The sequence below is a fragment of the Microtus oregoni genome, unplaced genomic scaffold (assembly GCF_018167655.1).
Source record: "Microtus oregoni isolate MIOR12 unplaced genomic scaffold, Mior012 000035F_ref0000213, whole genome shotgun sequence".
Lineage (NCBI taxonomy): Eukaryota > Metazoa > Chordata > Mammalia > Rodentia > Cricetidae > Microtus > Microtus oregoni.
The window spans coordinates 22,642,378-22,764,273 of NW_024543094.1; the positions used below are offsets into that span (position 1 = coordinate 22,642,378).

Consider the following 121,896-nt stretch of genomic DNA (forward strand, 5'->3'; position numbering starts at 1 on the left):
GTTTTGATCCTACTTAATGTGCTGGCTTTGTGGAAGCCTAGCCAGTTTGGATGTTCACCTTCCTAGATATGGACGGAGGGGGGAGGACCTAGGACTTGCCACAGGGCAGGGAACCTGGACTGCTCGGTGGACTGGAGAGGGAGGGGGAGAGGAGTGGGGGGAGGGGTAGAAGGGTGGGAGGAGGGGGAGAAGGGTGGAAAAAAAATAAAAAAAAAAAAAAAAAAAAAACAAGGACTTCTTGAATTTTGCATACAAATGGATGGAAATAGAAAACACTATCCTGAGTGAGGTAAGCCAGACCCAAAAAGAGGAACATGGGATGTACTCACTCATATTTGGTTTCTAGCCATAAATAAAGGACATTGAGCCTATAATTCATGTTCCTAGAGAAGCTAAATAAGAAGGTGAATCCAAAGACAAACACATAGGCATCCTCAGGAATATTAACCTTCATCAGGCGATGAAAGGAGACAGAGACAGAGACCCACACGGGAGCATCGGACAGATATCTCAAGGTCCAAATCAGGAGCAGAAGGAGACGGAGCACGAGCAAGGAACTCAGGACCACGAGGGGTGCACCCACACACTAAGATAATGGGGATGTTCTATTGGGATCTCACCAAGGCCAGCTGGCCTAGGTCTGAAAAAGCATGGGATAAATCCGGACTAGCTGAACATAGCGGACAATGAGGAATACTGAGAATTCAAGAACAATTGCAGTGGGTTTTTGATCCTACTGCACGTACTGGCTTTGTGGGAGCCTAGGCAGTTTGAATGCTCACCTTACGAGACCTGGATAGAGGTGGGCAGTCCTTGGGCTTCCCACAGGTCAGGGAACCCTGATTGCTCTTCGAGAAGATGAGGGGGGGGGGGGACTTGATTGGGGGAGGGGGAGGGAAATGGGAAGCGGTTGTGGGGACGAGGCAGAAATCCTTAATAAATAAATAAATTAAAAAAAAAAGGAAATTTAGAGATAACTTTGCTCACTGGTTTTCCCCATGTGTGCTAACAAATGCCCTGGTCCCTGGAAAGACTCAGAGAAGGTTCCAGAACAAATAAACTTTGGAGCATCTCCAAGTCCCCGTTCCACAGAGCCTTAAAGGAAAGAACAGCTCATGCTCTGCCAGTCCCTGGCACCTTCCTTATTTTTCAGAAGTAACAGATAAGCACTGTATAAACTTCCTTTAAAGCCGCTTCAGGTCCCAAGTCTTGGGGAAAACAGCAACACAAATCTTCACTGCATAATGCGTTTTCGTGCTTGAAGTTAGTTACTTCATTCTATCATTGTTGTGGATTTCCAACGTTTTCTTCATCCTTTTCTCTGAAAGAAACTAGTGGTAAAGGCTAGTTAAAGAAAGAAAAAGTGGTATTGCATAAAAATCTCCAATACATCCAGACTTGGAAAGCAGACATTCTGGGAGACTGACTTAGAAGGGTTCTGAAGGGGTCAGCATCAGCACTTCCAACAACTACGGGACAGAGGGGAACCAGTCGTTCTGTCTCCTTGGTAGAAACATACAAAGAAAATAAAGTGATTTGTACATTATCATGAGACACTGATGTCCAAGACTGTTCTTAGAAGCCATAAATATGATTTAAAAAATAAACAAGATCCAAGTGTTTTTGTACATGCCTGTGATCTGGGCACTTATAAGACTGACAAAGGAGTATTGAGAGCTCGGGAACAGCCTGGTCTACATAGTGAATTCAGTCACCCTGAATTATATATCAAGACTCTGTCTCAATAAAGAAAGAAAGAGGGGGGAGTGAGGGCTAGAGTGAGTGAGTAGGGGAGATAAAGGGTTCAAGAACAAGAAAGAAGGTGGTAGAGAGAGAAGGAGAGAAAGGGAGAAAGAGAGAGAGAAGGGGAAAGGAAAATAAGAGAATTTTGGAAATAAGGGATCAGTAGTTAAGAGCACTTGTGGTTTTTCCAGAGGACCCAAATTTGTTCCTAGAGTCCATACTTGGTTGCTTACAATCACCTGTGTTCCAGCTCCAGGGGGATCCAACCTCTCTGTCCTCCATAAATATCTGCACTTCTGTGTTCATAACCACACACACACACAGAGAGAGAGAGAGAGAGAGAGAGAGAGAGAGAGAGAGAGAGATACACACACAGCCACACATACACACAGGCATACACAAACACTCATATTTAGTAATAAAGCAAAAAATTAATAAAGAGCAAGAAAATTTTACTCAAAACACACAAAAGGAATGATATGACCAACAAATATGCTGAGGATAGAAAATAGTCAAACATTACAAAATGTTAAATCTGCTTTCAGTGATAACAAACCCAAGTCTTCTGATAAGAGTGTTAAAAGAAAATTATTCAGTACGGAAATACAAACCAATAACTCACATAGCCAGTTCTATTTTTAGAAATGTAGGTGACTACAGGAAAATTGTCTTGACATCTTGCTTTGGCTTACTTTTAACTTACCAACATCTTAACCTTTTCTTGTATTTAGACAGTATTCAGCCAGTGGAAATTGATGCGAATCCAAGTCTATCTTTTACTACTGAAGTTCAAAATACAAAATACTTAACCTCATAGCCTCCCTTGCAGCTAGGAATTGGTCATATGCATCTGTGAGTACATACAATCTTGATTAGAATTGGAAGGAGCAACAATATCTAGCTTCCAGAAACAATATTGTATGAGTAGAACAACACATACAAAAATGCAAAAACAATGAATTCAGAACACACAGTTTTCCTTACTTTTCATGTGTAATTGTAGCAAATACCACATGAAGCCATAGGCATAGAACCTTAATGAACATCAGTAAGAAGATAAAACCAAGCATCCAAAGAGATGCTCAGCATTGAGGAGGAGAGTAATTTCTCTATGGAATAATGCATTGATAGATACTATCTAGCATGGATCCATAAACTAATTCTTCTCTTTTATTTATCCAGTTGCTGCTAAAATTCTTTCTGTGCTTAGAAGTACTGTCCATCTCTAGGTTTGGCAAGGATGTTTCCCACAGATAATCACAGCATTAGCTCTTGTTACCTTCTCCTTTCAAAGGCTCTGAGCAGCAAGAGAGAAGGAGAGGTGTTTTTCTGGGGCTTGAATGTGTTTATCTCTGAAACAGATGCTTATGGTCATAATCATGATATATATGATCATATATCATACCATGCCAGAATTGGTGCCAGAATCCAAATATCAAACATGTCCCAATGTATACGCATGTGGATCCCTCTAAAGAGCAGGACCCAGCACTCTGGCCTAGATATAGGGGCATCAAGGATAGAAAGGTAGCTTGTCCCAGAAGCAGTCATGTCAGTGATTTCTGCTCCAAACTTGTGCTGAGGTCCTGCCACTGTGTGGTCTTCCTTCTGTTTCCCTATCATCTTCTTTCTCCCATTCTTCCAAATAGACCAACCTACTTGACGTTTATTTATGTAAACTGATGCTTTGCTGCTTAGCTTCGACAAATTCCTTAGCCTTCCTTGCACAACACAGGTGCTACAGACATTGCTAATTTGCTAAATCGGAAGACTTAATGACAGACTTGTGTAGGCTAAAGCTTAAATCAGCTAGGAAGTTCCTTTCTTTCTCTTCTTGGTAAATAGCTTTGGATAAATAATTTTTTTGCCTGAGAAATTTCAATGTTTCTGTAAAAACCCTCCATTCCATGGCTGTTTCTGTCCCACTTTGCGGTCCATCAAAAGCTTATTTCTAGATGACACAATGAAAGAGCACCGTGCACTTCACATCCAAGAAGCAAAGATTTAGAAACTTGACAGCCTCTTCTCAAAGGCCATTGCTCCTCTGAATAAATATTCACTAGTTCAAAGTTCTGCTAAATGGCCTTGGTAATTTTTAACAATAAACTGTTGATCAGGGAGAAGACTCTTTTTATTACCATCCTTACTGATGAATATCTTTGTGTAATGCATCAGGTTTTTTCTCAGTTTTTGTGGTTTTCATGTGAAGTGCTCCTTACAGGCTCATGTGTTTGAACAACTGGCCCCTGGTGACAGGCTCATAAGTGGCACTGACTATCTTCACATGGTGGAAGGGACAAGCTAGCTTTCTGTAGCTTCTGTTACAAAAACCACTAAATCTTTTCAAGGGGTTCCTCGTGGCTTAACCACATCCCGTAGACACAAATATTCAAATCATAAAAATTCACAAATACCTTTGTGCGAGCTTGTGTGTCATGGGGGGAGTACAAATATCACAGAATAATTGTGAGTCCATGATTGTGCAAGAATACTTGAGTGTGGATTTTATTTTTTAATAAAAATAAATGGTTTTAAAGAACACAAACTTGAAGCGATGGGGGTTTTCATTTTGGCTTACTGGAACACTGAATGACACGTGGGTGTGCAGAGGATGGCAGAGTACTGGGTGTGCAGAGGATGGCAGGGTACTGGGTGTGCAGAGTACTGGGTGTGCAGAGGATGGCAGAGTACTGGGTGTGCAGAGTACTGGGTGTGCAGAGGATGGGCAGAGTACTGGGTGTGCAGGGTACTGGGTGTGCAGAGTACTGGGTGTGCAGAGGATGGCAGGGTACTGGGTGTGCAGAGTACTGGGTGTGCAGAGGATGGGCAGAGTACTGGGTGTGCAGAGGATGGCAGGGTACTGGGTGTGCAGAGTACTGGGTGTGCAGAGGATGGGCAGAGTACTGGGTGTGCAGAGGATGGCAGGGTACTGGGTGTGCAGAGTACTGGGTGTGCAGAGTACTGGGTGTGCAGGGTACTGGGTGTGCAGAGGACGGCAGGGTACAGTTGGGCGAATGAGCTCAAGAGCAGCACTGTTCAGCCAGTTATGAGAAATCTCCCACTGGGTCTGGACTGACGACTTAGCAGTTAAAATAGCAGTTAAGAGCACCGGCTGTTTTTCTGAAGGACCTGGTTAAATTCCCAGGAGCCCCAAGGTGGCTCACAACATCTGTAACTATAGTTGCAGGGGCTCTAACACCTGTGTGGTGCACAGACAAACATGTAGGTAAACCATCCATTTACATAAAATAATTTAAATTTTTTAAAATAAATCTTATATTAAGGGGGAGAGTATATAATAGGGATTTCCAAGATGGTTCATGAGACAAAGACCAAGATGACGGTGAAAAGCATGAAAGGCAGGAGGCAGTAAAGGTGAATTTAGTTCACAGAGACCTTTTGCCTGTGAACAGCCTAGCCAGGAAAGAAAAATTCCAATACTTATTATTTCTGTGAGCCATTAAATCCCTCACTTATTCATGGAGAGTTACATAAAATATTTCTTCCTCAAGTCCAATGTAAGTGGGCATAATTTCAAGGAATAAAATAGTGGAGATGTTGAAGAAAAGAGTCAGTGCCTATCACAGATGCTCCGTGACTCTCCAAATGTACGTGTGTGTGTGTGTGTGTGTGTGTGTGTGTGTGTGTGTGTGTTTCATGCTCATACATATGCAGGTGTGCACCTCCTTGCATGCCCATGTGGAAGTCAGAACAGGGATGCTCAGTATCATCCATTAATGTCTGATAAGGCATTCCCCCTCTGTATGCTGTGATTATCATTAATGAATTTTAAAAAACTGCTTTGGATCTATAGCAGGGCAGAACTTAGCTAGGCAGAGAAAACTAAGCTGAATGCTGAGAGGAAGAAGGGTGGAGTCAGAGAGAAGCCATGTCACCTGCTGGAGACAGACGCTGGAGACTTTACCTGGTAAGCCGCAGCCACATTGCGATACACAGATGAATGGAGAGGGTTTAAATTAATATGTAAGAGTTAGCTAATAAGAAGCTAGAGCTAATAGACCAAGCAATGATTTAATTAGTACAGTTTCCATGTGATTATAACCAACAAGCGGCCTGCCTATTACAAATGTCCGCATTTATGACCTTGAGGCAGGGTCTCTCTGTGGACCTCAAGCTTGCTATTTTGGTTGCTATTTTGGCTATGCTTCCAACCAGCTGCTGCAGATTGTCTCCATCTGTCCTCATGCTGGGGTGACAGGTACACATAGCCAGGCCCAATTTTTAAGTGGGTGCTTGGGTTCTCGAACTCAGGCCCTCATGTTGCAGAGAATACACTCTTATGTGCTATGCTATCTCCCCAGACCCCACATCAAACAGTATTGTTTCCCTTTTCACCAGAAAACAGATTCATTTTTCTGGTCTTTAAAACCATTGCTGGAAAGTGAACACTTTTAGATTCTCTGTCTGGAGTTTATTCTTTTAACGGGAGTTGAAGAGTTTTCCTCTGAGGAGCACCCTTAGCGGTCCCCACTGTGGAGCAATGATTTGCTCTGCTAAGTAAAGCTTCTATGAAGACTGACGGCATATGTACAAATACCACTGTCATTTTTAAATGCAGTGTGTTTCCGTGAACACACGACTTCTTTAACGCAAATCATGATGTATCTTTTTCGAGCAGACACGGAACAGCCTCCAGGGGTTCCAGGGGTTCACTGGATGCTAAGAACACTTCCAGTATCCCCTTTCTCTAGAACGGGAGCAGCAGCGGGTCCACTTGGGAGGGTAGAGCACGGTAATCTGGACAAAGACCCCTGTGACATTGCAGCGCGTACCTTTCTGACTGAGGGGACAATGGGTCCTGTTCTAACCAGATTTGTGTTTTGTCTTCCTTCTTCCCACCCACAGCCATGTTTTCTGCCCTAACACTCACATTCAATGAAATATCTTTACTAGGAGTTTCCACTACCTGTCAAAAGGTTCAGTCTGCCCATTACAGAATGCGCTAAAATATTTGCACCTCATCAAGTGTTAATTAACACGGCAGCCCTCAGCAACTTCTTCTTTTAATTCACTGAAGCTACTGGTGTTTGGCCTAAGGTTAAAAGCATAGGCTGACATAGCCGTCCTCCTTTACACTTACTCCATGTTCTCTGGATGCTGACAGAAATATTTTTTTTATGCTGAAAAGTCAGGCTGTCTTGTTATCAGAAAGAGGAAAGGAGGCAAGTAAAAGAGTCAGGGAAATGAACATTTCCAAGAGTCTACCCTTGCCAAAAGGAAGCAACAACCCTATTTCTGAGGTGTCTGGTGAAATCTTATTATTGTAAGATCTTGAAGTTGCCCCGGTGTTCAGAAAGTAGAAAGTAGGGTCTTTATTACTCTAACCAATGATGCGAGGGGAAGAAGCTTGTCCTTCCTAATAAGCCCCTGATTCGTCTCAACTGTTGTCTTTTCAACCAAAACCCTCTTTGTCTTTCTGTCTACCCCCCACTGTTGAGGAAGGCATCTTTCGATAAGTCTTTCTGAGGACCCTGAATCTGAACAAGAGTCAGTGTAGGTGTGACCCCTGAAACAGGCATGGACAATGAACAGACACCTAAGGTCATGCTGCAGCTCTACACAGGAGCCTGTGCTCAAGCAAGGCAAGAGACGTTTATCCATCCTGCTGGGCAGGTAGGAGACTGCGGTAGCCGTGAACACACAACTTCTTTAACGCAAATCACGATGTATCTTGTTGGAGTAGACACGGAACAGCTGCCAGCATGTCTACTCTGAAGCTCTGAGTCTAGAACACACAAGCGGAGAGTGAGAACGATGTGTCAAATTTAGCTGCAAAACCAGAGACATTGCTTTCAGACCCTGGATGTCAAAACCTTGCTCCCCTCAAATTAGTAAGGTGAATTACTTAACACTGTTGTCTTTCTTTACTCAGTTTGGAGAAGGAAAGACAAAGGCAGCATTCCCTTACTTCATCCTTTTATCTATTTCATCCCCATTTCACGCTCTGACAAAGTCACCAACCTTCTTATCATGAAATGTGATTGGCTCCAGCAGGTCTCCGGTACCCATGACTGATGTCAACACATTGGTAGAACTCAAATCCTGCAGATGGAGGATTTGATACCAACAGACTTCCTGCATTCCTCAGAAATAACAGAGGCACTAAAGGCCATGTGACAAAGTTATCTCAGCCTTAGTTTTCATGTGTATAGAAAATACTATTAGCTGGTGTGTGTGTGTGTGTGTGTGTGTGTGTGTGTGTGTGTGTACAATACAGGGCTAGAGGAGGGTGACCTGTGTCCTGTCCCATGACCCTCTTACTTGCTTCCTTGAGAAAGGATCTATCACTGAACCTGGAGCTAGGCTGGTGTGGCGTTTAGGGGTTGTTTTCTTTTTCTTTTTTCTTTTTTGTCAACTTGACACAAGATAGAGATAAGAAGGAAACTCAATTGAGAAAATGCCCAAATCAAATTGGCCAGTGGGGCATTGTATTGATAGATGATTAATGTAAAAGGGTCCATACATCTGTGGGTGGTGCCATCCCTAGGCAGGAGGTGTAGAAGAAAGTGAGCTGAATGAGCCAAGAGGAGCAAACCATTAAGCAGTGTTCTTTCTGTAGCCTCTGCTTCAGTTTCTGCTTCCAGATTCCTGCCTTGAATTCAGCCCCCGATTTCCCTTCAGTGATGGACTGCAGGCTATACGACAGAATAAACCCTTTCCTCCCCAAGCTGATTTCAGTCATGGTTTTTATTACAGCAATAGAAAACAGACTATGAAAGATAGCAATTAGCAAGTCCCTGTCCCCCTGTCTCTGTCCCCTGCACAGGGCTAAGCTTACAGATCATGTCTGGTGGTCACACCTGAGAATTTCAACAACTCAGGTCCTACGCTCGCAGGCCGGGTCAGTTACCCACCAGATTGTCTTCTTAGCCCCATTAACAGATTTTAAAAGGACATTAAATAAGGGGGAAGAGGGGGATAAGAACAGAGTAAGGCAGGTTGGGGACAATAAATTTGGCGGAAGCTTCATGTTTCAATTTAATACTGGGATTTGTAACCTATTTCCTGGGCATTTGATATATCATTCTGTCTCATTTCAGAAACAGGATTTCCAATATTCATACATGATTGAATGTTAAAGCATTTACTTATTTATTATATGTCTTATATTAAAAAACAGAATTTTATGAAAATTTTTAAACCATCCTCACATTAAATTACTATCTAAATATCACAATAGCAAAAAATGTTTAAAAAAATCTTAAGAAAAATAATTTTAAAATCTCCCAGTTTCTCCAGCACTCTGGTTACCCTGGCAGGCATCTAAGCTCATTCCTGCACACACGTCCTGATTATGAAGTGCCTCCTGGCTCCCCCTGCTTCTCCAAGGTCAAAACCTTTCCCTGAGACTCCTGGCTCTTTGAGCTAAAAGCCCTGTAGGGTTTGCTTGTTTCTCAGCAGCTGGTGATTTTTTTCTTTTTCAGCTCAGAGACGTCCTTTGCCCACTGACATGAGAAGAGGCCCAGACACTAGGGTTTTCTTTTGCCCTCTTCTTAAAATCATCTCCTGGCTCTGAAAGTGACCAAATCTGGAACAATCAAGGAAAGTATTAGCTTGCCTTCCCAACACCCTTGTTATCAAAGCCTCCAGATTTTTCTCTACACTAGTGGAGAGGAAGAAGAATCCTTGGGATTCTGAATGTCTTGGCCCCTTGACCTCGCACTTCTTAAATGTGAGTCAACCTCACTCACTGATGGATTCCCCCTCATCCTTTGCCTCCCTCCTTCCTCTACACATCTGCCACTCCACACACTGTGTTTCAGGAGCCTGGCCTCAATGTCTCCAGGTTAATTCAGCTCTTATCTTTTGTCTCGTCTTCCCTACCAGATATTCAACCGCTTGTCTAAACACTAACACATTTTTCCCGAACCCTCTGCTGTGCATTGGGCTGAGCACATTATTAGAGTTGCTGACTAGCTCTCGTGGTTTTAATTGTGGCTTCAGCAAATCCCAGATTTGAACCTCAATTTAATTACGAGATTTTAAGCAAAAAACTTTTCATGTCTCTGAGAAACTATAAAATACAGATTTTTTTTTTGATTTGACTCATACATTTATTTTGAAAATCTATGTGATTTGTCTGGAAAAAATATAATGTTGATGCAAGACCTAAGTAACCAAACATTAATCAATAATAAAATAAAAATCCAAACTAAAGCTATTAGATAAAGAAAAACTATATTCATCCTACTTTTGGCTTTCTCAATGAGTTACTTCTCTTTTGGTGAATGAAGTCCACGGTGATGATTTTTGTGCTTGATAAAGATGATTACAGCAAGATTTCTCCGGGATTCAAAACTTCTGTAGACATTTCTAGCATTTCATGTAGTCTCATTTATGACTTTTCACTAACCAATGTTTTATACTGCTGGTTATGTATAAAATGCAGATCTTAAAAGTATTTTATACTATACCTACAAAGGCTATGGCTATTAGAAGAGGGAGTGGCATACCATCAATAAATGATAATTATTTTTGTTACTATTATTGTCATAATGTAGATCCCACTGTCCTGAAACCATATTGGCTACCGTAGTACAGCAATGTTTAGGAGGAGAGGGGAAAATAAATTTAGCAGTCAGGTAGTGACCTGATAAAAATTGCATCATTCTTACAAACTCCAGAAATTTTTAGACAAAAAAATTAAATTCATTTAGTTAGCAAACATATTTATAAATAATGAGACACAATTTAAGATCACGATATTTAAAATACATATTTTGAAATTTTATGTGTGTAATGTTTGTCTTTGTGAATGTATGTACACCAGAAGCATGTATTGCCCTTGGAGACCAGAGAAGGGAGTCTAGAACCCTAGAACTTGAGTCCGAAGCTTTCTTGGGCATGCTGGGCACAGAACCCAGGTCTTCTACAAGAATGGCGCATGCTCAATGGCTGACCTATCTCTGCCAGTAGAGATAAGTTAGGGGAAGTGTTCTAATTCACTCGCTTACGGGTTATCTGCAAACAGCTGTTTGGGGTCTAGTATTTTTTGCTGAAACGAGACAGTATTTCACCACTATAACTTTTTGAAGTGCACGTTCAGTGGCAGTAACGGCATTTATGCTGTTGAGCAGCTATCAACCGTGCTATCTCTGGGTTTCTCATCATCCAAACTGAAACTCTATGCCCAAAGTATTTCTGCCTCTCTCATTCCTTTTATCCTATCACCTGGCAGCTACCATCTATGAGTTTAGCTATTCCAAGAAAATCATACATGTAATATCTGTCCTTGTGTGTCTAGCTTACTTCAGCTTGAACAATATTTTCATAGCTCAAGGTTTAATTTAAGTGTAAATAACATTCTACTGTTTGTACATAACAGTTAGCTATCCACTGTATAAAAATAATAATTTGTTACCCACTCTTTATACATAATAGTTAGCTACTCACTGTGTGCACACAGCAGTTAGCTACCCACTGTGTGTACATAGCAGTTAGCTATCCACTGTATGCACATATTAGTTAGCTATCCACTGTATGCACATAGCAGTTAGCTATCCACTGTGTGTACATAGCAGTTAACTATCCACTGTGTGCACATAGAAGTTTGCTATCCACTGTGTGTATATAGCAGTTAGCTATCCACTATGTGTATATAGCAGTTAGCTATCCCTTGTGTGTACATAGCAGTTAGCTATTCACTGTGTGCACATAACATTGGCTATCCACTGTGTGCACATAACATTAGCTATCCACTGTTTGCACACAGCAGTTAGCTGTCTACTGTGTGCACATAGCAGTTAGCTATTCACTGTGTGTACATAACAGCTATCCACTGTGTGCACATAACATTAGCTATCCACTGCGTTCACATAGTAGTTTTCTATCCACTGTGTATACATAACAGATATCCACTGTGTGTGCACAGCAGTTTGCTAGCCACTGTGTAACATAACAGTTTTCTATCTACAGTGTGTACATACATAACACTTTGTTATTCACTGTGTACATAGCAGTTTGCTGTTCACTGTGTGTACATAGCAGTTTGCTATCTACTGTGTGAACAGGCCCAGTCTCATCTGACCTCGGAAGCTAAACAAGGTCAGGCCTGGTTAGTACTTGGATGAGAGGCCTAAATATCTTTTAAGACAAACTGGTCACTGAACCCTAAGAAAGATTGTATAATTACCTGTATATTTTGCTCAGTAAAAGTTTCACACAACTGTAAGTTTATATGTTTTCAATTTAATTTTTAATAGTCAAGATAATTTTAATTTATTTTCATTACTATGATTATTATTATTTGAAGTGATGGTGATTGAACTCAGGGCCCTGCACACACAGCCTTACTTCATTATTAGAAAGGAAGATAAAATATGTTGAAACTCTGGGATTCATCCTCTAGATCATTTCTATAAACCACATGTGTGCATAATTAAAACAGCTAACTGGGACTGTGGAAAACCTGCACATTTTTTTTGCATTTTAACCCAAACAACAAGGGGCTATGAAGGTCTGGGTTTGATTTCATTCTCTCTCTGCCAATTTAGCATGTCTGAGTACAGGTAGAGTTGAAATTCAAAGACCCTGTGAGAACGAAAAGCAGACGCTGTGGAACTCAGAGTGTGTTTGAACTAAATCCTTAACTAGGAGGTTGATTTAGAAACTGGTTTCTTAATAACGTGATTTTCCAATTCAGCTTTTCATGATTGGCATTGTTACCCCAAGAGTCAAATATATCACCAGACTAAGTTTCCCCAGAAAGATTTAACAGTGAGGTGGAGCACAAGCCTGATGCTAGAGTAGTATTTCTGTCTGTTAAATATCACAACACCACCTTTTCAGTCATGCTTTTGTTTAGTTATATACAGAGCTAATAGATTCTGAGATCAGCAAGAAAGTTGTTTTTTGTTTTTTAATTTGAGATTTTAAAAAAAGATTTAGGGCATCTGCTGTGACATAGTGCCTTCTACACATGACAGGGAAGTTGTACCCACTAAATCTCAACAATATGGCTGCCTAAAACAAGATCCAAAACAGATACTACCAACTGACATGTCAAAGTAGATAGGGGAACTGTAAGCAGAGGCAGTTTTTCTTTTGTCCTGACCACTGGTCTCAAATAATCACACAAAAGCTTCTATTAGATGCAGAATGTTTGACATATAGCTCAGGCTTAGTATTAACTCGCTCTTCTAGCTTAAGTTAACCTATTTCTGTTCATCTTCATTTTGTCACATGACGTTGTGGCTTTACCTATTCTCTAGCGCATCTTGTTCCTCTAGCATCAGCCTTGAATCTTCTGACTCTGCCTTTCTCTTCTCTTTATTTTTAGTTTGGTTTTCATCAAAGGCACTGAGAAGTGAATCTTGGATAGACGAGGTGGGAGGGCTTCTGTCCCAGGATACCTCTTGTTAATGCTAGGCCTTTACAATGTTTGCTGCTGCCATTTTTCTCTGGTATCTGGCATGATGTGAATGGGCATGTGGAGATCCCCACTGCCTTTAATGTACTGTGATTATCTTGTGGAAGTATCCTGCTCCACTGAGCATTTTTACCTGTGGATTATTATGAAGATGATTTCCTCCTAAGTTATACTGTTTAAATGGTGCAATGATTTTCTGCAATAATAGTGTTCATTTAAATAGGATTTTGATGATTGAGGGTCTTTAATAAATATACTAAGGGATTATGATAGAGGTTAGTTTAGTGGAAAAAAATAATATAGGTAAAAGCGAGATATACTGTTGCCTCCACCCCTGATAAAGAAGGGGCTGCAGAAGACAGATAATAAGAACAAAGAAACGTCACACAGCTAGCTTCTCTTGAGGAGCTGATTAGACTGTGGCTTTGGTTAATGATTAAGAAAAAATAATTGTGTCCCAGAAGCTAAATTAGCTCACATTCATTTATTTAATTATTTATTTATTAGTTCTTCGAGACAGGGTTTCTTTGTGTTGCTTTGGAGGCTGTCCTGGAACTAGCTCTTGTAGGCCAGGTTAGCCTTGAACTCACAGAGATCCCCCTGCTTCTGCCTCCGAAGTGCTGGGATTAAAGGCATGTGCCACCACTACTCAGTGCTCAAGTTCTTTTAATCTTAATGTTGAAAGGTATGTTCACAGGATTCAGTGTGCACCGCAGCTAAAACAAAGCTTTAAATAATGACTTACGGTTTGGTTAAGATGCCTTTGTTAGTAACTGTTGTGTCTGAGTCCCGAGACCCCCAAGAAGACCACCACAGAGCCACACTTCCGAATGCAAAAGCAAGGTTTTGTTTATTAAGTTCAGGCTAGCATGGTCCTCTGCCTCACAGTCTGATACAGCAGATGGAGGGAGAAGGACCCCATCTACTTTTGTAAAGGTTTTATAAAGACAAAACCCACAAAGCAGTCACAAGGTTATAGTTTCAAAGTACAAAATTACTTATCCTTTATCATAATTGGCTAAAGGTTAGTAAAACTTAGCTGATGTTCTCTGATAGGCTGTTGTAGTTTAGGTGGGTTTCTTTGCCCCCAGCGACTGTCCCTGGTCATGTACTCAGGACGTCTGTTGACCCCTTGCAAACAGAGAGTCTGCCTGGAGACTTTTCTGATTGGTCCATAATTACTCAATCAGCAGGGAAAGTTAGATGGTCAACATTCTATGTATAACTATAGGTGGGGGAATGGGCTGTACTTTGTGTAACATAGGTTTTCCATTAGCGAATATTTCCCCTAAAGTGAGGGTTCTGTGGCCTTCAGCTTATCCTGGGGGCTAGGATGCAGTTTCAAAGATCCAAAAGGCTATTACAAACAATGCTGCTATGAACATAGTAGAGCATATACTTTTGTTGTATGATAAGGCCTCTCTTGGGTATATTCCCAAGAGTGGTATTGCTGGGTCCAGGGGTAGGTTGATCCCGAATTTCCTGAGAAACCGCCACACTGCTTTCCAAAGTGGTTGCACAAGTTTGAATTCCCACCAGCAATGGATGAATGTACCCCTTACTCCACAACCTCTCCAGCAAAGGCTATCATTGGTGTTTCTGATTTTAGCCATTCTGACAGGTGTAAGATGGTATCTTAAAGTTGTCTTGATTTGCATTTCCCTGATCACTAAGGAAGTTGAGCATGACCTTAAGTGTCTTTTGGCCATTTGAACTTCTTCTGTTGAGAATTCTCTGTTCAGCTCAGTGCCCCATTTTATAATTGGGTTGATTAGCATTTTACAGTCTAGTTTCTTGAGTTCTTTATATATTTTGGAGATCAGACCTTTGTCAGTTGCGGGGTTGGTGAAGATCTTCTCCCAGTCAGTGGGTTGCCTTTTTGGCTTAGTGACAGTGTCCTTTTCTTTACAGGAGCTTCTCAGTTTCAGGAGGTCCCATTTATTCAATGAGGTCCTTAATGTCTGTGCTGCTGGGGTTATACATAGGAAGTGGTTCCCTGTGCCCAAGTGTTGTAGAGTACTTCCCACTTTCTCTTCTATCAGGTTCAGTGTGTTCGGACTGGTATTGAGGTCTTTAATCCATTTGGACTTGAGTTTTGTGCATGGTGATAGATATGGATCTATTTCATTCTTTTACAGATAGACATCCAGTTTTGCCAGCACAATTTGTTGAAGATGCTCTCTTTTTCCCATTGTATACTTTTAGCTACTTTATCGAAAATCAGGTGTTCATAGGTTTGTGGGTTAAAGTCCGGGTCTTCTATGATCGACTTTTCCGTTTTTATGCCAATACCAAGCTGTTTTCAATACTGTAGCTCTGTAATAGATTTTGAAGTCAGGGATGGTAATGCCTCCAGATGATCCTTTATTGTATAAGATTGTTTTGGCTATCCTGGGTTTTGTAATAGCCAGAACCTGGAAACAACTAGATGCCCTTCAATGGAAGAATGGATGAAGAAAGTATGGAATATATACATATTAAAGTACTACTCAGCAGTAAAAAACAATGACTTCTTGAATTTTGCATACAAATGGATGGAAATAGAAAACACTATCCTGAGTGAGGTAAGCCAGACCCAAAAAGAGGAACATGGGATGTACTCACTCATAATTGGTTTCTAGCCATAAATAAAGCACATTGAGCCTATAATTCGTGATCCTAGAGAAGCTAAATAAGAAGGTGAACCCAAAGAAAAACATATAGGCACCCTCCTGAATATTAACCTTCATCAGGCGATGAAAGGAGACAGAGACAGAGACCCACATTGGAGCACTTGACTGAAATCTCAAGGTCCAAATCAGGAGCAGAAGGAGAGAGAACACGAGCAAGGAACTCAGGACCGCGAGGGGTGCCCCTACACACTGAAACAATGGGGATGTTCTATTGGGAACTCAACAAGGCCAGCTGGCCTGGGTCTGAAAAAGCATGGGATAAAACCGGACTAGCTGAACATAGCCGACAATGAGGACTACTGAGAACTCAAGAACAATGGCACTGGGTTTTGATCCTACTGCATGTACTGGCTTTGTGGGAGCCTAAGCAGTTTGGATGCTCACCTTACTAGACCTGGATGGAGGTGGGTGGTCCTATGACTTCCCACAGGGCAGGGAACCCTGATTTCTCTTCGGGCTGACGAGGGAGGGGGATTTGATTGGAGGAGGGGGAGGGAATGGGAGGTGGAGGTGGGGAGGAGGCAGAAATCTTTAATAAATAAATAAATTAATTTAAAAAAAAACAAAGATCCAAAAGGACTCAGCACAGACATGGAATCCTTTCCAACCTTTCTGGCCTTTCAGTAACTTTGAGGTAAAAAAAAAAAATCTTGGAAAACAATTTGAAGGCATGCTTTTAATAGCTGAGCAAGCACTTGTTGAGGTCAGGGAGCAGGAACCATGGTAGTCTGGCTATTACTGACAGGGGCCTCTTTCTTGTCAGTGGGTTGGTGATCAAGGGTGATGATTAATTACTTGAACCTATTTCTGCCCTAAGCTTCCTGATTTCAAAAAAAAAAAAACAAAAAAACAAACAAACAAAAAAAAAAAACCCTGTTTATGAGTGGGTATGTACCCCGAGGAATTTACATGGAGCTGACAATTTTTCATATATAAATTCTTTTATGATTTCTTATAAGATTACCTTTTGAGATAAATAATAAAATGATTGGTTCTTTCTTTGTAACCACAAATGCAGCTTGTCTGTAAAATAACTGGCTGAGTAAAACACCTTGCTTGCTTACACTTTGTTAATCTGTAAGAAGTTGCTTGGGTGTGAAAGCATGTGGGTTCTTGGAACAATTTGTTTTTCACCTGTAATATGTAAAATGTTTAATCATGTAAGGGATATGGAAAACAGGTTGATTTTTTTACTTGTATTAACTGTAATCATTCACTTAAAAAGTAGATTGTAACTACATTGTAACTTTTTTTGTTATTTTGTCTTTTGTTTTTCAAGACAGGGTTTCCCTGGAGCCTGTCCTGGCCCTCGCTCTGTAGATTAAGCTGGCTTCCAACTCACAGCGATACACCTGCCTCTGCCTCTCAAGTGCTAGGATTAAAGGTGTGTGCCACCATCACTCAGCCCTCACTGTAATTTTCATACTACTTGAAATATTTTATTCACTTATATAAGATGTAAGGGAAAAAAATAGAAAGAAACATCAAGAGAGACAAAAGGAAAACACCAGGTAGGAAAAACAAACAAACAAGGAACAGAGTAGAACAAGAAACAAATAAAATAATAGGCGCTAATCTGGGACTCTGAAGGTTTAGACCAGAGCCAGAGACCTTTGCAGGTCTCAGCCCAACCCAGGGACCTCTGTGGGAGTGGGCCCAGACCAGGGACAACTACAGAAACAGGTCTAAGCCAGCGACCTAGGCTGGAGCAGGCCAGAGACAAAGAACTCCACAGGAGCAGTACAAGGGAGCAACCACAGAGGGAGTAGGCAGGAACCAGAGAATTCTGAGGATCCAGGTGCAGAGGTTTTTTGGACCTCCCAAAGAGTAGGCCTGAGCCAGGACTCTGTGATCTGGGTGGGAGTCTGGGATCTTCAAGGGAGTAGACCAGAGACAGAGACCTTCACGGACTGGGCCCAAGCCAGGGACCTACACAGGAGTGGGCCCAGACCAGGGACATTTACAAAAACAGGTCTGAGCCAACAACCTAAGCTGAAGCAGGCCTGAGACAGCAAAACCTACAGGTACAAGGGAGCAACCACTGAGAGAGTAGGCCAGAACCATAAACCTCTGCAGGGCCAGGAACAAGTCTGGGACCTTTGAGAGAGTAGGTAGAAATCAGAGACCTCTGCTGGTCTGGCAGTGAATCTGTAACCTCCAAGGGAGTATATCTGAGCCAGGACCTCTACCAGAGCAGGCCTAAGGCAGCAACCTCAGTAGAAAGAATCTCAAACAGGCCATCTCCATAGGAGCAGGCCCAAATGATTCCTGATATTGCAGAGCAAATCCCAGGAGCACCAAGCAACCTCCAGGAACACAGAATGACCAACGGAATGACTGGAACTGTGGCCCTGACTACACCACGAGAAGAACCATCTGAGCCTTTGGATCCACTGGCACCTGGTAGATTGATCACCAGAGTCACAGGCAACCTCCAATTATACCAATCAGAGGAAAAGATAGGTAGACAAGTTAAGAACACATGCAACACCACAAAGAGCAACACAACACCAGTAAAAACTAGTGGCCCCACAACAAGGCTTGAACAACCAAATATAGGTCAAGAGAAGAAAATGACCTAAAAATAACTGTAGGAGAGTGTTTGAGGCCCTTAAAGAGGAAATGAAAACTTCCCTCAAAGAATTGGAGTAAAAGACAAAAAATTTGGAAGACAACAACAAATCCCTTAAAGAAAAATTTTAAAAAGCAATCAAATGTATGAAAGAAACTATTCAAGACTCGATAATTGAAATAGAGACAATAAAGAAGATACAAGTCAAGGGAATTATAGAAACAGAAATCATGAGAAAACAACCAAGAACCATATATACAAGCATAAACACCAAATACAAGAGATGGAAGAGAAAATCTCCAGTGCTGAAGATACAACAGAGGAAATAGACTTATCGGTCAAAGAAAACATCAAATCTAACAAAAGCTTAACACAAAATATCACCACGAAAAGACCATACCTAAGAATAATGTGTATAGAAGAAGGAGAAGTTCAACTCAAAAGCACAGAAAATATATTTAACAAAATCATAGAAGAAAACTTTGTCAACTAAAGAAAGATATGCCTATGAAGATACTAGAAGCTTATAGAACACCAAATAGACTGGATCAAAAAAAAAGTCCCCTCACCACATAATAATCAAAACAATAAACATACGGAATAAATAAAGAATATTAAGAGCTGCAAAGGAAAAAAGCCAAGTAACATATAAAGGCATACCTATCATAATTACACCTGACTTCTCAGTGGAGACAATGAAAGCCAAAAGATCCTGATCAAGAGTTATGCAGACATTAAGAGATCATGGATGCCAGCCCAGACTACTATACCCAACAAAATTTTCAATCATCATAGACAGACAGAACAAGATATTCCATGACAGAACCAGATTTAACCAATACCTAGCCACAAACCCAGCCCTACACAAAGTAATAGAAGGAAAACTCCAACCCAAGGAAGTTGGCGATATCCACAAAAACACAGACAATAGATGATCTCACAGCAGCAAATCCCAAAGAAGGGAAAAAACACACAAAATAACATACCAACAACAAAAACTAAGATAACAGGAGATAGCAATCACTGGTCATTAATATCCCTTACTATAAATGGACTCAACTCACCTATAAAGAGACACAGGCTAACAGATTGGATATTAAAACAGAATCCATCCTTCTTCTTTATACAAGAAACACACCTCAACCTCAAAGACAGACATCGTCTCAGAGTAAAGGGTTGGGAAAAAATTTTCTACACACCTCAACCTCAAAGACAAACATCGCCTCAGAGTAAAGGGTTGGGAAAAAATTTTCTAATCAAATGGACTTAAGAAACAAGCTGGTATAGCTATTCTAATATCTAACAAAATAGACTTCAAATTAAATTCAATCAAAAGAGGCAAAGAAGGACACATGTTAGTCACAGGAATAATCCATCATGAGTAAATCTCAATACTGAACATCTATGCCCCAAATACAAGGGCATCCTCGTATGTAAAAGAAACACTTCTGAAGTTTAAAGTACACATTAAACTGCACACACTAATAGTGGGAGACTTCAGCATTCCACTCCACCACTGGACAGGTCTGTCAGACAAAAATTAACAGTGAAGTAAGAGAACTAACAGATATTATGACCCAAATGGACTTAACAGACATCTATAGAAGATTCCATCCAAACATAAAAGAATATACCTTCTTCTCAGCACGTCATGGAACCTTCTCAAAAATTGACCACATACTAAGTAACAAAACAAACTTCAAAAGATACAAAAATTTAGGAATAATCACATGTATCTTATCAGAACACCATACCTTAAAAGTAAAATTCAACAAAACGCTAATTCCAACAATTAGCATTCAAACATAAATACATGAAAATTAAACAATGCTCACCTGAAACATCAATGGGTCAAGGTAGAAGTAAAGGAAAAAACTAAAGACTTTCTAAAATTCAGTGAAAATGACCACACAACATACCCAAATTTATGGGACACAATGAAAGCAGTGTTAAGAGGCAAGTCTGTAGCACTAAATGCCTACATAAAAAAGCTGAAAAAAATCCCACACTAGTGAATTAACCAAACATTTTAAAACTTTAGAACAAAAAGAAGCAAACTTACTCAGGAGAACTAGACAACAGGAAATAATCAAATTGAGAGCTAAAATCAGCAAAATAGAAACAAACAAAGAAATACAAAGAACCAATGAGACACAGAGTTGGTTCTTTGAGAAAAATCAACAAAATAAACAAGCCATTATCCAAACTAACCAAAAGCAGAGAGAGAGTATCCAAATTAACAAAATCAAAAATGAATAGGGGGACATAACAACAGACAAGGAGGAAATCCAGAGAATTATCAGGTCATATTTCAAAAACCTGTACTCCACAAAATTGAAAAACTTAAAGGAAATGGTAACTTTCTGAATAAATATCACTTACCAAAATTACATTAAGACCAGGTAAGCAAATTAAATAGACCTATAACTGTTAAAGAAATAGAAACAGTCATCAAAAGTCTCCCAACCAAAAAAAAAAAAAAAAAGTCCAGGACCAGATGATTTCAGCTCAGAATTCTACAAATTTTCAAAGAAGAACTAAGACCAATACTCCTCAAATTGTTCCACACAATAGAAACAGAAGGAACATTGCCAAACTCTTTTTATGAGACTACAATTTCCCTGATACCCAAACCACATAAAGACATTACTAAGAAAGAGAATTACAGATCAATCTCACTCATGAACATTGATGCAAAAATACTAAATAAAATACTGGCAAATCGAATACAAGAACACATAAGAAAAATCGTCCACCGTGATCAAGTCGACTTCATCCCAGAGATGTAGGGATGTCTCAACATATGAAAATTTGTCAGTGTAATCCATCATATAAACAAGCCAAAAAATAAAAACCACATGATTATCTCATTAGATGCTGAAAAAAAAACCTTTGACCAAAAAACCAACATCCCATTATGATAATGGTCTTGGAGAGAGCAGGAATACAAGGAACATACCTAAACATAATAAAGGAAATATGCAGCAAACCAACAGACAACATCAAACTAAGTGGAGAGAAACTCACAGCGATCCCACTGAAATCAGGAAAAAGACAAGGTTGTCCGTTTTCTCCTTATCTATTCAATACAGTTCTTAAGGTCCTAGCTAGAGCAATAAGGCAACAAAAGGAGATCAAGAGAATACAAATCAGAAAAGAGGAAGGTAATCTCTCATTATTTGCTGATGATATGATAGTTTACATAAGTGATTCCAAAAATTCTACCAAGCAACGTCTACAACTCATAAACGTTTTTAGTAATGTAACAGGATACAAGATTAGCTAAAAAAAAAAAAAACCAGTAGCCCTATTTACACAGATATTAAATGGATTGAGAAAAATTCAGAGAAACATCACCCTTCACAATAGCCACAAACAGCATAAAATATTTGATCAGAGTAACTCTAACCAAACAAGTGGAAGACCTGTATGACAAGAATTTTAAATCTTTGAAGAAAGAAAGTGAAGAGGACATCGGAAAATGGAAAGATTTCCCATGCTCTTGGGTAGGTAGAATTAACATAGTAAAAATGGCAATCTTACCAAAAGCAATCTACAGATTCAATGCAATGCCCAGCAAAATCCAAGCAAAATTCTTCACAGACCTCGAAAAAAACAATACTCAACTTAATATGGAAAAACAAAAAACCCAGATAGCCAAAACAATCCTATACAATAAAGGAACTTCTGGAGGCATCATAATTCCTGACTTCAAGCTCTACTACAAAGCTACAGTACTGAAAACAGCCTGGTATTGGCATAAAAACAGACAGGAGGACCAATGGAACTGTATGGAAGTCCCAGATATCAATCCACAAATCAAAAAAAACCTACTTTTTGACAAAATAGCAAAAAATATAAAATGGAAAAAAGAAAGCATATTCAACCAATGGTACTGGTACAACTTGATATCAACATGTAGAAGAATGAAAATAGATCTATCACCATGCACAAAATTCAAGTGCAAATGGACCAAAGACTTCAACATAAAGCCAGCCACACTGAATGTCATAGAAGAGAAAGTGGGAAGTACACTTGAACGCATTGGCACAGGAGAGCTCCTCCTAACTGTAACCCCTGTAGCACAGACACTGAGAGAAACAATTAATAAATGAGACTTCCTGAAACTGTAAAGCAAACGACACAGTCAACAAGACAAAGCGACAGGCTACAGAATGGGTAAAGATCTTCACTAACTCCACATCAGACAGAGGTCTAATCTCCAAAACATACAAAGAACTCAAGACATTGGTCATCAAAAGAACAAATAATCCAATAAAAAAAAAATGGAGTACAGACCTAAACAAAGAACTCTCAACAGAGGAATCTAAAATGGCTGAAAGATACTTAAGGAAATACTCAGCATTCTTAACTATCAGAGAAATGCAAATCAAAACACCCCTGAGATTCCATCTTACACCTGTAATAATGACCAAGATCAAAAACACGGATGACAACTTATGCTGGAGAGGTTGTGGGGAAAAGGGAACACTCCTGCATTGCTGGCGGGAGTGAAAACTGCTACAGCCCTATGGATGTCAGAAAACTGGTGAGTTTTCAGAAAATTAGGAAACAACCTTCCTCAAGACCCAGCAATACCACTTTTGTGTATATATCCAAAGGATGCTCAATCGTACCACAAGAACATGTGTGCAACTATGATCATAGCTGCTTTGTTTGTCATAACCGGAACTTGGAAACAAATGCCCTCGGCTATAGATAAGGAAAATGTGGTATATTTACACAATGGAGTACTACACAGCAGAAAAAAATAATGGCATTTTGAAATTTGCAGGCAAATGAATGGATCTAGAAAACTTCATATTGAGTGAGGTAACCCAGACTCAGAAAGACAAATATCATATGTACTCACTCATTAGTGGCTTTTAGACATAAATCAAAGAAAATTAGCCTGCAATTCAGAATCCCAGAGAAGTTAGACAACAATTAGGACCCTAAGAGAGACATACATGGATCTAATCAACATGGAAAATAGAAAAAGACAAGATCTCCTGAGCAAACTGCGGGCATGGAGGATATGGGAGAGGGTGAAAGGGGAGGGGAAAGGTAGGGAGGGGAGCAAAATGTAGCACTCAATAAAAATCAATAAAAAATAGAATAATAGAATGAAGAACTAAACTTTGGCCCTCAGAAAAGTCCTCCTGTGTCTGTTTGTCTGTCCAGTAGTTCACCTGCTCTGCATCTCTTCAGTTTCTCTGACCTGCGAAAGACTTTCCATTCCTCAGCACCCAAGGTGAGTTCCTGACATGTTGAAGGTGTGTGTGTGTGTGTGCGTGTGTGTGTGTGTGTTGTTTCCCCCCTTCTCACCAGCACCAGAGAATTAAGTTTAACTCCCTCAGATAGAAAAGTCAAACTCTATGGCTCTGCAACTTCTCCCTGAGCTGCTCGAGGCTACAGCAGCGATAGACACAGGAGAAGTTGTAGGGAAGGGCAAGAAGGGGGAAGTAATGCAAATACAATACTTACATATGAAATTGCAATAAATAAAAATCAGTATTTCATCACTTTTGGTTCCATGTGTATGTCCATGTATGGGTCTGTGGAAGTGAGTACAGGTGCTTGTGGAAGCCAGAGAAAGGTCTTGGATCCTCAGAAACTGCAGTTACATGGTGTTGTGAGTTGTCCAACATGGGTGTAAAACTGAACTGGGGTCCTCTGCAAGAACGATAGGTGAACCATCTCTGCAGCCCTTACTTTATGTATTTGTAAAATCTAATGGTATTTGTTATTTAGCTAGCATTAGTATACAAACCACTTCTAGTATACAGCAGGATAACAATACACATCTTGACACAAACATGCTAGGAGTGTGTCCCTATTGTCCTGGTTCACTTTGCTAGGGAAATGTTTTATAGTAAGTAAATATTTTATGTATTAACTGGAAATCTCTTTGTCGTTGTTTCCTTCAAAGATAAATAAAGTACATGGTCACTTTTCTTTAAAACTCTCTTTTTATGGAGGGAAAGGCACAGAAGTAGGAGTCTGCCTGTGAGCCCCAACATGAATACTGCTCTATGGTTTATGTGGGCAACGGAGAATTTAGTAACTTCCATAGAGAAAAAAAAAGGCCAGTTTTTAACATGAACTTGATGCATATTTTCATCTCTGGCAGCATGGACTGATAAAACACATAACATTAAAAAATAATGGGCTTTTAGGCCCATTTAACAACCATGGTCAGGTACGTATTTGGCTTCATAGTTATAGGGCAGGCAATGAAAGTGGCAGCCAGCATTGAAATCACTCCAGAAGGCTCCCTGGGTCCATCTCCTCATTCCAGCGGCTCAGTGTGAGCCCAGCTCATTCCAGCAATGGCCAGCCCTCCCAGTACTCACAGGAGGGCACCCTGCACTTCCTTACCTCCACATTTATTTTTGTTTTTCTTCTTTTGAGGCCCTATGGTTGTTTTTTTTTTCTCATCCCTCCTTCTAGAATTTCCCCAGCCACATTGTTCTCAATGTCTGTCCCTCACTATTCCTTCCTCAAGGGCTTCTCTTACTGTAACGCTGCTTTTAAACGTGAATGGGGACAGAATCAAAAGAGACTCTGTAACCTCTGTGCCTTCTGACTTGAGTAAGTTTATTTCCTGCCCTCCAATCAGGGGGTCCCTATGAAGAGGTGACACTGTGATTGATATCAGTTGATATCAACTAAACTAGATTTTACTCTTGGCCTTGAACTTGAAGACAGCAAGCTGGATAAAAAAAAAAAAAGATAAAAAAATAAAAAAAGAAAAAACAAAGAAAAACATAACAAAATCAGAGCTCTATGTTAAGCAGGGGATACAAAATGCAAAATGACACCAAATTGGAAATGCTCAGGCTCTCTTAAGTAGTTTTGGAGGACACAAAGATGAACTCAAGGAGTTCATCTTCCAGGCTGTTTTATGAAGAACTGAGACCTGGGAAAGTTCTGCTGCTTTCTCTCTCCCCCTTGGGTGGGTGGGTTCCTAGACCAGCCTTCCAGGCAGCTCCTTAGCTGTAAACCTGCCCTCCAGCCAGGGGAGCCCAACCTAGACCTAAATTCCTGCTTGGTAAAGCAGGAACCTAATGGGCGTGTTCTCAGGGCAGGCAAGCGCTCACTGGGCGTGGCTTTGGGAGGCAGTGGGGCGTGACTTAGGGTCAATGGGCGGGGAGAAGGCTAGCGGAAAAGGCGAAGCGGGAGGGAGGGGGACAATTAAGGGGGAGGGGAAAGCCGACCTAGCTCAAGTTCCCAGGGGAGCAGGCAACGCACGGCAGAAGAAAGGAAACTTCGGAGCTGGTGCAGGAGCTGTGGGCCGGGTAAAAAAGGTGGGGACAGAGGCCTGGAAGTCGGGACTCGCCTTGAAAGGAGGCACGTGGAGCCCCGGGCAGAAAAGCTACTCTGTGGCTCCGCCACTTTTCTCTGAAGGTCTCCTGAGAGGTTTCAAAGACTAGGGGGCCTGACTTCAGGTGCCCCGACCTTGGAGAGATGGCCTGGATTTAGAGGGCGCTGATCTCCCCAAGTTTCAAGTCTCCCAAAGTCTTATTTGAAAGCTCACGACCCTCGGCGGGTCCTGCTCTTTGCTTGCTCGGTTCGAGTTGACTGCTGTGCTCTAGGGACCTGCTGGGGCAGTTGTGCCGGAAAGGGAGGGGGAAATGGAAGCTGGAGGCCTCCGTTCCTTGCTCGGGTTTCTTTAACAAGCTTTGACATCAGAACCCTCAGCCTGGAGCCTTTACCTTCTTGTACATACATTCCAGCACTTAAGTGCGTCTCCTTAAATCTCTTAGCGAAGTTTATGCAGCCCTGCTATTGAGTGGTGGTTATAATGATGCCTTGGGCATAGTGATACCTGCCAGGGAGAACATCTTCAAATCTCTACCGACATAGAGGAAGTTGAGAAGCGCTTAATACCTGGCCTTAAGTTTCATTTATTCATTGCTACAGAAAAGGAACCTTTGTAAGAAAAGGTCCGGGACTAGACACTCATTTGGTTCATTCCTTTACAGTTTACATAGAGAAAAAGGATGTCCAGAAGTTATCTTTGAGGTGTGTTAACAGCTCCCTTCAAAGAAAAGAAAAAGAAACAAGGAAGAAAGAGAAATCAGGAAAGGAAGAAAACCACAGTACACATTGAAAAGAAATATTTCTTACAATTTCTGACTGTTAATGGGTCAGATAACGATTTTCAAAAAGATAATTTGAATTCCAGATTCACCAAGTGTGTCTTTATGAAATTATGTTTTCATTTGTGGAGGCTGGATGTTGCTTTAGAGTTATCAAAGTTACAAAAGCCTATATAGTATTGGAATAAAAGAGCAAATGGATTTTTTATTTCTATTCCAGGATTCTGAATCCTAGGGATGTTCAAGTGCTTGGTTTTTTGACATTTAGTGAAAGTTAGCTACTAGGGGTGGTACCTGAATTCTACACTCTGATCCATCACACAGCCTTGTCAGTTAGCTTCTTGAGTATGGATGAGCCGATTGAGCACAGAATGTTCGAGCCGTGCTGCTAGAAGGTGTTAGGAGGGGGTCTGTTTTTCTAAACCAAAGTATATGCTCTCCCTTAGACTGTTTCCACCTTATATATTATAGTCTTGTCCCACCTCCAACAGAGACTTAGGTCATTCATGATCTGGAAGACAGCATAAGAATCAATTCCGGTGGCCTGGTCTGGTGGTATACACCTGCACAAGCTACTCACGAGGCTAAGGTAGGAGGATTTCAAGTTTCAAGCCAGCTTGGGCTACAGAGTAAGGACCTGTGTTAAAATAGAAAAACTAAACAGGGACTGGGACTTAAGCTCAGTGACACAGTGCTTGCCTGGCATGCACAAGGCCTTTTGTCCAACCCTCAACAATAATAAGAAAAATAAATTCATTTCAAAGAGAGAGAAAGTAGCTGCGGGTTGGAAGAACTTGGGCCTAGAATGAGTCTGTCTCCAGCTCTCTAGTCCCAGAGCTTTGTAGAAGTTACTTAGGTTTCCTAGGGGCATCGAGGTCATTGATCTCTGAATCTTGACTCAACCTAACAATCCATGGATTTATGAAAATAAGACACTGCTTTTAGTTAATGATATTTTGGTCACATCTGGTGTTGAAATTACAAGGTGGTCAGGAAGGGTTACTTTATTCAATCAATAAATATGTACTCGGCGCTTGAGTACTCTCGGGAACTGTAATGAGAGCAGGACAAATAAAGACACCAGATTCTTAAGATTATGTTCTGTTTGGGAGTGAAGGAGCCAGCAAGCAAATTAATCTACAGATACAAATTATAAGTGGGGGAGGGGCTGGGATAGATACTGATGGAGAGGGTGCTGGCTGGATTTGGTGATGGAGATGGCTCACCAGTTTAAATCCTGATGTAGGAAGACAAGAAGGACCTAAAGATAAGTGTTTCACTGACACTTTGTAGGGCAGGGGAGACATGAAAGATGCGTTCTAGGGACTTCTGGAAGGTTTCAGTGTCCAGTTCAAGATGAAGTTGGAGATCTGGTTGGGAGAGGTTATGTTGGGATTTCTGCCATTTGGAAAGGACTGTTGCTTTCAGTACAGGAAACAAGATTGACACAAAGATGGGTGTGATGAAACCCAATCACAAGCTGAGAACAAGGCTGTGACATCAGTGGCAGTGGAGGCAGAGAAAGGAAGTCACATAATCAGCGCATCTTTCCGATGTGTACCATTTGACTTAGTATTCGTTGTATTCATACTCTCTTCCCCCCATTGCTAACTCCCAGACAGCACACTGTGTTTATAACTTTGTTATTTATTCCCTCTTATAAGAATGTCTTGTACTTGAGGACTGAAATGTGTCAGAGAGACAGGATCTCCGTATGTAGCCACTGATGGTTTGGTACTTTGCTATGTATCCCAAGCTAGCCTCAAGCTTGAGTCTCCTTCCTGTGTTCTATGAGCTGGAATTTCAGGTATGTGCCACCACAGGGAGCCAAGGTACTGGGTCTTATGCCTGTTGCCTCTGCCACTGTTTCCCCCAGGGCTGATGCTCTGCTGTATGTGAATTAGACTCTTCAGGATTTGCTGAAGGGCTGGGCTTTTTGAGTACCTCAGAGCTGGATTCCATTGACCTTGCTGTTGAATGTAGGTGTGACAGAAAAGGGGAGAATCAAAGGTGAGTCTCAGTTTGCGAGCTTGAAAACTGACAAGTCGGGCTAGGAATTGCTAAAAAAGCAGGAACAATTGGGGAAAAGATAGAAGAGAAGTTCTATGTGGTAATATGTGGGTTTCATCTTTTCTTGTTTGTCCAAATACCTGACAAGAAGCAATGTAAAGGAAGATGCTTTTTTGCGAGTGGGTGGGGGCTCACAGTTTGTGGGTTCAGTCCATCATGACAGCGAAGGCATGGCGGTAGGAGCATGAGGTAACTGGTTATGTTGTGGTCACTGTGAAGAAGTAGGAAGTTGAATGCTGGTGTCAGCTGGCTCTCCCCTTTCTTCCTTTTACCCACACAGTCCAGGATCATAGCCCATGAGATGCTGCTGCCCACACTTGAGGCAGGCTTTCCCATCAGTTATTCTCCTGTGGAGACACCATCCCAGAGCAAGATTAAGATGAAGGAGATTAATTAAGCTCCATTTTGCCTTCTGAGAAGGAGTTAATTTTACCGTTGCTGCAATAAGACACCGTGGCAATGATAGCTGGGGTTCTTTTGGCTCAGAGTTTAGGATAATTTTTTTTTTTGTATCCTGGTGAAGCAGTCATGGCAGCCGGAGCCTGAGGCAGCCGGTTACACCGCAACTACAGTCAGGAAGCAGACAATGATGTCGGTGCTCAACCGGCTTCCTTCTTATATAGCCAGCATCCCAGTCAAGGGAGTGGTAACACTTGTAAGGTGAGTCATCCCACGGCAGTTTACCTAATCCAAATAATTTTGTACAGGCATGGCAGACGACTAATTGGATCAAGATAATTCCTTGTAGGTGTTCCTGAAGCCTTACCTTCTAACCAAGTCTCCATTCTTGTCAAAATGACAATCACACAAACCGTTACATGGTGTGGACATATGAAGTGGTCTAGGAATACACTTTGGTTGCCTTTATTTCAGAGACCGGAGAATTTGTTGGCGCATCCTCACTTGGGCTGCCTTACAGACTCTAGGAGGTCTGAGTACCATGTGTCCAGGAATTTCTGCGTCCTATTCACCAGATAATCTGAGAGCCGCGTGGAAGGTGCTGTACAGGGCTTTTATAATTTTTTTAAGTAGTATCCATTTCGCTGTTGGGGGGATGTCAGGCACACTGTATCCCACAGTGCCCCAGTCAGCTTCACGGTTTTAAACAAAGATAAAAAGAATAGCAGATCGATGATTTTCAACCTGAGGGTCGCAACCCCTTTGGGTCACAGGGGTCATCTAAGACCATCAGAAAACACCGATATTTACATTACAATTCATAACAGTAACAAAATTACAGTTTTGAAGTAGCAGTGAAAGTAATTTTATAGTTGGGGTCACCACAACATGATAAACCCTGTTAAAGCATTATCACAGCATTAACAAGGTTGAGAACCACTGCTTCAGATGCTTAATTACAGTCTGCAAGCACAGCCAGGGGCAAATACATGCAGACTCAATACCCAGAAAGGGTGGCAATCAAGATTCCCATTTTTATTTGGATAAAAAGGGTATGTGCGTATGTGCGCACGTGCGTGTGTGTGCTTGTGTATTGTGTGCTGCCAACTTTTCCAATATGGAGAAATGATCATGGATGAGTTGTGAAAAGACATTCCTTCCCAAATGCAGTTATCAGTGAATGCATTTCCAGAATTGATTTGTCACCAAAGGACGTTTGAAATGAATCATGCCTATTTACCATTGACTAATATTTTTTTCATACGGCTTAAAGGGCATTTAAAATACAATTTCCTGACTATCTTACTTAGCTATCAGAGAATCAGATTTGGGCTTTGCTCACTGAATCCTGTAGGCATCGTGCTCTCTTTGATGGTGACTTAAACGGAAGGAAAGCAAGGAACATTTTGCTTTGGGCAGAACCAGGATACGTTCTGAGGGGTGCGCCAGCTATAAATCCAGCCTCCCTAGAGGTTAACAATCAACGGTCTCCCCTCCTTTTACTCAGACGAGTAATATGATGATGATAAATCGCTTGGGCATGACTGCCCCGAGCACTGGTGTGATGAATTATGTTGTTCAGGGCATGACCAAAGATTCTCGATTGTCAGTCTGTGATACTCAGTATTGACAATATTCATACATAGCCTTCTGCCAATTTTTATCTCTGCTTTGCATATTAAATTCTCTGTCGACAGGCCGTGACTCTTGGCTCTTAGGCAGCTCTGTTCTTTTGAGTTCATGTAGATAGTCAGCCTTTTGTTTTTTCTGCTCCCTCCTCATTAAGATGGTGTGAGGTGTGCTCAGTTATACACAGTAAACACTGTCTTACTTTTCAGTAACTGCTATAATAATTATTATTAGTCTTTTTCACTAAATCCACAGTAATAACAGCTTATCTTACAGTGGCTTAATTGAGTAATTATTTGGTGTTTGAAAAGCATTTTGAACACAATATTGGTAAATATTATTGTTAATTTAATGCTATTTTGTCTAATTAAAAGCCCATGCCTCCACAAAGTCTTCAGTATTATTGAAAAGGCTGCTATCCTGTTATTGTTTACTATTACACAAACTATACATGTATTGATCTTTAAAATATTCTAAATATTTTCATTAACTCTTAAATCTATCTCTTGTTTTCCCCGTCACACTGCTACATGTCCTCTCTGCTACATGGCTCCCATATCTGAAAAGTTAAAGGCTGTCAGTCTTGGTCTCTAAAATCCTACAAGTCCCCACCCCTATTCAGGGAAAGTTCACATACTGTTTCTGCATACACTGGGTGACATCTGTTTAATTTTTCAAGTAGCTCCCTGGTTTACTTGGTCTAAGGCTATGCCCTCAACTGTTACCTGATGTCATCAAAATCTGTCCCATTGTGTTCTGTTGAATTGCACATGCCTGGCCTGTCTTTCCTATAGCTATCATTCTATCTATAGAACCCTGAGACTAAGGGACATTTCTGGGGCTTAGTTTAGATGGCCTCTGTTATTGATTTGCATTTCTTTGTTTGGTCTACTGTAACAAAATACCACAAACTAGGTGACTTAAAAACCAGAAATGAATTCTCTCACGGCCAAGAGATTTAAAATTCAAGACGGAAGTGTCAGCTACCCAGGCTGTCTCTTCCTGAGGCTCCTCCCTTTGACTGGCAGCTGGCCATCTTCTTCCTATGTGGTCTTTTGTCCACCCTTTGTGTGTCCTTGCCCTAACCTCCTCTTCTTACAAAACTATCCAGTCCTGTGTGTTAGCGCTACCTTGGCAACCTCATTTTAACAAAGTTCCTCTGTAAGACCCTTTCAAGAAGCAGTTCTCTTCTGATGTGCTGTTAGGAATCTAAAAGCATAGGTAGTGGGGAGCAGATAATTCCAGTGTACTATGATAATGGTCTCTCAAAATTATCACTTTTCTAGTAATTTTCTTTATCAAATATGAGCTGCTAAGTCATGGATGCAAGTCCCCAGAGCCTGCTTTATTCAAGAATTTCTCTTGAATATTAAAGGAACTTTGTGCCTGTGACTTAACATTGAAATAATTAAATTAAAAATAAAGTGACATCATTCAGTGAATGAGGCAGGATTTATGAAACAACCAAAATATGCATAGTCAACTTTATACCTTACTATCCAAACTGCAACCATTCAAATATCCTAGTAATTTGCACCATTTTTATCCAAGAATAGTCTCTAAATCAAAAATATACTTTTGTCTGTATAGTAAATTCTAGACCAGGTTGGGCTGAAACTAAACAAATAAATAGAAAAGAAAAAGAGGTAAGAAGAAATGAATGATATATACAGCCTATAGTGATGCAACATTTGATGCTTAAGGGCCTGAAGGAGATGAAGTTTGCATGCACATGTTCAGTAATTTTTATATACGAAGAATTGTTTTAGTTGTATGATTGTCAGTTTTTGTTTTGAGCTTGATTGAATTTGGGGTCACCTAGTAGACTTGCATATAAGCTTTTCTCTGAGGGAATTTCCTAAAAAAGTTTAATGAGGAGGGCTCACCCTGGGGTCCTGAGCTGAATAAAAAGAGGAAAGGGAGTAAGTGAACTAAACGTCAGCATTCATCTCTCTCTGCTTCCTGATTGTGATGCCACGTGACCAGCCATGTCTCACTTCCCCTGGTATGCCGGCTCCACTGCCATGAACTGTACCCTCAAACCATGGCCCTGAACAGCTTCTTCCTCTTTTCTATTGTTTCTGGGCAGGCCTCAGCAATGAAGAATGTAACGAATACAAACTACTAGTTGATCTATTGCAAAAGTATTACTGAAACCCTTATGCAAGACTTCTATGGGAATGGCTTTCCTTGCTAAATGTGTTTGCTTATTTTCTGTCGTATGATACGTCTATTACTTCCACAACTCAGCGCTTTTCTACTAATTTTTTGGACTCTTGGGATATGGTTTCTTGAATTAAGCCTTTTATTTGGGAGCCTGTTAATTTACCAGTACACTAACCATTGAACGTCCTGCCCAATGCTGTGTCTAAAAAGTGTCCTCTGCTGTCGCAGGAGCAGTCTTAGAGATTGACATTAGGCAAGAACGTTGATTTTCTAAAGCCCAGTCTCCTTCTGCCCTTGGCAGTGCCTGTTCATTTCTCCCATGTGTAGGGCCGAAAACCCCACTGGTCTTCACTAGTCTCGGCAGCTCTTGGGTCCAGTGTAGGTTTCCATTGATTTCTATGCTGCCTTGAACTTGACTCAACAGCACTCAGCCAAGCGCATTTTTCAAGGGTGGTGCTCTTTCTCCTCTAATGAAATTATCAGTTCCTCAGTAGTACAGCATCTTCTACCTCAGTGACGTCACTGAGACTTTGCCTTGATATTGATGGTGGCCATGAGACACAAAGGGAAGGCTCTTATGTTCGGTGCAGCAATGGCCATCTTAGCCGCCCTTTATTTCTTCTCTGCAGGATCTTTCCACTTTTTGTTTATAAATGTTTTGGGGTAGACAGAGGGAAATGTTTCAAAGTTACAGTTCCAGGTATAGAACACGCTTCTTGAAGGGTCTATACAGTTCTGTTAGTTTATATTTTTCATTGTTAGATGTGTGCCAGATATACGAGCATCCTCAATTTTGTTGCAGTGCAGCTCTTTATGCGTCTATGCTCCCACTCATTCGCTCTGTAGTATGCTCAAAGAATCTATGGGATTTTGCAGTGTATTATTGAAAAATACAATACAGTGTAATGAATGGCATTGTAGGGTACATGTATGTGTATGTATAAGATTGTTTTCATTTTATTACATTTTTGTTTGTAACATCTAACCAAAAAGTTTATGTTATTTATTGTTTTTAATGAAATAGCTACACAGCAATTTTTTGTTTGATTTTTCTGTTTGATTTTTATTTATTTATTTTTTATTGAGAAAAAAAAATTCCTGCCTCTTCCCAGCCTCCCACTCCTCTCCCCCTCCCCCCACTCCTCTCCCCCTCCCCCACTCCTCTCCCCCTCCCCCCACTCCTCTCCCCCTCCCCCCACTCCTCTCCCCCTCCCCCCACTCCTCTCCCCCTCCCCCCACTCCTCTCCCCCTCCCCCCACTCCTCTTTCCCTCCCCCCACTCCTCTTTCCCTCCCCCCACTCCTCTCCCCCTCCCCCCACTCCTCTCCCCCTCCCCCCACTCCTCTCCCCCTCCCCCCACTCCTCTCCCTCTCCCTCTTCAGTCTGAAGAGCAGTCAGGGTTCCCTGCCCTGTGGAAAGTCCAAAGTCCTCCCCCGTCCATCCTGGTCTAGGAAGGAGAACATCCAAACTGGCTAGTCTCCCACAAAGCCAGAACATGAAGTAGGATCAAAACCCAGTGCCATTGTCCTTGGCTTCTCAGCAGCCCTCATTGTCTGCCATATTCAGAGAGTCCAGTTTTATCCCATGCTTTTTCAGTCCCAGTCCAGCTGGCCTTGGTGAGCTCCAATAGATCAGCCCCACTGTCTCCGTGGGTGGGTGCACCCCTTGTGGTCCTGACAAGTTCAGGACTACAGCTACCATTGTGCTAAACTCCCACCCTCGGACATTATGGGGAATTCTTAAATGTTGTTTCTATACAGAGAATAATGCATAAAACTTTGGAGTTTTAGCCTATAAACATTGCGAAGATCACAAAGTGACTTAGTGTGTCTGACTATAATGTCTGCATCCATATTCGTTAAACCATATATCATATCTGTGTCTTTAAACAAACATTGTTTAAAATAATGTCCACAATTATAGGATCAATAAACAGGTCTGAGAGTTGAAATTGGATAATAGCTTTCTCTGCCTAGCAAGAAGTCAAGATTATATTTCTGATGAATTAAGGGCAAGGCTAGTAGTTACTTCTCTAACAAGCTTGAAAATAAAGCCTATAAGATGTTGTAGACAGTTGACAATCCTTTCCATTCTCACAAACAATATAAGTTTTACCCATCCAAGTGAAACTCGGTTCACTGTCCCATCATCTCCAAGAGTATTTTCTATTCCTATATGCTGTTTTTCAGACAACCCACTATTTAACTTAAGCTTTACCTTACTATATATGAACTTGAAACACAATGGTCTTTATTATATTTTTCCTAGAACAGAGTAAAATAAGTACTTGATTAAAACATTGTAAAATGCCCATGTACCACCTAAGATTAATTTGAAAGAGCAATGAGAAATATGTCAACACTTTTAAAACCTTAACAAAACCAAGGTGGATTATTGGCTTTTTAAAACTGTACATCAGTGTCCACTAAATAGTCAAGTGTATATTGGTTGTTTGGTTGACACCAACTCTTCAGAATAGTTTCTGTGTTTCTACTATAGTGATTGGAAATTTCTGTTCATTTATGTGTATACACACATATCATGTATGTAGGCAGATCCTAGGTCACTCTCACAGTTACTTGACAAATGATAGTGTTGAGCTGCTTCAATGGAACATTTATTTGAAGGCTGTGGAAGCCATCATCTCTCCAGGGTTCAATGGCTGACCTGGAACTCTGTAAATCAGGCTGACCTTAAATTTGCAGAGATCTGTCTGCTTGTCTACCTCCTGAGTGCTAAGATTAAAGGTGTGGTTCACCACACCTGGTAATATTCCTATTCCAATTCTCGTAATGTGTAAATATTAAAGTTGCAGAAAAGCTATAGAAGGCACATACACAACTCCTCTTCAGATACCACCTTAGAACTTGAATATGGAAGATACAAGGGAATCACCTTGTTAAACTTTTTCGTTTTGTTAATGAGAAAACTGAGGTCCACAGACTGAGGTCCAAAGACAAGGACCTCATTTAGCATAGTAACTTTCTTTATAATATTTATGGAGTTGTTAAAGTTCCAGATTTTATTCTTCTTGGAAGAAATTATGATGTATTCAGAAGACCATCATTTTCCCAATCTGTGTCTGTTTTCTCATATTGATTGGTTGTGCTTGTTAGTTTTATGTCAGCTTGACACAAGTTAGTTACTGGAGAGAAGCCTCAATTGAGATATCTCCATAAGATTGGGCTGTAGGCAGGCCTATAGCGCATTCTCTGAGTTAGTGATTGATGTTGTACTGACCTGCCCATTGTGGGCGGTGCCACCCCGGGTGGTCCTGGTCTCTATAAGAAAGCAACCTGAGCAAGTCAGTAAGTAGCACCCCTCCATGACCTCTGCATCAGCTCCAGCCTTCAAGTTCCTGCCCTGTCTTGAGTTCCTGTCTTGACTTCCTTTGATGATAAACAAGCCAAATAAATTCTTTTCATCTGACTTTGATCAGGATGTTTCATCACAGGAATTGAAACCCTGACTAAGATATTAAGTATATTAAGTTGACAGTAGCTTTTGCTAACATTCAAGATATTTCATCACTATCATTTAATATATCTTATATACCATAACTTATTGAATTGGGAAATTAATCTAATAAATCAGGAATTATTTCCATTCTAAATGGCAAGATATATTATACATAATAAATGTGATTTCTGTTCTTCTATTGACTATTTATGGGTTTAAACATCCTAAATTATTGATTTAAGGAAATTGCATGTATTTATTTGTCATGTATGTATATTTGTGGGTATGAACATTGCATGGCATGCATGTGGATATCAGAGGATAGCTTCCCATGGTCAGTTCTTCCCCACTATGTGGATTCTAGGGGTCAGATTCAGGTCCTCAGGTTTGGGGGCAAGGACCTTTACTCATTTAGCCATCTCATGAGTCCCCCCAAATTACTGATTTTTTTAACTTGCTGTCATATCTAGTAATAGAGCAAATGCTAAAAATTGATAACCAAGAGTAATAAAAGTACATTTTTATACCAGTACATTATGAAAAATGCATGAGATGAATTTACTGGAAAGAATTAGCCAGGAAATGAGATTAAATTTCACAGGATGCCTATACAAGAACCCAAAGCAGAATAGAGTTGCAAGGGCTATAAAGACTACCTATGAAGTTAAAAATAGCTTCAAAGGAAGGACAGCTAATTCTGTTTATGTAATCGGTTTATATTGCTCTGCAGCTTGTTGGTAAAAGTAACTTTGAGTACTTAGAGAATATATCTTTATCCTTACTGTGTTCCAATTAAAAAAGTGTTACTGCTTTTTTTTTGTTTGTTTGTTTGGTTTTGGAAACTGGAGTCTTAGAGTGATTCTGGGGTCTTCTGGGTGCACACAATCGTAGAAAGGGAAATTAGCCACCACCATCCCTCAGAATGCTGCAATCACTGTCCCTCAGAAGGCTGCAATGTGCCATGACCAAGAAGACAAGCAATAATCTAAGAAGCATTGCCAGTTGGTAACTATTCTACTGTTAATGTCACCAGAGACTACATATCTCAAATCTGTTCCCTGTGTTTTCAGACCCACAGTGGCTCTGAAACCCGCACATTTTTTCCAGTCAAGTTAATTTATTCATGCATCCATAAACATTTATAGAATGCCTGCTTTGGGCCAGGCATGGCGCTAAGTGCCGCTGTGACGTGGTTCCCACTTCAACATCGAGCAGGGAAAATTCCTCATGAGTTATGAGAATCTGTTTGCAATTCTCCTGTGGGGTCCCCTGAGAATACTGGGAGATTAGAGGCCCCTCCAATGAACACAATATCCTGCCAGTCCCTGCCATGTGTGCCATTTGTCATTGACACGATGATAGTCATTTTACACTGTGGTTTCAACTCAGGAAACCAAGGAAACTACGGGGGGATGGGCAGCGTTTTTCTCTATTGGACTCTTCCTCCTGGCTTGATCTGAAGCTGCACGAGGAAAGCTGTGATCTTTCTTCATCAAGCAATCAATCCAGAACAATGCAGCTTCCATTCTCTGCATGGAAAATACTAAAGGAGCATAAAGATAAAATAAAAAAAAAAGTTTATTTGGCTTGTGACACTCATAACTAGAAAGCCCAAACAGCATGGATGCAGAATCTGGAGAGGGCTATGTTACTGTGTGTGTGTGTGTGTGTGTGTGTGTGTGTGTGTAATATAAAAGTGAAAAGGTAGGGAAAGATTAGCTTGCTTGATTTGTTTATTGATTGATTGATTGACTTAATGTGGATTGTGTGACTGGGACTGTTTGTATGTGCACCGCATGTGTGCAGAAGCCTGTGGAGGTCGGAAGAAGGCATTAGATACTCTTGCAGTAGGAGTTACTGTCAGTTGTGAGCTTCCATGTGGGTGCTGAGACCCAAACCTGGGCCCTCTCCAAGAATAGTGAGTGCTTTTCACTATTGGGCCATCTCTCCAGCCCCGCTCACCCCTTTTAAATAACCCACTTTCATAGACACTAACCTACTTCTGGGAGATGCAATTCATCTGTCTTAAACCCATTTCCATATTTTTAAATGAGGGACTATGCCCCAACATGAGTCTTCAACCCACAGCACTGCTTCTAGTCTGTGCTTAGGTGCTACTGGGGCCATGTATTCTGCTAGAGTGCTCTTCTCTTCCCAGAGTTAGTGAATACAAAGAAACCATCCCGATGCTCATTACACCCATTCCATTTCTGCCAAAATGGTCATGTTTGCTCTATTCAACTCCTTTACTAGTTAGTAGATATTCCTTGTAGTTCGGGATGTAGCTAGTGGTGGAGCAGTTGCCTAGCATGCAGAAGGCCTTGGGCTTCATCCTCAACACTGCAAACAACAATCAGTTCTTCAGTAGTACCCAGCCTCTAGGTATTGCCAATCTCTTCAGAGAACATTAATTTTCATGAAAGCATTCAGCGCACACCAGTCAGATAGAAACCATGTCTATTTTCACTTTGACAGCCAGAAAGGTGCTGACCCAGTGCGTCACTATTGTTTGAATCCTCACAAACAAACCCCAACCCTAACATCTTAGGAAAGGACAAATATTGAGTCAAGGTCTGTCTGGTGACCTATTGCAGAAAGCCCTGACCTTTGGAGGAGGTGAGCTCCATATTGCTGAGCCTCACTCTTCCCTTTTGAAGCTCGTATACCACAACGACTTGGCTCCATCACAATTAATCTTGTGTGGCAATGCAGTGACAATGAGATGATTTCTCTAGAGAATCTATGCTAATACTATTAAAATGCTCTTACAATGTCAGAATGATTGCGGCGGAGCATGAGGGGACTGCGCTTATGTGATTATGATATTATAGTGATGGGCGATTACCATAGGAAACTACTAATTTAACCCTGCAGGGACTTGCATTATGAAGCCATTATAACATGAGATTATAATGACACAATAACTTGGATGCATATTCGTGATGTGAAAACTAAAAGCTAATTGGAATGCAAGTACTATTTCCATTAAATTGTAATTAAACACTGAGAGCAATGCTTGTTTAAATTTGAGATGGAGACATGCAATTCAGAAAGGAAAACTGTAGACTTTAAGAAAGAATGCATGTTGAGTATAAGCTTAAAAATGGTTAGAAGCCCATTTCAACCCTGCCTTTTAGTGCTAACTGCATGGAGTGCCCCCCTCCACCCCGAGAGCATCTCCAAGAAGTGGGATCAAGAATCCAATCTAAAGTACTGGCTCCGGTTCCCATGCTGTCACTACCACCAACTCACATTCCCAACTCTCTTGTTTCATTTCTCTTACGAACGTCATACTTTACTTTGCCAAGTAGAAGAGACTGAAGCAAATTATTTCTCACATAAAAATTGCATACGTGCATATATTCATGTATATAGGAAATCAAAAGAAATCGTGTTTGCTTATACTTTTTTTTTTATTTTGAAGTTCTGTGGATTGAACCCAGAATCTCAGGCATACTAGATAGAATACCCCTAACCTCCAAATGATCGATGTTTGAAAAAGATAAAAACAAAGGAAAAAAAGAGTTTCTAAGAAATTGCTTTTACAGGAAAAGCCCATCCCCAGAGATGACCCCCACCTACCCTGGTGCTGGAGATAGAAACAGAGAATTTTGCATGTTAGACATGCATTTTATCACAGACCTTCCCTCATAGACCTATTTTTCCATACTCACCTTTGCTCAAAATTTACATTTACAACACTTTTATAATTATTGATACTTCCTTCTCTTTCCCTTTGCAGAATCAATTTCTTCTCCAAGACAATCTAGTTGGTAAATTTTTGTTTGTCTTTTTTTCAAAACTCAGCTCAGGCTAGACAATCTCGCACGTCACCTGGGAAGTCATATTTTACTGTTAGCAAATGATGCTTGACAGAGCTTCTGCTCTTACAGGAGATGTGCAGGTGGATTCTTCAGGGTATATCAGCAACAACAGAGGCACTTACTTAACACTGCCTCCTGCTTAGGAACTGTGGCTCCTAGGAGGAGGCACTGACTTCTAAATTCGGTCTCAATCCATAATTGTTACGTGGCTTAGGTAAACACAAAACTGGATTATAGAAAAGTAGGAACATTTAGGAGCCACAGAGCCTCTGAGATATGCAACCGTGTTGGCTTGCTCTGGTGTTACAGGGACACGGAGTTGCTCCTCTCTGCTCATTCCTAATTATGACTCCAAGTGGTTATTGCTTCTTGGTTTAAATATAGTCGAGATGGGTTTTGTTATTAAGCATCTAGTTTGCATTTAGCTATGCTGAATGCTTTAGGGTTATTTTTATTATTGCTTCTTATAACAACCAAATTAAATAGGTGACTCTAAATTACTAAAGTCCTTGTTTTTGTAATTAGGAAAAGGGATACACTGCAATCCAGTGGCCACTTTGTTTCGCCCCAAGAACAGTGCAGCTGGGATTAGATTGTTGTAACAGTGTTTCTAAAATAATAAATTGTGTGTTCTTTGGAGTAGCACTTCCATATTAAAGAAGATCATGGGAACTCATTGTGCTATTCATAAGGCTTACTAAAGCAATCATGAGGTTGAGAAGTTAAGAGACTCAGTTCTGGTTTAGATTCCTGGACCTTTGAAAGAGAGAGGAAACAGTTTTCACATCTGTAAAACAAAGACATGGAATTGAAGGACCCTCATGGTTCCTTTCAGCTTAAAAGCTCTTGGGCATATAGCATTTAACATTAATTGAAACTTAAACATCTTCATTGTAAACACAACTTTTTAAATATTTAATAAAATTATCCAATATTGTAGTTGTTTTAAAATCATTGATCTAAATTCAAAACCATACTTTGCTTGGATGGCATTTCAGCATCTGACATGTTTTGGCAGTAGATTTGTGATTTGACTTAAAATGACTTTTTATTCAAGAAACTGAGTAAAATTCTTAAAGTTACAGACAAATCAAATCTCAAAAAAGAGATTAAAATTATAGTCCTTGGGTATTTTGGCAATTTTGATAAACTGGATTTTAATCTGTAATTAAAGGAACTTTCTGCTTTATAATTGTTTAAAAAATGAAGCTAAATAATTATGTCCAGTAATATTAATAGATGAATATATGATTTACAGGGTCTTAGGAGGCAATAATAAAAATGCACAAGATAAAATAATTTGCTCAATAAACCTTTCTTTTAAAGGTGGGGGGGGCGTGCGTGCGTGCACATGCAGGGAGACCAGAAGGGGGTGTTGGATCCCCTGAGCTGGAGTGAGGTACAGGTGGTTGTGAGTCGCCAGGCTCAGGGGCTGGATTTTCTTTAGGATCAGGATGCATTCTGCTGGACCATCTGTAATCCCTGCAAAACCCTAACTCTGGTTTCTCCTCCCTCAGCTTCTCCAAGATCCTTGCCACCTACCCAGCTCCATTTCCTTTCTTTCTCGCTTTCTTGATAAAACAAACACTAGCAGTACATCAAATGCTCGTCTTTCCTCCAAATCCGTTCCTGTATCAGGTGCCATGTTCTCTTAGGATAAACAGATTCTGCCACCTAATTTTTTTCCTGTACAGTTGGTATCATCTTTCTGGAAGCAGATCTTCTTTAAGCTTGTGGTTCCACAAATTCCCAGCCAGGTTTTGGGTTCTGTGTTCTCATTGTTGTGATAACTCTATACAAGCAGTCAGTCTTTAGGATGCTGCATCCATTTGATGTCAAAATGGTGCCATAAAGTTTCATTGCTTGTATTTCTGTTTTTTTTTTTAAAGACCCTGATGGTGAAAAAAAATATTGTCACAAAACAGTAACATTTGTTTTATTTTTGACTGAAGTCTTTATTTCCCTGGAAGCCACAATTTTCTCCTGGGACATTAGGGGGAGTTGGATTGAGTGAATGCTCTCAGTCTGATGAAGCATTTGCGGTTCTTAAGTTTCTTTATGAGAAATCAGTTGATTTATACAAGATTGTATATGACAGTGCACATAAGTTTGCTCTTCATAGACCGAATTAGGATCTATACCAGTATAGCAAGGGAAGAAGTAAAAGGAAGGACTTGTTCCATTTTCTAGTCTGCAATACTCCATTTTCCTGTTATAGCAAAACAACTGAAACTGGGTGATTTGTAAAAGAAATAAATCTACATAGCTTGTAGTTTTGGAAATTCAGGAGCATGACAACATATCCAATTAGTTTGGGCATGAATGTCCATGATGGTCACATCATTTGGGTGACATGACATCATTCTAACAGGGAAAGATCCGTAGTCAGAGAGAAAGCGGAAGAGACTAGGAAGGGGCCAGACTTACTTGGTGACATAACCATCATATACAGATTAACCTGGATCCCAAGAGAACTCCTCACTTGGCCCCAAGGACAGACTCTACAATAAGCCAATTCTATTCACTAGATTCCATCTCTTAAAAGCCATACCACTCCTCACATTTCCATAGTAAGGACTAGGCTCCCAATCCTAGGGGTGTACATTTAAGCCACAACCAAACCATGCCATAGGTTTTTCAACATCTAGTCCTATAATCGGCACGGTATCAACAACATAATTAATCCTACTTCTAACATAGCCCCTAACGACTAGAGAGTACCCACTCATCTCTCTGGAGCTGAAGTTTACAAGAGATAAAGGGAGGATAAGAACTACTCTAGACAGGGAAGTCACACAAGCTGCTTGTACTGGTTAGTCCTGGTTGACAACTTGACTGGATTAAGTATTGCATAGGTGATTGGTGGAACACACTGCTGGGGGTGTCTATGAGGGCCTTCCTGGAGACAGTACGTCTTACGTGCTTTGGCACAGTGAGCGAATTAATCCCTTGTAGGATTCATAATGTAATGATACTAAAGGGTGGTGGGAAAATGTAGGAAGTGAAACTGAGTGAGAAGTAACTTGAAGTTACAGTTTGCCCTGCCTCCTCCAGCCACCCCCCACCACCACCACCATCAATGCACTGTGGTGAAGAGCTACTCTCTGCCACGTACTTCTGCCGCCTTGATGGTCTACCCAAGCATACAGGACCAAGAAGCCATGAAGGGAGTTTTCTGAAATCAGGAGTCAAAATGAATCTCCACTCCTGTATATTCTTCTCCGTTTGGTATTTTGTTATAGGGAAAAGGGGTATTTAAGACCCTTCTCATGAGCAGTTACATGTCATGTTCCACAACATGTTGGGATTCATGTCCTCTATTTCCTTTCCAAGAGCAAAATGATGTATATTTTCTTTGGCACACATTTTAGGTCTTTTTATTTTTTTTTAATAAATGTTGGTCGACTCTGAAAAGACAAACCTCAGAGGTCATGGATGTGATACTATTTTTGAAGGTCTCCCAGGGGATGCTTCCAGAGGTCACAGCAGTGTGTTCTGCCTTCAGTGAAAATAAACTGTAGTTCCTCACCCTTGTCTGAACAAGAGCTCGATTCCCTCATTGCTGAAATGGGAGCAATAGTCAGTGGGTTTCATCTCAGAGCACATCCTGTGGGCTAGTCTTCCACTGCTGGGTCCTTTTCGATGACTCACCTCCGTCCCTTGCCTGCTTGTCCTGGACATTAGGAAACTTAATTAAAGTGTGCAGCGTGTCTTAAGGTCTTCAGGGAAACACCTGAAATTATTATTATTATTATAAGTAACTATTTTTATGCTCAGTGATCTCTTGAAGGTAATGAAACTAGCTCTATAGAAAACTGGAGCTATCTTACAGGGTTTTATGAAAATACCTTCATTTGGACAGTGCTATATTAATAACTGGGTTTTAAGAACTCGGAGTTGGATTGCTGGGGTCTTTTTGGTCTTTCTAAGTGATTTAACTTTTGTCATCACTAAGTGACATTTTCAGAGATCAGCTAAGTATTCAAGTAATGCTGGTTTGAGTCAGCTTGTAAGACTTAGCAGTTTGTTCTCATATGGTAATCTTTTTAACACTTTTCCATACAACAGGAAATGGAAGACCGTGCTTGTCCAAGTTGGCATGTACCCTGAAATGTCCCTGAGGTACAAAGACAGATCCTTTCGTTTCTTTTCCTAACTCCTCACTCTTGAGTTCCTCTCTCCAGTGTTCGGTCCATGCCCTGTACTGCCCGTTCAGTTATCACTCTAACGCAGGGCTCATTTTGGGCCATAACCATGTGTCATTGTGTTTCATAATGATCTAGTCATGTAGTCCATGCATGAGGCTTTCCAGGGTGCATGCAAGTCCTAATATGTCTTTTCTTGCCCATGCCAGGTTCCTTCTCCTCCTCCAGGAAGCCTTCTTGGTGTCTTTCATGTTGGCGATTGTTGCCCAGGCATACAAAACAGGATGTCTGCCTTGCACCTCTTTCCTGGTGTCACCATTATTCATGATCTCATGAATATCTTGTCAATATGGAAAGCCAACTGACCTCTCATTGGTGTTCACCACGTGCTACCACAGTGTCATGGGTGCTGTGGCTTCCTCGTTTGTCACCTTTTCATCTTCATTTTCCTTAATATCTTCCACTGAACGTGGCAAATCCTTGGCAAACATCAACTACATTTGAGTTGAAATGTATTCAGGTAAAAAAAAAATGTGTGGCCCTGGAAATCTTGACTTCCTCATGTTGTTCTTCCTATATCTTCTGAACTTCGATGTCAAGGTATCTGATATAAGTTATAGCACAATTTCCTGTCTTAAGACTAGTAATGATAGGGTCCAAAGCTCCATGGCAGCACAAAACTAAAGAGAGCATATGCCTAAAATGCATTCCATTGCAATGGAACTGAAGGATGGAAAACACGAGATGAAATATTAGTTCTTTGGTTATTGAGTGCCTGTTAGCTGTCAATCACAGTAATAGCTCAGCATTGGCATCTACATCTCTGAGAGCAGAAATCAACTCTTGTAGTTAATAGTAAAACTAGTTTCTCCCCTTCTTCAAGCATGCTATGTTGGTTGTCACACAATTGTCCATTTAGGAAGTAGCCAGGCTACCAGATCAAGAGGACAAGGGCTAGAAGAAGGCTGGCACAATCTTCAATGTGCCCTGCTCTGTCTCTTGGACCTTTTTCTGTATAACTACCCTGTTGTTGTTTTGTTTTGTTTGTATTTGTATTTTTTTTTCCTTTTTACACCAAATAGGCTCAGCCTAACTGTCTAAAACCATGTAGCTGTCACTGGTTGCTTATTAAACTCTAAATTAGCTAAGCAGAGTAGCAAATCTCAAGCCTTTTTAATCTCAACTTCAAATTAAAGGATGTGGGAAGTATCTTTTAATACACAGTTGTGCAATTGAAGCTGTGCTTCAAGGAAGACTTTAAAAATTAAACTGTCTTAAAAAGATACTACCGTGGATGGTCTAGGCTCAATACGTTGAAAACCATGAACTGAGGGGCATTTGGGAGATGGCTCAGTCAGTAATGTGCTTGCCGTGCAAACGTGAGGTCCCAAGTTTACACCCAAGCACCCACATAAAAAAAGTCAGGCAGTAGCATAGACAGGTAGTCACAGTACTGGAGATGTGGGGACAGACAGACCCCCAAGGCATACTTACCAGCCAGTCTAGAGATTCCGTCTCAAAGACGAAGGTAAAACATAATGAAGACCAGCAGAATGCATGTGTGCACATACCCACCCCGTGTGCACATACCCACCCCCGTGTGCACATACCCACCCCTGTGTGCACATACCTACCCCGTGTGCACATACCTACCCCGTGTGCACATACCCACCCCCGTGTGCACATACCTACCCCCGTGTGCACATACCTACCCCGTGTGCACATACCCACCCCCGTGTGCACATACCCACCCCATCCACATCCACCCAAGAAACATAAGTCTGAGTCACTGCTTCATTTTTCTCTCTGTAAAATCATCACAGTGGCCAGGCGTCGCCACTGTGACTTTGCTTGGTGTTCGTGCTTTTCTGGTTTACAGTTGGCTTTCACCAACTTAGTTGGGAATCAGGATGAAGTCACTTACTGTTATTTTTAAGTGTACAAAAGTCATGTATCCCTATATAGTATTGTGTGGGGCACAGAAGAAGAAGCTAGAAAGTTGTGTCTTCCAAGAGCATGCAGTGTGAAGATATAGGCAAATCGAAGAAACAAGCCTGCTTTTCAAATATGTCACCCAGAAACTGATGGAAAACATTTTTTTTATTTTAAATAATTTTTGACATTATGATTCAGGGAAATAATGTAATTCTCAACAAAGAGAATCTATTACCTGAGATTTCTCTATTGTTCGAGTTATATTAAATACTCATTCTAGGAAAAAGTGTGATGTTTTATTAACAGTTTTTAACATCTGAGGACTATATATTTATGTTGGAGTTTTTGTTTAATTGGTGCTTTTGTTTTGTTTTGTCTTCTTTATTTTGAGATAGGGTGTATTTGTTGCAGGTGTAGCTCAGGCTGACCTAGAGCTAATGATGTTGCCAAGCTGGTCTCAAACTCCAGACCTTGCCTCACCTGACTGTTAGGATTAAAAGCCATAACAGTCAGCTTACAACACCTTTTTTCTGATCCTAAGTCTACATCTATTCATAATTTTCTTATTTGGGCTTTAATAAAATTTTCTTCTTTATGTTTCCTTAATGTAAGCCATTTCTAGACTACAGCTTGGTTATAGCAAAAGCATCTTGATACCAATTGTTCCTGTGTGCAGGCACTGAAAAGAGCTGAGGACAGATAAGATATAGACATGCATGCAGAGGTCAAAGTACAATAGAAAAATAAAACAGAAGTACATTGTCTAGATGCTATCCTAGTACCTAAAACCAGCACACTACCCAGATTGTTTGAACAATGTAAAGAAATATCAGAGAAGCTTTTGATTAGAAACAACGTCCAACCCCTGTTGTAAAGGTCAGGCAGGCTAACCAGGAAGGGTGACGGATATGAATGAGCTGAGTTTACAAATTGATTTGAAAGAGGGAGACAAGCACTCAAAACATCGAACCAGGTGAGAATTTGTGAAGTCCAAAGGCAAGCAGGTAGCTTAGGGAGTTTAGAGCTGGTGACCAGAGCATAGATATGGGCTGCAGGTGGGGAAACTATCAAACTCTAGGTTAGGATTTATTTAGGGGCCGGGAGAGATGGATCAATGGTTAAGAGCACTTGCTGTTCTTTCATGGGACCAGAGTTAAACTCCCAGCACCCGTATTAAGCAACACAGCTGTCTCTAATTCTAGTCTAGGGGACCTGATGTCCTTTTCTGACTTCTGTAAACAACTGCACACACACACACACACACACACACACCCATGCACACACACACACCCATACACACACACACACACACACACACACACACACACACACACACAGTAAAGAAAGTCTGTTTTAAGAGACTTGCTTTTAAAGTTAGTAAGACTCAGGCAGAGAATGGTTTGTGTTTGCGTTCCAGAAAGTTTGACGAGATGGGTTGCAAAGATGGGAGAGCCATCAAAAGCTCTCACTTTAGTCCATGCCTAATGTGACGTGATGCTGGCTCCCACTGGGATAGATTTCCTACGGCAAGATTAGGAGGAAAGGATGAATTAAAACCGGTTACCTGTGCATTCATAGGCGTGGTATCAGAGAGGATGTAGACATGTAAACTGTGTGGGGACTAAATCTGATGTCCACCTAAGTACTAAGGGCTGCATTTGACATGAAGTGATCATTTGATAAGGCTGCTACGGTGTTCACCATAGGCTAACCTCTGGTTAACTATGAGCAAACCTTCCGTGAACTACTCTTCAGAATTAATACCGCCATTCTTCAAAATAGGCCCTAATTCATCTGGCCAGCCCTTTAGCAAATTTCTTAAATTTCTTTGGCCTCAGTTTCCTCTTGTCACACCAACCTGGAAGCATTAGCAATAGTTAATTAAAGAGAAGAGAAGTAATGAGCTCGTAAGGGTGCTTGACTCTTGGAAGGAACTCTGTAAACATGGCAGAGAAAATGGAGAAGAGTCACTGCTGTTGTCTCTTGGCATCTGTGTGAGGGTAGAAGCCCCTCTTGCATTTCATCAAATCTCCTGTTCTCTGTCTGCATAGCACATAATAGATGATAAATATATCTTTATCAACTCTCCAACAACTGCCCCTTTGTCATCCTTTTTGTTTTTCTGCTGATCTACCAAGGATTCCCCATCCTTAGGTAAGGTGCTCTCTGTGGTCCTTGTCTTGACTTGAGATTTCTCTTGCCTGGTTTCTCTTTTTCATTTACACTTGATCTTTTCTAATAATTTTGTTCAAAAATGTCTCCTCAACAGCCCCCATTTCTACTGTTAGGCTCACACAGAAATGTGTTCAAGTAGAATCTTGGCTCCTGATTGAGTTGATTGTGATATAAGAAAAAAATAATGTGGAAATTCAAAAATAGATTCAGAAAAGTGATGGTGGTCTGTATTAGAGTCAGAAATTGATTAAAGTGTATGATAAACAAGTTAAAACTATTTTTTATCATCTGTCCTTTAGAAGAAAAAGAATTCTCACAGCCTTGGATATTTTCCAAATTTGTGATCAGGCTCCAGAATTTCCACCCCGAGTCTCAGACTTTCATGTCAAGCTGATTCCAAGGTCAGTCAACTGACCTTGGAATACTCAGTGAAACCACTTGAGTTTGATCAGACTGACACACAGCCACTGGAAAGGTCTGGATTTGGTGTGAAATATTGCATAAGAGACAATACAGAACATCAGGCAAGAATGGCTCTTGGGATCATTTATCACTGTCGGCCTTTGGTTTATATTGGCGGTTAAACTGTTTGATTTTAACATGTGATTTTAGTACAGGTGTTGATCTTTTCCTGTTTTATTTTCTTTTACTGATTATAAATATAAAAGATAAACATAAAAAGCTAGGGAAAAATTTGTTGTTTTGAGAAAAATATGAACTATCTTTGTTTATTCTACCAGCCTACAATGAACACAGTATTTCAGTATGTCTAGTTTTAAGTTCTCATGCAGATGCATATACTGGGCATGCATTTATCATACTTAGTACCGTTTGTTTTGCCTTTTCATATTACAGTACGATCATCTTTCTAAGTGATTAAGTATTCTTTGAAAATGTGGACTGAGGAGATGTCTCAGTGATGACACTGCTGGTTGTACAAGCATGAGGCTCAGCGTTCAGATCCCTAAGCCCTGTGTAATGCTGGGTGGGCATGGTGGCCCACTTTTTAATTCTGGTCTCAGAAAAAAAAAAGATGGAGCAAGTTAGTTAGTGAGTCTAGCTATATCTGTGAGCTCTGGGTCTGACTGGGAGACCTTGTCTTAGGAAATAAGGTAGAGGAGTAAGAGAGAATGACTATTGTCCTTGAGCCTACACATGTACATGCACATACATTACACAAGTGTGCACTCACACACTTGTGCCACACATATGCATACCTATGCACATACCACACCAAACACACACACACACACACACACACACACACACACACACACGGAAAATATTGTTTGAAAAATTTTTCACTGATTATATAAAGATCCATAGTATATATCACCATTCTCTTCTAAGGTATTTTTTGTTGCTTTTAAAAAATATATTTATTTAATGTGTATGTGTGCCTGACTATGTATCTAATGTTTACACAGTGCCTAGAGAGATAAGAAGAGGCTTAGAAGTTACAAGCAGTTGTGAGTATCCATAGGCTGGAGCTGGGAACAGAGCAGGGTCTTCTGCAAGAATCACTAGTGCACTTAACCACTACTTCATCTCCTCCGCTCCCAAGACCTTGGTGCTGTTCTAGATAATGACAGAATGAAATCTTTGTATGTCAATGTTTTGCATATGCCTAGACATCTCCTTAAAACAGATTCCTAACATCAGAGTAACACATTTCGGACCACGATTTAGTAATATTGCCGAAGTGCTTTTTTTTTGAAGCTGAGGAGCTTTTACTTCTGAGGCATTCAGAAAGCGGGACCATGGCGTTTCTGCCTTCATTGTGGTGGTGTTTATCTTCATAAACTACTCAATGAAACGGCAGATTTGTTGTGACTATCACCCAAGGGGACTTTTTTGAAGGAACCCTGCAGCGTCAGCACTTCTGCCAACTCATAAGGACTAAGTTACCATTTCCAATATACAGCTTTTCCCTGATGAGTGGAGAGAGATTCTACCATGGAAACCACTGGCGGTCATTTGGCGCTAATGCTGCTGATGTAAGTTAGGGTCTTACAATGACAGACTTTTAAACAACTTTGTACGTCACACAGTACGTTTTATTTCTTTGTGTGTACACACATGCATCACAGCGCACAAGTGGAGTTCAGAGGACAGCATTTAGAAATCTGCTATCTCCTATGTCATGAGCCCCATGGATCAGCTGGGGGCCATGGGACTTGGCAGCAAGTGGCTTTCCTTGCTGAGCCTTCTCAGTGATCTGTATCTTTAGAAATGTTCACAGCAAACTGAAATGGCATAGCCTTTCCTCCTGTCATGTTTTGGAGTCTTATCTGGTGGCGACAATCCCAAATAAATGTCTTTATCTGTCAAAGGAACATTGGGACAACTATTTGAAATAAAGAGGGGGATTTACATAGTGTTGTACCCCTCCTTGAAAGTTGTTTGTAATATAGCATGTCTCTTAAAACCTATAACAATATTTTTATATGTTCATACTATTCAAAATTGTCCAGTCAGTGCAACCCCTTTCAAAATAGACATGGATCTTTAAAAAAGGCATCTCTTAAAAAAAAAGACCAATTACCAAAACAGTCCTGAACAAAAAGGACAAAGCAGGAGGCATTACACTGCTTGGTTTCATACAGCACAAAACCACAGTAATTACAGTGGCATGTACTCGCATACAGCAGACAAACAGACCACTCTGAGAGCCTGCCTGGAAGCCCACGCGTCCACAGCCAGCTGCTCTTCCTCAGGGCTGCTGAGAGTGTGTACTGGGGAAAGGAAAGTCTTCTGTAAACGGTGCTGCAAGAACCAGATGCCCATGTGGAGGAGTCACAGTGGATTCCTCTCTCCCCTCGTTCAAAGAGCACCCGGAAATGTAAGGCCTGAAATTAGAAAATACAGGGAAATTCTTCAGGATACTGAAATGGGAGGACATTTTTTTATTACATTCCAAAAGCACAGAACAAACACAAACATTTATGAGTGGGATCACATCATTTTCATAGCAAAGGAAACTTATCAGCATAAGGAAGAGAAAGATTTCCAAAAAGGAGAACATATTTGAAAACTGTGTGTCTGATAGGGGTTGATGCCCAGAATTATAAGGAACTGAACATGGAAAAGATTTGATTGAAAGTGTGTGCTGGAACTCAACTGGTGCTTCTCAAAACATGACGTGCAAGTTGCTAATAGATACATGAAAAATGTCTCCTAATTACTAATCATCAGGGAAATGCAAGTGCATTATAATAAAGTACTACCTCTCTCCAATGAGAATACCTATTATCAAAAAGACAGAACAAGAGCTGACAAGGATGGGGAGGAAAGGCGGCACTTGTTTACTGTTGGTGAAAGAGAAATTAGTCGACCATAATGGAAAACACACAAGTAGACTCAAGACTAGAATGAGCATCCATCTTACCATTGGGCACATATTGAATGGAAGTTAAGTCAAGATGTCAGAGCCATCTCAGCATCCCATCTTTATGGCAGCACTATTTGTAATAAATGAGATACAGAAACAACCTAAGTGATCAATGGGTGGAGGAAAGTCCTAAGTACACAGATGTATGTGGACATTCAGTGAAACTCACACATGCAAGCCCAGAAGAATCAGAGTACTAGCCAGGCATCGAAAGGAGCCAATCCCTGTCCTTTGTGTCAACAGAGGTGGAATCATTATGTTAATGCCAAGAGCAAAGGCAAACGCCACTAGAGCTCACTTGTATATAGGATATAAAGGAATTGATCTTGTGGCAGTTGAGATTAGAAGGGTGGTCACCATAGACTCGGGAGACTAGAGGGGAGGAGAGAGATGGGAAACACTGATACTGAAGTCTAGGCCACTGTGAGATGGGATCCAGAAGCTGTGGGTGCCATTGCATAACAGTGTGATTGAGACAGCAGAATCTAATGTGTGTTTTAAGAACTTGAAAAAAGGATCTTGACATTTTCACCACAAAGAAATTAGAAAGTGTTACTGATTTAGATACTAAACTGATTTTAGATAGTATACAATGGACATATCTCTCAAATTCTTATATGGCACTGCATTGATGTTTTATTTTATGGTTTTTTAATTTTAAAAATATTTTATGTATATGAGTGTTTTGTTTGCATGGATGTATGTGTGGCACACGTGTACCTGGTGCCCAAGAAGATCAGAAGAGGGCACCAAATTTCCTGGAAGTAGAGTTACAGATGATCATGAGCATCATACAGGTGCTTAGAACTAAACCCAGGCTCTCTGCAAGACTAAAGTGGTCTTAATTGCTGAAATATGTTTGCAGTCCCCCATTTTTATTTTTAATGTAATTTGAAATTTTTAAAATTGATAGAACACAAGCAAAACTGTACGAAGCTAACCTTTTTCATCAATGGGATGGCATAAGAATTGAATATCACAAATACTTATCAGAAAAGATACCCCACCTCTTTTTCACATCCAGCATTCAACTAATCTTTATTAGTAGGAAAAATTTATAATTATGACTTAATTTGAATAACATTTTTATTCTTCTGATTTGAAATATTTTTCAACTCTTTCATTGATTTGCTTCGGTTTTTGCAACAAGCTTTTGTTGTGCAACCCAGGTTGTCCTCAGTCTCCCCAGAGCTGGAATTCTGCATATGTAGCTTGATTAAACCTTTTTAAAATTTACTCATTCAACATTGCCCTTTACATATGTTGTCTCTTGCAGAATGATATACTGCCTGTCTCCAACTGTGTGGTGTACAGGAACAAAGTATCACAGACTTTCTGTATTATACGACAGACATACAGTTTCACATGCGACTTCATAGAACTAGAAGCCTAAAGTATAAAACAGTCCTTGCGGATTTTTATCTTCTTTGTGGATCATAAAAAGCCTGTCATCTTGTTCTGTCTCTACTTAATAATGGGGCAACGAAGCTCGGAAATCAACTGGTCTCATTGCAGAGGGCTCCACTTCCATGATCTCACAGTTTCTCCAAAGCTCACAATTTCATACCGCCACCGCTAGTGGCCGAGGATTCCATTTTATCGATAGAGCCTGGGGACAGATGCAAGGTTCAGTCCACAGTGATACCTTAAACCAGAGGCTTCAAAGAATAGCCGCTTTATAATCTCCCACAACTCTCTAGGTGTACCGTGCTCTACTGAGTCACGTGGAGCTGAGCTTGCAGTCCTTTGGGATCTCTGTGGAACAAAAACATTGAAGGTGGCCATGCAGCTTCCTGGTACTTCCACAGGGCTGAGTTCACAGGGACTGCATGGCTGGGAACCTCCTCTTTCCACATACTTTGAGGACCCCTCCTTTACATACAAGCATAGACTCCTTACACTGGAGCTCGGGTCCCCAAAGCCCAAAGGGAGCGGCTGCTGGGGAAAATTTTGTCTCAGATTGCCATCCCATTGGTCCATCACTTCGCCACATTGTTTTGGTTGCAGTGGGTGGCAGGTGAGCTCTGGTTCAGGGGGCCTGGGGATCGCACAGGAGTGGTGATGTCGAAAGGCATGCTCACTAAAGGCCATCTGTGAAGACTAACACACTGTATTATGTCCATTCATTTTAAGCGGCGTTCCTAGTCGCAGTTCCGGGTGGCTAATGAGGACCTCCCGCAGCTCTAATCGCTTTGGTGGGCATTTCCAAAAACCTAATGAGCTCTGATGTCAATCGCAGTAGTCAATCTACTTTTAACAATCCCGGGTCTCAAGTGCAGGGATTCATTTATAAGCAAATTAGAGCCTCGCTTTGATTCATAAACTTCAACCCCCTATTGTTAGTTTTTAAAAAGAACAAGTTCAGGTTCATTTGGCTGTGGGTACTAAGCAAATATTTGGGAAATAATTCGAAGTTTGTAATAATTCCAAACATTTAGACGGTGCTTTGGGGTATTCTCTTCCTTGTCTTTCCCTTTTGATCTTTGTGGTAGTTCAGGGGAATGTTGGAGTTTTCAAGTGAGGAAAAAAGCTCATCAGAAGCTCATCTGTTCCTCAGAGAAAAAACATCAGAGCCGGGCCCCATTGTCCTGGTGTTCTCTTAAATGTTGAAGGGCCTGAACCTGAACCCATCTTCCTACACTGTGTGTGTGTGTAAATACATATATTTTAAGGTATTTCCCCTTAATGAATAAACTGGAACTTGAACTGCATTGGGAATCCATCTTTCCAACACTTCATTTTACAGTTAGAAAAACAGATTCAGATTGGTCACACCGCTAACCTGAAGTGATACCGTTACTTAGTGGAACAGCCGAGAAGGGCAGACTCTGAGATCTGCTCTTCTTCCAGCTTCATTTGCGCCCTTCAAGGATAGATTTCCCAGTAAAATTGTGGAAAGATGCTGGTCGTGATGGATAATTTCTGTGATCCTAGCACTCAGGACACTGAGACAGGAAGATACCCATGAGTTCAGGAGCAGCCTAGGATTCATAATGAGTTTCAGGTTTCAGGCAAGCCTGGGGTACTAGGATTCTGTCTTGGAAAACAAAAGAAAGAAGAGCAAAAAAGAAAGCAAGGGAGGAAGAAGGGATAGATAGATAGATAGATAGATAGATAGATAGATATGAACACATTTCAGATACTAATTTGTGGTTTCTAGGAATTAAATATAAACACTTTAGTTCTCCATTGACTGAATACAAGTCAGAACTGGCTTTAATATTTGTTCAGATTATTTCAACTTCTGGGCAACAACCTCTTGCTGCAGAAGGCACCTCTATATATAAAAATCTGAGGGCTAAATTTAATGCAGAGATTTTTTTCTTTCCTTCTTTTGTGTGTGTGTATAGTGTGCGCATATGCACGTGCACGGGTGTGCACACACACTAGGGAAACACAGCAAGAGCCTTATGGCCTTCTGTGTGCAGCTCCCAGTATGAAATATGCTCCATGATGTAAATAAAGGTGTGACTGGCCTGTCTGGTGACTGGTGCATGTTTTGCTTTCAGGACTGTAGTTAGTATTGAAATCCAAGCATTTCCCCAGTGTCCTCCCAGTATCCATGGTGGGGCCTGCTTCTGAAGGAAGGCCGTAAGTTGAGACTGTTAGGCGGTATGGATCGTTCCATCTCCCCAGACTCTAGGATGTCACTGGTGCACATTACACTTCGTTTTGAATTAAGTAAAGACACCACTTTTTTCCCCTTTCCTCCTCTCCTCTTCTATTGCCCTCCCCACCCCACTTCTCCCCTTTTCATTTTGTCTTCTTCATAATAAGAGCATGGTTTTAGTTGTTTCACTAAGCAGCGAGCTAACAAAAACAAGGCAGTTACCAGAGTCTGCACAGACTGTGATAGGAAGAGTTGGCCCAGTGGCCTACTTTGATGAACCTAGGGTCAATCAGGCCCCAAGCCACATCCTCAGCCATGCACCCTGATATGGTTCCAGCTTTCAAATATTTCTACATTGTTTGTCAACTTTTTAAGTCTAAAGGTTGCCAAAAGATGAGCTCATGAGTGAAATCATTTTTGCCCAGTTATTACAGATGCGCTGTCCTTTTGTCCCTGAACCATTTTGTTTCATGTGTCTCATAAGCTGAAGAATGTACTGACTTCCACTTACATCCTTGTATGACTGATAGCATCTCTTTCCCTTCCCCGCCTCCCACCTCCCATACTGAACGTGATACCCAGGCCCCATTCTTCTGCATGTTAAGTAAGGGCCCTACCATTGAGCTACCTCTCTAGCCTCTTTTGATTGTTAGTTTGAGACAGAGTCTCACTAAACAAGCTGGCCTCGAACTCACGCTGCAGTCCAGACAGGCCTTGAACTTAGAATCCTCTTGCCTCAGCCTCCTGAGTAGCTGAGATAGCAGGCTCGTGTCTCCATGCCCTGCTCCATCTCTCCTTATTCGAGCATCACTACGTGGGCTAGAGAAAAGGCAGGGGTTATGTACAAGATGGACTCCTGGGGTCGTCATTATACAACAGCCAGATCCGCACTGTTTGGGAAAGGCTGTGTCACAGATCTGAACCTTTAAATGATGGAAGTATTCAAACAAGCTTTAAAAAATATTATATAGCTGTTAAAATATTTTTATCACAAATCAAATGTCAGCTTTAAGTGCAGTGTTTATAGAGTACTGCTGTACTGTGATGTAACACATAAAAAATAGAAGTGTTGATATATTTGGGCCATTTATTTGCAGGGTATTTTTTTAGTCCCAGCAAGTCCAGTTAGAAAGTCCCATCTGCTCTTCTGCTTTTTTGCCATCTCAACTGGTGTCACTTCAGACCGAGCCACCGTCTGATTTTTTTTTTCTTTCAGCATTATAGCAATACATACAGGTCTCTTCAGGGACATGGCCTTGGTTCCATCTCTTCTACCTCATCAGTAAGGGCTTATTCATGAGAAAAATGAGGGAAATGCAGCAAAGGGGTTTATAAAAGGCACCAGACCTTTCACTGTTGTGGGGGAGCTCGGGACAGGAAGTTTTAAATCATCTCAGTAAAAAAGGCAGTTTGCCAATTTGACCATTATATCTCAGTTGAAGTACTAGTGGCTTCAGTCAGCTCTAGGGCCGGCACACCAGTGTAAAAAAGGGCAAGGTATGATGCCTACAGCGTGCAGAGGGTGTGTGTTTAGAGTTCCCACTTGTCTGTACGAAGTTTCTAGACTTCTGGATGTCCTTTCTCCTCTGAAGTGTGAGATTACCAGTGCTCATCACTTTTCTCACCAATGTGGCAAACTAAGGCATAAATCACCCAAAAGGCCAAGGAAAGCATTAGTTGGGACTCACTGTTTCAGAGAGCTCAATCCACATAGCCCCTGGACTCTTGATTTGGCTCCAAATTAGTGCTGACCATCATGGCTGAGGGAAAAGCGTGCCAGAGGAGGCTGTTCGTCTTATTGTGGCCGGGAAGCACACAGGTCCAGTTATGGGGACAGGATAAGCTATGGCCTTGAAGAACATATAGGCAGTAACCTGTTTCTTCCATGTTGGCCCCACCTCTACCAACTCCCCCAAATGCCGTCATTTATGAATCCTTCAGGGCTTAATCTGTTCACTGGGTCAAAACCCTTCTGATCTAATTGGCTCTGAAACATCCTCACAGACACACCCAGGTGTGTGACTTGCCAATATCCTCGGTGCATGGAAGTCCAATTAGAGTCATTGACCATTACAGTAACTGAAAATGATATTCAACTTAGGTAAACAGAATATGCTTAATCATAGTGGCCAGATCAAAATAACCGTCAAAATTCCAGTGAAACTGAATGGAAACCAAAGTTATGTCCAGACTTCTTTCTCCCCACCAGATCGTTGGTCATGAAGTAAATTTTTATATATCTTATAAAAGGTAGTGTATGCATATATTTCTAAGAAATTAAATTCCACATACTGTCTCTGGTTTCAGCTGTGGTATGGCAGTTTTGTTCCATTCTCTTACTCTCTTCTTGTGTTCATTTTTTTGCTCGGTGTTCTCTTTTTATTCAATGCCCGGCGAGACTAGATGGGTTGACAGACATGGCGGCTCACACCTGTATTTCCAGGATGTAGGCATCTGAGGCAGGAAGACCATCATGAGTTCAGGCTTATGTAAGCTACAGAGTGAGACCTGGTCTCAGAAAACAAAAACAAAGTATTAGAATGGTTGAACGGGTTCTGTATTAGTTACTTGCCGTGTTGCTCAGACCAAGGACATGTTGAAAGCGATCTGAGGAAGGAAGGACTTATTTGGGTTAGAGTGACACCATTCATCAAGGCAGAAGCACCTGGGCTGTGCATCCCCAGCCAAGGAGATAAAGATGAATGGTGGTGTCCAGCTAGCTGTCCTCTGTCCCATGAGGTAACCCAGGTAGTGTCCAGCTAGCTTTCCTCTGTCCCATGTGCTAGCCCAGCCCATGGCATGTGGCTGCTCGCATCTGGGCTTGGGCTTCTCACCTCAGCTAACCTAATCTAGGTAATGCTTTAGCTGCATGCCTGGACCTCGACCCTTCCATGATTCCAGATCCTGTCAAGGTGAAGAGCGGTATGAACTCTCATAGGCCGTTGGTTCACCCTTGCAGACTAGCCTTTTACAAATATTCAGATCTCACAGGTGATGTGGAACAAAGCTTTTGTCAAATGCGTTTATAGATGCAGCTATCCGTTTGCAGTGCAGGTGTGTGTGATACTGAACTTCCTGTGAGAAGCTCTGGAAAATGCTGGAAGCCTCCTTTGGTGTGGGCGGTCATTCCCCTCTGCACAGATGTGCACTGCCACTACCAGCCTTTGTCTGCCATTCCTGCTTCTACGAGTGCCAAGTGCTCATCCTTATGATGAAAGACCCCGAGAGCCCTCTGCCTGTGTGCTGGGAGTGACATCCAGACAGAATACAGGTGAAAAGGGGCTTGGCCACACTGGAACCACGAATTCCTAGTCTGTGCCTTGCTCCATTCAAAGCCGCATCCCTGCTTAAAGCACTGCTGCCTCCTTTTTGTTCCTTAATCTTTTCTTATCCTCGGCGAGTGCGTTCCATTGTATGTGATCACAGAAGAAGCAGCCAGCTCTGTTTGAGAGCATTAGAGGAGTTTCCCAGAGGGAATGACATTTCTTAAGTCATTTTTTTTCTACAAAGACTCACAGCTTGTAAACTTGAAGCATACCAAGTTGCTCTTTCAAAGACGCATCAATTAAGCATGGAATTTGGTCCTTTTCTAGTAGACGTGGTAGTGTTTTATCAGTTTAGCCTAATTTCTGCCCCCTCTGTGATGTTCCCAAACTATCTGTAATGCTGTCAGCCAGAAGGAAGGACCCAGAAAATGAACCCATATGGAGGACTGAATGTATTATTAAATGGTGCTGTGATCTTATCAACCAAAGGAGTAACTACGTACTGTTTATTTTTAGTAGCAAAGAAAAAGGCTTTGAACAGTAACTTCCAGTCTATAGTCAAACCACCTTCCATGCACCTCTCTTCAGAACAGTGAGATCACCAATGAAAACCACGGCCTGTGTGGAGCCTGGCCATCGAATAGTGACTCTCTGAGCAGATCCCACGCGTTCCTCATGGCCTCCGTGTGTGCAATCTAATGTCGGGAGCATGGCTTATCAGTCACATTGGTCACAGCCCTGAAGTGCCCTGTGAAAAGTAGAAATTAGTCACTTATGGCTGTCAGCAAATTTTCCCAAATGATTAAGTTCATCTGCCGTGTTTCAAGGTCACTGAGGTGCCTAGATAAAAACTGACCCATTATTTGTCCGACCTCTGACTTTATCTTCAAAGTCTGCCCTGTACCCATTGTATTTTTAAAGTTTTCTTCTTTTATTGAAAATACGTTTTTTCATATCATAAAATATATTCTGATTATGGTTTCCCCTCCCCCAACTGCTCCCACCCAGCTCTGTCCCCACAACCAGATCCATACCCTTTCTTCTGCAGAAGGAAGTTATCTCGTCAAAGTGCAAAATAACTCGACTCTTTGCTGACCACAGACTGCGTGCCCCTTGTCCCAGTGTTTCGTGTGTAGTATCCTGTCGCATCTCCTGTAGCATCTGACTTGATTCCTGTGCAATGCGGAGTCTCTGATTTACTTATGAGAAGCAAGACTCCCAGATAATCATAGAATGGATCTAGAAGATGCTTCAGTGGATAAAGTCCTTTCCTTGTAGACATGAAGACCCAAGTTCAATCTCCAGAGCCCAAATAAAGTATCCGGGTGTGTTAGTAGGCCTTAGTGATCTTATAGTCAGGCTTTGTCATAGGAGGATCGCTGGAGCTTACTATCTAGTTCTTATGTGAGCTCCAGGCCAGGGAGAGACTCTGTCTTTATGAACATGGCACATGGCTTCAGAGGAATGACGCTTGAGTTTGACCTCTGACCTCCACAGGCTCAAACTTGTGTTCTACCCCCACACGTACAGGGAAGGCTGCCAAAGATATGGTGGGGGTGGGGGATAATTTTAGAATGTCTGTTGAAACACTTTGAAAGCTTTAAAAGCTAGTCTGTTCTCAGTTTTCAGCCTGTTTCTTCGAGTCCGGTGAGCATGGCTGGCCCATCCTCTGATTGAAGCTTCGCTTTAGGCAGCGCCGCATTGCTCCTCCCCTCAGCTGTGGGGTCACTGTTCACCAGTTTCAGTGCTTTCTTCCTCTTCATCCAGTTCCTTCCGTTAGGGATGTACACAGAACACAGAAGTGCTGAAATTGGAGTTCTTGCTGTCACTTAGAGCAGCTTGGGCGAATACTTCATCTGTGTACGAAAGGAAAGTACGTTGGGGACAAAGTTGTCTTTGCTCTTTCAGGGACGGCAGCTGATTGCTGTCTCTGTTGTGTATCTAGCTTCATGTCTGTTGCTGTGACAAATACCTCGGCACAGCAGCTTAGGGGAACAAAAGCTTCCTTTAGCTCTGGTTCCAGGTGACAGGCCATCACTGCAGAGAAGTCACAGGGGTGGGCACTGAGACCGTTGTCACATTACACCTGGTCAAGCACAGAGAGAAATGAACACATACACATTTGTTGCTTGCTTGTGCCTGCCTCAATTTCTCCACTCTGTTATGGTTCAGGATTCCTCTGCCTGGGGAATGAATGTTGCCACTCATGATGGGCTGGCTCTTCCTTTGTCAATGGACGTAATTAAGAAAATTCCCTACAGGGAGCTGGAGAGATGGCTCAGTGGTTAAGAGCATTGCCTGCCCTTCCAAAGGTCCTGAGTTCAATTCCCAGCAACCACATGGTGGCTCACAACCATCTGTAATGAGGTCTGGCACCCTCTTCTGGCCTGTAGGCATACAGACAGAACATTGTATACTAAATAAATAAATATTAAAAAAAGAAAGAAAGAAAATTCCCTACAGACAAACACACAGACTAAGCCAGTGTAGACAGTTCCTCCTTGAGACTCTCTTTCCAAGTGATTCTAGGTTGGGTCAAGCTGACATTTAGCTTCTAACCATCACAGATAACCTTGTAGTCACTTTCGTTATAACAATGACGTTTTGCTTTTAAGTATTTTGAAGGGTTACTTTCTATGTGCACTAGACAATAAACTCTTGAAAGTGAAATGGTTTGTTTCTTCTTACTTTTAATATTGAAAAAAAAGGCAGTTATGTATTTCTCCCTTCCCCACTTATTTTGGGGTCATCCCCAATGAAGCCATGCAGGTTAGGGATTTGATGTCATGCTTCTGGCTCACAGCAGGTCATCAACAGTAGTCCATCCAGTATGGTAACAAATGGGTAGCACCATGAGTAGAGGCCCCCGTATATTTCATCTAAGTTAAAAGTGATGACATAATATTAATATTAATATATAGCTCAATTTAATGGAAGTTATCGATTATGAAGGAGAATGGTTTTTGTTGATGTATCCAAGAAGCATAGCTATAACTGGGACAAAAAAATAGTAAAATATAAATATGACTGGATATCAAGAAATTTCTCCATTAAATAAAGTTGGAATTGCTCTATCAGAGGAGACCTGGCAGAAGCACTGGGGACATACATCTAATCCAGGCATTCCCCCTTGGGGCAGATGATAAATGAGGTCTTATCTCTACTGTCATTGATCCTCCAGACTGTCACATTCACAACCCTCCCCTCACAGACAGATTGCATGTTTGTGTTAAATGTTCTAATTCGGTTTTCCTATTTCCTTTTTAGAGCAAATCCTTGTGCCACTGTCAGGAATGTCTTCCCTAACTGGGAAAGTGCAAACTGTGTTGGGCCTGGTAGAACCAAGCAAACTGGGCCGCACCTTGACCCATGAGCATTTAACAATGACCTTCGACAATTTTTACTGCCCGCCTCCTCCATGCCATGAAGCTACTTCCAAGGAGCCCATCATGCTGAAAAATTTATTTTGGATTCAGAAAAATCCTTATTCCCATCAAGAGAACCTCCAGCTGAATCAAGAGACAGAAGCCATAAAGGAAGAACTGTTGTATTTCAAGGCTAAGGGAGGAGGAGCCTTGGTGGAGAACACAACCACTGGGCTCAGCAGGGATGTGCAGACACTGAAGTGGCTAGCTGAGCAAACTGGAGTCCACATCATAGCAGGAGCTGGGTTCTACGTTGATGCAACTCACTCTGCAACAACAAGGGCCATGTCAGTGGAGCAGGTAAACAGTACTACTTACGACGTTTTGTGTAAATTCAGGACAGTCTGAACCCTGGAAATGCCATTGGCTCAGAAGGAACTGCATATGTGACTATAGTTAGCTCACAAAGACAGCTGCCGACTAGGACCCAAATTAGTGAGATTCCTTGTCTTTCAAATGTTGAGGAAGGGGCTCTCGACACACTGGTCATTGGCAGCTTTGATGAGTTAATGCTTGGTTTGTACAAATTCTATCAGAGCTCAGTGGTTCCCCTCAGTCTGCTTGTAAACCTCATTTTTCCATAAGCTTCAGTCATGCAGCTTTGGCTTTCCCCTCAGGTTTTATAATAACCAGCAATGAAAATTCACAGTAGGGTGAGACTTGGCAGGCATAGACTTGGTACGTTTGCAAATACAGCGTCTTCTCTTATTACAAGCCGGGAGGGGTGGGAGAAGGTCTGTTCTCTTGTTTATAATATTAAGTAAGAATGGGCAGAATAGAAGGAAGCTAAGCTTGCAAGGCTCTGTTGTACATGTGTGTGTTCTCTTGTGAAACACGTGCCAGTTTACATGTGTTTACATACAGAATATATTCTACATAGTTTCCATAGCCTGTACAGAATGTCAGGTAGACTCTTGCTGAAACATCTATTGATATTTAAAATGGTTTAATTTAAATTTTCATGTGCATTATGTTCCAATAAGCTTTGAAATGTCTACATCTGTGGTAGTTGAAGACTAAGCTAATGACTTAAATGCTACTGGACGTAGGAACCAAGTAATGTACACATTGTGGGAATAAAGGAGAGTGTTAAAGAACTTGATAGAGTTGACAGATTCAATGGCATCCATAGCTGTTGTATCCAGATTAAAATAAGGACGCCTCTTCTCAGGCTGAACAGTCTTTCTCTTCTTGTCCCTACAGAGTGTTTAAGCTATGAGTTTCTCAATAGTCTCAGTAAGACACTTAGAATAACTAGTTGAATTAGTCAAAAATGTGTGATTCATTACCCAATCTTAACTAAAAGAATGTTGGTGTGTGTGTGTGTGTGTGTGTGTGTGTGTGTGTGTGTGTGTGTTTGTGAGAGAGAGAGAGAGAGAGAGAGAGAGACAGAGACAGAGACAGAGAGACAGAGAGAGGTGAGAGAGGGAAGAAGGAAGGTAAGAAGAAAGAAAGAAAGAAAAGAAAAGAAAGAGAGGTTAATATATGTGCAAATACATGTCAGGGAACATGTGTGTAGAAGTTGGAGGACAACCTCAGATGTCATCCTTAAGAAAACTGTACCTCTCCTTTGAGATTGGGTTTCTCATTGACCTGGAGCTAATTGGTGATATTAGGCTAGACCAGCTGGCCAGTGAGCCTCTAGGATCCATCCATCTCTGTCTCAGCAGTGCCGGGGTCACAAGAATGCAGCACCTCACCCAGACTTCATATATGAGTGGGGGTGGAACACAGATCTTCATGATTGTGAGACACACTCTTTTCTGACTGAGCCATCCTTCCTGATCCCTGACACTGAATACAGTTTTGAAAGAATACAGTTCTAAATAAATACCTCTGTATAGTATGAGTTTGTTTGGACGTATTTCACAGTCTATAAAATAGACTCATTCTCATTCTTCCTCAGCTTACAGATGTCCTTGTCAATGAAATTCTGCATGGAGCTGATGGAACCAGTATCAAGTGTGGAGTTATTGGGGAAATTGGCTGCTCCTGGCCTTTGACGGACAGCGAGAGAAAGGTACTTCAGGCTACAGCTCATGCCCAGGCTCAGCTGGGCTGTCCAGTCATCATCCACCCTGGAAGGAACCCAGGCGCACCGTTTCAGATCATCCGTATATTGCAAGAAGCAGGTGCAGACATCTCTAAAACAGTTATGTCCCACCTTGACAGGTAAGTGGGGTACTTCACAAATCACTGTAAACCACTGTACAACTCAGGGGTTATTAGAGAAATCACCGGTGATGTGATAAATGAAATACTAATAAGGAGATGCAGTGGCTACCTGGAAGGTTTTTTTTTTTTCCAGTTCTGAGTATTGAGCATAGGGCCTCACACACACTAGCACTGAATCATACCCACAGTCCCTGGAAGGCGGTATTTATGAAATCTTGTAATGAGCATACACTAAAAAGTGTAGCAGTGTGCATATCCCTCTTGCGTGCCACCTTCTGTCTGAGACATTTTGTAAAGGGACTTCCTTGGTCTTGCATAACTCGTCAGAACAGGTCACTGCTGACTGCGCCATTTCTTTCTCTTATGATACGATATCATGCACATGCCAATTCGACGTGTTCAGTATTTGCCAACAGCTGGGGTGATAAATGCCTCTATAAATACAAATAAAGAGAAAACAAATGGTTTCGCCCTAAAAGAAAAACCAAAAATGTTTCTGCCACCTGTTTTTTTCTTTTCAACACCTGAATTACGGAAACTGAAATTATTAAGATAATGTCAAATATGGTGTTTCTAATTTTGGCATACTAGAATTTATGGCTGCTGTAACAATTATAACACAGCAACCAACCCAACATGGTGGGCTTTGATTCATGGTTCTGAAGAAGGGAGTCTGAAATCCCAGTGTCACAAAGACTGTGGGTGCTCAGAGGCTGCAGGAAGAACCCTCTCTTGCTTATTCCATTGTCTGGCAGACCTTGCTGTTCCTCAGCTTGTGGCTGGAAACCTAGTTTCTGCTTCTGCCTTTCCAAGGCCTTGGGTTTATATCTGTTTTCTCTTCAATCTCTAAGGATATTTGATATTGAATTTAGGACCCACTTGTAATAGCATGAACTCAAGTTAAGATCCTTAATTATTATCTACAAATCCTTTTTTTCTGAAATAAGGTCACGTTCAGAGATTCCTAGGGTTAAAACCAGACATGTTTTCAGAATGTGCTACTCAACCTATTACATGTCTTATGAGAGGCTTGACTTTATAAACAGATGCTTGGCCACTGTTAATACAAAAACATGTAACCAATGCTAATCCTAAACCTTTAGAGTAGCCGTATTGAAATTAGCATTAGATTGACAAGATTTATAATATAATTCTTCCTCTTTTTAAATTATTGTATTTCTTCTTTGAAAATGTCATACATGTCTACAGCCAATCTTGATCACACCCATCCATCACTCCCCCTCCAACACCCACTCCCAAGGACATTATTTTTAATTCCTCCAGTAAATGTCTGTGTTATAATGTTTAGCTTTTGTTTGTCTAAAAAGAGCCTTATTCTGTTTTCGTGTGTGTGTTTGTGTGTTATGGATAATATGATAGAATCAATCATTTCCAATACTCTACTTGCAAGTTACTTTCCTAAGCCCTCAGTGATCATCCATCGTACACTTCTATTGACAACCAGCTGAAACAAGGTGTCCTTCCTTTAAAATACTTTGGTTTTAGTTTGTTTGTTCCTTTGCTTATTTGCTGAAATCTTTTACAGCTGTTATTTTTATTATTCTGCATTTTTCTATGACCTGACTCATTGTGGGTTTTGGTTATTTGTTTGATTTGACTTTGGGTTTTTTTTTTGAGACCAGGTTTCTTTGTGTAGCCCAGGCTGTCTTCAAACTCAGAAATTCACCTGCCTCTGCCTCCCAAGTGCAAGGGTATAGAGTGTGCACCACCACTACTCTGCTTCATTGTGTCTTTTCTTATTGTGTACTTAGAAGTCCTTGATATTTTTAGTATAAAGATGTATCTTCCATTACTTCTGAGAAGCTCCACACATTGTCTCTCCAAATATTGCTTATTGTTCATAGTGTAAGTTCCAACCAAATACCAGCAGGACCTTCGTACCTGTCCTTCTTATCTCTGATTGTTCCTCCACTTCTCTCTCTGAGCCGTAATTTCTTCAGTTCTATCTATTCACTGTGGTCTTCCCAGCAGAATCCATTGCCCTTTGTGTATTTTTCTTATAATATTAACATAAAGTTTTCTTATTAAATTTCACTTCATTACCTTTCAAATCTGTGTGGTTAAATTTAAGAACTTTTATTTCCTTCAACACATTTGCAGTTTCTTCTTGTTGAAAAATAACGGTGAGCATCAAGCCAGGTATGGTGGTGTGTGCCTTCAGTCTTAGCAGAGGTGGGTGTATCTCTGTGTGTTCATGGCCAGCCTGGTCTACATAACAAGTTGCAGGCCAGCCAAGGCTATGCAGTGAGATACTGTCTCAGAAAAAATTAAGGTTGCAATATCTCTTTCATAACTGATAAACACAGTTTATTGTGTTTTTTATTGGTGTAGTTTGCTATTGACCCACTGTAGAAGGGTCCTGCATAGGAAGTGCTTTTGTGTGTCCTAAAGTAAAATGTTTTACTGTGAGCATATCCCACACTCCTAGAAAATTAATATAACAGCTAAATTATCTTTCCTCTTCTTTAAGTGCTTTATTTATTTACTTATTTTTGAGGCAGAGTCTTAATGTGTAGTTAGGCTGACCTAAATCCAGACCCCCCCCCCACCTTGACCTTCCAAGCATTAGGCTGCACCTCCATTCTTGGCTCTTCCTTTTTGGTTTTGCTGAGATTTTTTTTTCTTGCTTTTGTTGTTGTTGTTTGTTTGTTTTGATTGTTTCTGGCAGGGAGTTAGGTGTCATTGTCAACTTAATTCAACTTTAAATTAAATTTAAAGATGTTTCCTTTTATTTATTATGATAAAACACATGGAACATAAAATTTACCATCTTAAATATTTGAAGCATTCCCTTCAGTGGTGTTCCAAACATTTCTCCCCCATTCTGCTTTTCCTCCCTGTGAATCTGAACGCCACATACTTCAAATGGATGGAAACACCACAGCTTTTGATGGTTGTGTGCATCTCTGACAGGAGAACCTGTCACACATCACACAGCCACTGTGAGTTCTCACCCTTCCAACAGTTGTGGCTATAGATCCTCAGGATTTCTCTCCCATCTTTCCCACTCGTCAGCTGAGATGAAGACATGCACAGACTCCCGAGAACTCTGTGCCTCAGGTTTCTCCCAACTCCCTATTCCTGGTGGGGAGGGATCTTATTTCTGATGGTGGGGCAGCTTTCCCTGCAGCTCCAGACTGATCTTGCTGCCAGTTTAGTCCCCAAGTCTGCCATACAGAGCTTACATTGCTCAACCTTATTGCCCATTTTCTCACCTCCTTGTTGCTTCTGCCCCTGAAAAGGTCCTAGCTCTGCTGCAGCCCCAACCAGGCATTTAAAAACATGAGGCTTTTTTTCTGTTAAGTTTTTTTCAGTGTTTTACATGGACTCTGTTGGAAAGGTTTCTGTGAACGTTTAGTCTGCCACACTGCTTGAAACTAGATCAAGATTCTCCTTAAAGCAGGATCTTACCATCCTTCTTCATTCACAGTTAGACATTAAGTTAGAAAAATTATGCTTGGCACATATAAAAAATAAGTTTTCATTGTAAATTGCAAAATAAACCTGAACTAGCACAATATTTCTTGGTTCATAAAAATGAAACAATATAAAAAAAAAGACTAGTATTTATTTCCTAGTGGTTGGACTATGTTTTTTTACTAGCATATAACATATATATATATATATATACTATTATATATATTATATAATATATATAACAATAAAAATGTATGAACTGATTTCCATTGGCTACAAGTTCATTACTTCCCTCTTGGATCGCTCATGCCTGAATGGATTTGTTGACCTGACACCACACAAGCCCCAAGTAACCGGCACATCCTGAGGCAGTTGCTAGAGCAGTCACCCACTCTGCTCCCATGGTATGGATAATCTGAGATTCTAGTGCAAGACAAAGAAATACATGGGAATATTCCTATGGGGAAGCAACCAGGGAAAATGGCTTTTGAAAACAAACCAAATAAAGTAACAGAAAAAAGTCAGGAGGCAGATGTAGGAAGAGGTGGCTATTTGAAGTGACTGCTCACAGCAGACCAGTTGCTGGGCTGGAGTTTGCTAGGTCAGCTTCCACAGGCTGCCTGAGCTCTGCTGGGCAGTACGTACAGTCTGATCTGTGCTGGAGGAGCAGGGACTTCAGCTCTTTGTAATGGGGACAGCACACAAAAGAGCTGGACACAATGTGGAAGACATAAAAAAGGAGAGCATTTCCTAAAACACAGCCTTTAAAGCTTCCCAAAGCAAACCTAATGCCATTTCATTCTCCCACCGTGTTTCTGGGCATAGTACAGAAAAGGTTCTAAAGCTGTGCTTTGTTAAGTTTGGGAAGGAGTAGCTTGAGGTGGCCGCTGTGTCTTTTACCTCACTTAAGAACACAGAGGTTTGGGACTGAGCAGGGTGATCTTCAGCCTTGACTACATGCAAAATTACTTTAGGTTTTCCCTTCAAATGTAGATTTCATTTGGGAGAGCATAAACACAAAATATTTTAGTGTGCTCGCAAAACTATGGAAGCAGTGAAATATTCCTGAAGCTTTATGAAATCTGCATGAAGATTTATCCAAGACAGGCAGCCAGCGAAGTGTGTGTGCGCGCATACACACACACACACACACACACACACACAGACACACACACACACACACACACACACACACACACCCCACTGCAACAATAAGAACTCTTCTCATCGTTATCCAAAGGGGGCAATTGAAATGCTGAAAAGAAAGAGTTAATGGATGACCATCTCCTTGAAGACCTCCAAACCACACTGTTACCATGTGACCATTGCTTATCAGCTTAAGGTCATTAAATAGGCAACAACTTGATAAAATAAATCGGCCATGTTCCAAGCTCTCCTCCAACCATCTGTTTCCCTAAGGCCCATGAGTCTGTGGAAGAGCAGTTTGACTGCTATGAATTTAACCCTTAGGGACATCAAAGGGGGCTGTCCTTGACAGTGGCTACCCAAAGTCAACATCTATTAGACAATAGCAGTATCCCTGTGTTCTTGTATGGGATTTTAATGGGGGAATTCTTTGCACCATTAAACATTTAATAATAGTTTGACCACCTGCAGAAACTGTAGCCACACTTCCAGGTAGAGCCTAGGAGCATCACCACCTTGGGTCAGGTCTAATATGGGCTATGTGTGTTTCAAGAATGCCCCCCACAGTTCTTCTTTTTGTCAAGCCTGTTCAAACAGGATTTACTGTCAATGCCCTATTAGAGTGCTTGTAACCATGCATACACAACAGAATTATTTCTTTACCAGAGAGAGCTCAATGGGGAAAAAAGTAAAAAACATCGTCCAAATAACAAATACTTGGGAACAATTTGCCAATTCAAATGTTGAGCTTCCTGGAGGGCAACAGACAGGTGCTATGCCTAAATCTTTCCTCATCTTGGATATCTATTTAACAAGCCAGAGAGTTTTGATGAACGTCCAGGGTCTGATTAGGGGCTGTATAATTAAGTGTAGGCAGATAGCTCATCATTCTCTTGGAAAACTGATCCCTGGGGAAGGGAAAGGAATTTGACCCAAGGGTATCTGAAAGACCGGAAGGAAAAACTCAGGAGTGCTCCAAAAACATTTTGTTCTCTTTGCCTTTGATCACGCACGCCAAATTGGCCGAGCCCTTGGAAGGATACAAATCTGACACTTTTTTCCCATGCTGCTAATTAAATGAAAGGAGTGGAATATCACTTCATCCATCCAGCAAATATTTGAGTGACTAATTACCATATGTATGTATCAAACATTGCGCTGCAGTTCTGTCAAAGTGATTATTGAATTATAATTATGGTGACTTTTCAACTTAAGATTTTCTTTGAAAAGGCACAAAAAAATAATTCTGCAGGATTCTTGGAGCTGTACACTTTTAATTCCTACAAATTCTAATGAATTAATTTGAAATCATTCAGAACCAGTTCCAAGCAAATGTCTGGCAAATAGGAACTGAACAAAACATCTTTGTATTGCTAAATAGTACAGTAGCATTCTTGCAGAAGAATAACCGGAGCACTGTGCACCTACAGTGGTGTGCAGTGTTCTGAGGCCTGTAAATACAGCTCCATTTCTTAACAGTTTATAGTTAGGAGGAGGCATGTACATGCATTGCAGACATGACATACAAAATGCATCCAGACAAATGAGGGTGCATTGTGTAGCATGTGCAGCCCATGCATTTAATATACAGGAAAAACAATGTCAGTCTGTTTGGCTGAGATCCAACCAGAGTGAGAAATTAAAGAAATTGGTGAAGGCAACAAAGGAGGAGCAAGTGAGAACTTTTAATAAAAAATACTTATGAATAACACTTTCTTTCCTACAATGACTAATACTCACTGGCATGGCCTCTGTTTTCATTAGAACAGACAATTCACTGTGTAGTATGTGTACATCACATACATGATAACCTAGGTACTTTTAGACATGGCATCTTTGTTGCTTTTGTGTACATGTGGATTCTGATAATGCATTTCATATAAAATATACATTTTAATAGAGTCCTTACTGATGCAAACCTTGAATATATTTTGAGTTAAAGTTATGTGATGACATTGGCTACAGTGATTCTTTCACTCATGCAGCACAGATGGGAACTAGAGAGAGGGGATGAAGTTGAGTTCCCTGGTTTCATGTTTTGTATACATGCTGTGACTTTCGAAAGTGTTTTTAAGCCTCCAAATTTGTTTGTTCAAAGGGGTTAAAGAAAAACATTTGTGTATGTGAGCATGCCGTGTGCACATGGAGGCCTGAGGAAGACATCAGGTACTCCTTGAGACAGGGTCTTTCATTCAATCTGCCACCAGGCTGGTGGCCAGTAAATCTTAGCAAGTCTCTTGTCTCTAGTTCCCACAGCACTAGAGATTGAGGTGTGTTGCCACACCTTGCTTTTACATTGGTTCTGGGGATCTGAAGTCAGGCCCTCTTGCTCACATAGCAAGTACTCTTTCCCACTGAACCAACTCCCTAGCCAAGAAACATATTTTTAGCCCTTATAGTGCCATATAACTGCCCTTCTATTATTGCTTACCATGGGTTTCCCTGCAAGATGGAGCCTAATTAAAAGACAGACCCAGAGATGGAAAGAAGAAAGAAATCCAGCCAAGCCTCACACAAACTGAAAGACAACTTAACGTCTATGTACAGATCCTGTCCAATAAAATAAAATTATGCTATAATGGTATTTGATATGTTCATGCACCCCAAATTGCTGTTTGTGGAACTGCTGGTATCACGGCAAAGGCTGCCCTGTTCATATGTTCTTCTCGGCCCGTTCTAGCCACCCAAACCTTGCACTATTAATTTTTTTCCTGAAGCAATTTGTCATGACTCTGACACCATTCACATGAAAGGTGACATTTTAACAAATAGGATTGTCGTGTCTATGAGATTTATCTTCGCTGTCCTCAACACTGTCATCCCCTGAACTGTGGACTGGCGAACATGAAAAGTGTAGCCTCTTTTGTGCTGTGTGACAGCTGGAGAGTTCACCGGCAAAAAGCCCTTCCTGGGGTATATAATCTGTGAAGTGCCTTCCTGGGGTGTACAAACTGTGAAGTGCCTTTTCAAATAAAGGTTTAATTACACTTTGCAGTTCGGAGCCACCTTCTGGTTTTAGTCTAATTTAAACAAGTGTTTTTCTTCCTTGTGCCCTCTGTTCCTTTTACTGAAACCTTTTAAGTCATAATATTTAAAAGTGTGACTCAGATCTACCTATGATGTCATCAAACAGGGACTTGCCCAGCCAGGACTGGGAAGTGTGGAAGATGTTTATCAAAATGTAGAAAAATGGCAGTTGAAATTATTTTCTTCTTAGCTTTTATTCCCAGTTAATCACTAACATTGAAATGCTGGTCCATAAAAAGATGTCAAAAAGAATCTTACAAAATATGTACATTGATATTTAAACACCTCAAATACAGTCATGAGAAATACATTATTCTAATAACGTGCCATTCTAAGTGAGAAACTCAAGTGAAAATCAAATGCTTGGTAAACATTTAATTGAAATACAAAATTGTCTTAAGATCTGTTGGCAATATTTACTCCTCATATTTTTGACATTTACTTTTAATTAATTAAAATTCATTAACTAGTATCTTCCATCCCCATGGTTACAAAAGTAGAATACAGACCACATGTGAGGCCCTTGCTTCAATACCCAGAACCTTGTCCAAAATTAGAGGTTTTTTTAATCTTTTTATTGAGTTAAGGCTGCCGTGAGCAGTGTAGAGCATAAGGAGAGTATTTGGTAATTATTTCCATTTCTTGAGCCTGGGCTCATGCTGTAACCCACCGGAGCTACCCTGAAATCAACAGTGTATCCCAGAGTAGCCTTGAAATCCTGAACCTCTTGCCGTAGCCTTCAGGGTTCTGGAATTGTAGACATGAGCCACCAGGCCTGACTTCAGTATTAGTTTATTAGATTATTTTCATTGGACTATAATGAGTTATATATTTTTGTAAAATGTCATCCAAGTTGTTAAAAATATATTTTAGGTTATTAAATGAAGAATTCTAGTTGAGTTTTGTAATTTAAAGTAGTTATTGAAATTTTTGTTGTATAATTAAACATTCCACATTATCTGTGAAAATATTTCTTAACTTTAAAGTGAAAAATTCAAGGGATCAGGGGAATAAATAAATTACTTTTTTGGTATTTAGTTTTTATAGTGGGCATTTATCAAAATTCAGTTTTTACTAAAGCAGCTGCATGTATGAATGTCTATCTTTGACCGTATGCACCAACATTTAAAATTTCACTTGATCAAGAATATATGACTTGGGGGGAGGAGGAGAAGGGTGGGAGGAGGGGGAGGGAAATGGGAGGCTGGGAGGAGGCAGAAACTTGTTTTTTTTTTTCTTTTCTCAATAAAAAAAATAATAACAAAAAAAAGAATATACGACTTTGTCGGCTTTCTGGGGGTAGCATTGTTGGTGCCTTCTAACTTTTATCCGTGGTGATCTGATAAGACACAGGTGTACACTGATATTTTTTTTTTGTATCTGTGGAGGTTTCCTTTGTTTCCGAGTATGTGGTCAATTTTCTAGAAGGTTCCATGAGCTGCAGAGAAGAAGGTATATTCTTTCCTATTTGGGTGGAGTGTTCTATAGATGTCTGTTAAGTCCATTTGCTTCATTACCTCCAATAATTCTCTATTAGGTTTCTCTCTGATTGACCTGTTCATTGGAGAGAGAGGTGTATTGAAGTCTCCTACTATTAGTGTGTGTGGTTTGATGTCTGCCTTGAGTTCTAGTAATATTTCTTTTACATAAGTGGGTGCTTTTATATTAGGGGCGTAGATGTTCAGGATTGAGACGTCATCCTGTTATGAGTATAAAGTGTTAGGAGTATAAAGTGTCCATCTTGATCTCTTCTGATTGATTTTAGTTTAAAGTCAGTTTTGTTAGAAATTAGTATGGCCACACCTGCTTTTTTCTTAGGACCATTTGCTTGAAACACCTTTTCCCAAACCTTTACTCTGAGTAGATGCCTGTCTTTGTGGTTGAGATGTGTTTCTTGCAAACAGCAGAATGTTGGATCCTGTTTTCGTATCCAATCTCTTAGCCTGTGCCTTTTTATAGGTGAATTGAGACCAGAACCTCCAGGAAGAGCTAATACCTATACTCCTTAATGTATTTCACAATATAAAAACAGAAGAGTCATTGCCAAATTCCTTTTATGAAGCTACAGTTACCCTGATACCAAAACCACACAAAGACCCAACCAAGAAAGAGAATTACAGGCCTATCTCACTCATGAATATCGATGCAAAAATTCTCAATTAAACACTGGCAAACCGAATCCAAGAACACTTTAGAAAAATTATTCATTATGATCAAGTAGGCTTCATCCCAGAGATGCAGGGCTTGTTCAACATACGCAAATCTATCAATGTAATCCACCATATAAATAAACTGAAAGAAAAAAACCATATGATCATTTCATTAGATGCTGAAAAAGTATTCGACAAAATTCAACACCCCTTTATGATAAAAGTCTTAGAGAGATTAGGGATACAAGGGTCATACCTAAATATAATAAAAGCTATTTACAGCAAGCCAACAGCTAACATCAAATTAAACAGAGAAAAACTCAAAGCCATCCCACTAAAATCAGGAACACGACAGGATGTCCACTCTCTCCATACCTTTTCAATATAGTGCTTGAAGTTCCAGCAATAGCAATAAGACAACATAGGGGATCAAGGGGATTCGTATTGGACAGGAAGAAGTTAAGCTTTCGTTATTTGCAGATGATATGATAGTGTACATAAGCGACCCCAAAAACTCTACCAAAGAACTCTTACAGCTGATAAACAGCTTTAGTAATGTGGCAGGATACAAGATCAACTCCAAAAAATCGATGGTCTTCCTAAACACTAAAGATAAGGAAACAGAGAGGGAAATCAGAGAAGCATCACCTTTCATGATAGCCACAAACAGCATAAAATATCTTGGGGTAACTCTGACCAAGGAAGTGAAGGATCTATATGACAAGAACTTTAAGTCTTTGAAGAAAGAAATTGAAGAGGACACCAGAAAATGGAAGGATCTCCCCTGCTCTTGGATTGGGAGGATCAACACAGTAAAAATGGCAATTCTACCAAAAGCAATCTATTGATTCAATGCAATCCCCATCAAAATTCTTCACAGATCTGGAGAAGACAATAATCAACTTTATATGGAAAAACAAAAAACCTAGGATAGCCAAAACAATCTTATACAATAAAGGATTGTCTGGAGGCATTACCATCCCTGACTTCAAACTCTATTACAGAGCTACAGTATTAAAAACAGCTTGGTATTGGCATAAAAACAGAGAAGCCGACCAACGGAATCAAATAGAAGACCAGGACTTTAACCCACAAACCTATGAACACCTGATTTTCGATAAAGGAACTAAAAGTATACAATGGAAAAAAGAAAGCATCTTCAACAAATTGTGCTGGCAAAACTGGATGTCAACCTGTAGAAGAATGAAAATAGATTCATATCTATCACCATGCACAAAACTCAAGTCCAAATGGATTAAAGACCTCAATATCAGTCCGAACACACTGAACCTGATAGAAGAGAAAGTGGGAAGTACTCTACAACACATGGGCACAGGAGACCACTTCCTACGTATAACCCCAGCAGCATAGACATTAAGGGCCTCATTGAATAAATGGGACCTCCTGAGACTGAGAAGCTTCTGTAAAGCAAAGGACACTGTCACTAAGACAGAAAGGCTACCCACTGACTGGGAGAAGATCTTCACCAACTCTGCAACTGACAAAGGTCTGATCTCCAAAATATATAAAGAACTCAAGAAACTAGACCGTAAAAGGCTAATCAACCCAATTATAAAATGGGGCACTGAGCTGAACAGAGAATTCTCAACAGAAGAAGTTCAAATGGCCAAAAGACACTTAAGGTCATGCTCAACTTCTTTAGCGATCAGGGAAATGCAAATCAAGACAACTTTAAGATACCATATTACACCTGTCAGAATGGCTAAAATAAAAAAACACCAATGACAGCCTTTGCTGGAGAGGTTGTGGAGTAAGGGGTACCCTCATCCATTGCTGGTGGGAATGCAAACTTGTGCAACCACTTTGGAAAGCAGTGTGGCGGTTTCTCAGGAAATTCGGGATCAACCTACCCCTGGACCCAGCAATACCACTCTTGGGAATATACCCAAGAGATGCCCTATCATATGACAAAAGTATATGCTCTACTATGTTTATAGCAGCATTGTTTGTAATAGCCAGAACCTGGAAACAACCTAGATGCCCTTAAATGGAAGAATGGATGAAGAAAGTATGGAATATATACATATTAGAGTACTACTCAGCAGTAAAAAACAAGGACTTTGTGAATTTTGCATACAAATGGATGGAAATAGAAAACACTATCCTGAGTGAGGTAAGCCAGACCCAAAAAGAGGAACATGGGATGTACTCACTCGTGTTTGGTTTCTAGCCATAAACAAAGGACATTGAGCCTTTAATTATTGATCCTAGAGACGCTAAATAAGGAGAACCCAAAGAAAAACATATAGGCATCCTCCTGAATATTAACCTTCATCAGGCGATGAAAGGAGACAAAGACAGAGTCCCACATTGGAGCACCAGACTACAACCCCAAGGTCCAAATCAGGAGCAGAAGGAGAGAGAACACGAGCAAGGAACTCAGGACCGCGAGGGGTGCACCCACACACTGAGACAATGGGGATGTTCTATCGGGAACTCACCAAGGCCAGCTGGCCTGGGTCTGAAAAAGCATGGGATAAATCCGGACTTGCTGAACATAGCGGACAATGAGGACTACTGAGAACTCAGGATCAATAGCAATGGGTTTTTGATCCTACTGCACATACTGGCTTTGTGGGAGCCTAGGCAGTTTGGATGCTCACCTTACTAGGCCTGGATGGAGGTGGGTGGTCCTTGGACTTCCCACAGGGCAGGGAACCCTGATTGCTCTTTGTGCTGAGGAGGGAGGGGGACTTGATTGGGGGAGGGGGAGGGAAATGGGAAGCGGTGGCAGGGAAGAGACAGAAATCTTTAATAAATAAATAAATTTAAAAAAATAAAAAGAAGCACACCATAAAAAAAAAAAAGAATATACGACTTTGTGGGAAATGCAGTCCGTACTTCCCCCTGTGCTGGTTCAGTGAGCGAGCGAGGCAGAGCTCTCTCTCCACAGTTCCCAGCCTCTGCCTCGGGAGTCCATAGATCTAAATGCCTGCTGACTTATGCACAACAGAAGGGGAGAACACTGGACCAGGTACTGGAAGACCAGGCTTGCCTATGCTTCCTTTGCAGGAGCCATCTTCGGTTTCCGACTTCAGTAATGACATTTCGTGTGCCGTAATTATATATTCAGTGCATGGTGTGCTTCGGAACCTGCTCCTCCCATGTTCTTGGAGTCACTTACTTCACCTAATTAGTTGCCCCGCGTTCATCCCCCGTCCCTGTCACTGTACTGAGGGCCCCAATGGTTCACCCCAGCTGCTTGCTGCTCTTCCTATTCTCACCGGTGGCGGTGCTATTCGCACCAAGGCTTTCTCTCTTTGAAGTCCAGCCACACTACCATGTACCTGCCCCACAGAGATCTGCAAAAACAGCTTTTCCTATCCACTCTACTCTTATTGCCAGAAACCAGTCCTTCACTTGTCACCTGAATGAACTACTGTGAGTCTCCCAAAAAGGACTCGATTCCTTGGCCTTCCTGCAGAATCTGGTCTCTAGAATCAACTAAACGCATCTTCCCAAATACATCCCTGACTATAACCCTTCCTCTGACCTCAAGCCCTTCAGTTAGTACCCTCTGCTTAGACACAAAATCCAAATATTTTGGTTCAAATGCTTTAGTGCCTACTTCGTGCTCTACTCGATCTCCCATAATTCTCGAGAAACTGTTTCAGGTGTCCTGTGCCTCCAGACTCTCATACAAATGTGACAGTCTACTGTAATATTATTATATTTCTTGTATCTGTTTGGAAGAGTATTCCGTCAGTATGCAACTCACCAAAGTTTTTCCTGAACCAGACAAGATGCCTTTTTTGCCTTTTTCTATTTGCTAGCCTCATTCTTAGAAGTACTTTTATCATGATACTTGGTAATTCTGTTTAGGTGTCTCTTTTCCTTAGTAGATTCTAATTTTTCTGAAGGACAGGACTATTTGCTATTTGTCTTTTGTTTTCTAGCTCATGGGTTATGCTAATAGAAGGCCAACAATATCTTACTAATTTGAGAGATGAGTGGATGCTTTATTGGGTATATGGATAGATGGATAAATGGGTGGGTGGGTGGATGGATGGATGGATGGATATATGAATGGGTGGGTGAGTGGATGAATGGATGGATGTTTTCTCTCTCATGTACTTCATCTTTGATAAGCTATTGCCTTACATCCAAGAGCAATAAGCTCCTTTCTTAACTCTCAACAGGTGTTCCTCCGGATTGAGTACCTCTTATGCAACACCTGAATCCTACCTAACTTTGTGTAAATGAGATACTTCAAGACTCAAGCGAATCCCTTCATTCACTGTTCTTTCATGATATCTTGTACTTATTTGCACTACAAAAACTCTGGAACTTTTAATTGTAATTATTGCTTTAAAACATCTGTCTTCTTCCACAGACTTTGTTACTATGGAGGACTGAAGGTTTTTATTCATATTTACATTCCCAACATAAAGGATAACAAAAGACAGGTGACAGTAAATGTCTGCTAAGTTAATTCACAGAGCATAACTGGACCATGAAATGACAGTGTGCTTGGGAGTTCTGTGACCTGGGAGCCTCCAGACAAAGAGCAGATGCTGCTGCCTTCTTTGTGGCACTCATGATTCACAACCTTTTTTTCTGACTCTTCGCTCTTCTACACAAAGGCCCCAAACCTTGTCCAAATTGTCATTTTATGCAGGGTACATTTTGACATTAAATTAAACCCCTCATGACATGACAAGAACTAGAATAAGAGAGGGAACAGGAAGAATAACAAAATCAGTGTTCACATGCATGTTGACTCCAGCCTTGGAAGGCTAGGTAAACTGTAAGTCTGCTCTGAAAATGAAGACAGATCACTCCAGATGCCATCTCCTAGGAGGATGACAATACATTCTTTATTTAATATATATTTTCATTAAGTTAATGTGTGTTTCTTCTATAGATTTGTTATTTTATAACTTATAGTATCTATCTACTAGCTGAAGAACAAAGTTTAAAGTATGCAGAAGATGAAATTATATCATAGGAGTGACAAGAACAAATACTTAGGTCTGATTTTCATGCTGGGATTCCTGAGACACTTCATAAATGGCAAAGAAATCATTTCTTTCATCAAAAGATCTTGACTATTGAATTTAAGAACTCTTTTAACAATTTTTATTTTACATATACAGAAATATATATGTGTGTGTACATATGTAGGTATATATATTTATAGACATGTGCATACCATGATCTATGTGAGTAGGTTAGAGGATAATTTGTGGGAGCCACTCATTTCTATAATGTGGGTCCTTGGTATGAGGTTGTCAGGCTTGGTGACAAGTGCCTCTACCCAGGAAGCAACCTTGGAAGACCAGAAGTTCTTTTATATGTCATAGATAAACCTTTATCTTAAAATCTATGGATTCTTGGAGTAGATAAGAATAGAGTTCTTCATGGATATGAAATATGGAAGGCAGAGGACTCTGAGGTTAGCACCTTCACTTCTATAAGGTGTCCTCTGAAGTCACTGATGGCTGGAAGATTTGAGATCTCACCTGACAGATTTCAAGTAGAATCCATTTTTTTCCATATTGACATTTGAGAACAACTCTTCTCAAAGCAAAATCATTTGTGTAAACAAAGCCGCAATGGTCTGACTGCAGTCTCTGTAAATAATCCAAATGAGTGTCAGTTTCACGTAGGTAAGTGACCCTGTTAAAGTTTAAGGAGCTGTGGGTGGGTGAGTCTTTTAGATGTCAATGTCAGGAAGTCTGTTTCTCCACAGAGAAAGAGTCAATGGCATTGAACAGAGCTTCTCTGGTGAGCAGGTATTCTCAGCATGGATGAGGCTGGTAGACGTGGATGCCTCCTGAGCACAGACCAGTCTGTGTTTCATGACAACACCACTGGGAGCTGGGTATTTATCTCTTCTGAGATTTACCTTTTCCATCTGTAAAATGGAGATATGCATATTATATATATTTTATTAAATACCAAGTGTTCTCCCTTCCTTACCCACATACTCCCACTTGGTCCCCATTTTTTCACACATAGTTTCAAGATAGTGCAGGAGGAGAATTAGGTGCCAAGCTTTAAAATGACATATACTATACCTGTATTCAGTCCATATAGTTTTTTCATTGAGCGAAGAGAGGGTAACAGGGCAAGTTGTGTGTTGTGATGATGACTAAAATAACGGCTTCCAACTTCAAAATGAGTTTAGCACATTACCTTGATATCAGTTCTCTAGTTCATCAACGAAATCAAGAACCTATGGGATTGTGGAAAACATTAAATGAGATTTAAAAAAAAAAAAACAGCACAACGGCTAGGAGTGCATGTGTGAGTTTGCATGTACATGCATTTAGAGGCCAGAAGTCAATCCTGGGAGCTGGCCCTCAGGGGCTGCTTGCCTTGCTTTTTGAGCCTGGTCTCTCACTAAGACTTGGGACTTGCCAGTTAGACCAGATGGCCTGGATGGCCAGCTCCATCCCCTTCCTCGGCACTGAGATTACCAGCTTCTGCCACAGTGCATGGTTTTTGATGTGGTGTCGGGCATCAGTTCCAGGTTCTCATGTTTGCACAGCAGACACTTCACCAGCTTGAGCTGCCCTCACCCAGTCTCTAGTTTTTCTTTCAATTGAAACTAAGACTAAAGATTTTCCTGTGGCTTGATACCTACTGTATTTTCTGTTGTTACCTACCGTGCATGCCTTAATACATTATTTAAAATGTAGAAAACTTAATTTGGGGGCATTGGGCCAAAATAAGAAAGGAAAATAATCTAATCTGGCCTGTCAGTATCTCCAGCCTTTCTTGTCTAGTGGCTTGCCTGTATTGGGTAATCAACAATTCAAATTTGACTCAAAAGAGAAAATACTAATCTTAATCTCTTCTCCCTCCTGTTATTTTAATTGTGTATATTTTGTTTCTAAACATGGTTCTTTGGGAAAAACAGAATATGTTTACTACAGAAAAACACATCCTTTTAGCTCAGTAAGTTTGGAAGCAGAAGTCTGTCGCCACGGTGAAAAGGTAGAGAAGGAGGGGTGTTAATAGACCTTAGCACAGTGGTGATTCGGGTTTTAAAGTATGAAAGAAAACCTCCTTAGTCTCCCCCTAAAACAGCACCCTGAGCTCTAAGTTGGGTTAAATTGGTGAAAGAGAAAGGAGCCAACCATACCATGATCGCTCAGAATGGCCCAGAAGCATGGGAAGTAGGCACCTCTTACCTTCACAGCACATGGGAGCCTAATTAGTTCTCCACTGTTTGGGAGAAAAACTTTGAAATACTTCTGAATGCTTAGTAGCAGAATCACAGACATGTAATCATGCGCTAATCCTTGGCCCCTGACGTTGCCAAAGTGGTACAGCATCAGTGTGCGTAAGAACCTCCAAGGTAAGAATGAGCTGTCATTTCTATTTCTTCTCCAGGCTAATTTTGGGCCCCAAGCAATCACTTCCTCTCTAGACCTTCATGCCATGTCTGAGTTTCTCTCCCTGGATTATTTTCCACACTGTATTCTGGCAGGGTCTATTTATTCTTTCCTGTTCCTCCATACCTATTAATCTGACAAGAGATTGATAAATATTAAATTTTATTTTAAGAATACATATATATGTATATTAGTGGTATATTGCATGTTCATATGAGTATGTAAGTGTAAGCTCATACATGGGCATGTGCCTCTGATGCCAGAGGTTGATGTTGAGTGTCATAGATGTTCATGAGTATGGGCACATATGTGTGTAAGCTCATGTATGGACATGTGCCTCTGGATGCCAGAGGTTAATGTTGAGTGTCATCTTCAGTTACTCTTCACCTTAATTTTGAGTCATGTGTTTTGTTTCTGTCCAAGAAAGAATGATAATTCTAAGAGATTAATACACACTTTACGTATAATACAGCACACAGAGTTTTTCTATGAATGCCTGGTACTGCTTATGGAAATATTCAGTGAATGTTCACACAAAAATGTCTGGGAAGATAAGAAATGTAGAGTCAGGTGCTTAAGGAGGCAAATAGGTGGAATTTGGGGAGTGAGGTGAACATTATTTGAGAGAGTATTTCTCCTCTGAATTGGAAAAGCAGGACACAAACAATAATGTTGATAAGATAAGTGTCTTAGCAAGAATATCCAGAACTGAAGCCAAATACTTTTTGGTATATGAGGGTCTTCTTTCTATGTGTTGCTTTCATTGGTCAAAAAAAGAAACTGCCTTGGCTTTTTGATAGGGCAGAATTTAGATTGGTGGAGTAGACTGAACAGAATGCTGGGAGAGCCATGGCTTTTCTCTTCAAGACAGACGCTGGTTAGACTCATGCCAGTAAGCCACAGTCAAGTGGCAATACACATTAATGGAAATGGGTCAAACTAATATGTGAGAGTTAGCCAATAAGGGGCTGGAGATAATGGGCCAGGCAGCATTTAAATGAATACAATTTGTGTGGTGTTATTTCAGGGTATAAGCTAGCCGGGCGGCCAGGAGCCAGGCGGGAAGCCGCCTGTCGCTGCTTTTACTACAACCTTTGTGTTCTCCAGTCTTGGTGGGAGGCAGACATGATTTTCTCCTGAGAAAGAAGGGTAGATTAAAGGCAAGGTCCTCTGGGGCACAGGGAAGAGTAGGAATGGGTACTGGTTTGCGTGCATATTCTGAGACCCATTCGACCCTGGAAATCATGATGCATGACTGTGTGTTGGCACAAGTGCTCATGGTTTGCTGATTGCTTTCCCAAATGAGGTTTTCAATATTGATAATAGTGTAAGTGGAGCACTGTAGGTAGAAGCATTAAATGTGCACACATAAAGAAATCTAGATTGGAATTCTTTTCTGAAGGCTGCAGTTGGTAGCAAAGGAAAGGATGAAAAATGAGGGGCAGGGAGTCAAAGCTGGAGGTAAGATATGAAGAAATATGTACATATTTAGAAATAATGTAACAGAAAAGTTAAGCTGTAGACTTTAAAGAAGTGGGTGAGCACATGCAGTAGGGCAGGGTGAGTGGAGACAGTACCAAGAGGCTGAGTGGCCAGCATGGGAAGCTGAAGATTAAGATTCAGAGAGAGAGAGGGGTCCTGTGATAACAAGGACCAAAGTATGGGTTTTGAGTAGAAACCTGCTGGAATGGGAAGTGTAGAAGGAGTGTGGGCTGCATTCCCGGTGCCTGGCCACCCGCATGGCTAGCTTTATACCCGAAATAACAACACACAAATTGTATTCTTTTAAACACTGCTTGGCCCATTAGTTCTAGCCTCTTATTGGCCAATTCTCACATCTTGATTAACCCATTTCTAATAATCTGTGTAGCACCACGAGGTGATGGCTTACCAGGAAGGATTTTAACCTACGTCCATCTTGGAGAGGAAAGCTATAGCATCTGCCTCACTTCCCTTCTTCCCAGCATTCTGTTCAGTCTACTCCGCCTATCTAAATTCTGCCTTATCAGGCCAAGCAGTTTTCTTTATTAATTAACCAATGAAAGCAATAGATAGACAGATGACCCACCTACATCAGGGAATGAGCAAAACTAGAAGTAAGAAATAATGTCCATAAACTGAGATATATCAACAGTTGAACATGTACACCATCTGGCTAAATAGAATATCTCAACCCCATGTTCATTCCAAACAAGCTGAAGATTGCTCTCTCAGGAGAGCGACCTTTATGTCTACATAAAGTGGTCCTAGACTACTGTATATTGGCATTTGTCTACAGTGATCCCAGTAACAGTAAGATATGCTTCCATTTCAATATCATTAGGTAGAGACAGCTAGTTGATGTGTTTTACATAGTTGTGTACAGTGAAGACTATTCCACATGAATCAAGTACTTTCTGCAACCGCATCAATGAAACTGTCATTTTTGTTTTATGCTCAATTAGTTCTTTGGCAAACAAATTCATGGCCTCTTTTGGTTCCTTTTTTGTGTGCCTGTGTCTTATGCATGCACCTTTGAGGCAAAGGGTGCACATGAACATATATGCATGAGTATGTGGCTGTCAGAAGTTAATGGCAAGTGTCTTCCTCATGGCTCTCGGTCCTATGAACTGAAACAGGTCGCTTGTTGATCCCAAAGTCTGCTTATTCAGCTAGTCTAGCTAGCCAGCATGCTCCCGGGATCCCCTGACTCCACAAGCCAGGGCTGGCATTACAAGTAGGCTACTATATCGCATATTTTCTTATGTGATCTTCATTCTTATGCAGCATTATCTCAAGACAAGACAAACTTGGGGCTAGCGAGATGACTCAGCAATTAACACTACTTCTGTCTCGTGGGGCTGGAGTTTGGTTCCCAGCACCCATTTCAGGGACTTACAACCACCTGTAACTATAGTTCCAGGGAATCTGATGCCCTTTTTAGCCTCCACAGGCACCTGCATGCATATGGTGTGCTTCACACACACACACACACACACACACACACACACACACACGCACACACACACATGCACACACACACACAAATTCTTTTTCAAATAGATCTTCAATAACTCTTTCATGATGAATGTCAACATATTTTAAATTCGGTTTGGAAAGAGAGGTTTCCACTCTGCATCTGACATTTCTTTCTAAAGCTCTTCGGCCAATGGGGTGTGGCCTGTGCCTTTGTGAGGTTCCCAGGCCTTCTGGAACAAGAAGGGAGGGGTGATAAGGGGGATATGATAATGACTGACTTCCCAATTAATCCTTCTTAACTGTGTTGGGCTATTAATTCAAGAACAAAAAATCTAATTTTGGGTATCTCTTATTGTGCCAGTGTAAGCATTCTTTATGTATTAAACATTGAATAATGTGTATATGTGTGTATGTAAAAATATCTGTATGTGCTATACATATGCTTGTGTATTTCTTGCTTATTTGTTCTTAAATTAATACTGTGTATTTGTTCAGTCTACCCAGCTAGTGATGATGACTGGGTGACCTTTGGGGTTGTGTGCATCCCCGGCCCCCACTGTCCCCATGGGCTGAGCACTTGCTTTGCGACACTCAGGGACAGTCTTTTCTCAGCCGGGGGAATCTGGAGCTTCCCGAGTGCAGGAATGTCGGCACACGCTTCTGCCTACCTCTGGTTCTCAGAACCAGAAATTCTGTGTCTAACACCTGTTTTCAATCTTATGCTCCATTTCTCAAATCTTATTATATCTCTGCCTTTTCACACTTTGTAGTCTCTCTCTAATATTTGTTTGCAAAACATGGACTCATTTGTATTGCTATAATTACTGTGATTTTTTTTTTTTTTTGTCTTCTCATCTGTAGTGGTTCCTCCCTTCTGGCAGCTTCTTTGTAATGCCTGTTCTTCTGCACGGTGCCGCACCATCAGAGTTGAACTCTCAGGGTAGGCATGTCCAGGCGCATTCCGCTCCTGATCGACATGATTGTGTTTCTGGAACCAGAACGTTTTTGTGCCCATGAGATAACACAGCTCTGGCGCAGTGACTGCATTGTGCTTTCTACGCGTTTCCTCTGCCCCGCCCCCGAAAATGAATTTATTCATAGTTTAACCAAAATAGGAAGAGAAGGTCTCCAAGTTTCTCTTCTCCTTTTCTGGGGTGGTGTTACAATTTTGTATGGCTCTCATTTTTAATTACATGCATTTAATCTATCTATTATTCTCTCTTATAACTTTCCAATTTAAGAACCTTGTGTTTCAAGGTGGGATACAGGTATGTAATAGGAATTTTTCGTTGTATGTTGTCATAGTAATGACACATCAAAATTCTCGGAGAAGCAACGACTCTACCGCTGAACCACAGCCTCAGCTTGAGGAGGAATGACCCAGCTTTTCTTTTGTTGTTTTGGGGAAACCGAAGTCTGAAATAGGTCAGGTGTACAACCCTGACGTGGCCTGAGGCCAGGTAATCCTGAAGCCTCGCTCCAGCTCCCCAACTTCAGCCTCTGGGTGGGATTCCATTACAGACCTGTGTGTCTCTACCCCATCCTTATAGGCAGTGCTGGGGACTGAGCCCAGAGCCTGTCATGCATTAGGCCTAAGCTCGCTACACCTGCAACAGGAGATACAGTTCTCAGATAATAAGGAAATATGTACAACCCTGAGAACTGCTCAGGAAAATCAGTCAGGCAGCAAGTGCACCTGAAAAGCTCCCATTACTGCGACATTCCATTCTGATCAGTGTCACCCTGGGCTCTGTATTGCACGTGTATTCTATCAAATGTCTCCCTGTGTATGATAAATGGCCACACAAATGATCTTAGCGAATCCCCCTGAACTACAGTTTTGTTTTTTTTTTTCAAAAAGTACCTGCAGATCAGGACTTCAGGACCAATTTTAGCAAGCCAAATAGCGTTAGTGGCCTAAATGAGATTACGGGTTGTGCCTGCTGAATGCTGGTTTCTTCCCTGAGTACCCAGACTGGTTCTTCACTATGGTGCCTACATTCCTTTGACCTTCAGATAGGTCTAGTATTCAATTGTAACTTATTTTAAAGGTTCTCCGAGGGCAGGCTTTTGTGCCATGGATTTTTGTGTGTAGTGTCCCTTGGGTACCACAGTAGTTATTAAACAGGACTCATGCCTGAGAAAGCCAAGAAATGATCCTATCTAGCCACCAAAACAAGAGTTTTCAGCCAAGCCCCAGAGGAAGAGCGAGATCCATCCACCTACATCCATTTGATAGGCGATCCTCACAAGCCTGCACAGAATCCCAGAGAAAAGCCATTGTTCACAAGTTGCACCTCTGACGTCAAAGGCCCACGGCAGTTGGGGACAGACACTGCCCAGAGTGCAGACACGTACAGATGGTGGCTGTCAGGGGGTGACTCATGCTTCAGATTGCAGCTCTTAACTAGGCAAAGAGGATTACTTTTATTTTATTATTTATTTTTTACAGCCAGGAAGCTGTCTTTTAGTCAACCGACTATGGATTTAAAGGGGCAGCTTGTTATTTTAGCTTCCTTGTTGACAAGGAAGATAGACTAAAAAACTTTAGGTCAGTTTCTGCTAACGCTCAGAGGCTACCACTAAGTCAGAATTCCTGTGTTCAGAGGACCAGATGGCTCAAATACAGAGGACTTGGCCAGCCCATCTGCATTGACTGCATAACCACATGGCACGGGCCTTGCACTTGACAATCAGCTGATCTTACTCGCAGGATTTTATTCACATGAAGAATCCTTTTGTTTTTCTATTTCAATCACAAACGCCCACTGGCTTTAAAAGGGGAGAGAGAGAATGGTATTTCAGAATTGAGACTAAGACAAGCATTTGAGGGAGGAGAGCTGAATATAAAATTATTCAATGAACTGCTTTTGTGGCCATTCATTCAAACGGCCTGACCACTGTAAGCTGTCTTCAGCGCAGCATTGCCAGACACTGTCAGAAATCTCATTGGGTAGAAATGGCTGTGTGCTCAGAATGAGGATCTCATTCATGTTGGCGTGAAGTAACACCTGCATCTTCGCCACGCAGTGTTCATTTAGAAATCTCCTGGTCCATATGCCGCAGCGAAAGGCAGAATCTTTACGAGCACAGTGTGTTCCGGAGTGAAAGGTTAGCGTCTGAGATGTGAGCCTGGTGGCCTGTCACAAGTTAACGTATTTTTCCTAGGGTCCGCTTCCTGGTGGATGAGGGCTATGAAGATCGGATTCTCATGGCACATGACATACACACGAAGCACCGACTGATGAAGTATGGAGGTCATGGCTACTCACATATTCTCACCAACATTGTTCCTAAGATGCTCCTTAGAGGAGTAGCTGAGAGGGCTGTCGATAAGATCCTCATAGAAAACCCTAGGCGATGGCTAACTTTTAAATAGGATGGCTGTTTCTGAACACAGACCTCCGGGGTAAGATTTGCAGTGGATATTCGGTGATTTCAAATCTACTCTGAGACGTTAATCCAAGCTCTATGGGACCAGTGATTGATCACTTCCCTCCTATGAGAAACTGGATACCTATCACAGGGAAAGCTTTGGTGGGGGCTACAGGGCTCAAGTGAGTCCTATTGCTTTACCTTAATAAAACAAATACAAAAGACTATGTTCCCAAGAGTCATTGTGGATGTCTCCCCCCCCCCCCCGACTCTCACTACACTACTTGAGAAAAATTAAAGTGTTTCTAGTTAAGTTGCCCCCTTCTGGAGCAATCTAATGTTTCTTGTAATATTGATGATCCTACTAATTATCATGCTGTTCTTTAATTAATGCTTAATGAATAATATGGCATTTTAAAATCACTTTTGCAACAAGGGAAGTTAAATTCTGAGGCTCTCTTTCCCAAAGGAGATGGCAAGAAAATTACCAGTTTACAACAATAAAAATATTTTTGAAAAGTTAACTGTGTTTTCCATCTATCTATGTAAACTTATAATAAATCAGTTTTGCTGACTCTGGCTTTCCCGTCTCCATTTTTGCTGTTAATTGTGTTGTGTTTTGCAAAGTCTGTCTGAGGATGCATAACCACAATGCGTTATAAAAATGAAATCATAAAAATAAAAATATATTACATAATATAGTTTAATGGATCATTACAGTAATAATAACAAAGGCCACGATTTAATCAATTCATAAGGTATAATGCAAAGAAAAAGAGAAATGCTTGCCTTAGATATAGTCCCTTTATTTCATTTACTTTTTATTTCTTTTTCCTCAGGCCTAAACAGAGAAAATAATGCTTATTTATCTAAGAAAAGGTCAGGTCTATTGGAAATGACAGTCTGTTTGTAAATACTCCTCTTTAGAAGAGCTCCAGCTATGAAGTTCTTTGCAAAGGAAGCCTTTCAAAATGTTAGTTAAAAAGTTTAATTGATGTACACTGTTGTGTGTAAGTTATCCCTTGAATCCTCGCTATATGATTTGATACCTAAGACAAATCTAATTCCTTGCCGCCAATCCATCTTTGATAAATATATGCTGTTAAATAGAAATTAAAACTGTGGCAAGTCATTTGTGAGTTACCATACATATTAGAAGGGCCAAATCGAATTAGTCACTACTCTCGATGAGTGATCTAAGTGGTTTGTTTTAATCATATAAATCATGACAGTTACTCAGACCAAGGCATTTAAACACAGCAAACACCACCTTTAGATGGGAACACCATGCATATCTCTTGGAAAGTTGAGATTTGCTAAACTAAAGCGATTTCGGTTGATCATAGTTGACCAAGCGCTCTGTGGATTAGAACAAAAAGTGCTGAAGTGAAATGAGTCAGGGGAGCAACCCAATTCCTTCAAAGGGAAAAATGTAAATGTCCTTCACCAGGAAAGCAAGCAGACTTTCAAATCTCTGGGTTTGAAATCTACTTGTCAAAGAGTGTTTAAAGGCAATGAAAAGGGAAACAGATTTTCCATGTTACAGGGGAAGTTGTGTGCTAGGAGGAAGTATTCTCATGCATTTTGATCTTTTCCTTAGATAAGAGCTAGCGCTTGGCAGTGTGTTTTAACTAGAGAGGATGGGTTTGCTCTACAATCCTCCAGAAAGAAAAGAACTGACCGCTCACATGCATGTGTTCCATAAACATCGTGAAGGAGCTCTGCTTGCTTCCTGAAGTCCCTTATTAATGGCCTGCCAGAGACGGCCATTAAAATATCGATTGCACATGGAATCCAGTAATCATGGGATCAACTAACTCACACATTTGTCATGGGGGGGGGGCATTTGAATCTACTGAGATTTCATTTTCTGGATAACTCTTAAAGAGAACTCACTTTTATTATTTTGCTACTCTATATATTTGTATCATCTAAAATATAGTTCGATCTAAAATAAGTCAAATAATTTGTGCATGGTTCTGTGTGTATACATATATACTTTTTAAATTAGCTTTTTGAGCTGTACAGCCACTGTACCTAGTGGACTGAAGCAATGTATATATAATATTTCATCTAACATATATGTATATAAATAAGTGTGTGACAGATATTTATATAAAATATATACACTTTGCTGTCATGTTGGTTCTATGTGAAACTGTTAATTTTGAAATAACCTCAGGCCACAGATTTTTCACTAACTGTTTGAGGCCTTACTTACTGTCCCCTTGATGACGCATGCAGCAGCTCAAATCAAACCTTGATGCCTTAGGTTACGAACAATCCTTTGTTCCAGAGAAGGCAAAAGCCTCTATCTGACTTCATACCAAAGAATAAATTTCTGTGACTGTCCAAGTGAGTCTAAATGTATCCTAGCGACGAAATGGACACGTGGAATTTTCTAAGTACCATACATAACTACACATTTTCACACTTAGAGGGTAATCCTATGATACAATTTCAATCTCTATTTTCTTAAGACTATCACCAGAAGAGAGAAAAAAGAAAATTCACATGAAAAGAAAAACTGTGAAAATGATCACAAGCTTGGGAATTCCCACAAATCCAGAAAATTCCAGGTTAAGGCTTGAAGTTGAATCATTCCCAGGTCTAACTCTAAAGTTAACGAGAGTACAAGGCAAACAATATCTTTGGGGACAAGCAGCATTACTTCAATGAGACCTTCTCCTGCAGGGTAAAATGACTCCTCCCCACACTACAGATAGACGCCAGGTATCTTAATAAGCAGGTAAACTCACAAGAACCAAAGCTGACACATGGGTAAAAGCAGCAAGATCACAGTACACCAAAGTATTAGAGATATTGAAGAAATAATTCAGTGTCTTAGATTTTTCTATAAAAATTTGTGGTCTATATAGGACTTCATTCACACGGACACTAACAATAAGGAATATTTGCTTTGGCGGTAGTGGATCACACATCTGCTTATCTTGCCTTAAATACTTTTTTACATAATGTGTGTGAGTGATACAGATGTGAGTCAGGTAGCATTTGATCTCCCCACATTTACACAGCCGAGATGCCCTGCAATCGGCATCCCCTGGGATCCTTGATTCACTGACGTTAGCCATACGAATCCAGCGTCCAAACTCAGAACAGCAAGCTCAGTTTCTGCATTATCAGTCAGCATAAATAATAAATCCAGAAAATGTGCTGTATTTGTTGTTGTTTCCTCCATGGGCTTTCCCACCATCTAATTTGATATAGACTTCATCTCCTGGTTCCAGGTGAAGGACCACACTGTTACTGGCATAGTCGTAATTCTGATCAGCATCTTGGGCAATTGCACTAGCACGCACCTATGTGAAACAGACAAGAATTAGAGTTTGTAAAAGAGAATCCTCAAGTTGCCCCTTTTGCATAACAGCAGACTTGCTACCATAGAGTAGAATGTAGAATAGTGATGTTGCCTTTGGTCCCACAGTTTTAGAAAGAATTTCTGCAACAACTATGTTATGTATCAACTCTGTTACTAGAGAAGAGAAAATGTTACTTTAATAAAGGACATTGCAGCAATCTTTTCTATCCTTGTAAATAAAGCATACCAATCCAATTTTCTCTTTGATTACTGCTTTTTCTAATTCCTTGAATCTCCACTTTCAGTCATTTTTTGAAATGGAAATGGCAGCATTGTTTTGCATTTTAATTTAAGCCAAGTAACAACATTCCAACCAGCTGTGTACTTCAATGGCTCGTCACAATTATTAGAAAACTGATATCTCAAGTGGCAAAAGACCTAGGGAAATACCACTCTGTTGCTATATAGATGGGGCAGGGGAGATTTTTTGTTTAGAGCTTTGGAAATCTGATACAAGCAAAGCCCCCTTTAACCATGCTCTTAAGAGCAGCTTAACTCATGTAAACGTCTTTGTTCATATATCCCACATTTCCAAACTTCCTTTTTTTATGTTTTTTGACATTTAATTACATATTCCTTTAAATCAACAATATAATCTCATGAGATCCAAAAGTTTTAGAAAGAATTAAATTTGTGACCCACGATTGCTCAGTTCTCTAGGATTTCTGTCTGTATTGCTGCCTGGCTTTTCCTAACTGTGTGACTCTAAATGCGGCTGGCTCCGAGGCTGGGAGCTAACTATAATCTGCTTATGTTCTGCCTTTAGTCTCATTAGAGAGTGATCAACATTAGCAAACAGTCAAATTGCCCATCCTATCGTGTCAAACAGACATTCTGTCACACTCTGTCCTTCAGCTTCCTTTAGACATATTTTGATTCCACCATGGGGAAAAAAATCTTTCAAAAGGCAGGCTTGTGTGTGATTTATTTCAGTAACACATCTTCTACTCCGTGGCTTGTTTCGGTTCTGCTATAATGGTATTTCCCTGAATAACATAGCAAGTGATTTAGTGGTTTTTGTAAACCTGCACTATGTAATAATGTATGACTTGGGGTATAATATGCGAGGTTTTATCACTTGGCAAAATGAGAGAAATGAGACATAAGTCAAGAATTTCCATGCATGTCTTTCAAAATCTAACTGATGGATTTTCAAATTAAATTTTCATGGGACGATATGTTCTCACATCAATGCTGAAATGCCATAAGAGGAGAAGGCTCGTGGACACCACTGAACTTAGAAAGTAATTTGAGTAGTACTCTAATTTTTCTCTCTTTCTGAGTATCATATAGCAAAAGGAGTGAAGGGCTTAAAGGATTTAGAATTACTTATCACTATGCTAACTGGCATTAATATAATGAAACCAATATGTTGTGTGATTATACTAAAAAGCCTTGATTCAAATGTGTGCACCACTAGTGAGGTGATCCATTTTAACCATTACATAATAATGTATTTGGAGTTCATAATATTTCCTAGGAATTAATCTTCCGTTTGTAGAAGCTGAAGGCTTTAGTTCATTTATTTTATCTAGTTATTAAATCCCAGTGAAGAAAAACTACACAATGAGAATATCATCATTATGGCTTGACTTTTAGAACATGGGGACTTTTAATGACTGTGAAAAATTAAAATACAAACTTTAAATTATCTGTATTAGCAATATGTTAATTAATCATCAAACTATTATACTTCTCAGCTATTATTAATGAGAATATGGTTTGTTCAGCATTTTGAATATTTAGTATATGTTCTATGAATGTTATCCATTATCATTGTTTTCTACATGAAACCTTTAGGAACCAGGACTCATTGAATTCTTTAATTTAGAGACCATAATCTTTTAAAAACATACAATACAGTTTTTGTTCTATAGAAGATAGCCACAAAACCAAGTAGCGTTACCATTTTTAATTCAGTAGGTAAAACCACAGAATCCTACTAATGCATTAGTGTGATTCCACAGACAAGAAGGTTATCCTTAGCACATTTTATTTCCTTTGTTGGAAAAGGCCAATATTGTGGCTTAATAATAAAGAGCAATTCCCTAAGAATTTAACCTATGCAGCGCTAAAGGACTTTTTCAATTAAATACCCACCATCTGCCAGTGTCCATGATGTCAGGAAGCCTGCCCACCCGTCACACTGTCAGAGTATAATGGGACTTGGAATTTCAAGCTCTGATATGTATCCCACTGACTTCAGCAATTCTTCCTTGAAGCCATCAAACTATTGAGGGAGGTAATGTGTTCACCCTGAAGGCTATTTTCGGATTCCGAAATGTGCACCTATTTCAGCATTTTATCAGGGAGTATAATGCATCCTTTTCTCAGCCCGGTATATCTACTTCTTCCTAAATTCTCTTTAATGTCTTTTTCTTAGTATGTTAACTGTATCATTTCTGCTTTATCTTTAGTGTGTGTTTCTCTGCTTCTCAAGAGAGAACAAATTTGGCATGGCATATCATCACTCTTTCTGACAAATGTGTATAAAACCACACAGTATTCACTCTTTCCGATGAAGTCCATGGCCATTGTTACCATAACTAATAAATTCTTGTGAGTGAAAGTCGTATCTCTAATTATTTTATATGACTAATCTTCTGCCAATTTAGTTTTTATTATGGTGGCTTACGATAATGACATGATAGTAACAATACTCAGAAACTATTTTTTCCAGGTCTTTAACTATAAGAATGCAAGCATTAAGAATTCTTCCTGAATCTATATAAAGCTGTTTAAGCTCCATTTTTTTTTACCTTTAATAGGCAATGTGATGGCCTCTGAACAATTGATACCATTAAGTGTAAGCTAATGGTTTCATGGGGAATATGAAAACTATGATCCTTTATAGGGAGTGATAGGCTTGTGAGAATCTAATAGACTGTATAGTTTTAGCATTGTCTTATTCTGGAGGGATTATCATTCTACAAAATATTTACAGTAACATTTGCTAATTTAATTAATTGCAACTGATGTTCTGGTGATTTCATTTTCATTGCACTCCCGTGGAACCATAAACAAAAGGTTAAGTGGCACATCAGGTTAATGTATTGACCTTTGATGTTTCCATCTGTGACCCTACATTCAGCACAAAGCATAAATAAGACAGCCCTCGTATGGCTACGATCCAGACACTGCCCCCTCCTACAGTGAAAAACCGCATTCTTCTTGTGGCGCTGCCTCTCTGTGCTTCTCACAACCCACTCAATCCACAGAACACCTCTCTGACATGGAGCTCTAAGTTTCTGTTTTTATCAAAACAAATGAGTTCAGCTCAGAGGGGGGAACTGTCGTTGTAAGAAACAACCATACAGACTATAATTGAAAATCAAGAATAAAATATTTATTTAAAATTAATAAAAAGGAGATTTTACAAGATTTCCCACTTGGCCATGGCTGCAGCCCAGACTTTACAAAGCAGTTTTATTCTAAAGACAAAACTCCTTAGCTGTAATATTGCAATAACCTTTTTCTAAGACGGCCCACACTGACCTAAGGATGCTGTATGCCACTAGTCATATGCTTTTCTGAAGTACCTGGTACCCACTTTTGGAAGTAGCAGCAACTGGATAAGCAGCCAATGAAGGGCATTAGAGGTGCTCAACCCCCTTGCTTCCCCAATCCCAAGAGAATCTGTATGCTCACGGGCCACAGAGAGCAGCTCACGCCCCAGTGGTTTAGAGACCAAAACATGTGTATGTTTTCACGTGAGAATCCGTATACAGAGTGCTATCCTTTGCTTCATGGATGTATGCCAGACTCTACCCTCTAAGCACCAGGGTCTCAACTAACTCCACAGTGCTTCTTCCTAGGACTTCCTGCCTTTGCAATCTCCAGATATTTTAAAAATTACCATTTCTATATTTGTTGACCAAACAGGGATTCTATTACATTTCAGTGGGTGACTCTAAAAATACCTCCCCGATAGAGTAGTGTTTTATGGACCCAACTTTTAAGTGAGACAGAGTCAATTTATAAATAAAAAAAAAATGGACCCTATGGCTACCTGCAGGAGGGTGAGGAGGGTTGGCATTCGCGAGCCGTTTGGTCAGCCAGATACAACACTTCTATTTTGGTATAGTGATCTTTGTAACCACATACCTGCAACTACCGAGCTCACTGTTCCAGGAACAATTTTTATTTATCTTAGTGTTACTCTCATGCATAATAGCTGTAACGAACAACCCTGTCAGTGCCTCCTGGTGGCCATGTTTCTTTTTGTTGTTGTTGTTCCTAGTATCTTGGGGGTTCTTTAAGGGGTTTGCAGGAAAGAGGAAGCAAGGGACTTTTAAAAAGTGTATCGTACATTTAGGACATTCATCTTTTACTTTTGAAAAATTTCTGGCACTAAATTGGGTCTTGAGAGGGGATAAAATGAACAAACAAACAAACAAAACAAAGCGGTCCTCAAGGTGCTCAGGAGAAGACTGGGATTTAGCTAAAATCCGGGTTTCCGGGGGACCCAAGACCTGCAGCACACCAGTTCTTGTTAAGTTAAAATTACTGCCTGAAATGAGGCACCTTGAGGGCTAGGTGGGGTCTTTCTTCCTCTCAGTCGGGAAGCAAAGTTTAAAAGCTCAGGAACTATGTTCACACAGCAGGCTTACAAGTGCCAAGGCCTCACCCTGGTGTCAGTGAGTTGGACTGTGCAGAAAATCCGATTACACTTTTAGATGGAAATGTATTTTCCTCCTGTGGCTAAAAGATCAAGAATGCTTCCGTTTTGCACTGACTTGCCTTTGACTCTAGCAAAGGCAGAGTATCCTGGGCCAGCACTGCAGACCAGTGGCCTCTGTGGCACCACCCACCAGCTCTGAAGAGCAGCTCCGGGTTGGGGCTCATCTGATGCTATTTGACAGCCAAGGCAAGGCGGCTGTGATTAAGAAGGTTAGGGTTAGAAAGCGTCTACCAGAGTATCCCGGGGGCTCCAGGGTAGTGAAAAGGTTGCGCCCCGCCACCTTCCCAACCACCTCCCTGTGTATTTTCCTACTCCAAACAGTGGAATGGGGTTTTCGTGTCTGGGTGTGAGCTGCTGTACTTCTACCGCGTAAACCCAACTTTTCCTTTTCCCAGCAGTCGTTCCTTGGGAAACTAACTGGAGTGTAAAGTGACTCTGAGTTTCACTGCCTAAGAGCTCCGGAGGACCAAACCTTTGTGCGCGCGCGGCAAAGTGCTGTCTGGGCCCCGGAGTGCTATCTCAGACTCACTCTAAGGGGTCCTTCCTTTCTCCCTGGGGTCCAGGTCTATCTCCCCTGGCTCTGGAGCCCAGACACGCCCATTTCGGGTTCCGAAAGCCTTCAACATTCTCAGGGAAAGCTGTAAACGACTTTAAGCCACTCTAAGCCCCTGAGGATTTCACCGGCCAGGAATTTTGCCCAGCTCCAGGACTCCCCTTTTACACAAGCTGTCCCAGAGACAAGTTCCCACTTTCTCACCCTTCGAGGGTCGTGCTCACAATTTCGCGCACCGAGCACGGATCTGACACCCTAGAACCACCCTCCTCGGGCTCCTTCGCGTACGACTCCCACCTCTCCAGCTTGTCACAGAGTCCCACTTGCCCTCGCTCCCCGGAGCCGGGTTGCCGCGCCCTTCCTCAGCGGCCTCCCACCCCCATTTCCGGGGTCTCCTCCCTCTGGCTAGCACCTTCCCGCACTCGCTCCCAGCCCTCCCCACTGCCTGCTCGCGCTCACCTGGTTGTTTTTGCAGAGATCAGCCCACATGCTGGTGCCGTCCCCTCCGCGCATCAGGACGTGGTAGGTGAAGAAGTAGATACCCGGGATAGAGCAGGTGAACTTGCCTGTAGTGGGATCATAGTGGTTTCCGAGGTTTGTGACCACGTCGTCGAACTTGAGCACCTCGTAGCCTTCGTGTTGCCTTTTGAGGCCAGCGTAAAAGGCGATCTTGGGCACTGTGCTGTAGGTGGCCGCGCTGATAGCCCCAGCCGCATTCAGGCCGGGCGCTCCAGGCGGGCCCGGCAGGCCTTGGCGGCCAGGTTCGCCCTTCTCGCCCGGGGGGCCCACAGGGCCAGGTGGTCCGGGCTCTCCGGGGGGCCCACGCGGGCCTGCCTTCCCCGGCCTACCGGCCTCTCCTTTGGGACCCTGGATGAAGGTGGGGAGGGACTGCATGAGGCCGCGGTCCGGGGTGGCGGCGGTGCTGGGAGCCTTGGTGCCCCCGTAGGGGTCGCAGACCATGCGGCAGGTGCCCAGCATCTCGTAGTGCGCCGACGTGCCGGCCGAGCTCACCAGCACCGGGATGAGGATGACCAGCAGAAGCACCATCACCACCCCCAGCGCCCCGGCGGCGATTAGGCGCCTCCTGCTGCCCACGAGCCGGCTCAGCGCGGGCCGATCCTCTTGTCTGCTTTTGGACAAAATTTTGAAGGTTGGGCGGGGACCTCCTCAGAGCCGAAAACAATCCCCCTTCGAACCCCAACTCCCCTGGGCGGGCGCGCGCCGGTCGCTCTTCTCCGGCTCTTGCTCCCCCCGCTGAGGCTGCGGCTGGGGAGGGAGCTGGGGCGCCAAGTGACTTGATCTGAAGTCCCGAGAGGGGGGTGAGGGCTGGGGGAGGGGTGCTCAGGGCGCCCTCTCGCCTCCAGCCAGCCCCTTAGCACCTGTGGCTGCGGCGGGTGCCGGCACGGCCACCCCACCCGAAGGGCAGAGCCAGCCGCTGCCTCCTGAGCTCGCCCCGGGCGTCTCACACTTTTATGGTGCTGTTGCCGGTGATCGACTTTTCCTTTTTTGCAGACTGCGCCAGTTCTCACCAACTTTCCGTCTGAAGTTGCCTTTTTTTTCCTGGACCTTGTTTCTTTTCTTTCTCTGGCTGGATTTGTCCCTTGCCTCTTTTCTTTCTTTCTTTTTTTCTTCCTCTTTTGCAGCCACCACAACTCTAATAGAAGTGCAACCCCAAAGCCCCTAGTGGGCTGAGGGAGCTCAGGTCGGGCGCCCCCCGATATGTGCGGAGCGGTGCTGGTGTGCTCGATCAGCGGCTCAGAGAAGCTCAGGGTTGGAGGTAGGAGCTAGCCAGCAGCAGCGAGAGCCGAACGAGAGAGGCTGAACGCAGAATTCTGCCTGGGTACCACCTGCCAGGAGAAGAGGAGGCTGACAAACGCGCGCCGGAGCAATTTATAGGAACCCAAGGCACAGAGGAAGGGGAGCCGCTTTGGCATCTCTCTGCAGCATCTGCTCTGCTCATCCCACTCACACAGAGTTTGGCATTACTCTGACAATGTGGGATTTTTTTTTTTTTTTCGGCCTCTCTCTCTCTCTCTCTTTTTTCCCTCTCTGCAAGGGATGAACAGTGAAATCCTGAATACTCCCTCATCTAACCCAGGCGATGGCAGCGCCCTAGCTGGACATACTAAGGGAGTGAGACAGCTGTGCAACAGCTCTCGGGACTCAAGGGTCACACCTAAATCTATTTCCCAAGAGCCAGCAGCCCTTGTTGGAGATGGAACTGAAGGTTGAAAGGCGGGAGGTTTGGTGACAATATTTCTCTCCTGGCTCATCCACAATCAGTGTTTCAGGTGTTTTTCAAATGCCACTTTTAACATAAGGACGGCCCTTTCCAATTTTTCCAGACAGTAGATGTGCGGGTTTTTTTTTAAGCTTAGCATTTGCTTCCACAGCCTCCTAAATGAAATAAGATGTTACCCTGAGAACAGTAAAGTATGTATTTAAAAACCAAGGGACATTTCCTGATTTAAATGAACATGTCCACTGCCCCAAAGGAGGAGGGCTGGTTTTTCTTATGCATGCCACACAATGGTGCCAAACAATGAGCATTTTGACTTACGGCTTCCAATCGCAGCTGCCCTTCAGAATATTCCGTCAAACCGTCATTGAACTTGAAGTTGCATTTGCCTAAAGATGCAATATGCAGGAGAAATAATCACTTTCCATATGCCTTGGAAGGTCTTACAATAAAGCAAATGGCGTTTGCAAAAGTGCCAGGTTTCAGAAGACACAGAGTTCTGTAGGTGCAATAGCCATTCCCCAGATGTGAATTGGGGGAGGGGAAGTAGAAAATTATGACAAAGAAAAGCTATCACCCCTAACAGTGAAAGCTCTGGATGAAGAAACCATCTGAATTTAGAATATCAATAGAAGACCCCCCAGAGTGGGTATTAGGAGGGGTATACGACCAACAAATACATTTGACACATAAGAATGGTTTTAAATAAATAAGTAGAATTGATTCCTAAATCATATTTCTGCATTCAGGAGCAATAGATGTCAATCAAACATGGGTGACATTTGCTTGTCAATATGGAATGATGGCTGGGAAGACAGTTACTTATTACAACAGGGTGAGAATCTGAAATGAGAAACAGGCACAAATAATAATATAACAAACAAGTAATAAATCCGGGGTGCCTATCAGCAAATGGTGGTTTCGCACGTAGATTCCCCAGCACAGCATCTCCTTCAAGATTCTGCTGGCTCTCCTCATGTTCCCCTTCCCAACAGTTAATTCCCTTCTTCTCTGATTCAAAACAAAGTAAGGTCAAGGGAGCAGACAGATAGAAATGGATTCATTGATTCCTTGGAGAGGAATGTCAGCAGCTCCTTGAGGGTTTCCTGGGAGAGTCAACACTAAAGAACTGGGCTTTCTTTCCCATGGTAGGGCTGCCTTGTGCTCTCTCACCGCCAACCAGGCTGCCTATAGGGCTCTAGCTACTGGTAATGAGAAATGGCCTTTCAACTCTCATTTTAGGATAATGGTTTTTATAAATGTGCATCAATACCTTTGACATATATATTCTGTAAGTTTTCGTTCATGTGAGCTACCCGATTTCTATATTTTTTTTAAGTAGCAAACACAGAGACCAATCATTCCAGGCCGTAATACCAACACCGATCTCCCTAACACCTTTTTGGTTGCTTCTTCTCAAAGCTCTTTCTCTGGGATGAGAAGCTGGTAAGCTATGATGCATGTCCACTGTGTAAAGAAATATACTAATGAAACAAACTCTTCTTTCATGTTCCAAAACATCCCCAATACATAAAGTTTCTTAATTACCAAAGGAGTTTGATAGAGAGGATGTTTGAAATAAAAAAGGAGTTTTTAAAAGATAGAGATAAAGAAATGCTCATCAAAAGCCTGGGATGAGACACAAAGGGCTTTTCCATTAAAGATGCTCATTTTATAAGAGAATTCACCAAGGAGAAGGTGACATACTAGAGTCAAGATCAGCCCTGAGAAAAGAGTCTTCATCTTCTCCTGCAGATGGGAAGACCCAGATCTGTGCAGAGTCAGGGCCTTTGGGTGAGCTTACTAGGATGATCTCTACAAATTATTAGTACATCTAGCCCAGCCTGAGCAGGGTGGTAACATGGGCCATTTCTTTGCCGACGTCTTTTTAAGACAATGCAGAATTTGATATTGCAGGCAAGTGCTCTGGCATCCTAGAACTCGGCTGAGGTTTCCAGAAGACGTCCAGTGCTGCTCGTTCAGAATGTAGGCACGGTCTCCTAAGTCCCAAGGCGGACAGACTCTATCAAAGGAACGTTTCTGAGCTCACACATGAGCATGTGACCTTTTCTTTTCTTTGTGAAGTAAGTTGAAGTCATTGTCCTCCTCCTTCTCTTCTAAAAATACCCCCACCATGTATTTTGGAAGAAAACAGCTTTTTTTTTTTTTTTAGAAAACAGCTTTTGTTTCTTCATGATTTTCAGGGATGACTCGGTAATAAATGAACGTATGGCTGCTTACTGTCATTTTCTACTGCTCTAGTTCACAACAGCTTCTCTGGAGAGCTACTTCTGCTTCATCTCTCGTTCTGACAGTTTGGGAAAAAAAAACATCTGATGTAGCTTATTACTCATCATATATATATGTATGTATATGCAATAATAGGAAACTGTCAATTACAAATATTTAGTTTTCTCCAATGCTCATCAGGAAAGCAAATTTTCTCTGATATTTGATATTAGTCTTCAAAATGGCTGTGGCGTCTCATTTTCACAACATCCTTCACTGTTTCCGAAGAGAGGGAAAAACGCGAGTGATATTCTCACTGGTGCAGCTGAGCCTTTGGGATGCTTCAGCTGACAGTGCAGTCCGGAAACCCATCGTCGTAGTGGGGTGGTAATTTGCGATGTTCATCTTTCCGCATCCTTTGTGCTGCTTTCGAGGAGCTGGGCAGATCCTAAGTTCAAGACTCCCACATAGACCTACACAGCCATCCATTAATATTTACTGAGCACCTACTGGCAGCAGAGCCCTGGCCTGGGCTCTTACAGGCGAACAAACATTTAGTCATAAGAATGACTTCCAAATCAGCAGCACTTAAACAGAAATAGCACTTCTTATAATAAGGAAAAATAACAAATTAGTAGATCCAAGCTAGAAAAGCAGACATGAGAAATCATTGTTTGAATTTGGGACTAGATCAGCCGTTTACTTTGGGTGTGTTTCACAACATATGTTCTTTTGACTGAAAAATATTAAGTTTCTAGGTTTAAAGGGTCTGTTTGGAAATATGTGGGGAAACAGTATATCCTTATGGTTTGAGAAGTAGGCAGCTCTTAGTTTGTTCCCTAGATGTCTTCTGTAGCTGTAACGGGCGCTTAGTGGCTCTGAGCTTCAACTCCCTAATATTTCAATCACAGAGTTGTGTAGTGATTTTCATTTATATTTTAATAAATAAAGCTTGCCTGAAGATCAGAGAGTTAAACAGCCCCACTGGTCAGTCTTACAGACCAGGCAGTGGTAACACACACATTTAATCCCAGTAGCGACACTAGTTGCCATAGAAACCGGGCAGTGTATACTTTTTAATCCCAGTGGTGCACGCCTTTAATCCTAGCCCTAGAGAGGATTATAAAACGGAAGGAGATAGTTTACAGACACAGTCTCATTCTGAGATTTCTGGAGGCAGGATCACCATTTCAGACTGAAGTTGAGGTAAGAACTAGTGGCTGGCTGCTTTGCTTTTCGGATGTTCAAGATGAACCCCAATATTACTCTTTGAGTTTTTATCAGTCATGCTTCAGGGTTGCAGAGATTGAAGAATTAATACAGATATTCACAATGGTACCCAGTTTGTGAGAATTTAACAAGTATTGGTTTGCATACTGTGTATTGCAGGGTTGTTGAGCAGTGCACACATCTATGAACTGGGTGGTAGAACACAGTGTGGGGTGGAATTTAAAGGCAGCTTAAGAGAAGTGGGATATAATAAACAATCAGTGTTGCAGAATTAGATATAGAAAGGACATGAAAACTGTCCAGGAGGGTTGTTTGTCACGTGCCATCTTCTATCATCTAAGACACTGGCTCTCAACGTGTGGGTCACGACCCCTTGACGATCTAACAACCCTTTCACAGGGGTCCCAGATCAGATATCCTGTATATCAAATATTGATATTACAATTCATAACAGTATCAAAATTAAAGTTAGGAAGTAGCAATAAAAATAATTGTATGGTTAGGTATCACCACAGTATGAGAAACTGTATTAAAGGGTCACAGCACTAGGAAGGTTGAGAACTGTTGATCTAAGAAAAAGCTAAACAACTTAAAATTAGGATGACTTCTCCAAGGTAAGAAAAAAGAGTTTCACATCAAGGTCATTTAGATTCATTGCAGATTTTGGACGGAGGATCGAAGAGGATGTACTTTTTCCCCATAGGAAGGGCCTCCCTGAAGTTGACATGGCATGGTCATACTTTAAAATAATTGAGGTAGTCATTTGGAAACTACTGTTTATGACCACACTCAAATAAGGAAACCTGAGAGCTGGGGCTGCCTGTGCATTAGCCAGAAGATCCGTCACTTTGAAGGACTTCTAAATCAGCACCATATCATCAGGTTGAGAATTTGTAATGCACGAGAGAATGGGGTGGAAGGTCGTCAGGCAGACCAGTTGTGAGCAAGCTAGTGAATGGCTGGCTGGAGGTGGCAAGCAGTTCATTACGGAAGACTAGGCTGTAACACATGTATTTAAACAGATATGTAGTAATATCGGGCGGCAGGGCTGCGTCCCCCACACCCGGCCGCCCACATGGCTAGCTTATGCCCCAAAATAATTACACAGACACTGTATTCTTTTAAGCACTGCTTGGCCCTTTAGCTCTAGCACTTACAGGCTAATTCTCACATCCCGATCAACCCATCTCTAATAATCTGTGAGAACCGGTCTTACCGGGAAGATTCTAGCCTAGTCCATCCTGGGTCGGAGCTTCATGCCGGGAGCGGGGCATGGCGTCTCTGCTGAGGCGTCTGCTCCCGAGAGCAGAGCTGTTGAATCTCTGACCTCACTTCCTCTTCCTCCCAGCATTTTGTTCTGTTTACTCCTCCCACCTATCCTCTAACCAATAAAATGGGCCAGGGCAGTGCCTTTATTAGCCTATGACCTTCCTCCATCACAGATATAACTGCATCAATAAAGGATACAATCTCCATGATGAGTATGATGTTTTGTGCTTGTCATGAACATTGTGCTTGGTCCCTATTGCTCTGATGATGTAGAATAAAGGGCAAGTTACCAGGATTGAGGTATGAATCAGTCTTCTGTAATTTCTGATTTTCATTGTTGGCTTGGCTAGATTTAAAATCACAGAGAATATGGTAAGGTACATCTCTGGGTGTGTCTGTGTTAGCAGAAAGAATAGCTGAGCAGAGAGATCAATCCTGAACATAGGTGGCACGATCCTGTGCGTTATGAGCCCAGAAGTAATAAAGGTGGCAAAAGGATCAAGCTGGCATAGCACCTCTATTTCCCTGTCCTCTGTTCCCTGACTCAATGGGAAGTGAACAGCTTCTGTCACACAATCCCTCTGTGTTCACAGACAGAGCCACTCTGCCATGCCTTCCCTGCTATGCTGGGCTGAAACCAAGATGCGAAATAAATCACTCTTCCTCTTTTGTTATTCTCAGGTATTTTGAATTGAGCAATTCAAAAGCAACTAAGACATCCTCTTAAGCCATGGTCACATGAACACAGTCATCCAAAGACAAGAGTTAGATTCAAGAAAGTAAAATTAGCTGACTGTCCAGCAGGAAAAACAAATAGCATCCACAGACTGGTCTAGCGATGAAAATTGTAGTGGTCTTATTGTTTTGTTTAATAATCCAGAGATGTCGTACGTTTTGGGAAAAGAGGTCATAGAAGGCTTTCAACAGAGCTCCATCATGGTAAGAGCAGCTGATATTCTAGAATGTGGTCCTAAGAGTGGTCAACCCAGAGAAAGTGTGAACTACAAAGGCAGATGTGCTCAGTTTCTCACCTACATGAATGAACAAGGCATGTTCCTATGCAAACAACATGACCTGTGAACAGATGATATGCTTGGTAGTACCCATGTGCCAAATAGACACAACGGGTTTCCTAATACAGGGAGAGTTCTCAGCAATATACGAGTGGTCTACTTTTAAACCTCAGTCTTAAAACATTCATTTTCAAGGTATTTTTTTATTATTTATTTATTTATTAAAGATTTCTGCCTCCTCCCCGCCACCTCCTCCCATTTCCCTCCCCCTCCCCCTCCCCCAATCAAGTACCCCCCTCGTCAGCCCAAAGAGTAATCAGGGTTCCCTGCCCTGTGGGAAGTCCAAGGACCACCCACCTCCATCCAGGTCTAGTATGGTGAGCATCCAAACTGCCTAGGCTCCCACAAAGCCAGTACGTGCAGTAGGATCAGAAACCCATTGCCATTGTTCTTGAGTTCTCAGTAGTCCTCATTGTCCGCTATGTTCAGCTAGTCCGGTTTTATCCCATGCTTTTTCAGACCTAGGCCAGCTGGCCTTGGTGAGTTCCCGATAGAACATCCCCATTGTCTCAGTGTGTGGGTGTACCCCTCGAGATCCTGAGTAAATATGTAAATAATTCAAGGTATTTTAGAACTTTAAGAAGATGTGGAGGAAAGTGGGTACAAAAGTGACCCATGTAAGCAGCTCTGCTTTCAAGATAAACAGTTACAACTTCAGTGGGGTATTTACCATTGGAAGTAGTTACACAGTTCATAATTCAATTAATTAGTGAATAACTATTTTAAGCTCTTAATTATGGAAAAAGTCCATATGAATCATACTTAAATCACAACTTTGTGATTTTCTTTGCTTTTTTTTTTCTTTTAACTCAAGAACAAAATGGAAATAAACTTCCCTTGATCAGTAGCCACAGAAGAGAATGGATCTCACTCGGACACTTCTAACAAGATGTCTGCAGCTTAGGTTTCCAGGATGAGCCTTGCCTGATATGCAAATGGTCCTAGGTGTTTCTGTCTGGTTTTGCATATGTATCTGTGCGGTATATGTGCATCTGTACATGCTTGCATGTATGTGGACACATGCATGAACATGCATGTGTTGGATGCCAGAAGTTGACATGGTGTCTTCTTTTATATATTGAATTAGTTTCTGACTTAACTCAGAACTTGCTATTTTGTCTAGCCTATCTAGCCATCTTATTTAGAGATCTCCTTGTTTCTGCTTCCTTTTTGCTGGGATTACAGGTGGGCCACCATGCCCTTTCAGTTTTTGTGTGTGTTTAGGGGATCTGAACTAGGGTTCCCAAAGCTTGCGTACTAAGCACTTAACCCAATGAAGCATCTCCGAAGCCCTATTTTTGCTCTCTCTAGCTTGCTATTGCTATGTTCGAACCATTCCTGTGAAACAGCAACTTCCCAAAGGAAGAGGCAGAAGTTTGTGTCATCAATAGATGCTTCCGTGAAAAACTATTAAAATCGTCTCCTAAATTAGGGGTTGTCTAAACATGTCTGTTACACAGTCGCTTCTATTATTTATACGTAATAAATAATAGAAATACATAAATAAATATGTATTTATTTATGGCTCCCATTATATACTATCTAATCACACTGATCAATATGCAAACATTTATATATATATATATACACATATGTGATTTTTATAGTTAATCTTATTTGTTTTTACAAATGGACAGAGGTCCATAATTGGGCATGTCCCCCCTAGAATTGAGCATACGTCTGCCATGACAACATAGACTACTGACTAGCCCTTCCTGTCCATTGTCCCATAGCCAAGCATGGTGTCCATATGCCTCTTGGTTTAAAGTCCTAGAATGGAACAAAGGATAGGGGGAGGCGCCAATTAAAAGGAATTTTACCAAAAGTATATTTCTCAGGAAAAAAAATTACATGTTGCTTCAGGATAACACGTTGGCTTTTTCTTCTGAAATTCCAGCTGGTTCAGGCCATAGTCTAATGTCTTATCCAGTGTTTGGCTGCACCGGTGAGAATGACTTCTCTGGACAAATCAGTTCTATTATTTTCTCATTAATACATTCCATTTAATCCAATTCAATTTCGTAGAAAGCATGCGAGAAGAGAAGTGAGCACGTCCACGCCACCCTCCACCCGTCTTTCTCATCAGCTTCTGCAATTGTTCAACGCCTACGGCCACGGTTCAGAAATGAGGACTTGTTCCCTCTTTGTCCTTGAGGTCAGAGATTCTAAGTCCCTAAGCCTCAGTGTCTGGTGCAAAGCTTCTTTAAATTCCCAGGCTTGATTTGCATAACTGGCCCTGTCTTCCACATCATTGGCCAATTATCAGCTAATCATTCCTGAAATAGCCTTACCATTTCCAGGCTTTCTTGAGCACCCTTTCAACACCTTCCTCTCCTTTCTCCTCCTCTGGGCACCTGTTCCCTCTGCTGTTGCCCTGAGCTCCTTCCCTCACAGCCCTTCCTCTGCATTTCTCAGTCTGTGGTCCTCACTGAGCTCTGTTCCAAACCTTGTCCTCTTCTACTGCTACCTGGGGACACACCAGGTCTTTTGATCTCTGGCCTCCTGCCATGTTTTTGTCACTTTGTGAGAAAGGATATGAGAAAGGAATGCTAAATATTAGGTGATATAGAGAAGAGAAATGTATTTAATCGCAGCTCTAAAAGCTGGCAGGCCAAGGTATGATGCTGCCATCTGGTTGGCATCTAGTGAACGTCTTTCTGCAGCATTATCCCGTGGTAGAAGACAGGAGAGAAAAAAGAAGGAAGTCAAGTTTGAATTTTTAGGAATGAAGGTGTGGAGGAAGTCAGTTAAAGCGTTGGCAAATTTATTCTCATACCATGCCTGCAATATCTGAACCTGCTAATCGCTACAGGTATGGGTATCTTACTACTTGTATTTTGTTTTTGTTTTTAATGTTGAGTAAATTAGATGCTAACTGGTCATACCAAAATATCCAATTTTTAAAACAGAAAGGAAGGGCTGGGGAGGTTTCTCGGTGGGTAGTGATTGTTACAGAAGCCCAGGACCTGCCCCCAAGCACTGAGGTATGAGGCTTCCAATGCCACCAGGACTAATAAAGAGGTGTTGGAGAGCCAGAAAGATGGAGGAGTGGGGAGGTCTTTGTTGTTGCTGTTGTTTTGCTTTTGTTCTTTTGTTTCTTTTCCTCTTTGTGTTTGTTTGCTTGCTTATTTTGTTTTGATTTTTAAAACTTTCATTTGGGTGCGTACTTAGGGGGGAAGATATGAGGGACTGGGAGGTGAGTAGAATTGGGGTGCATGATGTGAAATTCCCAAAGATTCAATAAAAAATATGTTTTAAGAAAAAGTTGACCTGGTACTATGTTAACCTCATAGAATGGATAGAGACAGTAGATCCCTGGGGCTCCTTAGCTGGTTGCCTAGTCAGTTAGTGAGTGCTAGGTTCAATGAGACATCTTGTTTTATTCAAAAACATTAAGATTACATGGGGATGACTTTCTTTTATTTAAAAAATATTTTATGATTTTATGTGCATGTGTGTTTTGGCATATGCATATGCTTCTGAACCACACATGTGTCTGGTACCCAAAAAAAGACAGAAAGGGGCATCATATTCCCTGGAACTATAGTTACATGTAATTATGAGCAACCGTGTGGGTGCTAGGACTTGAACCCAGGTCCTCTGGAAGAGCAATAAAAGCTCTTAACTGCTGAGGCACCTCTCTAGGCCCATGATGGTAAGTTTCAATAGCCAACTTGGTAGAATCTAGACTCTAGTGACAGTGAGGAACTGTCTGAATAGTGTGGGTCTGTGGGCATGCTCATAAGACATTTTCTTAAGTGGGTTAATTAAGGTGAGAAAACTCACTGTGCATATGGGCATTGTTTCCAAGGCTGGGCATAGTACTGAATAAAAAGGAGAGAATCACCTGAGCACAGGCATACGTGAGTCCATTCACTCTGCTCTTGACTGCAGATGTGACCAGCCGCCTCAAGTCCTTGCCACCTCGATTTTTCTATAAAGATGGACTGAACTTGGAACAAACCCCTAAAATAAACTAAATAAAATAATCACTTTCTCTATCTTGCTTTTTCTAGGGCATTGTGTCATTGGAACAGGAAAGGAAACTACAACAGACGGAGAGTAAAGGGGGCCTGACATGAGCCTCTGGCCTCCATAGGCATGCACACACACCATCAAGAGCTTGTCCATACTTCTTTCTCCCTCTCCTTTCATTCTCTCTTTCCCCCCCTCTCTTTCTTCTCCCTCCCCCACAAATGGCTTCATCCTTTATTTGTTATCAATATTCCCAAACACATAACTACCCAGTTACCCAAAGTCCTAACTGTGCATCTGTAAGCACAGATTTACTCGCTACAGATACGAATGTCACATTTTTGATTTGTTATTTGTAATTAGAGATTTTATTTTAACCCCTTTGACTTCATCAGTTAGGCTACTCACCAGTTCCAGAAACACAGACAATGCATTCCAGGTAAGACACCACAGTACACTTGAGACAGTAAATGAATTTTCTGAAGTTTTAAGCATGAAGTACAGTTTGAATTTTAATGAGTTTCGGCTCGTCTTAAATCCATACAAATACAGAAATACATATTGTACGATGCAAATGAACTTGAAGTGGCTTCAGTGGATGATAATGCCATTCCTGTGATGGCTGCATTAATACTCACGGCCAGAAACCACTCAAAAGGGAGCACTTTCCCACCCATGCAAGATAACAGGCAAGCTGCTCTTCCCAAGCAATCAAGAGGACATAATTCAGCTGCAGAAATAAATACTCTTACAAAACACAAAAAAAGAATGGAACTGGGGAGATAAAAATGCAAGAATAAATACAGGTGGTTAAACCAGTGAAAAGGGAATCTCAATGAGAGAAAATGATTGGCCGATTTCTTTTCTTTGAGTGCCTCACATACCGTAAGCTTTCTTGGAATAACTCAAGTTTTAAATATGGCGCTGCTTTTAAGTTCAGCCTTCAAATAGCCCTAGCATCATGGAATGGTTCTGAAGCACTGTGCAGATAACTAAAGAACTGGATTCTCTTTGAAGCAACATTTACCTCTTTGTCAGTGCAATTAGAGATGACCAGGGGGCAATGCTGTGGCTGCAGTTCCCTCTACCTGGTGGGAACATGCTGTTAGCCTCACTCAGGGCTCAGCTGGCATGCTAAACCCGCATTGCATTGCATCTCCTTTGGAAATTTGGTGGATGCATGCCATCGCTGAAGACCTGGGTGGGACTCAATGCCAAATTAAAACCTGCACTCTTCTGTTGTCCAAGAGATTCATTTGAGACTCTTATGCCCTCCATGTACTCCGCCCTTTGTTTCCTGACTATTGGTAACTTATGTTTTTAGCCATGAAAGTGATCATTGTAATTATTCATTTGTGAAACTTTTTAAATTTTAACATAGAAGAAACTTTAATTGAAACTGAGTTTCCTGAGATAAAATGGCCTCTTTGTGGGAGATGGAGGATTTGAAAGGGATTTCAGGTCTTTGTGTGGCATTTACCTTCAGTCACCAGAGCTTGGGGTTAGGGGATGATTGAGGTGTATATACACTGACTCAAATAGAATGTGCGAGATTGAAATTGGAAAACTCCTTTTAGATGAACTGTTCATGAAAGTGGAAAATTACAGGATTTGTCTCCATAATATAATATTTGGGGCTATGAAAAGACATGTTCATATTTTATCTTGGCAGTAAGAGCTTGTTACAGAAAATAAGATGGCTGGTTTGAAGGGGGGCCTCAAATTTGAAAGCTATTGGTTTTGTTTTGTCCTCTTTAATGCTAACGCAGGAAAATTATCTTCTGAAAGTATTAAGAAGACTAAAGTAAGGATCTAGAATCTAGAGAACCCCACTGTCTTCAGTTTTCAGGTTGCTCTTTTGGAAGGGCAGACTTGATTACGGGGCTGGGTACTGTAAACAGAGTAGATCTTTTTTTCTACCATCTGCCAGAGTCTAGAACCAGCATCTGTACACCCAAGAAGTCTTTAGGAACAACTTTTTTAGCGAGTAAAGAGAAAGGCACTTGCTGGCTGTGCCACTCTAAAAGTAAAGATAAAAACATGTTCAGTGGTTATTGTTCAATGGAACACTCTGGGCCAACCAAAGCAACATCATTGTTAGCCGTAACAGAGGAACTTGTAGAGGTAGACCACTCACGGTCACTCTTCGTTGGGAAGATTCTGTGAAGGCAAACCTCTGGCGGTTTGTCCCTGAGACTCTAACTGCCACCTTTCCTTCCATCCCATACGGCCAGGCAGTTCTTCGTGGGTCAGTCACGTTGGGTTCTCTTTCTTCAGTTTAAAATTTAAATATAAAAGTCACGGGCTATCCATTTACTCTTACATTCGGGAGGCAGAGACAGAAGGATCACTGTGAGTTTAGGACTAACCAGGTCTCTGCATGGCAAGTGCCAGGCTGGCCATAGCTACAAAGTGAGACCATGTCTTTAAAAGTAATAATAATAAATTAAAGTACATACCATTGGCAGGTCCAAAGAGAAATGTCCCCAGAGAGCTTCTGCTGAAGCTCTGGAAGCTCTGACCAGTCCCAGAGACCCTGTAGGATATACCAACAGGGCTCACTACCACCTTGCTGAAGCTCTGGAAGCCCTGACCAGTCCCACAGACCCTGTAGGATATACCAACAGGGCTCACTACCCCCTTCTTCTCTGACTTCCTTTCTTATTATGCCACCTAAAATGGCTTTATGCTGCTTACAAATGTAGACCCTAACAATCAACCATGATTGGACTTTAAGGGCTTTACGGGGATTTTATGCTTTCTTCTCCACCTGTGCAGTGCTGTCTACTAGAACCTTCTGGCAGATATGATGGGGATGCTCTGCACTTGCTGTGACCATTAAGGTAGCCACCTCTTGTCACAACAGACTGTCGCGTAGCATACATCAGATATAACTAGAACAAACAGGAAAATCCATCTATCATTTCATTAAATTCTGTTAGGTTGACATAGGCAACTAGGAGCTCTGTGTTCAGAGGTCTGGTGTGTTCCGATGGTAAGGTTTCTTTTTCTCCGGGAAGGACAGAATAAGAGAAATGTGCAAAAACTGAAAGAGTGAGTCATGAGTTGGCTGCAGGCAAAATCTCATAAAATGAGGATCCAGAAGGCCTCCTGGAAACACCGTGCTCAAAAGTGGCCGTGAGTGAGGCAGTCTATTGTTTCGTTGAGGACTGTATAACCAAGTGTCTTGCACACAGTAGCTTAGTTCTAGAAGCTAGAAGTCTCACACCCAAATAACAGCAGAGTATTTTGTGTCTGTCTTTCTCCTTGACTTGTAAATGGTTGCTGTGATAGTTTAAATCCAGAAGGCTGCCCTAAGGCCCGTGTGCTAAAGGCTTAGTCCCCAGCTTGGTACTGTTGAGAATGGGAGCTTTTAAGGTGTGGGCTGTGAGGGGAGGTTTAAATCTTAGGAGAATGCCAACAGAGGAGGAAATTGTAGTATCCTGTCCCCAACCCCCTCTCTCTCCGGGTGTTGGCCATAACGTGAATGGCTTTCCATCATGGAGGATGCGGTGGTCTGGATAAGATAACATGTTCCTAGTCTCTGCCATTTGAACACTTGGTCCCCAGTTGATGGTACTGTTTAGGCGGTTAAGGAGGTGTGACCTTATTGGAGGAATTACATCACTTTGAGGTGGGATTTGAGAGTAAAAAGAATGGCTCCACCATCCAGTGTGCCTTCTCTGATTGGCACGTTTGGTTCAAGATGTGAGTCCTCAGCTTCCACTCCATGGGCTATGCTGCTGCTTGCTGCCACCTACCACAATGGACTTTTGTTCTTCTGGGACCAGATGTCAAATAAAGCCCTTTTTCTGGAAGTTGCATTAGTCATCGTGGTTCATCACAGCAACAGAAAAATTAGTACTACCGTGGGTGAATCTCTTTTTCCATGATCTGCTACCTCACCATACACCTAAAGCAGTAGGGCCAATCAGCTATAGTCTGGAACTCCAAAATTATGAGCCAAAATAAGCTTTGCCATTTTAAAAGATGTCCACCTCAGTTATTTCGTCACAGGAAAGGAAAACTAACACAACTTTCTTCTCCTTCTGTCTTCTCATAGTTTCCCTCCATGTCGGTATCCTAATCTCCCCCTTTACAGACTACCAGATCTATCCAATGAGGGCCCACCTGTATTTGTACCTTAGCTACTTTAAGTGTGGTCATATTTGATGAATTGGGGTTAGAGTTTCAACATGTGGATTTGTGGGGACAGACTACAACTGAGCTAAAAGAAACAGGGGCTTAGACATGGATATGCCTGACAGATGAAAGCAAAGAAGAATGTTCTAGTTGCTAGCACAGCTAGAAATGTGCCGTCCACAGGGACCAGGGCGTTCAGTCAGGATTCCCGATGCAAGTTTGCAGCATCTCATGCATGTTAATTGCAGTGTCAGAGAGCTGTGGATGTGACATAGCTCTCCTCCCGGTTACCATGTCCAGGGAGTTTAATGAGTGTGACTTACTTCTTGTAACTAAGAGATTTCAATGGGGATTTTTGGCTCTTTCAGATTCTCCCTTTGAAATCATTTCTACTTTGCCTTTTTCTCCTTCAAATTGGTTTCCAGAGCAAGGCTTTATGGCTACATAACAGGGCCTGCGTCACAGCTTTCTGCCTGTCGGTCTCCTGGCCGCCAGCTTATTCCAGTTCTCATCTCACATACCAAACTGAGATTCCTCACCCCTAGAGATGGTGACCATCATTCCTCCATTTCTGGAGATTTTAAAGCCCCATCGTCTCAAAGTCTCAAAATGAATCTCTGATTCATAATGTTACACTAATTATAATTTTTGCCTACTTAAGACGTTAATTTCTATTTACCACTGAAAATCCATCAGTCATCACTAGTTCAATTTCTATTCCTTCCACTGACATATCTATGTTTCCAGGTGTGGTTCCTGCTAGCGTTTCCCCTTCTTAGCATGCCTGGGCATATAATCCCACCTACTCAGAAGGCTGAGTCAGGATGGTCAAGTTCAAGATCAGCCTGGGCAACTTAATCATCTACTGTCTGAAAAGTAAAAAAGCAGAGCCAGCAAGATGACTCAGTAGACCCAGGAGCCTGCCACTGAGCCCAGTGACCTGAGTTCAATCCCCAGGTCTTACATGGTAGAAGGAGAGAAAAAAAATTGTAAGTTGCCCTCCATTTCTGCTCTCATGCACACACACACACACGCACGCACGCACGCACAAAAAATAAATTTTAATATAAAATTAAATAAAAAATGTAGACAAAAGTTTCTGTCCTGCCCTGTCCTGCAGCTTTTCTCAGTGAGGTTTTCTCATCTTGCTTCCTCTGTGTCTGGCTGTTTTTTGGCTATGTATTCATTCATTCTGGGTTAAGAAAAGAAGATTTAATTGAAAAAGACCACCTAAAAAAATCTCCAGTGGGAACAGATGTCCCAGATGATATAATGTTTCAGAGTACCTCTGTGGCAGTTTCTTCTGAGTTCAGCATCCAGAACAGCTTCAAGACTGCTGGCTAAGATGATCCAGCCTCACAGAATACTCCAGTCAGGACTTGATCATAACCCTAAATTTTCTTTGGGTCCCCATAATATTACCAGCACCCCCAATCATCAGGAAGTAGTTTAAAAAACTATTCTTACATTCCAAAAAAATGGATTTATTTAGTGTGTTGGTTACAAGTTGTTATGGACAATGGTCAGGAAAAAAAGCTCAACAAATAAGATTAGATTCAGGGTCTTGTTTTTGAAAAGAAATAAAAAGGAGAATTGCTGTGCGATAATGCTTTTGTACACTGTAATGATTGGTCATTCGTATTGGTTTAATAAAACACTGATTGGCCGGCAATCAGGCAGGAATTATAGGCAGGGTAATCAGACTAAGAAAATTCCAAAAAGAAAAAAAGCAGAGACACAGTCACTAGCCAAACACAGGACAAACAAGATAAAAATGCCTCACTGAGAAAGGGTACCAAGCCATGTTGCTAAACATAGGTAAAAAATATGAGTTAAGTTGTAAGAGCTAGTTAATAATAAGTCTGTACAATAGGCCAAAAAGTTTATAATTTTTTTAAAAAAGAGGAAGCAAGATGAGAATGCTGTACTGAGAAAAGGCACCAACCCACATGGTTAAATATAGATAAGAATTATGTGTTAATTTAAGTTATAAGAGCTAGTTAATAATAAGCCTGAGCAATAGACCAAATAGTTTATAATTAATATAAGCCTCTGTATGTTTCTTTGGGACTGAATGGCTGTGGGACCAGGAAGGACAGAAATTTCTGTTTACAAAAAAACAAGAATTATAGCTACCTGGTAGAGTGCTTGCTTAGCATATGAGGCACTAGGCCCAAGACTCAACATTAGGAAAAAAAGGGGGTGGAGGCTCCTGTATCTTCCCTTTAGATGGTGTTACTGTCTGTAGTGAATTTTCATATGTTGAAGTATTAATTCCAGTTCTTGGAAATGCTTCCTTTTTTACAGATTCTTTAGAAAATTCATTAAGTTAAAATGGGTCATTTTGATGAATCCTAATCCAGTATTATCAGTGAGTGTCCTTATGAAGAAAAAAAGATTAGGGAACACAAATATACTTGAGAATTGAAGGACACACACCATAACGACCACTGGGAAGAGGTCATATATACTCCAAAAGAAAGATTTAGAACAGATCCTTCTCTACCATCCCAGAAAAATTTTTGTTCTTCTGACACCCTCATCCCAGATTCCCTGCTTCTTAAACTGTGAGAAAACCAACTTCTATTGTTTTTAAACCACATGATCTACTTTGTTATGGCAAACATAGGCAAGTAACACAGGTAAGAGTCAGTATTTCTTTCTCTGTGTGACTAGTTCCCCTGCAGGCAGATGGGTAGTTCTGTATCTCGTGAGTAGAACAGTACCTGTCACATGAAAGGTTTTAATAGTTGGGATGCCATTCTAATGTTCTTGACTCCATTAATATTAGTGCCAGTTCTTCAGTATAATAATTTTTACAATTTGTTTGCATATAAAATTTGCAGCCCAGAATCCAGACTTTGCTGGCAATGAAGGTAGTACTTTGGTCTCTCTTACTTTTTCTTATTTCTCAGTTGACTCCAAACTTCACCAAGGCAGAATCCATGCTTTGTTTTCTGATATCACTCTGCCTCTTGGAAGTGGTAGGGACCCTGCCAGTATTTTACTAAATAAGATTTTATTTATATGTTTTCTGAAATTGGCATGGTGCACTTTTTAAAGTTATACTTGTTCCTTCAAGAATTTCTATGTGTGTATGGTCACTTTTACTCCCCATGCTCTCAGATCCGCCTTACAGCTCTACTAACCTCCTCCTCTATATAGCTCCACCTCCCACATTCATGTCTTTTGGGTTTTGTCTTGTGACGCACTGAGTTTAGCCCTCTGTGTAACCCTAGGTATGAAATTGTCCAATGCAGCCTGAGGGAGTTCACTGGTGGATACTCATAGGAAGACATGACTTTCCCTCCTTCAAAATCCACCAAGAAGTCTTTAGTTCAGCCATCACCGTAAGGTCCATGAGCTTCTCCTTCATCCACACCTGGCTATTGCCAGGTCCCGTCAACTGCTGTGTGCTCTTGCTTACAAAATGCATATTGCAATCTCCAGCTGGAGTCCAGGGCTCTAAAGGGCAGGGATTTTCCTAAATGATTGAAATTCTGCCCTCTCCTAGTAGAGGTTTAATAAATTTACGCATGTGCCCTTCTTTACTTAAATTGGTTCGATTACACTTAATTTTTAAGAACTAAAGTCACATAGAAACAAAACAGACAAAACCCAAACACAAAACCGTAGCTTTTCTCACTTCTTTGTGTTTTCTGTTTGTTTATTTGGGTTTTTCTTAGAAATTGTGGTGATTTCCTTCTGAAAAAGAAACATTAAAGCCTTAGCCATGTTTCCACTCTTGAGTCGTCAATTAAGCCTGTTTAGTTTGAGATAATTGAAGAGCCATCTCCTGTATTAACTCATCTGCAACTTTGGACAGCATTTCTTTGCAATTCTTTCCAAATGGAAGGTTCTACACCTGTGCTCCAAACCCCACCAGGACCTCTCAACGCTTTCAAACCTCTCTCTTCTAAATTGCCTCCTAAATTCTCGCTGTTTTCAGGATCACTTTTTCTCCACTCTCCCAACTGAGATGAACTCAGCTGGTTACCCTACCAGTTCCAGGATAAAGAACAGGTCTTTCTGGGAAGAGGGCATTTATATTTCCCCCATGTTTAAAGCAACATTTCTCAGGAAGAGATGTCAGTGGAAAAAGATAGCATGCCCATGCTGTTTGAAGTTTAGCTAGAGCTTCTGTTTGCTGCCATTCACTTCATCCACTGTGGCTTCCTCTGTCTGACTGTCAAGACGAAGTCAACTGGCAGAAGAGCCCAGGACTCAGTGGAGGTGGCAAGAGCTAGTGTGGACCTGGTGAGATTGGGGCTTCACAAAAGGAAGAAACTGAAAATGGGAATGGAATCTCCACATAGCAATGAGAAGCTGTGGGAAGAGCCTAAAAGAGGGTGCCAATATATCATCTTCTCTGTGGATGAGTTTTATAAACTGAAAACTTGGGAAAATCGAGAAGGGGAAAAAAGGATTCTAGACCGAAGGAGCAACTTGCACACTACTCCTGACTGTGAAGGAGAGAAGATGGCCCTAAATTCAAAAGGAAGGTCAGAGTGACTGGCATAGGGCAGGGCCAGGGAATGAGTCCTCAGAGGCAGACAGATGGGGGACTTCTCTAGGTTCTGGCTATGTGCAGACAGCAAAGGTCTTTTATCTTGTTCATATACGATACCTTTCTAAAAATGAAAATAAAAACTTTACTGTGTTGTTACAAGGATGACTCCATTGGTGAAGTGTGTCCTCGCAAGCATGAGGACATGTTTCAACCAGTACCACAAGGTAAACAAAGGCTGTATGGTGGCGTGTGTTTGTCGTCCTAGGTAGGGGAAGCAGAGGCAGGGGATTCCTGCGGCTCCATGCTGTCAGCATCGTCTAATTCTTAAGTTCTGGGCTAGTCCCACCCAAAAAGGATGACACTTGAGAATGATACCTAAGCTTGTCTTTTGTTCTCTACATACAGATGCTCATGTGTGTACGTGTGTGTGCACGCGCACTTGCACATGAACAAACACACAAACACACATGTATGTACACACACAGGATAAAAGAACAGTTTTAGGAAAAATTTACGCAACAAGATAGAACAGAAAACATAGACTTCCAATATACTTCTTGTTCCTCACACAGTTTCCCTGTTACTAACATCTTGCCATTTGTGTGTTACATTTGTTATAATATCAACATCGGTGAATCATTACACTAATTGGACAAAGGAGACTGTGCTGTGTGTGTGTGTGTTTTGTCTGTGTATGTGTGTGAAAACAATAATAGTTACAGAAGAGAGCAATGCGTTTGAGAAGGGAATGTGACAGAGGGGACATGGAGAGAGTTGGGAGTAGAGGGTTAGAAATTATGCAAACACAGTGTTCTCACTACAACGTTCTCAAAAATGGCTCATGAACTAAAGTATGAAAATATGAGGTCTTACTGGAGTAGGGTCCTGACTCAGCTTGAATAGTGGCCTTACAAAAGTGGAAATGTGAACAGAGGAAGAAGGTTAAGTAAGCCTGAAGGTCACATCAAGCCAACGACAGAGTTCAGAACAGACTCCTCGCTTAGTGCTTCAGTAGCAGCCAACCCAGTTGTCACTTGTACTTCTGGTCTTGACACTGGAGAAAAACAAGTTTAGGTCAGTCTTCATGGTGGTCTGTGACTGTGTGTGTGGTCTGTGACATTGTGTGTGGTCTGTGACAGTGTGTGTGTGTGGTCTGTGACATTGTGTGTGGTCTGTGACAGTGTGTGTGTGTGGTCTGTGACAGCGTGTGTGGTCTGTGACAGTGTGTGTGTGTGGTCTGTGACAATCTATGTGTGGTCTGTGACATTGTGTGTGTGGTCTGTGACAGTGTGTGTGTGGTCTGTGACAGTGTGTGTGTGGTCTGTGACAGGGTGTGTGGTCTGTGACAGTGTGTGTGTGGTCTGTGACAGTGTGTGTGTGGTCTGTGACAGTGTGTGTGTGGTCTGTGACAGTGTGTGTGGTCTTTGACAACAGTGCTTGGAAACTGCTAAACATGCTGTACACAATAATTTCATTCACCAGTTTTCAAAAATTAAAATCAGGAGGGTTCTCTTATCTTCTAACTATGGATTTTTTTTTTTTTTGGTTTGATGTTCTTTCATTTTATTTTTTTTTCTTTTTTTTTTAATTTATTTACTTATTAAAGATTTCTGTCTCTTCCCAGCCACCGCCTCCCATTTCCCTCCCCCTCCCCCAATTAAGTCCCCCCCCTCTCAGCCCGAAAAGCAATCAGGGTTCCCTGTCCTGTGGGAAGTCCAAGGAACCCCCACCTCCATCCAGGTCTAGTAAGTTGAGCATCCAAACTGCCTAGGCTCCCACAAAGCCAGTACGTGCAGTAGGATCAGAAACCCAGTGCCATTGTTCTTGAGTTCTCAGTAGTCCTCATTGTCCGTTATGTTCAGAGAGTCCGGTTTTATCCCAGGCTTTTCCAGACCCAGGCCAGCTGGTCTTGGTGAGTTCCCAGTAGAACATCCCCATTGTCTCAGTGTGTGGGTGCACCCCTCATGGTCCTGAGTTCCTTGCTCGTGCTCTCTCTCCTTCTGCTCCTGATTTGGACCTTGAGAATTCAGTCCTGTGCTCCAATGTGGGTCTCTGTCTCTGTCTCCTTTCATCGCTTGCTGAAGGTTAATATTCAGGAGGATGCCTATATGTTTTTCTTTGGGTTCTCCTTATTTAGCTTCTCTAGGATCACTAATTATAGGCTCAATGTCCTTGGTTTATGGCTAGAAACCAAATATGAGTGAGTACATACCATGTTCCTCTTTTTGTGTCTGGCTTACCTCACTGAGGATAGTGTTTTCTATTTCCATCCATTTGTATGCAAAATTCAAGAAGTCCTTGTTTCTTACTGCTGAATAATACTCTAATATGTATATATTCCATACTTTCTTCATCCATTCTTCCATTGAAGGGCATCTAGGTTGTTTCCAGGTTCTGGCTATGACAAACAATGCTGCTATGAACATAGTAGAGCATATACTTTTGATGTATGATAAGGCCTCTCTTGGGTATATTCCCAAGAGTGGTATTGCGGGGTCCAGGGGTAAGTTGATCCCAAATTTCCTGAGAAACCGCCACACTGCTTTCCAAAGTGGTTGCACAAGTTTGCATTCCCACCAGCAATGGATGAGTGTACCCCTTTCTCCACAACCTCTCCAACAAAGGCTATCATTGGTGTTTTTGATTTTCGCCATTCTGACAGGTGTAAGATGGTATCTTAAAGTTGTCTTGATTTGCATTTCCCTGATCGCTAAGGAAGTTGAGCATGACCTTAAGTGTCTTTTGGCCATTTGAAGTTCTTCTGTTGAGAATTCTCTGTTCAGCTCAATGCCCCATTTTATAATTGGGTTGGTTAGCCTTTTACAGTCTAGTTTCTTGAGTTCTTTATATATTTTGGAGATCAGACCTTTGTCAGTTGCGGGGTTGGTGAAGATCTTCTCCCAGTTAGTGGGTTGCCTTTGTGTCTTAGTGACAGTGTCCTTTGCTTTACAGAAGCTTCTCAGTCTCAGGAGGTCCCATTTATTCAATGAGGTCCTTAATGTCTGTGCTGCTGGGGTTGTATGTAAGAAGTGGTCTCCTGTGCCCATGTGTTGTAGAGTACTTCCCACTTTCTCTTCTATCAGGTTTAGTGTGTTCAGACTGATATTGAGGTCTTTAATCCATTTGGATTTGAGTTTTGTGCATGGTGATAGATATGGATCTATTTTCATTCTTCTACAGGTTGACATCCAGTTTTGCCAGCACAATTTGTTGAAGATGCTCTCTTTTTTCCATTGTATACTTTTAGCTCCTTTATCAAAAATCAGGTGTTCATAGGTTTGTGGGTTAATGTCAGGGTCTTCTATTCGATTCCATTGGTCGACTTCTCTGTTTTTATGCCAATACCAAGCTGTTTTCAATACTGTAGCTCTGTAATAGAGTTTGAAGTCAGGGATGGTAATGCCTCCAGACGCTCCTTTGTTGTATAAGATTGTTTTGGCTATCCTGGGTTTTTTGTTTTTCCATATAAAGTTGATTATTGTCTTCTCCAGATCTGTGAAGAATTTTGATGGGATCTTGATGGGGATTGCATTGAATCTATAGATTGCTTTTGGTAGAATTGCCATTTTTACTATGTTGATCCTCCCAATCCAGGAGCAAGGAAGATCTTTCCATTTTCTGGTGTCCTCTTCAATTTCTTTCTTCAAAGACTTAAAGTTCTTGTCAAATAGATCTTTCACATCCTTGGTCAGAGTTACCCCAAGATATTTTATGCTATTTGTGGCTATCGTGAAAGGTGATGCTTCTCTAATTTCCCTCTCTGTTTCCTTATCCTTAGTGTATAGGAAGGCCACTGATTTTTTGGAGTTGATCTTGTATCCTGCCACATTACTAAAGGTGTTTATCAGCTGTAGGAGTTCTTTGGTAGAGTTTTTGGGGTCGCTTATGTATACTATCATATCATCTGCAAATAACGAGAGCTTAACTTCTTCTTTTCCGATATGAATCCCCTTGATCGATTTATGTTGTCTTATTGCTATTGCTAGAACTTCAAGCACTATATTGAAGAGGTATGGAGAGAGTGGACATCCTTGTCGTGTTCCTGATTTTAGTGGGATGGCTTTGAGTTTTTCTCCATTTAATTTAATGTTAGCTGACGGCTTGCTGTAAATAGCTTTTATTATATTTAGGTATGACCCTTGTATCCCTAATCTCTCCAAGACTTTTATCATAAAGGGGTGTTGAATTTTGTCAAATGCTTTTTCAGCATCTAATGAAATGATCATATGGTTTTTTTCTTTCAGTTGATTTATATGCTGGATTACATTGATAGATTTGCGTATGTTGAACCAGCCCTGCATCTCTGGGATGAAGCCTACTTGATCATAATGGATAATTTTTCTAATGTGTTCTTGGATTCGGTTTGCCAGTATTTTATTGAGAATTTTTGCGTCGATATTCATGAGTGAGATAGGCCTGTAATTTTCTTTCTTGGTTGGGTCTTTGTGTGGTTTTGGTATCAGGGTAACTGTAGCTTCATAAAAGGAATTTGGCAATGACTCTTCTGTTTCTATATTGTGAAATACATTAAGGAGTATAGGTATTAGGTCTTCTTGGAAGTTCTGGTAGAATTCTGCATTGAAACCATCTGGTCCTGGGCTTTTTTTGGAAGGTAGATTTTTGATAACGGTTTCTAGTTCTTCGCGACTAACAGGTCTATTTAGATCGTTCACCTGGTTTTGGTTTAGCTTTGGTATGTGGCACTTATCTAAAAACATGTCCATTTCTTTTGCATTTTCTAGTTTTGCGGCATACAGGCTTTTGTAGTAAGATCTAATGAGTCTCTGAATTTCCTCTGTGTCTGTGGTTATGTCCCCCTTTTCATTTCTGATCTTATTTATTTGCGTGTTCTCTCTGTCGTTTAATTAGTTTGGATACGGGTTTGTCGATCTTGTTGATTTTCTCCAAGAACCAACTTTTTGTTTCATTGATTCTTTGGACTGTTTTCTGCGTTTCTATTTTGTTGATTTCCGCCCTCAGTTTGATTATTTCCAGTCTTCTGCTCCTC

At 41.3% G+C, this 121,896-nt stretch overlaps 2 protein-coding genes across 3 annotated transcripts; one reads left to right on the top strand and one right to left on the bottom strand.

The window, feature by feature from the left end:
* Nucleotides 1-25,593: 25,593 nt before the first annotated feature.
* On the top strand, nt 25,594-88,186 carry Pter (phosphotriesterase related). 2 transcript variants are annotated; one of them, XM_041630812.1, is made up of 4 exons: nt 25,594-25,686; nt 61,817-62,274; nt 63,881-64,146; nt 87,401-88,186. In XM_041630812.1, exons 2-4 carry the CDS (start codon nt 61,843-61,845, stop codon nt 87,609-87,611), a joined length of 909 nt encoding a protein of 302 aa, XP_041486746.1. In that variant the 5' UTR covers nt 25,594-25,686; nt 61,817-61,842; the 3' UTR covers nt 87,612-88,186. The 2 variants fall into 2 exon arrangements, with proteins under 2 accessions (XP_041486746.1, XP_041486747.1); XM_041630813.1 differs by having other exon boundaries at nt 25,619-25,677.
* A 106-nt stretch (nt 88,187-88,292) lies between these two features.
* On the bottom strand, nt 88,293-97,273 carry C1ql3 (complement C1q like 3). Its single transcript, XM_041630814.1, has 2 exons — nt 96,680-97,273; nt 88,293-90,927 (listed from the first exon to the last, which is right to left on the bottom strand). The coding sequence occupies exons 1-2, from the start codon at nt 97,265-97,267 to the stop codon at nt 90,748-90,750; spliced, it is 768 nt and encodes a 255-aa protein (XP_041486748.1). The 5' UTR covers nt 97,268-97,273; the 3' UTR covers nt 88,293-90,747.
* Nucleotides 97,274-121,896: the final 24,623 nt, after the last annotated feature.

Excerpts from the sequence above, each read along its gene's own strand:
- Pter (XM_041630812.1), top strand. The coding sequence starts at position 61,843 with ATGTCTTCCCTAACTGGGAAAGTGCAAACTGTGTTGGGCCTGGTAGAA. Across the intron at positions 62,275-63,880 it reads GGGCCATGTCAGTGGAGCAG|CTTACAGATGTCCTTGTCAA; the intron begins GTAAACAGTACT and ends ATTCTTCCTCAG. Across the intron at positions 64,147-87,400 it reads GTTATGTCCCACCTTGACAG|GGTCCGCTTCCTGGTGGATG; the intron begins GTAAGTGGGGTA and ends TATTTTTCCTAG.
- C1ql3 (XM_041630814.1), bottom strand. The coding sequence starts at position 97,267 with ATGGTGCTTCTGCTGGTCATCCTCATCCCGGTGCTGGTGAGCTCGGCC. Across the intron at positions 90,928-96,679 it reads ATCTCTGCAAAAACAACCAG|GTGCGTGCTAGTGCAATTGC; the intron begins GTGAGCGCGAGC and ends TGTTTCACATAG.